The sequence below is a fragment of the Macrotis lagotis genome, chromosome 3 (assembly GCF_037893015.1).
Source record: "Macrotis lagotis isolate mMagLag1 chromosome 3, bilby.v1.9.chrom.fasta, whole genome shotgun sequence".
Taxonomy (NCBI): Eukaryota; Metazoa; Chordata; class Mammalia; order Peramelemorphia; family Peramelidae; genus Macrotis; species Macrotis lagotis.
The window spans coordinates 238,055,502-238,199,680 of NC_133660.1; the positions used below are offsets into that span (position 1 = coordinate 238,055,502).

General features: G+C 38.9%; 1 protein-coding gene across 3 annotated transcripts; it reads right to left on the minus strand.

The window, feature by feature from the left end:
• Nucleotides 1–13,014: 13,014 nt before the first annotated feature.
• SCUBE2 (signal peptide, CUB domain and EGF like domain containing 2) lies at nucleotides 13,015–106,910 on the minus strand. Of its 3 annotated transcripts, XM_074230271.1 has the most exons (22): nucleotides 106,805–106,910; nucleotides 105,452–105,574; nucleotides 96,921–97,045; nucleotide 95,131; nucleotides 92,727–92,861; nucleotides 81,221–81,313; nucleotides 71,646–71,762; nucleotides 70,397–70,519; nucleotides 62,679–62,795; nucleotides 58,038–58,160; nucleotides 57,488–57,604; nucleotides 57,135–57,221; nucleotides 55,136–55,240; nucleotides 53,740–53,895; nucleotides 52,943–53,149; nucleotides 40,440–40,607; nucleotides 33,134–33,313; nucleotides 26,744–26,905; nucleotides 22,529–22,726; nucleotides 20,980–21,132; nucleotides 19,870–19,949; nucleotides 13,015–13,949 (listed from the first exon to the last, which is right to left on the minus strand). In XM_074230271.1, exons 1-22 carry the CDS (start codon nucleotides 106,896–106,898, stop codon nucleotides 13,797–13,799), a joined length of 2,817 nt encoding a protein of 938 aa, XP_074086372.1. In that variant the 5' UTR covers nucleotides 106,899–106,910; the 3' UTR covers nucleotides 13,015–13,796. The 3 variants fall into 3 exon arrangements, with proteins under 3 accessions (XP_074086372.1, XP_074086373.1, XP_074086374.1); XM_074230272.1 differs by lacking the exons at nucleotide 95,131; nucleotides 96,921–97,045; XM_074230273.1 differs by lacking the exons at nucleotides 92,727–92,861; nucleotide 95,131; nucleotides 96,921–97,045.
• Nucleotides 106,911–144,179: the final 37,269 nt, after the last annotated feature.

The window sequence follows — 144,179 nt, forward strand, 5'->3', positions numbered from 1 at the left end:
ATAATGATAAAATAAAAAAACTAAATAATTACAAAGACATCTGTCAATTGATAGATCCTTTCAAAAGTAACTCAGAATTATGGACAACATTGAAAAAAAAATTTTCAACTAAACTTTACAGACTTGCCAAAATGTGAGCACTTTAGAATAGAAAGTTTCCACAAGATCTCAGCAAGGAATAACCTCAAATTCTAATTTGTAAGATGTATGAGTAACCAATAGAGACTAGACATTTGATTTTAATAATGTAAGGAAACCCCAGGTGAGCAAACTCTTTATCAAAGCAGGTTGTCATCTTCTGGGAAATTTACTATCTTAGAGAATGTCCTAGAATACCATGGTCAATAACTAGAACCTCTGTCTTCCGGGCCATTGTGGCTCTCCACTAATAAATACCAAATATATACAAACTGATTTTCAAGGAAAGCTGCACATCTGTACCATTTGTTAACAATAGAATAAAGATTTTTTTTTCCTTTTAAAGATTTTATTTGAGTTTTACAATTTTTTTCCCTAATCTTACTCCCCCCCCAGATGGCAATTTGCCAATCTTTACATTGTTTCCATGGAATACATCTATCCAAATTGAATGTGATGAGATAGGATAAATATTTTTGCTGTTACATTTGTTTCAGTTGTGTCCAACTCTTTGTGACTCCATTTGGGGTTTTCTTGGCAAAGATACTGAAGTGGTTTGCCATTTCCTCTTCCAGATCATTTTATAGATGAGGAGACTGAGATAGACAGGGTTAAGTGACTTACCCAAGAAGATCAGTTTTATTAAAGATTAGTGTTCTATTCACTGAACTACTTAGATGCCTCAGAATAAGGGTTACATTAGGTATAAAGCAAGGGTGAGAAAGAGTAGGGTATAGACAAAAGAGAGATTAGTCACGTGGTTGGGAACCTCATGAGGAAATGCAGGCCTCCAAAGATTCTGAATGAAGTAAGTACCAGCAGAGTAGATAAGGGAATGTAGATTTATCAATGTTTGAAAAAGAGAGTTGGAAAGCAGTATTTAGTGGGAAAGCAGATGTATACATGCATAGTGGCTGGGCAGATATCTAGGTCTGATATGATCTTTTGGCCAAGGCAGGGTTTTGTACAATCCAAGGGCTAGGTTGGTGTTAGATGATGAGACACATTGGAGGTATTCACTTACATAAAGGTCAGCACAGCTCTTCACCAAATGGGTTAATATATGTAGAGTACTTTACAAACTTTAAACCATTACATAATTGCTAACTATTGGTATTATTAAGCAAGTTTCTATAGAGTGAAGGATAAAGTAAAGACCCAGGGGCATTTTTGGTCAATGAATACTATAAAGAGGGAGGAATATTAGAATACATACCCAAAATATCTGATGGTCAACATATATGAGTGCTGGGACCATGGAAATTATAGGGGAATAAGGGTTGGCTCAGCTGTAAACTAAACATGACTATGTCAGTATTGTGAATGAATAGCAATGTACAAGGTCATTGGAACTTAGAGAATTAAGGAATTGAGAAGTCAAGTTGTCAAAACAAGGTAGAGAAGGAAATGATATTTCAGGTAGCAATATTATTGAAAGAAGAGAGAGAATATAACCAGAGTGTAGGCAAAAGAAACGATGGAAAGATTATAATATGGAGATGTTTTATGAATCCCAAAGTGTAGAGGTCATCAAGGAGTGGTAGAAGAATGTTCAAGAAATGGTGATGTGGAACAATGAATATACATACCATGTTGCAAGGGAAATATAAGGCTTTATTCAGGTAATGCTGATTGAAATTATCATTCAATTTGCTGAAGAGGTTGTTTGTCCTTTGTGTTCAAAGAGGGAAAAAATGACATTATAATAGGAAGGAGGGCCAATGTACAATGTGTCCAACTGTTGATTGGACCAATACAAGCTCACAAGACTAGTCTGGTCAGGCACAAATAGTCAATTTGACCATTTGGGAAAGAGATTATCTCTAAATTTGTGCATCTCATGTTTCTTTTGAGCTGCTGTAATTCTACTTTGTTCAAGCATGGCGCCTTCTTTGAAACTAGTACACCATCCTGGACCACCTTGTGCCAGTGTCTCCTATGTCTCATAATCAATACCAAAGTTCTTCAGAGAGCCCTTGAGAATGTCCTTCTTCTGACCCCCATGTGAGTGCCTGCTTTGTGTGAGTTCTCCATAAAAGAGTTTTTTAGGCCAATGTATGTTTGGCATTTGAACAACATGACCAGCCCATCAGAGTTGTGCTCTCTGCAATAGAATTTGAATGCAATCAACATTATTTTGGCAAATCTTCTAAGAACAGATTTGGTGAAGTAATATTGATCAAAGCGATCAAGGATGTAGGGAATTTCTTGAAAAGTAAACAAGGATGACAAAGAGTAGAGATAGGGAAACAAAGTAGAAGATGGACAAGATGGAGTCAAATGCACCTGAGGAGGATTAGAATTGTTAAGACTGACAGGATATAAATATCATGTGAGCTGTTAAGAAATAGAGTGAGGGGACAGATAGTGGATAGAGCACCGGCCCTGGAGTCAGGAGTACCTGAGTTCAAATTTGGCCTTAGACACTTAATAATTACCTAGCTGTGTGGCCTTGGGCAAGCCACTTAACCCCATTGCCTTGCAAAAACATTTAAAACAAAAGAAAAAAGAGAAAGAAAAAAAGAGTGAGTATGGTAGAAAGCATATTGATGAGGTGATGGAATCTGGAAGTCTGGTGCTTTAGATACTATACATAAAATCTCAGTATAGAGGGTTTTCTGGCCTTCCTTTGCACTGCGTCAAGAAGAAGAGAAATGACAGAATGAGCCTAAATCAATGATGTCACATGTCATCCATCTCACCTAATGCAGTCTAATTAACTTTTCTTCCTGAAGGTTCATTCAGATTCTGTGCTGATAGAAGGGGTTGGGGATAATAAAGGCCCAGATCTGACCATATCACTCTCCTATTCAATCAACACCAGCAGCTCCCTTTTTTCCCCAGGAAAAATATCAACTCCTCAGCTTAGCTTGTATGTCCCTTCATAGCTTGGCTTCAAGAAATCTTTCCAGGTTTTTTATTGAATAATACTTGCCACACCCCACTTTGTGTTCCAACCAAACTGTCCTTTTTGTTCCTCACACACAATCCTCCATCTCCTAACTACATAATCATGACCTATGTCTACAATCCCTTATTGGTATCTAAACCACAGAGGGAGATCTTTAGACTAATATCATTGATACATAGCAATTCAAATATTTTATATGAAAACCTGTCAAACAGATAATTCATCCAAAAAATCATTATAGCCAAGTCAGAGTTACAGTATTGCTGCAAGACTGGTTTGATATTTGGAAAATAATTAACATAATCATATTAAAAACAAAAACATGCAAAATCACATGATAATCTCAACAGATGCAGGAAAAATCTTTGCCAAAGTACAGTCCCATATATGGTATGCAACAGCATATATAGTATGGGCATATAGCTTAACTTTTAAAAAGTAATTATCTAAAACCAAAGGTAAACATCAAATGCAATGGGGATTTACTAAATTCAGGAGCTAAGAAAGGTATGTACTCTTCCTGCTCTTAATTTATGATGTTCTAGAAATACCAGTAATTGCAATGAGAAAGAAAAAATATCACAAAAATAGGGGTGGCTAGATGGCTCAGTGGACAGAGCACTGGCCCTGGAGTCAGGAGTAGATGAGTTCAAAACCACCTTCAGACACTTAATAATCACCTAGCTGTGTGGCCTTGGGCAAGCCACTTAACCCCACTGCCTTGCAAAAACCTAAAAAACAACAACAAAAGTATAAAAATAGGTAAAAAGGAAATTAAATTCTATTTACTAATGACATGATGGTTTATTAGAACATTCTAGAGAATCAGAAAATATACTGAGAAAAATCAATAACTTCACCAATGTGTCAGACTATAAAATAAACCCACAAAATCAATGGCATTTCCATATGATAAAAATTAAAAAATCCAAGAGGCAATAATAGAAAGGGAAATCTCATTTTAGATAACCTCAAAATCTATAAAATAATTGGAGATCAGTCTACCAAAGCACACAAAATACTTTTATAGATTGAATTTCAAATTGTTCCTTAAAGATATAAAGAAATGTTTAAAGATATAAAGAAACAAGATTTAGCTATCATGACTGAGCAAAGCTAATACAATATTAATTATAATACTATCAAAGTTAATTCATAATTTTAATGCCATAATACCACTCAAATTATCAAAGACATTCTTTACAGAACTCAATAACTTAACACCAAAATTCATTTAGAGAGGAAAAAAAAAGATGGAATACCAAGGGAAAACATGAAAAACAGGGACAAAAGGGAATAACACTTCTAGATCTCAAACTATATTATAATGCAATAATCATCAAAACCACTGGTATTGAGAAAGGATAATGATCAATGTTGGAAGGGATGTGGGAAATCTGGGACACTAATACATTGTTGGTGGAGTGGTGAACACATCCAACCTTTCTGGAGAGAAATTTGGAATTATGGCCAAAAGGCAACAAAAATGTGCATACTCTTTGATCTAACAATACTACTACTGGGGTTATACTCTGAAGAGATGATGAAAAGGGGTAAAAATATCACTTGTACAAAAATATTCATAGCAGCCCTGTTTGTAGTACCAGAGAACTGAAAACTGAGTGAATGTCCATCAGTTGGGGAATGGCTTAATAAACTGTGGTATACATATATCATGGAACAATATTGTTCTATTAGAAATCAGAAGGGATGGGAATTCAGGGAAGCCTGGAAGGATTTGCATGAACTTATGCTAAGCGAGATGAGCAGAACCAGAAGAACCTAAAAACATGGGAGTGATAATCAACCTTAATGGACTTGCTCATACCAACAGGGCAACAATCAGGCACAATTTTGGGTTATCTGTGACGAAGAATGCCATCTGTATCCTGAGAAAGAATTGTGGAGTTTGAACAAAGACCAAAGATTATTACCTTCAATTTTTAAACAATGTTATCTTATTATGTAATTCTGCTATATCTCATACTATATGTTTCTTCCTTGATATGATTTTTCTCTCACATTCAGTTGGGATCAATGTATACCATGGAAACAATGTAAAGGCTAATAGACTGCCTTATGTGGGGGGAGGTGGGGAGGGAAGCAATGTTGGGGGAAAATTGTAAAATTCAAAATAAATAAAATCTTTCTAAAAAAAACTACTGATATTGGTTAAAAAATAAAATAGGCCAATGGAATAGATGAGACAAAGTGGGATCAGAAATAAGATAATTCAATATCTAAGCATTTAATTGACTGGAAACCATAATTACTTAGAAAAGAACTCCCTATTTGATAAAAAAAAATGCTCTGAAAACTGGAAAGTAGTCTGGAAAAAAATCAGACTTAGACTAATACCTAATGCTCTATTGAACAAAAGGGGGTACCCACAAATTGGGGTTTGTTTTTTTGCTAGGCAGATGGGGTTAAGTGGCTTGCCCAAGGCCACACAGCTAGGTAATTATTAAGTATCTGAGACCGGATTTGAACCCAGGTACTCTTGACTCCAAGGCCCGTGTTTTATCCACTACGCCACCTAGCCACCCCTGGGTACCCACAAATTGGGAAGTAGATGAACAAATTATAGTACATAAATGCGTTGGAATACTATTGTGAACTCATATTAGTGTAATGACTAACTTCCTAATAGAGAAGTGAAGAATTCCGAGTATGGAAAGAAACAAATGTTTCTTTGGGCCAATACAGAAATTTGTTTTGACTGATTCTACTTGTTTGTAATGAGTTGTGTTTTTCTTGTCTTCTCATTATGACAGGGTAAGGTGGAAGGGAAGAAGGTGGACCTTGGCAAAGAACGCAGCATGCACGATCAGCCTAATCTAGTTTCCTTTTCTTTTTTTTTTTCCTTTTTTTTAAAGGTTTTTGCAAGGCAAATGGGGTTAAGTGGCTTGCCCAAGGCCACACAGCTAGGTAATTATTAAGTGTCTGAGGTCATATTTGAACTCAGGTCCTCCTGACTCCAGGGCCGGTGCTGTACCCACTGCGCCACCTAGCCGCCCCTAGTTTCCTTTTCAAAAACAGTATGCCAATAACGTGGTGTTACCAGATTTTTGGTATTACCAAAAATGTGGTCAAAAATAAATATTAAGCACTTACTATGTACTATACAAACTAAATTCTGGGAATACAAAGAAAGGCAAAAGGTAGTCCCTGCTCTCAGGAAACTTACAATCTAATGGGAGAAACAACAGGCAAACAATTATATACCTACAAGCTATAAATAAGATAAACTTGGAAATAACCAACAGAGGGAAAACACTAGGACAAAAAAAATCTTCCTGTAGATAATGGAATTTTAGCTGGGTCTTAAAAGGCAGCCAGGAGGCAGAGATGAGGAGGAAGAGAATTTGGAGCATGTAAACTGGGGCAGTCAGTGAAAATGAGATAGAGTGATTTCTCTATATGTCCCTGTATCACAGAGTGTAAGGTATAAGAAGACTAGGTTATGAAGAGCTTTCAGTGCCAAATACAAGACTTCATGTTTGATCCTGGAGATAATAAACCTCCAGGTCACTGGAGTTTATTGAATAGGAAGGCAATGTGGTCAGACTTGCACTTTAGGAAGGATTTGAGAGGCAGATCACCTGGAGTGGAAAGAGACTTGTGGCAAGGAGACCAACCAGCAGGTTGTTGCAAAGGTACAGGTATAACGTGACGAGAGCCTGACCTAGGGTCAGGGCAATGTCAGAAGTGAGAAGGTAGAATGGACAGTTCTTGGCAATAGATTGGATAGGGAGAGAAGATGATATCTAGGTTATAAATTTTGGTGATTAAGCAGACAGCGGTATCCTTGAAAGATCATATGACTTCTATAGTTTGTCTAGTTTTGGAAAATCATTTAACAAAATTATTTGTGTTATCTTGTGGGAGATGTTGGGAAAGAGGAAGAGATGTGCACTAGATGATAATTTAATTAGGAGGCTTCAGAGCGGCTTGGATAGTCAGACTCAAAGTCTATTTATTAATGGTTGATATGAGGAAGAAGAGATATCAAATGCTTCAGGGATCCATTCTTGGTTTTACACTGTTCAACATATCTATCAGTAACTTGAATCAATGAAGATAATTTAAAGACATTAAGCTTAAATGGGATGACAGTCAGGACCCCCAAAGAAGTCTTAGGCTAAATCTCATAACATGAAATTTGATATGCATAAATGTTAAGTCTTACATTGGAGTTAAAAAAAATCACCTTCATATGTAAAAGATGGAAGGAAGTGAAACTTGGCAGCAACTCGTGGACCAGGAGCTTAATGTGAGTTGTCACTGTGAAGCCATAGCCAGAACAAACAACAGCAAATGCAACCTCGGAGGACACAGCTTCCAAGAAGGTAAATGTCCTATTACGGTATGCCTTGGTCAGCCTACCACTAGAGTATTATGTGGGGCGCCAGATATTCAGGATACTGGAATGAGATTGGAAAGCATTCGGAGGAGGCCAATCACTCCTTCAATGTGAAGGACTTTTGAGTTCATATCCTAAAAATCATGGAGTTTGGAGAAGATAAGACTCAGGGGTAATAGGATAATGTCACTATTATATATCTAATTCAAATGTGTTTGAAGGGCGAAGCACATAGAAGGGGAATCAACCTTTTTCTCCTTGCCCTAGAAGGAAGAACTTGGAATAACGAGTAGAAGCCACAAAAAGCCAGATTGAGCTCATTATAAGACAAATTCTTCTAAAAATTTTAAAAGTTTCCTCCCCAAATCTTCTGTTATTCAGGCTAAACAGCTTCAGTCACACAATCGATTCTTACATGTACCTTTCCATTTCCCTCGTGAGGCAGAATTGAGTTTGGCATGAAGAAAGACTTCCTAAAAATTAGAGCTCTCCCAAAGTCGAATGAACTGCCCTAAAAGATGATGGGTGACTCATTGTTGGAAGTCTTGAAGCAGAGGTTAGATAAACTGCTTATAAAAAATGTTCTGGGTATGGGGTGGACAATAAAGTTCCAAGTTCTAATAAACTAAAAAATCTGTGATTTTTCTACCAGTGACCACTAGATGGAGCCTATACTGAGGCTGGCTACAGTTTTTGATAATTCTGTCTGGTTGGCAAATGGGAAACCAACATTGCAGTTTCCCAAATTATGCTCCATGTTGGATTATAGATATAGAGACAGAGATGGAGATATTCTACAAGAGAATTCTGATGTTAAGGATAGTTTCAATCAGCTAACAGGAAATATGAAATATCAAAAAGATCTTAAATTATATGACTTTTGGGGGCATGAAAATGCACTTTGTTCCTTTGATTCTCATCCCCAAACGTGGTATCTTATTTAATTTGAGCTTATTTTATGCCCCCAGTTCTCCTGACCAATATTTGTTGCATCAGTCAATATATTTCAAACTCAAAGGCTTTCTGTGGCCTTTGATTTGGAAAACATTGTTTTATGGAATGGTAAGCATACTATGTGTTTACTGGGTAAAACCAGACTTCAGACTCTAAGAATTTACAGATTCCCAGAACTCTGGAAGAAGTCTCAGAGGCTTTGTAGTCCTGTCTAGAACAAAACAAGAAAAAAATTAAAAGTAAAAAAAAAAATAAAAGAACTAAACCAGAATCTTCTCTATACCACCTATAAAGTGCTCATTCTCTCTAGTCGAAGACCTCTCCAGTGACAGTAGCAGCTCACTACTTCCCAAAGCAGACTATTCTTCTTTTCTACTTTTTAAAAATTTTTAGAAAAAATGAGCTTATAACAGGCTCAATCTGGCTTTTTTTGTGGCTTCTGCTCTTTATTCTGAGTTCACCCCCCCTAGGGTCAAGGAGAAACAGGCTAATTCCTCTTCTATGTGCTAGCCACTGAAATACATTAGAACAGTTATTGTTGCTTCCCGAAGTCTTCTCTTATCCAGGCTAAACATCATCAGTTGGCCAATTCTTGCATGTACCTTCCCATTTTCCTCAACACCCTGATTGTTCTCTCCTGGATGCACTTTAACTTATAACATCTTACCTAAAAAGTGGTTCTCAAAACCAAACATATTATTCCAGAAGAGATAACATCCTTCATTCCATAAACTATATTTTTATTAATGCACTCTATAACAGAATTAACCTTTTTGGTTGCCATCTCATACTGCTAACTCATTTCCTTTATTGACACACATTTGTTTTAATTGAATTCATGGAATACATTAGCAGGTAATATGAGTATATGAATACATGGAAGATAGCTAGGTAACATGGTGCAGTAGAATTTGGGATCAAAGAACCTGGGTGGGGGCAGGGGTAAATCCAGCTACTTAGTGCCTGTGAGACACTAGACAATTCCCTGGGTCTCACTTTCCTCATGTGTAAGAAGGGATATCATAATCTCTAAAGTGTGCCCTGGTTCCAAATCCTATTATTAAATAATGAAATTATATTTAATAAAATGGTTAATTATTATAGTTCAAAACTTCATTTCCTCTATCAAAAACCACTGAAAAGATGGCCAAGCCAATAGTTTCTACTAAATGATTCTATTATGGAGGTTTAGGAGTGGAAAGGGAAGATTGGGAGGATTTGGATTTTCTTTTTTTTCCCCACCAGCTAAAGCAACAAAAATTGTGAATCAGACTAGTTTCATTTTCTACATATATTTGAGACTCACTGTGTTCATTGGAAAATGAACTGCTGGCCAGTAAGGATCAAAGGGACATTTAATTCTTCAGACTAATCTAGTAGCTATACTGTGGCATTAATAGCTACTGGACATAACCTCCTGTTGGTTAAATACATTGACTATCTGGGAAAAGAGATTTAACAACGTGCACACTCACCTGGATTTAAATTTAAAGAAGGTACTCTTCCACCACAAAGTGATGCTAATCAAGAAAACCATAATTAGCCAAGTCACCAGGAGCTCATTGCTGAGGTTAAATTGAACCAGTGTATTTCCAGAATGTCAGTTCCCAAATGCCAATCACAGGGTTCTCTAGAGAAACCCCCTTCTCCTTCCTGTCAATCAGTTCTCCAGCTTGGTTTGCATGGCAGACTCCCCAACCTCCTTTTCCAGGTAAGACCCATAGTATTATTTTTCCATGTATATGTCTATTGAAAAAGACAAACCAGTCTAACTCAAGTAAAAAGTCATACTGAAGGAGAGAGATAGAAAGCAGCATGTGCAAGGAAAGTCAATCCATCTCCAAACTCTCCCCTCCAACCTCTGTAGAGACATCCAGGACTTTAAACCCAAGAACCCTGGAAATACCATTGGCACCAGACTCCCATCTCAGTTTAGAGTTCAGATTCCCTAGTCATCCCCATTCTGCCACCCCCGGTACCCACAAAGCCAAAGGCTGACAATATCAAAGGTGGCAGGAGAGAAGGGGAAAGCAAGGCACTAAACATTTATATAGTGTCTACTATACTATATATGTTCCAGGCCCTGGGTGTAGTCCTTTTACAAATATTATCACATTGGATTGATTTGAGCATGCAAACCCAAGGACCCCAGGAAGATCAAGACCTCTGAGAGCACTGGAACTACTTCTAGCCTGGCTCCCTCATCCATCATATAGGGAAGCAGCCTTTACCAAGATGAAACCAAGCAACTGTCTCTGTAGGGTGCTGCAACTTCTGCTTCCTCTGGAGCCACAGCTACTGAGGACCAAGAAAAGAAAGTCCTCACCACCCAAGGTCCTGGCACCTCAAATTGTTCAACATGGGAAACCTGTATAGTTTTTAGCACTATAAATATCATTAAAGGAAGCACATTACCATGGGCTTTCCCACTGTACCCTAACAAACAGCTCCTAGGCTTTTCCACCTGACTTGTACCTGAACCTGAATTTTTTCAGTTTAGAATGTGAAAAGTCCATTTGTAGCCTGATTGCATAGCATAGGGCTTTGAAAGCACAGAATAAATGCTTTTTCATTTATTCATAACTCTCAGTATTTTAGCAATACTTATATGTACTGATATACATTGGATAAACTTGCTGATAGACAGTAAGTTATATCCAGAATCAGATTAGGAGGCAGTCAAGCCAGATCACATTCAGGAAATCAAACAGTGGTTTAAATGATCGATCCTTTAATGGAAAGCACAATTTGTAGATGAGAGAGTGATGGAAGACCATCTCTCCCCCACTCCATCTCATCTCCCCTCTCTTAAATGGATATTCCTTTAGTAATGTGTAACCCACAACTCATGGACTATCATCCCAGAAAAATCAAAACTGCAAACCCAAGGAAATCTTGACAGTCATAGTGAGCACCTTATCCACAATGACTGAACATCATTCAAATCTCTGAGACAAGTGCTCTTGTCATGGAGTAAGGGTGAAGGATAATAAATAGATACCCCAAGTATTGAATAAGATCTATAAAATATTAAAGAGCCAGAGGAAGGCCTTTGGAATAGTGAGGGAATTCTCTCAGGGAAATTTATGGAAAGAACTTATAAGAGGGACAGTTAGGTGACGCAGTAAATAGAGCATCAGACCTGGAGCCATGCGGTCCTGAGTTCGAATTCGGCTTCAGAAATTAATAATTGCCTACCTGTGTAACCTTGGGCAAGTCACTTAACTTCACTGCCTTGCAAAAAAAAGAACTTATGAGAAATACACAGGATTAGAAGGTATGAAAAGATGCACACATGAATAGAGTTCTCACTGATATAATGAGACCACAGATCCATCAAAGAACCATTGGAGGCCATGGTTCCATGGATCAAATTTTCTCCAAGTATATAGATTTTCCTACTAGTTCCAGTAAGCACCATGTGGTAGTTTCAGTTACCACTGGTCCAAATGTCCTTATTAAGATTGGATCTAGGGGCGGCTAGGAGGCGTAGTGGATAAAGCACTGGCCCTGGAGTCAGGAGTACCTGGGTTCAAATCCGGTCTCAGACACTTAATAATTACCTAGCTGTGTGGCCTTGGGCAAGCCACTCAACCCTGTTTGCCTTGCAAAAACCTAAAAAAAAAGATTGAATCTATCACTAGCCAATTATAACTCAACAGAATTTTCCCAGGCCAATTTAGTGCATGATGACAATGTAGAACAGGTAGAACAGCCTGGAACAGTCTTCTCATAACATGAGGACTGAAAGTCTCACTATCTCAATTTTACAAATGGTGGAACTGATTCTAAGAGAGTAAAGACGTCTCTGAAGTAATACAGCCAAATAAGAGCAGGAGGGGCAACTAGGTGGCACAGGGAATAGAGCACTGGCCCTGTAGTCAGGAGGACAGGAGTTGGCCCTGAAGTTAGGAGAACGGGAGTTCAAATCTGACCTCAGACACCTGACACTGACTAGTTGTATAACTTAGGGCAAGTCACTTCACCCTATTGCCTCGCCTCCAGGGCCATCTCCAGTTGCCCTGATTCATGTCTGGTCATTGGACCCAGATGGCTCTGGAGGAGAAAGTGAGGCTGGTGACTTAGCACAGCCCCCCCCCCCCATTCAATTCATGTGCTTGTCATGCCATCACCTCATGATGTTGTGGCCTTCTTCGAGAATGAAGGACAAATATCACCACCAGATCATGAACTTGAATCTGGTTTTTCCAAATTCATTGCTCTTTCTACTACAAAAAAACTTAATTCCATGGTGTGCTCTGATGTTGCACATATCAGAAAGTTTTTCACAACAAAAGGTAAAGTCAGAATCTTGTGGTCACCCAAATGCAAAATAGAAAGAGACATCTTTCCTATGTGGTCACCAGAAATAAAAATAAGAGGTAGCAAATGTATTGGACACAGCTTATCATTTGAAAAAAATGCTGAATGAATTAGAAAGATGATGGACAAGAAAGGAATCCTCTGATTTAGATATTGGGATTCCACAGGGTCATAAATGGTCAACCAAAAAGGTAAAGATTCAGTTGGAATGACTAATGAGTTGTTTTTTGGAAAATAGAAACAGTGCAAGATGTGATGATGTTATCCCTACCTCCTTGATATATCCCATCAATGTGTTACACAGATAGGAATAACAGAAAGCAAACATTATTACATATGTATAAATTTTTTATCATTTTATTTTAATTTTCTCCACTTCAAACATTCTTTATTATATTCTTTCAGAGCTCTAGTACCTGGGGCTGAGGTCACACAACTTGGAACTCATTGGCCCAAACATGCTCCTTCCAGTTCTCCTAGAAAATTGTTGACTGAAACCCAACACTGAAGGTCTTTTACTCCTAACTCTGAATGGGTGGAATCTATTTCCATATCCTCTGTAAGGAGAATATGACATGGTTGAGCTGCCTAAACAGAACCAGACCAGTTTCAGACAAGGAAATTCACCTCTAAGATCCACTTGTGCTGGCATCATTGGGGGATTATTTCAGCAGTTTCTAACTGTGGAGAATGAGAAGTATGAATGACAGATCAACTCTCTACGGTGAAAGGACTGAAATATGGCTCAGGGATGCTACTCCTTAGTCCTTCCTATTCCACGTTACTACTTGCAGCAATGAAGAAGCTCTGTTGGTAACAGACATGGTTTCCTCTGAAAGCTTCTCTTGGCCTAAACTGATGGCACAGTCTGATACAACATTCTGATGACTGGACACAATGGTATATAAGATCTCTTGAAAGAAAAAATACAATTCATTTTATCAAAATATTTGTATTATCTATAAAAATTAAACTCTAAAGAGTCATTAATACTGGGTACCATGCCTGTCCCTCCACTGGCATGCAAGCGGCAAACATAGCTCTGTCCTTGAAAACCCCAGTCTGAGGCATGGATGAACATTTGTAGTTGGTGAGATGAGGAAAGAGTCATTTGTAAGGCCTCAAAAACCTGGACACTTTGGATCTTAGTAATCGGATGAACGATCTTGGAAACATCTCTCTGGACTCCTGTGCTGTATACTTGAAGTAATTTTGTGGATGAGCCAGGACATCAAATAGAGCCTTAATTAATTTCTTATCCTAAAAAGAACAAAATATTGATCAATGGACTCTGTAATCACTTCATTGACATGGTTTCTCTCCAACCTATTATCTTTCTTATATGGGTTTTTTTTTCCTAGATAAAGTGTAAGAATCAAGATTGGGCTTTCTGAATGTTTCAGGCTTGCTGTGGGAGGTAGAGACAATGCAGAAATACTTTGAGTTCAGTCTCAACTCTGATATTTCCTAAATCTGTAACCCTAAATAAGCCATTTAAAGCCCATGAACCTCAGTTTCATGTATAAATGGCAACAAGAATTTTCTACCTACCTGATGAGGTAGTTATGATGAAAGGATTATATCAAAGTATTAAAGCATACTATATTAGGCTTCAATACTTCAGTCATCCAAGATTTCATCAGTGTGATCCCCCCCTTTACCAATACAGATCCTGTTCTGCTATGCTCCTCATCATATGCTGTGAGAGCTGAGAGAATTCATAACCTGGTGGTTAATCACCACAGTGAGATTAGTCTTGCAATAAGAGTTGTACAGACTGTGACCTGGCCCACTTCCCAAAATCTGTGTGGGCTGCTCAGACCCATCAGAGCTTCTATTATGGTCCTAGTCTTTTTTAAATTTATTTTTCCAATTACATGCTATGGTAGTTTTTCAACATTTATCCATTATCAAATTTATGAGTTCTACATTTTTCTTCTACCCTCCCTTCCCTCTCCCTTCCCCATAGCAGCAAACAGTCTAGTAAAAGTCTTTAAGAACCTGGTATGTCACCTCCATACCATGATAAGAGCAAAACTAATGGAGAATGATTGTTATTGTTTACTGTGAATTGTTTCAAATAGCTAAAGCATTATGAAAAGTATGTGAAGAAGTCAAGGGTTCCCAAACACTCCATGTTAAAATGATATAAATATTTCTTGTTGCTTTGGAATGTGGTAAACTGGTTGTGACAGAAAAGAAGATAGACCACTGAAGGTTTAGAAAAATAGGACAAACAGGATAAAATAAATCCTCCAAAAGGAACCAACTGTTTCCCCTCCAAGGAATAATGATGTGAATTCAGAGATGTCATAAGGTGAGCAATCATCTAGATGGGCCACAGGAAAAAAAGTCCAGTGCTATTGGCTGCTAATGTCATGCTGGTAGGGAGAGGGGTGGTTATTAACTGACCTGATAAGCATAAGAGTGACAGCTACTGTTTTTCTGGAGTTTCTGGAGTAAATGATCTTGATATTACCAAGACCATCCCACAACTTGTCACATTAGGTGGCTAGTACCCACTTCTGGTGATTCCCATAGGCACAAATAATACTACTAGAAGGAACTGAGAAAGAATGCTAATGATCATACTCAAGAAAGAAAGAGAAGATATAAGAGACACAAGTAATGTTTTCATTGAGCCACTGACAGGATTCATAAGAGAAAGAAAGATTTTGGAAAGTCAATAGCTCTTTTTTTGGGGGGTAAGGCAATGGGGTTAAGTGACTTGCCCAAGGTCACACAGCTAGGCAATTATTAAGTGTCTGAGGCTGGATTTGAACTCAGGTCCTCCTGACTCCAGGGCCAACTAGCTGCCCCAAGTCAATAGCTTTTATCGTGAATGGGTGTCCTAAAATGGGATTCAATTTTCTGTATGACAGATTAGGCACCGGCTAGTGATGAATACATATAATATATGTATATAACATATAAAAAGAATAAGGATGAATACATTTGCTGGGATTTTGCCAGTGTGATCAAAGAGACTGTTTTTTTAAAAAATTTAAGGCAATGTGGTTAAATGAATTGCCCAAGGTCACACAGCTAGGCAATTATTGAGTATCTAAGGTTGAATTTAAACTCAGGTCCTTCTGACTCCAGGGCCAGTATTCTATCCACTGTACTACCTCACTGCCTCCAAAGAGACTTTCACTTAAAAAGGAGGAAAGAGAAAAGGCTTATATACATTCATAGGACTAGATACCTCAGTGAGCAATAACAAAGTAGTTAGGAAAATAATATTAAAACACTCAGAAATTCTCAGGAGACAAAATCCAAGAAAGGAACCAGTAGCAAAGTGCATGCCCTCAGATATCTTTTCACAAATGCACAAAATATGAATAATAAGCAAAGTGAATGAGAAATTTTAATGCAAGGAAGCAAATTTGACTTCAAAGACACCACTGATTTGGTGGTATGATCCAAGTCTAGTATATGGCACTAAAAGAACAGGACAGAAGACATTGGAATGCTGATCAATGTGAAATATTGATGGTGTACAAAAAGAAAGGCAACATGGCAGAGTGAGTAGTATTGAACTTGGAGGCAAGTCTATCTGAGTTAATAGACCACCAAAGATACTTACTAACAATGCTACTCTGAACAAGTCACTCAACCTATTCAGCTTTGGTTTCCTCATTTGTAAAAAGGAGATAATACTACTTATGGCAAAGGGTTCTTTTGAAGATTCAAAGTAGCAATATCAATAAAACAGTCTGTAAACCTCAAAATGCTTTATAAATACTAATTATTATTGCTATAAAACATCAGTTAAAACAAAATTTTAGAGTTTTTATTTTTACTTTTTGCAAGGCAATGGGGTTTTAAGTGTCTGAGGCCAAATTTGAACTCAGGTCCTCCTGAATCCACTGTGTCACCTAGCTGCTCCTATTTTAGAGTTTTTAGAAAGGGACAAGGTAATTAAAAGTGGTAGTAGAGGAGTACTGTATATTAATAAAACATTCATGTAAAGAACTTCAGGACTTGGAGAGAGGGAGCATGGTAGAGACCATCTGAGAGAAGATCAGCAGCTTTGCTCTGGTCACTGGAATATACTGCAGACTACAATGGACGGCAAGAGGAAACAGACAAGGAGTCAAGAAGGCATGGTACAGTTGTTCTAAGGGATTTCAATTATCTATACATCTCTGGAATCTTTCACTCTGTCAAAAAACAGAACAACTACTAATTTCTTGACTTTCCTTATCTATGATTTCATACTTCAATAAAGATAGAAATCAACAAGGGGAAATTCTAGGCTAGAACCTGATATCATCAATAAGGAAAAACTAGCTGTGGAGTGAAAATGATGGGAATATTTGAGGAGAAAGGGACCACTCTCACCAAATCACAGAATTTGTGATTGGAGAGGTACAAGGGAGCAGAATCTGCTATGTAGCCTGAAATTGGGGAATGCAGATTTCAAAGAAGTTTAGAAAAAGAATAATCTGTGTTATCCTAAATAAAATTTTATAGAGGAAGTCAACCCAGGAGGGAGGGGAAGTTCTCAAGACTGAAATTTTGAAGACATTAAAAAAATATTAGGAGGAAAAAAAGTAAGTTCACTATAAAAAGAAAATAAAGTCAGGTAAAATGGAAGGCAAAGACAATGCTGTGGCGATGCACTGCAAAAACAAGTACTGGGAGCTTTAAAGCTCAGAATGAGCTGCAGCTTCTGAGTGAAGCAAAGGCCAAGAAAAAGGCATTCTTAAAAGAGGTTTATTTATTGGGGCATGAAGTTATCCTTCTCGATTCTTCTCTCTCAGTAACTATGGGGGTGACCCAAAGTCCCTCATATTAAAGAGTACTTTGAAGATGAGGAAACAATTCCCTTTCTGGTCACTGAACAGTAAAGATGAACCTTTAAGAGGGAATGACCCTCACTGGGTTGTTTCTTTCTCTTTTCTAGCTATGGTGGTGTGAGTGCCCTCCAAAGTTTTCACTGGAGCAGATGGAAATTCGCATCCCTTCCCTCAGGCCTGCTTCCACCCCCGTCCCAGGAAGCTAGAGATGGTCCTAGATTTTGAATTTTTTATCAGTAACTTGGAGGAAGCCCCAGAAGGTGTCTGTAGATAATTTACAGATGATACAAAACAAGGCTAGCTCCTAACCCCTCAATGGTTGCCTAGAGAGTCTGAGCATTTGGCTGCCTCCTGTGCCTGCCCACAGGTGACCAAACAATGATCTTGAGATGGACATGGAAAAGACTTGTCTTGACAGTAACCTCATGGGTTGGAGAATTTGGAGAGCCTGGGTTCATCACTGAAGTGAATGGGTAGCAAGTGGAGTTTCTGCATCTGAGGAGATGACCTCTGTCAAGAGGCTGAGCCCAAGCCCTGGCCTGTCTTCAGAATATGTGGACCTGGAGTTGTTTGGATAGCAAAAAGTGAGGTGAGATGCAACAATCCCTATTCAGTAGTCTTGCAAACTGTTTCATCTTCCAGTAATTATGCTTCTGAATCCTGTTTTAAGTATTTATGTTAATTCACGAATGTGACACCTTTTTGCATTAAATATTTCTTTCATGTACAGGAAATAAATGTCTACCCTATACTTGATTTACATTGTAAATTATTCTTCTTCTCTTTAAGGAGACCTCAGATATGACCCAAAATCTGAATTTCACATATTTTTTTCCTGAGGTTTTAGAAGGAAGTTTAACTAGTCATAAAATATAAAGGAATTTGACCCCTCTCATTAGAGATCAGGCTCCCCAAAAGGACTGAATCCAGTCTGTACACAAGCAGTGATCTCTGAATTACTGTAAAGAATGGAAGAGTTACCACAGGACTTGAGATGGTAAAATGTTCTGATTTTCATAAAAAGATGGTAGCACTCATAAGCTGGTGAACTTGACTTCAGATCCTGGCAAATTTGTACAAGTTATTAAAGGAGTGATTAGTGAACACCTAGAAAAAGCGTTGGTGATCAAAAAGAGCCAGTACAGCTTCATCAAGAATAGTTCATCAAGAATATCATTTCCTTTTTGTGACAGGTTATTCAACTCATAGAACAGTGGAAAACTGGGGGTGTAGTTTACTGAGATTTTGACAAAGCATTTTATAATCTCTTGTGTTATGGAAAAGATAGAAAAGATATGGGTAAAGGAATAATATAGTTAAACAAAATTTGGAACTGGATAAATGGTTAGACTCAACAATCATTTGGTTTGAAGCCAGCTTAAAAGAAATTTTCTGGAAGACTGTCCCAGGGATCTATAGATATGGTCCTAGATTTTTAATATTTTATCAGTAACTTAGAGGAAGCCACTAAAAGTATCTATAGATAATTTGCAGATGATACAAAATAAGGATAGCTCCTAGTTGGATGAAAGAATCAGGATTTTAACAAATCTATTCAAATTAAATGTATTAGGAATTAATGTAAAATTCTTATCTGAGTTCAAAAAAATGTCTTCATCAGAATAAGATGGGAGTAATAAGACTAGACAGAAGTTCATACAAATACATCTAGGGATTTTAGTGAACTACAAGCTCAATATAAATCAGCAGTATATTAGGAAGATTAAAAAGCTAACGTAATTTGAACGTAAGTTGAATTCAGAGAGTTATAGTGTCTGGAACCAGAATGGTAGTAATCAGACTGAACTAGTCCTTGGTCAAACCTGTTCAGCTCTGGGCACTACATTTTAAAAGGACATTGATAAACTGGGGAGCATCCAGAGAAAGCCATCAAGATAGAAAAAGAACCTCAATATCAAACTGAATTCAAGGAAAATACTGGTTTTAGGAACCAGAGATATTCAGTCAGAAAAGGAGGATTTAAGGAAGGACAAGAGAGTGGATTTTCAAGTACTTGAAGAGATCCCATATGGAAGAAGCTTAAGCTGCTTGTTCTGGTTGACCAGAAGGCAGAACCAGAAGTTGCCAAGAAGTCAATTTAGGTTTGGAATCAGAGAAAAACTTTACAACAATTAGAAGCATCTGAACCAGACTCAATGGCCTTGCGAGTGAAAAGTTCTTCCCTCCCCTCCTGACCTTCTACTGGAAGTCTTCCACCCAAGGCTGGATGGAACATGTCAGGAATGATAAAACAATCCTTGTGGGTATTTGGGTTTGGAAGAGATGGCCTTTAAGGTCCCTTCCATATTGAAAATTCTGTAATTTTGTAAATTACTTAGTTGTGTTTACTGTGAAAAGATGTAATGCAGAATGCTGACCTTAAGGATTTCCTGATGATTTTCAGATGCGTATAACCTGCCATCTCGGACTATGTCTTCAATGAGCTCCTGGTAATCTTCTGTTGGAAAGAAATAATTCAATTGTGGCTTAACAGTTTCAAAATTACTATTCCTATTCTTTACTTTTAAGTAACCTGAATACAAGACTCTGTCTCTTATCAGAATGATGTATTTCTTTGGGAAGTACAATCTTGCAGAAATAGCATGGCATTGTATAACATATTAAGCACTTATCAAAAGCTTCTTAAAGAACTTGGAATGAGGAGAAATGTCAGTCCCAACCATGGCCATGTATTCATTCTGAATTCTGACATGTTGCTTCCCCAACTGAGTCTCACAATAAAGAGAGGGATTGGTTCAAATGATCCAAAAAGTCTTTTCTCACTCTAACAATCTCTGTTTTTCCTAAATGTGTTGCAGTCCATTGACTTTATTTCCACCACATCAACATCACTAGACCAAAAACTTTTTAAAAGTAGGCATGAGAGCTTTAAAATAACAAAAACATGGAGTAATTTTGCATAGGGCAAAACCCCCAACATACTTCACAACTAGCTCAGAGGCATACAAAGTCAATCATTCATAACAAATGATAACTTTGAGTAATCAAGAAAATGTTAAATTATGTTCTTTATCTTCTGTTTAAAAAAGCACAGAAGTATATAAAATATTATAGAAAGGTTCCTATCCAATAATGATTCAAATTTTTAAAAAAGATTTGGTATTTAACCTAAATGGTTTCCAAAATATTTTCTTCTAACCCTAAGAATAGGTGAATAGATTAAATGGTAAATGCTTAGCTTCAGGGAAAACTCAACTATCTAACACATTTATTGGGGGCTCCAGAGAGTTAAATTTTTCCTGAATTAACAATCCAAAACCTCTTTCCATTCTCACACTCAAGAGTCCTCAGATATGAGTTTAACATCTGTTTCTTTTCAGCATTCTCTTCCCTTTTCCTCACTGCTTTTCTGAAATAGCTGTGTTCATAGAAGTGCTTTAACTGCTGTAGAAATTACTTCTGTTAAAATAAGAAGACATTTCGTATTAAGCAGTGAAGTAAAAAATGATCATATTTGAGCCCCTTACCATCATAGGTTACATAAGGGACTTGGAATCCTTTGGCACTGTTTCCTTCATTAGATTTAAACTGAATCCACAGCTTCTTCGATCTGGAGGTGAAAGCTATTGGACGCTCATATGTTTGGCAGGTTTCATAGGTTGTCACAGAGTTGGCTGAAGCTGTCAAAAGAAATGCATGCTAGAGATCAAAATCTTTATTGAGCAGACAACAAATATATTAATCTTTTCAAAAACTTCTAAGTTGAGGAAATCTTTAAGCTCAAATGAATTATCATACTTGTAGGCAGTCTTGAAAAAGGAACAAAATCAAAAATAAAGCTAGAAATTGTGGTCATCCCTCTCTTAAAAAAAAAGGTTGAAAACAAAAAGATGAGAGGCTGAATATTTAAGCAGCAGCCACTTCACCTTTTATGTACTTAGTTCCAATAATGAAATTTCTATTAGTCATAATCTATGAACAGACACATAAATGCGTAGGGTCACATTTATGGTTTGTTACTATTGCCTTCTTGGACACAGCCCAAACCCCTATCCTGGTAAGGTCTTTATTAAAATCTCTGATCTATGGGAAAAATCACTACATCATAACAACTCCATTATCATACTGGTGTCAGAGGATAGTTCTCGTTCTCTCTCTCTCTCTCTCTCTCTCTCTCTCTCTCTCTCTCTCTCTCTCTCTCTCTCTCTCCTCCCTCTCCCCCCCATCTATGTGCCACATGTTCTCTATTAGGGAGAGCAGCTCTCATCACTTCTTGCCTAAACTATTACCTCCAGTTTCTACCCCAATCTATCTTTCACTTAGCTGCCAAAGTGATTTTTCTGGACAAGTGACTTGTCTGCCCATGAAAATACTTCTGCTCAATGGGCTCCAACAGCTTCCCTAGCATCCTAGGGATGGCTAGATGGCTCAGTGGATTAAGTGCTGGGCCTGGAGTCAGGAAGACTGGAGTATAAATCTGGCCTCAGATATTTATTACCATGTGACCCTGGGGCAGGCCACTTTACCCTGTTTGCCTCAGTTTCCTCATCTATAAAATGAGCTGGAGAAGGAAATGACAAACCACTTCAGTATCTTTGCTAAGAAAATCCTAAATGGGGTCTTGAAGAATTAGACACAACTGAAAACAACTGAACAATAAACCACAAATGTCTTCCTTCCTGGGAGATCCCTTTCCCTCTTCTCTGTATATATATATATCTTGAATGCACTTAATTATTTACTTGCTGTCTCCTTCATTGGAATGTAACCTTCTCGAGGGTAGGAACTGCCTTTCTTTGTCCTCACAGTGGGTTGAAGTAGCGCTTAAAAAAATGTTTGTTGACTAAATGCTGAATCATCATGTATTTGAAGGATATGCTCTAACTAGCAGAATTATGAAAGCAGTGAAATACAAGTGACTCCACAGGTGAAGTTTTTTAGGAGTAGGCAGTTGTCCTAAGGGGACATAAGCCAAAGACCAGGCAGAGTCCCCAGGGCCCCTTATCAGGCCTCCACAGAATGAACCTTCCTGTTGGGCATGGGAAGGAAAGGGGAACACAAGAGTTTGAGACTTACATGTTTTCCGCATCACCAGGTAGTCTCCACATTCATCCTCTATAGGCAGAAATATTTCCGGGACCACAATCAAAATGCGGCGCTTAGGAGGAGGAGTGATGGTCCAAGTACATTCAGTGTTGGCTGGATAATTCCCAGGGTAGTTTGGAGATTCAATATACCCAGTGAATTCTCCTAGTTCCCCTCCACAATGTCTATCTGTTAAAGGAAAACAAGTTTTAGCTGGGAAGGAAAATATAATCAAAAATGGTTAGAGATTATGCACAAGATCCCTGAAGAGAGTATCAGTCTCTGCCTGTCCTCAAAGAGTTCAAAGAAATGTGATCTGGGAGAATTGATGATCTTTTTTTTTTAGATTTATTTATTTATTTTGAATCTTACAATTTTTCCCCTCCTCTTGCTTCCCTCCCCCCCACCCCCCACATAAGACAGTCTGTTAGTTTTTACATTGGTTCCATGGTATACATTGATCTAAGTTGAATGTGATGAGAGAGAAATCCTATCTTTAAGGAAGAAAAACTAATGTTCTTCAGGAGAAATGCTATAGGATCAGTCAAACGTCACAATTTTCAAAAAAGGGAAAGAGTAAATCCACAACTTATAGAACAGAGTTTGATTTTAATTCATGATAAAATTCTAAAAGGACATAATTAAGGAAATGGTTTATGAGCACTTAGCTTTAGAGGGACACTTTATCAAAAAAGAGAACGTGATTCCAAATGTTCCTGTTGAAATGACCAGAGCTGAACAGAAAGTTTGACCTTCAAATACAGGACTCAGGTGAAGCATAGAGAGTGGAGGAGGAGGGTAAAATATGAGGGACTTAATGATGATGAACTACATGTATTCCTACATAGAAAAATGATGACAATGCTCATATGAGCCTCCTCATTTGGTAGAGCAGGTGGAAGGAGCTTTTATAGATGAAGCACAGGAGAGAGCTATATTTGAAGATATAAGATATTGTAAAAATGGAGTCAATGGCTAAAAGGGAAATATACTGGGAGTAAGAGAAAGGAGAGATGGAATAGGCTAAGATACTTCATATAAAAGATTTTTTTTGCAATGAGCTTTTGCAATGATATGAAAGGGGGGAAGGCAAGGGGGAATGAGAAAACCTTCACTTTTATCAGAAATGACTCAGAGAAGAAACAGCATACACACTCAGTAGGGTATAGACATCTGGGGCAAGGAAAAGAGAAGGGGGACAGGGGGGAAGAGGGGGGATGTGGGTGATGGAGGAGAGGGTAGATCATGGGAGAGAATAGTCAGATATAATGCATTATCTTTTTTATTTTTTGCAAGGTGCTGTGATTGGGTGGCCTGTCTGGGACCATGGGGGTTGAGAGCTTGCTGGGTCTTTGGGGTTGTATATGGGCTTGGGGGCCTCTTGGCCCTGGGGCCAGTGCTTTGTCCGCTGTGCCATTCACCTGCCCTAACAGCACATTTTGGAAGAGGGATGGGGTGAAGGGAATATAGTATACAGAAGTGGGGAGGAATGGATGGAGGGAGTTACAGTCAGCAGCAGCAACTGTGGAAAAGTATGGAGGTGGCTTCTGTGATGGACTTGTGATGAAGAATGCGATCTACCCAAGACAGAGCTGATGGTATCAGAACACAGACTGAAACACATTTTTTTCTCTTTCTTTTACTTTATTTATCATGAGGTTCTATATTTTTGTGGGGGAGAGTCATTATATTTGTTCTTAAACAAGAATATTTTAGCAATGTATAAAGAAATGTGGAATTTGAACAGAGACCAAAGACTATTACCTTAAGGATATGATTTCTCCCTCATCACATTCAACTTGGATCAATGTGTACCGTGGAAACAATGTAAAGACTAGGACTACCTTCTGGGGGGGGGCAAGATTGGGGGAAAAGTTGTGGAATAATAAATAGATAGATAGATAGATAGATAGATAGATAGATAGATAGATAGATAGATAAATGAAAAGAAAAAAATCAGAAGCCCCCCCCCTCAAAAAAAGATCATGACAGACTAAGCTCCTTTTCTTTTTAACTAGACTGGTAGATAAGGAAAATGCAGTGAAAATATATTTGATTTTCTTTTTTTTAAAAATGACTGTTGACTTTGTTTTTATAGCACACATTCAGGTTCCAAATCTACTCAACTCAGCAAGCTATGTCTTAAAACAAAGTTATAAAGAGAGGGAGGGTGTAAGGACTTCAGCAAAAACAAGCAACATATGATGCTCTGACAATATATGCAGCATCTATATCAAAAGAATCTTATTTCTGCAATGAAGGGAGTGGGGTGCCTTTTCTCAATTCTCCTTCCTCAGCCAAGCATGGTCATTATAATTACAAAGCATTCAGCTTCATTGTGTGGACATTCTGTGTAGTTTTCCTAGTTCTACTTATTTTACTCTGCATTTGTTCAGATCAATCTTCTTCCTATGCTGCTTTGACGTCTTTGTATTTGTCATTTCTTATGTTGCAGTAGATTACATTAACTATGTTTTAGATACCACAATTTGTTTAGTTATTTCTCAAACAGTGTTATACTCAGTTTTGGGTTTGTTTTTGGTTTTTTTTAGGTTTTTTCAAGACAATGGGGTTAAGTGGCTTGCCCAAGGCCACACAGCTAGGTAATTATTAAGTGTCTGAGACCGGACTTGAACCCAGGTACTCCTGACTCCAAGGCCGGTGCTTTATCCACTACGCCACCTAGCTGCCCCCAGTCATTCTTTATATGATGAGATTCACTTTTATTTCTGAGTCTTCACTAGAATAAAAGGTGTTTCTCTAATATTTTTGTACAAAAACATAGAGCTTATTTTCCTAGATCTTTGACCTTTGCAGGATATAAACTTTAGTGGTTTCATTAGGTCAAAAAGTTTTAGGCATTACATTTTATTAAACATATGTGTTTTAGATACCACAATTAAGAGGGTGATCAGAATTATTAGATGACTGGAAAGTTTTCTGAGGGTCTACTGAAGAAAATTAGGGATATTTAGTATGTAGAAAAGCTTTAGAAAGCTATGATAGAACCCTTCCTTTTTAGCCCCCAAAGATCAGAACTAGTAATAAGACAATAAAAGTTTCATATGAACTAAATTTGTCTTGATATAAGGAAAATTTTTTTAATTAATACAAATTATTCAGAAGTGAAATAGGCTACCATGAAGGAAAACCCCCTTACTTTCCATTGGAGATTTCAAATTTGGGGCTACCTATCATAGGTTTTCTTAGTCAGGTTCTCATTGGACAAGATGGACTCTCAGGTCCCCTCTGATTCTGAGATCCTGTGATCTCCATATGTGTCACCATAATGACACCTGGAACTAGAGTAGAATCACATGTAAGGCTCCTTTCAAGCTTAGACAGCTTTTTTAAAATATAACTCCTTAATGTTCTTTCATTGATACCAAGAAATAGAATAAAAACAAAACTTTTTATAGTTTTATGAGTTACTGAAGTGATCCTTTTTATTTCTGGAATTGTCCTCCAGAAATAAAATTTTCATCAATTTCCATATAGATAATGGAATCAAACAATTAAATAGCATATTGAACTCAATTTCCTCATTATCTGTAAAGTTCAAGGATTATGTTAAACAGGTGCTATAAATTTAGAGACCTCTACTTATGACTATTTATCTGTTTATGAAACCTGTACTTCATGTGATCCCACAAGAGGAATTTACAGACTGAACTCTCCTAAATAAGGGAAAGATTGATCTCTTTGATCATCTTGGGTAGCCTATCAATATGATTATTATTGTTATTCTGCAATTTTTCTGTAGCATCAGGACCATCTTTGACCCCAACTAAAATAGGATTGTAAAAAATAGACATGACCATAAAATAATGTTTCAAATATGAGCAGCAATATAATCATATTATCCTATAATAATTCTAAAGAAATTGTGGACAAATTGAGGGCAGGATCTTTTGAAATGCTCAATCCCAGTGGACATTGGGAAATCCATTTGGTGGCAGTGGTGGCTAGAGTCAGAGGTGGCAGAGTCAAAATTCAAAAGGGAGATCCAGAGGACATGACTGAGAACCAGAACAAAGGAATCTGACAGGTAGTCACTTAGAGATAAGGGCGTCCACTAAGGCACAAATATAGAATCAAGAATCTAATAGGAATCAAAGTAAAAAAAAAAAAAAAAAAACATTTCTCTCTCTCTTTTCCCTCCCTTGTCCTTCACTCAACAAGGGAAAGCATTAGGAAACAACCTACTTTTACAGTGGGTTACATTTGTGGAGCCATCAAAGTCAGTGGTGGTATTTCCTGGGCAGGAAATACAGTAATTTTTTCCAAATTCAGGTTGATATGTTCCTGCTGCACAACGAATACACCGGTGAGTTGTAGTGTTGTAGAAATGTCCTGGTGAACACTGAACTGCAGGGGATGGAAGTAATCAGTTAGTTTTTAAAAATACAAAACTCAGACAGAAAACTTTCCCAGATCTGACAAAAAATTCTCAGGATATCAGTAAAAAAATATTAATTGGTGTAACTGAAGTTGATCATTCAGTCAGTACTGTTTACTTTAATGTTCATTCCATGCACAGCACAATATGAGACAGTAAAAGCAGATACAAAAGTAATAAAAGTCACAACCTAGGCCCTCAAAGAGCTTGGCTCAATGGAAGGTATATGACATAGCACAGAATCCATATAAATAGTACATAAACAAATTTAAACTTTAAATAGTACATAAACATAGTACATAAACAAATTCAACAAATATAATTTTAAAAAATCATCTGTTTAAGTTACTGAAGGAATGGAGGGTTTAATGAAGTGATTAGGTGGTACTGAGACAGGAGGACTTCCTGAAAAATGTGAGCTGGGATTAATTTTTTTGAAGGAAGTATGGGACACATGTTTGTAGAGAGGAGTGGGAAGAAAATTCTATGTAGGGTTGATGGAAATTGAAGGAAAAAAAATACAAGTCATGGTATCATGAAAAAGTTCGCAGTTAAAAGGAACTTTGAAGGCATTTTTTCAACCCCAGGTTCAAAACTGGAATTCCAGTCTTTACAAGTCATATGTAGAACACAGAGAACACCAATCTCCCCATTTCTCTTCCCCTTTGTTTAAGGGAATGGTAACAATAAAAAAATAGCTTGTATTTATTTACTGTTTTATAGTCTAAAAAGACATTTCTAAATATATTACCTCACCATAGTCTTTAAAAATTTTGGAAAAAATAGAGGAAGGAAAACATTTTCTTTGTGTATCTATTAAACAAAATATCACTGCAAACAGATACAATAAAGGAACCAAGGTTCACAAGAGACAAAATCCAAGAAAGCCACCAGTCATAAAATCCATGGTTTCAAATATCTATGCAGAAATGTCCAATGTTTAGGTAAAAAACAAGAAGAACTAGAGCTCCTAAGCAAATTTGAATTTAAGTTATCATTAAGACTTAGTAGGCTGAAATATGATTAGAATCTGGCTCTGAAAAGATATGTCTGATATGATTGTGATGGAATACTATGAAAAATGATTGGAAGGATAGTTTCAAAAAACTTAGGAGACTTAGATGAACTGATACAAAGTAAAATGAGCAGAAGCAGGGATCACTGTACATAGTAATAGTAATATTGTAATAATAATCAACTGTGAAAGATTTGACTATTCTGATGAATACAATGATCTAAGACAATGCCAAAGGATTCATGATTAAAAAATGCTATCTGTCTCTAGAGAGAGAACTGATAAAAGTCTGAGTTAGACTGAAACATATTTTTTCACTTAATTGTATTTGTTTTTCTTTTTGTAACATGACTAATATGAAAATATGTTTTGTACAATTTCACATGTATAATAGCTATTGCACTGCTTTGCTTTCTCAAAGGCAGGAAAGGGGTTTGGAAGATGAGAATTTGGAACTCAGTCTTTTTATTTTTATTTTTTATTTTGGCTAAGCAATGAGGTTAAGTGACTTGCCCAAGGTCACACAGCTAGGTCATTATTAAGTGTCTGAGGTCACATTTAAACTCAGGTCCTCTGACTCCAGGGTTGGTGTTCTATCCACTGTGCCACCTAGCTGCCCAGAACTAAGTCTTTTTAAAATGTTAAAAATAATATAGTCCCTTTAAAAAAAAAGGCATACCACATTCAAAGGAAAGAGGATGGATAAAAAGTAATGGTGCTGTAATAGCACTGTTTATCAGGACTTAGGAAGAGTGAAGATGTGAATAACCTACCCCACCACACTTAAATAAGTAATAGGGTGCTTTACCAATGAATCTTAAGTAGGGGAAAACATTTTTCTATTGATTCAGTTATGGATTTTAAACTAGTAAAAGAAAGTCCTTGATCAATCTAGATCACTGGATGAACTGGAGTGACAATCCGCTAAAATGGTGAGCTAGGGGCAGCTAGGTGGCACAGTGAATAGAGCACTGATCCCGGAGTCAGGGGCTCCTGAGTTCAAATCCAGCCTCAGACACTTAATACTTAGCTGCATGACCTTGGGCAAGTCACTTAACCCCATTGCCTTGCTAAACAAACAAACAAACAAATAAATAAATAAATAAAATGGTAAGTCAGTTTAAAAGCAAGAAATCAGAGTGTTTGAAAACAGAGAAAAGAGAGAGTCAAACTATCTGGAAGGAATTATTCAGGGGAGGAGAAAAAGAAAAGCACCTCTATCTCAGCCTTGGTCTCTTTCTCTGCCTCCTGGCTTGGTCAGAGAATCCTATGGATTTTGGAGGTCCTCAAAACTATGTCACTATAGTAAAATACTCCTTATTATAAACTAATTAAGTCTAGCTAAGTAATTGTAATCAACTGATAATCATAGAAGGAAATTGGCTGATGGGGGTAGGCTATATGTGGAAATATGAAGAATTTACCAACCAGCTTTGATATTTAAATTTGCATAGAAGAAATCAGGAAATGATAACTATAAGAATGTAAAAATAGCTTCAGATGTGTTACAATTCAGAATGAATTGAGTCTGGTGAGGTAAACTAAGGACAACCAACAGAATTACTAGGTGTTGTTATTGATGGTGTCTTAAAGTATATTGGGAGAAGCAGGAAAATCAAAGGAGGAATAAGGATTCCCATGGGATGAAGATGATGACAACTGACAGTAGAGAGATAGCACAACTGGTGGTGATGTTTTGCTTCAACTTCTCTGCCAATGAAAAAGTCTTTGCATTGAAAATGACAGAACAAAACTGGCTAAAGAAAAGTGAATACCCAATATAAGGAAGGAAATAAAAGTAAAAATGCCTCCAATTTCTATAGTATTTAAGCCACCTAAGCCAGATGAACTATTTCCTCAGGTCCAGAAAAAAATTTGGTTGATAGGGGCAGCTAGGTGGCATGCAGTACATGGGTCCTGGAGTCAGGAGGATCTGATTTACAGCCAACCTCAGACACTTGATATTTACTAGCTGTGTGACCTTGGGCAAGTCATTAACCCTACTGTCCCACCAAAAGAAAAAATTAGTTGATGTAATTTTTCAGTCACTATCAGTGATCTTGAAAAGATTACAGAAAATGGGAAAGGTACCACAGGACTAAAAAATGGCAAATAATATCTCAACATGGATCAGTCAGCTTGACTTTAATGCTTGAGAAAATTCTAGAATGTATGACTAAAGAGATGCTTAGGGAATATTTGGCTGTTGCTCTATCCATTGCGCCACCTAGTTGCCCCATGGTTAAATGTCAACTGAAAGGTGATTTCCAGGGATCTGTGCTTGATGCTGTGCTGTTTAACTTTCTATTAATGACTTAGAGAAGGTGATAGTTATCTAGATAAATTTCTAGATAAAAGCATCTCGGAAAGCTGGGGTAACTAGCTAATTTATACTGGATGTCAGTCAAAATACAAATAGACCTTGATGAACTAGATCACTGAATTAAATTGTTAGATAACATTCTTTAGTTATGAATGTACATTTTCTCACATGAGTTCAAATAAACTTCACAAGTATGAGAAGGAAGAAGCATGGAGAGACAGCAGTTTCTCTGAAAAAAATCTGGGAGTTTTAGGGAACTGTGACATCAAAACATGCCAGCAATGTGATATGGCAGCCAAAAGCTAACGTGATCTTGGGTGGCACAAAAGAGGCGATGACCTCCAGAAATGAGGAGGTGGTAATTCCTCAGCACCTGGTTAGACTACATCTGGAGTAGTGTGCTCAGTGACAGATGCCTGGTCAGTGATCGCTGGAGAGCATTCAAAGGAAGGCAACCATGCTAGCAAAGTGCCTTGAATCCAAGTCTTAGGAAGACAAGTTGAAAGGACTAAGGACATTTAACCTGTAAAAGACTCAAGGAGGGACATGAAAGCCATCTTCAAACATCTGCAGGGTCCTTAGGGGAAACAGAGATTCAATTTGTTTCATTGTGATTCAGAGATAGAACCAGAAGTAATGAGTGGTATTTTCAGAGAAGCAAATTTGGACCTGCTGTCCAGAAAAACTTCCTAAGAATTAGTTTTCCAAATATAATTCTACATGTTTACACATGAATAACCTATTCAAACTGCTTACTAACTCAGGAGGGGAAGAGAAGGAGGGAGAGAATTTGGAATTCAATTTTTTAAAAGATATGTTAAAAATTATCTTTACATGTAATATTATTTTATTAAAAAAATTAGTTGTTGGGGCAGCTAGGTGGTGCAGTGGATAAAGCACCAGCCCTGGAGTCAGGAGTTACTGGGTTCAAATCCAGTCTCAGACACTTAATAATTACCTAGCTGTGTGGCCTTGGGCAAGTCACTTAACCCCATTTGCCTTGCAAAAACCTTAAAAAAAATTAGTTGTCCAAAAGTGGAAAAGATGCCTCAAGAAGCAATAGGCTCCTGTCTTCAAGCTTAGGCAAGATGACCACTTGATGGATACATTACAATAGTGATTCCTGTGGAGCATGGTTGGAATGATGGACATTGAGGTACCTTTCAACTCTAAATTTAGTGAAATGTGAAGAAACTGGAAGGTGCTGGTCCCCCATTTCCCTCCAAAGTTCAGTGTTTCTTGGGTAGGTGATAAGAGATCTCTGGAACAGTGTCCAAGCAGTACTCTGGGGCAGGCAAGAGGAGCAGATAAGAACCATGATTTTAGAACTTTGAAAAAAGATTCCTTCTACTCAGACCAAACCATGAGGACAAAGAAATGCTGGAAGGTCCTGGAAGCTGAGTGCTCTGGCTGCTTGCAACAGGAGATAAAGCTTGGCCAAGCACTGCCCAGGTGACAGGTGGCACTGGAACTAGGGAGGCACAGCCAGGGTGCGAGCAGCTCTTGTTCTCCCTCTCCACTCTCCACATCACAGCTTGTGAATCAGCTAAGCTTGGCCCGGCCTGGCCCAGCCATGCTCAGGTTGTCCTAAACAACCTTGGGATCTCCAGCAAGGACTCCCCCGGGCTGAAGCTAGGGTTCCAGATCACTGTCAGTTGTGACTCTGATGACAAGGGAGGGCAGTCAAGAGGACACCTAGTGTCCTAGACATATGGTGAATAGAAGGGTTGACTTAAATACTAGCACAGAACAGTAGGGTAGAGTCTAGTCATCGAATGGTAGAACTAGTTTTAATCATTAAAAGGTTAGTGTATGGGATGGCTAGGTGGTGTAGTAGGGGCGGCTAGGTGGCTTAGTGGATAAAGCACCGGCCCTGGAGTCAGGAGTACCTGGGTTCAAATCCAGCCTCAGACACTTAATAATTCCCTAGCTGTGTAGTCTTGGGCAAGTCACTTAACCCCATTGCCTTACCAAAAAACAAAACAAACCATTAAAAAAAAGGCTAGTGAATATGCTAAGGCAGATTGACCCAGGCAGACTCTGACATATTAGGTAATCACAATAACAAGAGTCCACATTTATATAATACTTTACTATTTATAAAATATGTTTTCTTTATAGCCACTTCAAAGTTCTCATCACATTTTCCTGGTTCTCTCCTTTGTGTTTAACTCACTCTATATAGTGTCATAACGTTTGATAGGATATTTTATTCCCTCCCAATAGATTGGGATCTCTTTGAGAGAAAAGATTCATTTGGGATTCTGAATTTGTAACACAGAGGACATTTAAAAATATTTTGAATCTGAATTTGTTGAATCATGCTATGAAGAATGAAGCACAAATATCATTATCTATTTTAACGTATTATTGATTCTTTCTCATTTGCAGTAGTAAAAACAATGGTATTGGGAATCAAAACACCTAGTTTGGGATTGGGCTTTCTATATATGTCTTCTTGGATAAGTTCTTTAACTTCCCAGAGCCTCAGTTTCTTCATCTGTAAAATGGGATTACTGAGCTTGCACAGTCCAATCTATTATCAAGATCAAAAAAGAGAATCTATGTAAAGTATTTTTTGCAACAAAATATTATATAAATCTGAATTATTATAAATATTAACATACTATTAAATAAACAAATATTCATTTCTCTCCTATTAGCCATCACTATGAGATTAGAAGTTTCTTAAAGGTCCTTACCATGTCTAACCTATTCTGGATAAGCTTTGGTTTATCAGGGCTATACAAACACTGATTAAGGATTTTTAACTTACTTTTGCTGATAGTAACATTGAAAACATTTTAACAGATATTCTCTTTCCAGACACTGCCAGATGCTAAGTATTTCTGACTGTACCTTTGGCCTCGCAGTCCTGAAAAGTGGTAGCACCAGGATATTTGGTAGCAAGTTCTCCCTTCCAACTTCCTGAACAAGGAAAGCAGGAGATACGGCCAACATCAGGTTGGTATGTCCCCAAGGGGCAGGGTTGGCATGGGGAGAAGCCATTTGAAGAATATTCACCAGGAAGGCACTGACCTGAAAAAAAAATACATATCAGATAATCCTAGTCTAACCTAGGAAAACAAATATTTATTGTCCTTCAAGGGAAGACATTAAACAATTGGCACCAAAACCCTCTAGGTTTCGCCACAGAGACTCCAGATACTGCGGTGTGTTTCTAAGAGGCTTTAGAATACTGAAAGATCAATAATTAAGTGATGTGGAGGAGTCTGGAAGGAGCTAGCAGTTTACAGACTCCACTGTAACCCTGACTTGTCATGGCTGAAGAGAGAGAGAGAGACTGGGTAAGTACAGAGAGAGGATTAAGAAGATTTTTTTCATTAAAGAACTGTTTGACTCTTTATCTTACAAATAGGATGAAGGGAATTTTTAAGAAACTTTCTGAGTATCTTAAGGTAACTCAAAAGTGGGCCTATATTACATAAGTGAGAAGTCAAGAGTGGTAGAAATGGTCAAAGGTGATTTTGTGATTTTTCTAACAGCTTAAACATGGTAAACTCATTTATGTCTTTATGTTATTATTGACTATCATGTTAATAAATTACATATGTCAGTAACTTTAATATTTAAGCTTCAGAGATTAGGAATTTTGATATAAGGAGAGATAAGAGCAACTACTTGCTGGGAAAAGAGGTTTCTCCAATTTTTTAAATAAAATATATTTAAGTTAAAATACTAAACAGGCCAGAACTCTGAGTCATTTGATTACTGGGAAATGTTGCAATTTTAATAATCCAAATATATCCCTGGATTATCTTAGAACTCTAGATGATGAGAATGAATATGTTAACAAGTTACATAATAGTCTGAGGGGATAACCATCTTCTACAGACTGAAGGTGAGTTAGGTTAACTCCTAATCACTATTACAAACTCACAGCCATTTTGAAACCATCTCCCACTGTCCTATAGTTGGCATTACACTAAGATTAACACAAAGGAAATGAGGCAGTGGATATAGCTTGCTGCCTTTGGAGTCCAGAATACCTAGGTTCAAATCATGTCTCAGATATTTACTGTGTCCCTGGACAAGTCACTGAAGCTTTCTTGACTTTATCTTCCTCGTCTATAAAATGAGGGGTTTAGGCTCAGTGGTGTCTAATTCAATCTATGCTCTTATGAAATCACTTCCACAAGATTGTCTTATGCTTGGCCATCAAGAAAATTCTATTCAACAAATCTTTATTAAGAACCAAATATGTTCATTACAATGTAGTGTGCTGGCCACAGCCTAGGGGAAAAACACCAACAAATAAGGGCCAGCACCCTCAAGGAACTTGGGAAAGGAGACAAGGAATGGGTTAGACACAGAGGACAGAAGCATGTGACTGTAGAGAGCCATCAGAAGTAAGGAAGGAGAAGTCCTGGAGGTAAGGGCAATCTGCCTGGGCTTGGAAGGAAGGGTAGGCTGTCAAAAAGCAGAGGCAGAGGGGAAGGACATTCAAAACATGGAGAAAGATGGATCAAGAAAACAGGGAATGGGTTTGTTGGACTCAAAATCCATCCAAGTTAGATGGCCCATAACATCCATTCAAAACATCAATCAGATTGTTGTCAGTCTGGCAAAAATATCCAAACACCCAAATCTGAGCCATTGCTAGGAGCCTTGACTGACTGATTGACTGATTGATTGATTTTTAGTTTTTGCAAGGCAATGGGGTTAAGTGACTTGCCCAAGGTCACACAGCTAGGTAATTATTAAGTGTCTGAGACTGGATTTGAACCCAGGGACTCCTGACTCCAGGGCCAGTGCTTTATCCACTGTGCCACCTAGCTGACCCCTTGATTTATTTTTGATTTGAATCAGGGAAATCTTGGGTCAGAATCAGTTTCCTGGCAGAGAGCAAAGAGCCTCTCTTGGTCTGAATGTGTACATTTGCTTCTTTGAAGGCTTCCCCAAAGGTATTCATTTCAAAAGAAAGCTAACTGCCAGAGGGGAGGAGGGCAGGTGATGAGCAGGGCCAACAGAGAGAGCTCCAAGGAGAGCACCAAGAGCTGGCCCAACAGCACCATTACTGCCCAATGGCCTCTGAGGCTTCCACATCAAGTATAGAGAGGCACACGGAGGAGAGGAAGGGGAGAACATCATGTGAGAAGAACAGCCAGGGAGTCAGCCAGACTGGACTCCAATCTGTAAGAGGCACTATGTGAAATTCTAAGTCTTCAAAAATGAGCCAAAGTCAGACTGTAAAGGTCTTGGAACATACAGGAACATACCTGGTTTAGAGATAACAGGCCTAGCTGGATTCTCTTGAGCAGGGATATGATGTGCTCAGGCCTGTGCTTCTGGAATAGCATTCTAGCTTATGAATGGAGTAGATACATATGCATACACATACATCATATACATACACAAGAAGTAGGGAGATAACTCACAGATTATGTTAGGACAATATCTCTCAGGGTTGTCCTTTCCTCCACCCCAAAGTCCAACATAGGTTAGGCTAGAGCAAGGCTTCAACTGGGTCTCCTAGGCTTCCACAGTGTCTGACTATACAGCTTTGCCTCTTTGCTAAGAGCATTATTAAAAAGCTGGCATCCGTGGGTTCTGCATCCTTCAGATCCTTCTGGCCAGTCCTGTTTCTGTGTGGCTCCCTTCTCTGCAGAGCTGAATCTTATTCTATCCTTGCTGCACAGCTTTTCTCTCCATCAGAATTAAGTAAAACACCTTTCCTTTGTTCTGTGAATGCTCCATTTAGTACTAACGTCAAACCTGAGAGAACAGGATGCCAGACTGAGTCAAGCCCAAGTCAAGAGAGGTTACTAGACAAGTGAAAGGTGATGAAAGCCTGAATGGAAGTGGTGGCTGTGGGAGATGTATGTGAGAGACACTGTGGAGGTAGACTCGACAGACTTGACACCTGCCTAGACACAGAGGAAGTCAAGGATGACTACAAAGTTGCTAACCTAAGTGACTAGAAAGATGAGGGTAGCCTTGATAAAAAGAGGGAAGTTCAGAAGAGAAAGAGGAGTTCTGTTTTGGATGTGTCGAGATCTCTGTAGGACAACCATTAAGGAAATAGGATTAGAGAATCACAGATGTATATATCCCTTTCAAGTCTAAATCTATGGTCCTAAAAAGTGGACACACCAAAAGAGAACAATGTGTACCTATTTCACAGACTTGTGGTGAGGATAAAATTAGCTAACAACTATAGAATGCTTGGCAAACCATAAACCATTATATAAATTTTTTGCTGGCTATCTAGTTTAAGTTTTAAAAATTCTTCTGCTTCAGTATAGTTGATCTCAGATGGATTTATGCTATTAAACTAAAAAAGGGCTTTTCAAAATTCTAACCAAATATTCCAATTTCCTCTTCAAAATTATTCAAGATAGTGGAAGTATTTTTTTTATCATCTGTAGCACTTATGACATTTAAGCATATATTTTTATTGCCTTCAAGTGCTTTAGTTTTTTCCTTTCCAGATTTAATGAACTCTTCAATTTCTACTCTTATTTCAGATGTCCATCTAATCTGAATTTAGGAATGCAGTTATTTCTTATAAATTCCCTACAGTGATCCATAACACACTATTGTGTCATTTGCAGCTCAGGATATTATTGACCAAAAGCAGCATGAAGCCTTTGCCTATAACTGCTAAGATCTGCTTTCAATTTTAAGATGGCATATAATAAGGACATTCATTTCTTCAAGCTATTTAGTGCCCAATCTTGGCTTGCCTCTTGGTTGTTTATTACTAGGTGCAGCAGCGCATTTCTTGAAGGTGTCTTCTTGTTGTTTCTGATTTACTCCAGTACAACTTGCACTCTTGTGATACCAAGACACAGAAGAATGCCACTTGCCCAAGTGTCTTCTGTGTCAAGATGGTTGCATCTGTGCTGTCCTAGCTATATGAGAGCCAGAGAAGCTAGGGGACTGGCCCAATTGATGAGATTTCTAGAGCCCAAGTGGCTCGCTTCAAGGTTCCTGCCTTGTCTGGGACGTCACCCCAGCTGGTATTCCCTTACTCTGTGCCTCTCCCTTTCTCTTCCCCACTCTGCCCCCATTCTCCAGGACACAGGCTATAGCTTGGGCTTTGAGGGGTCTGGTTTTGGAATGGACAGAACACAAGAGGGTTAAGAAGGAACTGAAGCCCTCAACAGGTAAGCAGACTAGGAAAACTTGGCCAATCTTGAATGATTCAGATCTCCTGACCTAGATGAATTTTGTGTCAAGTACTAAAAGAACTTGGAGATGTGAATGGTGAATCAATGGTGGCAGTCTTAGAGTAGTCAAGACTGGAAATGATAATAATAATAATAACAGCGCCTGCCCTGTGCTAGTCAACTCTGAGAAGAACTTTACAAAGATCTCACAGGCTCTTCACATCCCCCCAGGAAGGAGGTGCTATTCTGATCCCCATTCTCCAGGTGAGGAAACTGAGGCAAACAAAGGTTGACTTGCCCAGAGTCATAGAACTAGTGTCTGAGGCTGGATTTGAATTCAGTTCTTCCTTCCCCAGACCCAGTGCTCCATTGCACCACATAGCTATTTAGCACATTAAAAAAAAAAAGACAAAAAATTATCCTCTACAATGGTCCAATGACCTTGGTGTAGATTCCCTAGTAAAATTCTTTAAGAAATAATTAAACAGAGGACTTATAAGTAACTTAGAAAACATTAATTACCAGAACCAACATGGGTTTACTAAAAATAACTCATGTCAAATTAACCTCATATTCCTTTTTTTGACTATGTTACAGAATTACTGGACCAGGGAAATACTATGCATCTAGTATATAAAGATTTCAAGAAGGCATCTGACAAGGTTTCTTAAAATGTCCTTTGAATAAGTAGATAGGTAGGAGGCCGAATGACAGTAAAGATACTAAAGTTGTGCACAGATATAGCAAAAGTGGTAATTAATTGATATTAGCAGAAGTCCAATGTTAAAAAAATCATAGTAGGCCCTATCTTCATAATCATATAATTAATTGAAAGTTATAACAAATATAAGATTCCACTACACTTATTCTTGTTTTTTTCTTTTAAAACTAACTCAGGAGAAAAAAAGTGTGGTTTTTAAAAGACTCTCCAACAAGGTATTGTTAAGATCAAATACAGTTCCTTGACAAAACAAAAAGAAATGTGTTATATAGCAGATGAATCACAGAGAGAATGGAAGAGATATAAGCTGCCTGAACTATATCACCAATTATAACTTGTACAAAGAAATTATGTAAAAGATATCACTTAAGAAATGTCCATTGGAAAAGGAGGTGGGTCAGTCACAGAGTGGTATGGAGGGACACCAGATGGAGAGCCTGGAGTGTTTCGGTGGAATGTTAAAAGATCTAAAAGAAAGTGGATCATTTATAAATGATTTACAAGTATCACAGAGGACAAGAAGACATGAATGAATTGAAATCTATATCCTTCTGAATGAAGTTTCCACATCAATGAAAGTACAGGTTCAATGAAGTATTAGAAGGCATGATTTTGCTACAAAGCTGGGAGGAATAATTAGCATGCTAAATGACAGTCAGACTTCAAGGAAGATCTTAATAGGCTAGAACCATAGGTTGTCTCTAATAAGCTGTATTTTATTAGTGATAAGTATAAGATCCTAATGGGTTTGGACCATATATGGAAAATTATGTTCCATTCTGGGAAGCACATTTCATAGACACCATTGGAATATATCCATAAAAGAATAACCAAACTGGGAGGACATGACAGACAATGACATAAAGAATTGTCGGAAGACCTAAGGATGTTTGTTTTGGAAAAGAGAAGACTTCAGGAGGGGTCATGATAGTCTTCAAATGTTTAAAGATATCCCTTTGGAAGGGGGAATTAGACTTTTCTAATTCTAGTTTCAAGTTTTCTATTTGACTCCAAAGAACAGATCTAGGAAAAATGAGTGAACCTGCCAAAAAGGCAAACAGTCTTGATATAAAGAAAAGATTTCTAACAGAACTATTCAAAAGTGGAAAGGCTTGCTTCACAGGGGTTCTCTATCACCAAAGACCTTCAAACAAAAACTGGAGGACCACTTGCAGAAGAGATTCCTATCCAGGTATGAGTTGTTCTCCATGACCTCCAAGGTTACTTCCAACTCTGAGATTCTGGAAATTTTTTTTTAATAGTTCCAATTAGCTTTTCTAGGCTAAGCCTTGGCAGTCTGACAAAGCAGGGTGTTAGACATGAAAAAGAAAGAAGCAGAGGCCCGAGGGATCTCTATGCAATTGAACATTAAAATGTAACAAATCTCACACAAACTTTTTCGAGTCAATAACTTGTGCATTTTTTCTAACAAAATTTTGGCATTTCCTTCTTTCTGTGCCTTCTTTTTTCCTCAAATAAAAATCAGAGCAAAAGAAATAAATAATGGATATACCCTATAAAAACGGGAACTAGCATGGTTTCAGAATCAAATTTTTTTCTAAGACATAGTTTGAAATTCAGATATCACGATTCTTTTAAAAATAAAACCAGATTTAGAATTTCTAAAAAATGACATTAACCTAAATGCCTCAATATGGTGATGGCCTAACAAACGATTACAATTAAAGCAGTGGAATATTATATAGCAATTAAAAATGACAAGCATGTGTTTTATTTCAATACCTGGAGATTATATATGAAAAAAGCTGTATACAAAATAGTTGGTATACAATAATTATAGTATGTAAAGTCATATACATGAATATTAAAATTAGAAAAGATTTGAGAGACATAAATGGAATTCTTAACAAGGGGTTTTTAACAAGATTTTCATACTAAATAAGGTAATTCTGTAATTCAAACAAAAGAAAATCTGACTCCTTTCTACAATCTTTTTTTTTTTTTAGGTTTTTGCAGGGCAGATGGGGTTAAATGGCTTGCCCAAGGCCACACAGCTAGGTAATTATTAAGTGTCTGAGACTGGATTTGAACCCAGGTACTCCTAACTCCAGGGCTGGTGCTTTATCCACTGTGCCACCTAGCCACCCCTCCTTTCTACAATCTTAAACAAGCATGTACACTGGTCATACTTTCAAACCTTAGGCTATTCTATATTTAAAACAATAAAATAACCACAACATTAATACTTTCCTTCTGTCAAGGCATTCAATTCAGTTTATGTTTAAATAGTGGAGAGCATAAAAATCTTAACTTGTTTTAAAGACAAAGAGTGAAAGCAAAGTCTCCTTACCTCCACATTCAGACACATTGCGAGCTCCTGTAGTCTTCTGGCTCCCAGCAGCCTCTGTATTGGGGCATGGTTTACATGTGATTTGTCCTTCCTCATCTTGGTATGTCCCACTTGGACATAAAATACATTGCCCTTGTCCTTCATCATAAGAACCAATACTGCAGGAGACTAAAAAGTGGGAAAAAATTATCTAGTAAACAGAGAGGCTGGGCACCATCTATTAAAATCTAAAAGTTGAAAAGATAATGATGGTGGTCAATAAAAATAGCATTAAAACAAACACAAAACAAAGCTCTAAATTAAGTTAATCGGGGTTCTGGGTTCCCAACTATCAATCACTATGTAATTTTGGAAGTTATCTCCCCATCTATAAAATAAGGGGATAATATTCCTTGCTTTGTAGGGATGTTGTAATGAAGTGATAAGGGTGAAAACCATTCCAGCTTTTCAAAGATAAGTCCTTCAAAAGTGCTGCATTTAATATTAAGTCCTGTCCACAGATGGGTTAGAATGCCCTTTTTTTTCTTGAGGTTATTCAGTCATTTCAGTCGTATCTGACTGAAAAAACCCATTTGGGATTTTCTTAGCAAAGATACTGGTATGGGCTTGCCATTTTCTTCTGCATGTTACAGATGAAGAAACTGGGGTAAACAAGGTTGAGTAAATTGTCCAGGATCCCAGAGCAAGAAAGTATCTGTGGTCAAATTTGGATTTAGGTCTTTCTGACTCAATTCCAGTGCTCTAGTTGCTGTAACACCTAACTGACCACTTAACACTGAAGGGACATCAGGAAAGCACCTGGTATCCACAGAAAGGCAGCTGGTGACATAGTGGATGGTGTTGAAGACCTGAGTTCAAATCCTGATTCCTATACTTCCTAGCTTGTGCAAGTCACTTAACTAACCTCTTTTTGCCTCAGTTTCCTCACCTTTAAAAATAACACAAAATCACAGGTATTTTATGAAGACCAAATGAGTTAACATATATAAAGTGCTTTGCAAAGCTTAAAGGATATAAATGATAGCTATGGTTATTGCTATTATTATATGTTATTCTTTTGATACTTTATAGACTGTGATATTTCATGCTTGATGACCATGCAGTACCACTAGAGTAACAGTGGTGTTTAAAAAGTAAGTTTATTATTTCAAAGAGTAGCTTGGAATTATTTTGTTTTGTTTTTTAGGTTTTTGCAAGGCAATGGGGTTAAGTGGCTTGCCCAAGGCCCCACGGATAGGTAATTATTAAGTGTCTGAGGCCGGATTTGAACCCAGGTACTCCTGACTCCAGGGCCGATGCTCTATCCACTGCGCCACCTAGCCGCCCCAGAATTATTTTAAATGCTATAAATCTCAAAATGAAGTCTGGCTTCCTCTCTCCTTCCTATTCCATTATGGCCCAATTCTTTATCTATGGAAGTGCTGAGGTTGTCTGGGGCAGAGGGTAATAGAATGCAGGGCTTGGAATCAGAAACTTCCAAGTTTGAATCCTGATTCAGATGACCTTAGACAAATCACTTAACTCCTAAGGTTATTTGAGTTGCTTGAGGATCTCATGGTGCTTTGCAAACTAAAAGCTCTGTATAAATGCTAGTTATTAGCAATACCTATTTAAGAAGTACATATGAATGGAGCAGCTAGAGTACAAACCCTAGAATCAGAAGGACCTGAGTTCAAATCTGAATTCAGACCCTTAAAAATTACCTATGTGACCTCAGACAAATCGCTTAACCCCAGAACCTTGTAAAAGCAAAAAAAAAAAAAAAAAAAAAAAAAAATGCATATGGAAGGATCAACCCAATGGGCTGACATGATACAGTCTGGGCAATGGCATTTTTCATCCAATTGGATCTTCCTAAATGAATTGTTAGATTGTATAAGTAAATTAGGAGATGCGGTATAATCTCAGAACTTGATAGACTCAGCCCAAGACATTTACAACTGAAGAATATCATTAACTAGCCAAGGTTCATATCTTGGGTTTCATGAATTTGGTTTAAAATTTTTTTGATAACTATATTTAATACATTCTATTTCCTCTGTGACTCTATGTATTTTATGTTTATATATATATATATATATATATATATATATATAAACTCATTTTAAAATTTGTCTTAAAATTTGTTACGTATTATTCTGAAAAAGGATACAAACTTCCAAAGAGATCCATGATATGAAAGGTTAAGAACTGTGGAGAGGGGCGGCTAGGTGGCACAGTGGATAGAGCACCGGCCTTGGAGTCAGGAGTACCTGGGTTCAAATCCGGCCTCAGACACTTAATAATTACCTAGTTGTGTGGCCTTGGGCAAGCCACTTAACCCCATCTGCCTTGCAAAAACCTAAAAAAAAACTGCAGAGATAGATGGGGAATGTTATAAGCAAATATCAGGGTACATGTGACTTCAGCCATTCATCACTTGCTTCTTATTTGGCTCATACTGGACATGGGCTTAGTAGCTATGCTACTGAAAGAATAGGGGTCAAATCAACCCTGCCAAATTTCAGGTCTGGAACACATTTATCAGATGAGAACATTCTCTTATCACAGATACCTTAACTAGGTGAGAATAAGTCTCAATCCATCAAGGACATTAGATCAACTATGAAAAGTATTGGGGGGCGGCTAGGTGGTGCAGTGGATAAAGCACCAGCCCTGGAGTCAGGAGTACCTGGGTTCAACATCTGGTCTCAGACACTTAATAATTACCTAGCTGTGTGGCCTTGGGCAAGCCACTTAGCCCCATTTGCCTTACCAAAAAAAAAGTATTGGAAAGTCATTGGATTAAGTGAAATGATGCCACACATTAAATTCTGTTACCTGAGGGATTGTTAGGGCCTCTGGATCCTTTATGAAAACACTGAGTTAATTCGAATTGGGGGTTCCACTGAATGGCAAGCCAGGAGAGCATATGTTCAGGCAAACCCATAGGAGAGATTAACAAAAGGGAAGGGAGAAGAAAACCAACTGGACTGGCCCTCCTCCCCCATCTCCCAATTTGGCTGGAAGACCTTCTGAGCTCTGAAGTTTAGGATGCAGGGGATAGTGGGCTTGCATCTTCCTCTCAGCATCCTTAGTGATACTGTGGATCAGCTGATGACAGTGTCTGAATGGGGAGCCAAGGATCCATGCTCGATTAGGAGTTTTGCAAAGAAACTCTACCATTCTGAAGAGAGACCTCTTGAGTACACCAGGTTTAAGAAAAAAAGGAACCCCAGAAATAAAGAGCTGAGAGTTACCCCTTTGCCACATATGCTTTCTAAGTTGGAGCCCACTTCTCTATATGATTGGGGAATGGTGCATTGTAGACTGATGGAGGAAGGGGAAGAGATTTTATACCAATTACTTTCTCAGTACTTTTAGTAAATACTCCTTTTAAAAGCTACTAAAATGATTCCCAACTAACAATCCTGAAAGGAAGCACAATAGTAGGGGTTTAATCTGATAGCATTAGAGAATTACCCCCAACTCCTCAGAGATTCCTCTAAATTCCTGCAGTGCAGTTTTATTCCAGATTTTATATGGGCTACATTACCATGATTCACAGGCAGCTAGATGGCACAGTGAATAGAGTACCAGTGCTGTGTCAGGACAATTTGAGTTAAAATCCAGCCTCAGACACTTCCTAACCCTGATCAAGACACTTAATGTTTGCCTCAGTTTCCTCAAAAGGAAATGGCAAGCCACTCCAGTGTCTTAGCCAAGAAAACCATAAAACTGAAAAAAAAAAACCCAACTCCTGAACAACAAAAGGAGGATGAATAACAACAAACACCTCTCCCACCACAACTGTAAAAGGGGCATAGTGACAGGCATCACCACCCCCTCTAGGGCCCAGTCCTTTTCTTCACCCTCTGACTCTGATCAAATGCCCTCTCCACACTAAACAATGCACACTTTTGACCACAAATAATTAGCTGTTAGCCTCTGCCAAACCATTACTGTCTGAGCAGTCTTTCTTTTCTATGACCTTTTAAAGAACAGCAGACACCCACTTCTGTCAGCTGATGGCACTTGGAGAAGAGCATCAGAGAGCTTCTCTTCTTGAGTGCCAACATAATCCCTGCCTCTTAGCCTAACAAGGACCCATTATCCTGACATCATTTCTCTTACCAAACTAACTCAGGTTAGAAGCAGAAAGTAAGTAATATACTCCAGGTCCTAGCAATTTAGAAGTTTATTCATTTAAGAGAGTATCTCCCTAGAAGGTACCAGAATTATTTCAAAAACTATGCCAAGGGGAAGCTAGGTGGCGCAGTGGATACAGCACTAGCCCTGGGGTCAGGAGTACCTGAGTTCAAATCCGATCTCAGACACTTAATAATTACCTAACTGTGTGACCTTCGGCAAGTCACTTAAGCCTTGCAAAAAAACTATGCCAATGACAACTTTTAGGCAAACTGATCAATGTGGTTTGCTTTTATCATGGTATAGTTGGCAGAGAGCAGATCTTACAGCTGGAGAGATGTCTATTGGTTTGCCTGCAAGTTAGTTGCTTGCAGTCATTTGTGTAAATTCATTTTTTGTAGTCATTTAAGGTACTGGAAGTCTTTTAAAAGAGTTCCATTTTTGAGAGGTGAGTTCTCCTACAACATTCTAGATCTGGCATTTTTTTTTCATTTTTAGGTTTTTGCAAGGCAAACGGGGTTAAGTGGCTTGCCCAAGGCCACACAGCTAGGTAATTATTAAGTGTCTGAGACCGGATTTGAACCCAGGTACTCCTGACTCCAGGGTTAGTGCTGTATCCACTGCGCCACCTAGCCACCCCTGGCATTTTTTTCTTAAAGGACCAAGGGGCTAGGGAAAGAGATCATTGGCCAAATGAGTTTGGGTAAGGAGGGGGTAAATCCTTTTTTTTATTACCTGTGAAAATCTATTTCATAACCAATTTTCTTATAACAGCAACTTCTATACAAATAGCATGTCACACTCCTTTTATGTTTAGATCACCAAAAAAAAACAACATGAGGAACAAGCTAAGATTTGGTTTTCTCATCATGGTCTCCATGTCAAGAATGACTTGAAGATAACTGTTTCCAAATGTGTTGAAGATTCATCCCAAACAGAACTCACTCAGAAATTCCAGTTGATTTTCTTTTCTCCTTAGCAGCCTGGTTATTGTGAGCACACCAAACAAAGGAGTCAATTGCCTTGGTACACTTCATCTTTGCAGCCCCAGCCTTTGTGGGCCTTCAGTGACCATTAAAATCCCATTCTCAAATCTCACACAGCTGTTTTTGGCCCCCTTTAAAATAAAATACGAGAAAGCTTTTCTGATGCAAAAGGCAAGAGGCCAGCAGGGGTGAGGATTAATAGCTACAAAGAGGTTTAAGGGCTCTTGCCTCTCCTTTCAGCCCCTTCCTCTTTGAGAAGTTGATGCTGTGGACAAACACTATGGTATCTCTGGGACTAAGAAGGTGAACCTAATAAAAGGGGTCAGTTTCCAGCATCTAACTATTTTCTTAAGAATCATGCCTTGACTTTAAGAGGAAAAGTCACAAACTGCCAATGCAAATAGATTCCCATGGTGTCCTTGGAGTTATCACATTTTAACAATTCAGAAACTGAGGTCACCCTAAGCAGCAACATGTCCAAAGGATTTATGTTTTCTTCTATTTTTGTGAAAGTCCTGGTTAATCATGGAGATGGCAAGATCTGACTCTAGAATTTATTTGCAGTTGCTACCCAGGTTTTTTTGTTTTGCTTGTTTTAATGTAAGAAAGCATTAAAGTAGAATTTGCCACTTGAAAATATTACTACTAACTGGGTCAGTGAGAAAAGACAGGAACTTCATAGTTGGTGCCCTGAAATAAACCTTTCATTCTCTTGCCTTTCAATATCCCTGTGGCTCAGAAATAAGAAAATCTCATACTCATTTACTTTTTCAGGCCCCTCACTTTCTAAATTGTACCCTCAAAGGTCTCCCTCCCCTAAAACCATTCTTTCAATACATATATATATATATATATATATATATTTAATTTAACTTCTTTTTTTCCTCTTTTTCTCTCCCCTTCTATTAGGAAAAAAACAAACAAAATTCCTGTCACAAAAATGCATAATCAAGGAAAATAAATTCTTTCATTGTCCACATTCAAAAATATATGTCTCATGCTGCACCCTGAGTCCATCAGTTTTCTGTCAGGAAGGCCTTCCTATATATTAAACCTTTTATTTAGCCTTTTATTTCAAATGCTTCTCAATATGCAAAGGCATATTTGCATAGCTTATTAAGGAAAAAGAATGTTCACTCAAAGGCTGACTTGATATTATTAACCAACTGTAGCCAATGCATGTGAAATATCATTGCCATATTTTACAAAAGCACCTACTGCTTTGTTCCTATCTTAAAAAATCAATAAAAGAGCCTCTTTTTAAATTTTTTTTTTGCAGAGAACAGAAGAGAATCAGTCCTGTAGAGTGAAAAGAAAACTGGATTGGAAGACAAGAGACCTTGGTTTTACTCATGGCTCTACTGCCTTAACACTATGTGACTCTCAACAAGTCTCAGGGCCTTTCTATGGCCCAATCTCTTGCCTCCAACAGGGGACGGCCTAGAGGATCCATTCCAGCAACTCCATGACATCAGATATGGCAGAGGTAATCCCTTTGAGGAAATGAGAACAAAATAAAAAGGATAGCAGAGGGACTAAAGCAAAAGAACTATCCCAGGCTCCTTCCAATCCTGAATCTCTTTTGCTTTTCTTTCCTTCTTCCCTTCAAAACTCCTGCTTTTGGGGGAGGGGGGTTAATATTTCCTGAATATTGCTTTCCTAGGTTATACATTTAATTTAATTAACACTGGTTTTTTTTTTGGGGGGGGGGGGTTGTCTTGGTCTGTGAGCTCACTGAAGGAAGGAGCAAGCCTGATTTATTCTTCCACATCATGGCTCTGTCCTGATTGACTCTAACTTCTGACTGGTCCTGGAGCTCCTCTGTTTGGTAAAAGAATGAATCCCTTATCTCCTCTCCAGAAGGTTCCCTCTAGGAAGTACCAGACCAGTGACCTGCACTGCCCAGGAACTCCTTTCCAGAAGGCTTGCCTTTCTTAATCAGCATTACCCCATAAAGGCCTCTCCTTGAGGAGGTTTGGTCCTGTCACTTGTTTAGAAGGGAGCTCACTTCTAGAGCTCCCCAGTCAGCCCAGGGTCCTCCTCACTCTTTCGGCCTAGTCCTGGGGCAAGGCCTCACAGAAGCACAGGGAACTGAATCTGAGTAAGTCATCTGCTTTTCCCTACATGCAATCTCTCTCTCAACCTATCTGTCCTTTATTTTGAAGGCAAGACCAAGATCACAGGTCAGGTATGTGATTAGATAAAACTTATTCTTTTTCAGAAATAATGTTAAGGTAGATGTTTCTACCTTGTGCAAAGAATGACTCCCATCTAGCCATAGACCTGAGGCATCTCTGAAACCAGACCCCTGCAATCTGGAGGTAGCAATATGAACTAGGACAATGTCTAGCTGCACAATTATTATTATTACTGATTAGCTGGGAAGACAAGATCTATATGTGCAAAACAACCAGAGAATAATTTGATGGCAACACATAAAGCTGCCTGACCTTTGGGAAATAGGGTGTAGTCTTACTGATTTAAGGAATATTCTATACCAGTTATACTGAGAGTCCAATGTTATCAACCAGAATGTCAGATATTTCCTTTCTTCAGCAATAAATTTGTATAATCATATTAAGCATTGACTGTTTTAAATTTTAAATTTTTCTATTAATTATAAATATGGTTTGTTTTTTTAAGAAAAAAAAAGATAATTCTGCTCAGGTTAAAATATTGTCCACTAATTCTCCCCATTCAAGAAAACCAAGATGAATGAAAAGAAATCAAAGGGAGGTAGATTTCAGAACAAAATATAAACATTTCCTAATCATTAAAACTGTCTGAAAATAGAATATGCTGTCTCAGAATTCGTATGTGTACTGAGACATAGACTCATATACACACACACAGGCACAGACACATATACACACACACACAGACAGAAAAAGACACAGACACAAAGACAGACACAGACATGTTGGGAACCGTTGTGTATTAGGAATACTGTAAATTATTATCATCTGATGCCTTCAAGCATCAGAACCTTGTTTGGTCAAGTGCCACAGGAGTGGGAGTGTATTAGAGACTGGAAAGGTATTTAAGCATTTTTATTCTGGTAAATAAATGGAGCACTTGGAGATCTTGATAGAGTACTTGTCTCCCACCCCTCCAAAGCTCATCTGGGGAAGACTGAGGGAGTCCAGAAGTGGGACACAACATAGGAGTCCAGGAACTGGGACTCTACACAGACAGACACAGACAAACACACAGACACAGAGGGATTACTTGTCTCTCTACCAGACACACAGACACACAGAGACAGACACAGACACTCACAGACACACACACAAAGACACACAGACACAGACATGCACATATAGACAGACACAAACACACAAACACAGCTTCTTTCCTCAGTTAGCCCATAGTAAAGTCCCTTCCTCATGTAACCACCAAAAATCTTATCTTGAGTCTAAAAGCCAAAGGTCACTGATCTAATAGTCCCTGTCAGACTGCATTCAGTCTTTTGGTTTGCTCCTTGCACAGTATCAGCAGAGATGGGAGCATCCTAATCCTTCTGGTTTCTATGAATCCCATCAGACTAAGCCAATGAGCCTAGTAAAGGTCTTTAAGCTACTCTCCCCACCCCCTGCAATTTCCAAACCCAGAGGCCCATGAACCTCTCCTTTTCAAACCAGGGAGCTACCCAGTACCACTATGACTGTGCAAGGTGAAGGAAGAAAAGGGTGGCAGGCTTTCTGCAGGTCAGCCCCTCGACCCAGCCACCCCCTCCCCACTGATTTCCCCTCCCTTCAACCTGCACTAGCACAAGGAGAAGTTATATAATATTTAATTCCTTGTATTGTCATCTTGGTAGAAAATCTTTAAAGCTGAAATCAGGGAAACCCACCCCAGGAAGGCTCCCCAGAGCCTTCTATGGCAAGAGAAGCTATTGGAGAAACATCCCTGGGCCTCATTAAGACCCAAACAAAACCCCACCTAATGGAGCTTGACAAGCATTTTAAAGAGACATTCACTCACCACAGGCAGCTACAAATAAAATACTCTGTGTAACCTGAATAAGCTGTCATGGTCATTAGGCCTCTCTTAAGATAACATCTGACCCTTATCCTCAGACCTTTGTACTTGAGCAACATAGACTGGGCAGTGTTGTGGCAATATTATCATTAGGATTTGGTTTGTAGGAACCAAGAAATCAGTCTTCCTGAGTTTCTGTCACAGAAACTCAATGACTAATATACAATGTTATCCAAAAGTAAGATAACAAAGGTGGGGGTGGGGGTGGGAGGGGGAGTCTGACTCTGGTGGGTCAGAGAGAGGAATGACTTGTCTCTCCCATGCAACTTTATAAATAGAACTCCAGAAAGCAAATGGACCTATCTAGGGGACTATTGTGAACTATAGAGTACTATATAAATAAGAACTATTTTCTAAGACAAAAAAGAAGAAAAAATTAGCTGGTTTCATTTTTTTTTTGTTTAAGAAAGATAGTTGGGATAATGTAGGAATACGTGAAAATTTGCTGAGCAAACAGAGAGAATTACTGTCCACTCTTTTGGGGAAAATAAAACAAATAAACAAAAACCCTGGCTCTAGGTTTCATCAGGGAGTTCCTTTGGGTTCAGCGTACCAGTTCAATTCAAGTCAACTTTGATCACGTACTATGGGAAAGGCATTAAGCTAGATTTAGAGGATATAAAGGTAAAAATCAAACCATCCTTGACCTTAAGGAATTTACACTTAATGGGGAAAATATAACCCCCAAGTTAGGCATAATAGAAAATAATTTGTGATTTCCTTAGAAGCAGAGAAATACAATTCAAGACAACCTTAAGCTACTACCTCACAGGCAGCACTAAAATGGCAAAAACCTCTAAAGATAAATGTCAGCATCATCCAAGGACTGTGGGGAAACTCATTCTCTAATACCCCACAAACAGAGCTGTAAAGTAATATGCAACAATATATAATAAGACATTATAAAAAGAAAAAAAGGACTTATCTGAACCAAAAAAAATTGCACTTTCTATTTGTAATAGCAAAAATCTGCAAACAGGAGCATGTATGGGAATGGGTTACAGGGGCAGACCAGATCTCTTAGTCTTCTACTCCAGGGAAGCTGAGTCAGATAAGATTGCCTCCCTCTGTGAACCTTAAAATGGGAATAACTCCACTCACAGTTTTTCTCTTATATCAGAAACTCTCTAGGCTTGCAGTGAAGGGTGAGGGAGGGGGCTGCCCCACCCCCCTAGCCTGGCAGACATGTGGCAGCCGGCACAAGTCTCAGCCCAGGCCTTTCCTTTTTTGGGTTTCCTTTCCTTCCCAGAGGTGAATGAACAGCAATTCCAGTCCATCCTTAAAAGCAGCCTTATCAATTCAAGAGGTCAGAAGTGTCTGAGTTTCTCAGCTAGAAACAGCTGCACTGGGCCAGTGTCCATTCTCCATCTCCAGGAGCTTTCTTGGAGAAGTCTCCCAAAGAAGGACAAGCCAACCCCTGGTCTGGCATGCCAGAGGAGGGACACCTGGAGGGTCATGCTTGAACATTAGAACCACTGGGTAAATCTGTATCATCTTCTAACGGGAAGTTAGAAAGTAGTGGAAAGTATCCAATGGAAATTCTAAGTTCTAATATTGTTGGTTAAGTTTCTCTGTCCTTGACCACTTCTGGGTCTTAGGCAGTTGAGCATTGTCTTCTGTGTAAAAGAAATTCCTGACCTTCCAAAGACTGATTTACATTGCACGTTGAGTACTTCGATAGGCCCCCTTCAACACCGCCCCCCCCCCCAAGTGGGGAATACTAAAACCTAAGCTTTAAGTCATTATCCCTAGGCTCCAGCATGTGAGCAAAAAGGATGTCTGCAGCCTGTTCAAAGGGATGCAATTCTAAGGCTTAAGACAAGATTCTGGGACTTCTCCTTTAATCTAATGATATACTTTGCTTTTTAAAATTATTATGATTATGATATAAGGGATAACCAAGGCCTTGAAAGGACTCTGACATAATGTACACTGCTTCAACAGTGTAAAAACAACCCAGAAAAAGTAGTTAAAATGGCAGGCTGCTCAATGGCTCCTCTCCTCTCCCCAGTGGTTATATCCTAGGCAAGCTCATTGATAACGTGGCCTGAGGTCACTCTCCTGGGGTCTCCCTCCTCCAAATGAATCCACCTGACAAATATTATTTGAGGGTGTAGGTTTTGTATACATGCCCCAGGCAGAAGAAAACTGGTCATAGTTATTCTGAGGTTTAGCATCTAAGTTCTTCTGAACCAGGACCAAAGAAGTTGAAACTTATTTTCATGATTTTTCTAAGAAAATGAGGACCAAATTCTCTATAGCTACAGGCCCACTGGTCCTCATTCAGCCTGTCCAAATTTCTCTTCTACCAAGTAACCAAGTTTTGACACTTAGCACTGGGTAATGCCTTAAAAAGGGAGCCAAATCCACAGGACCCCATGTCAGGGTCTCCAAAACAATGCTGAAAGAGTAGTTCAGGGGCAGCTAAGTGGCAGTGGATAGAGCACTGGCTCTGGAGTCAGGAGGACCTGAGTTCAAATCCCAACTCAGACACTTAATAATTGCCTAGCTGTGTGACCCTGGGCAAGTCACCTACTCCCATTACCTTAAATTTAAAAAAAAGAGTAGTAGAGCACTTGACCTTGACTAGTCTTTAATTCTAAAAAGATGGTCTTTTTGTTTCAAAATAGAACCCAGATTTCTCTCTTCAGTCACCACTTTGAGGACCTTTGCAAGCCTTTGGCTGCCTCTGATTTGGGGTCAATAGAACTCAGCAAGCTAGTCAACATTTATGAAGCACCTTTAAGCACCAGGGACACTAATTCAAGCAAAAAGAAAAACAGTGCCTACCCTCAAGGAGTTTGTATTCTAAACTTGCAAGAGGGGAAGCTAAAGAACAAGAATGGGGGAGGGAGAACATAGTCACTCAAGGACACAGAGAAGGAGAGATGGCTGGTCCCAGCCTTTCCCCAAAAGGCAGGTTCCAAGAATAACTTGTTCATATAATATTAAAAGATCTTCCACTGTAAGTTCTCAGAACCTCCATTCTGGCCCTAAACCAGCTCCCCACCAAGCCTCTACTCTTCCAGTGGTAAATTCTTTCTATTATTATAATAATACAGATTTTTGTTCAAAGATAAGCTACGTGATGCTCCATGAGGAAATCCAGGTCCGCATAGCTCTCCTCTCTCCCCTAGGGATAATATGTAGGAATTACAACTATCTCCTACCTTGCTCCAGTGTATTCTGAACTGAGCTGAGTTCCCTCATGCAATGGATGAGGCTCACTTCTGTCCTCTTCTACTATATCTAACACTCATTAGTGTGTGACTCACTTTTCTCTTTGGGGATATAAACAGATTATGAATGGATTATATAATAAAGAAGGTTCCTACTAGGTCTACTCACCACATTTGCCCTTTCTATACTCTTGCCCCAAGCCACAGGTATCTGCAGGGTGTTCAGATGCTCTAGGGAACTTTTTTGCCACTTCAAAATCCATTCCTGACAAACGAAGATGGAACTGTTCACGGAGAACTGTTTTCCGCAGTGAGCGGATAGCTTTACGTAATCTCTTCTCTGTCTTCTTCAGGACACAATTCAGATCACAAGAAGCTAAGGAATCAAGAGTAAGAGGCAAGGAGCAATATGGAAAGGCATAGGAGCCACAAAACTCACCAGCATCCAGTATGAAGTGTCAACAAAAGCCAACATACCAAACTACAATGTTAGATAGGGGAGGGAAAGGTCGTAATTATGGGAAAGTGGTACTAGCAGGGGGCGGCTAGGTGGCGCAGTGGATAAGAGCACTGGCCCTGGAATCAGGAGAACCTGGGTTCAAATCCAGTCTCAGACACTTAATAATTACTTAGCTGTGTGGCCTTGGGCAAGCCACTTAACCCCATTGCCTTGCAAAAAAACCTAAAAAAAAAAAAGTGGTACTAGAAGACTAGGCAGCATTCAAATGAAACAGAAATTTGGCATTCACAAAATTTCAACTTTGGGTTCCTATAAGGAAGGAAAAACCCTTCTGTTTCCAAACCAATTCAATGTAGTTTGGAGGCAAAAAAAATAAAATAAAAAATCCCAAGCAGGTGATACTTCATTATTGTTACTTTTTTGTAAAGAAAGATGAAAAGTGAAAGATGAAGAAATAAGGAACAAGCTGGGAGAAGCCTTTGCACCTGGGGAAACTTCAAACCAACCTGTCACCTCCTGTTGATTTGCTTCAAGCTCAAAGTCAACACTGATAAACATTTCTTTAGTCATGGTTGGTCTGCCAAAGGCCCCAAGGACTTGTTTGCCAGAGCCACATGTAAAGTTTACATAGTGGAAGCCCTCTTTTACTAAGCTGTACTTGTCTGTGTGAAAAAAAAAAATAAGAATTACACAAAGTCAAATTCTAGCAAAATTATCCACAGAACATTCACTACAGAGCCAACAAACATTTTGTTATGAAAGCATTACGGGATCAAATGATAAAAATCCAGACATCAAGACATTACAATACATCTAAATGTTTTGCTCACACTTTAAAGAGCCAACATCTTCTGGATCAGATCCATTTAAAATTGATTCATCTTCCTGAGAAGTCATTCCATTGATATAAAAGCTTTTTGTTACTAATCAGAAATCAAAGTATGAAAACAATACCAAAGCTCCTTGAGAGTCTCTGCCACTTTCCTGGAGTTCAACTTATGTCACCACAAGTGGTTATGTATAAATAAATAATAACAACTTACATCTACATGTATTTTGAGGTTTACAAGGTGCCTTCCTCACCACTATAAGAGTATTATTATTCCCACTTTATTGATAAAGAAACTAAGGCCCTAAGGAGATTTAGTGACTTGCCTAAATTCACAAAATTAATAAACTGTCCCACCAGATTTTTGCACCTCGCTCGCCATTTGTTTCTACTCTTATGATCCCCAAATCTCTTCTCTCATGTGAAATACCTAAGAGAGCTGAGGAAGGGGCCATTGGCAGGTTGGACTGAGGCCAACCAAAGCCAGGCCTTGAGCTGCTCTCCTTCCGAGGAAAAGACACAGCCTGAGAACTGCACACTGTAGTCTTCCTCAGTCCTTTTCCTTTTTGTTCCAAATCCTGCTGTATTTACTTCTGAACTGTCTGAATCTAGTAAAGTTGATCACAAGTAGAAAGAGCATTTTATACTTATACTTATTGAACTCCTTTTCTGGACAAGGATTTTCCCACATTTCACAAACTATATCATCAAAAATCTCCTAAAATTCAGCCCACGGTTAGAAGTTGAAGGAAGCAAGAAAGATCCATATTAAACCACACTGAAAATGGGAAATGTATAGATACAATAAGACAGATGGTCCCCAAAGTCTCAATGTTGTTTTAATCACTGTGATACATGCTTAAAACTGCACCAAGACTTTTGGGACAGTCCTACCCTTGTGATCCAAAATACCCTCACCTAGTTGAAGAGCACCATTCTTGAACTAAGCCAGATTCAGGCATGAGGGTATGGGCCTTTTGCTCTCTCTGGGTCTCTAATTTAGTTTCTCACAACATACAGATGAATTCCCAATGTCTGCCACCCTGCTCCATGGAGACACATCCAATTCATACCTGGTATTGTTTGTGGCAGGCCCTCTGGAAGCAGCTCAGTCTTTGTCAAACTACATTTGCCTTCATTTAGCCTAAAGGTGACACTTGTCCTGATGGTAGTGACATCTTCAGAAAAATATAGTAAGAGATGTTACATTCAAAGGCAAAGGAATAAAAATACCAGGTAACAAACACTGAGCCTTTCACTGGCAAGGACACAATACACATTTTTAACTTTAAGAAACTCCAGACTTCTATATTCACTGTCTTATCCATAGCCTGAGAAAAATCTAAACTTCTTTGTTGTTGATTTAACCCCAGAATACTGTTTATAGAGTCAGAAAAAGCCTCTGCTTGTAAAGCTATACATATTTCTCCAATTTAAAAAAAATTCCAAAGTAAATTGTTTCTTGGAGGAATGCACTTTATAGGGAAGTGTCTACTGGGACAAAATAAATGTATCAATAAATTTTTCAAAGAAAGAAAGATAATTCCAAGTTCAAATATGACAAAAAGTATTGGAAAAGCTACAAGTGAGAAACATGTAATTTTCTAAAAGGTCAAGATGCCTTCACAGTCCAAATTAGAACAGGATCTGTAGAAGTCAGCAAGACTTCTCTGATATTTGAAAACAAGGGCTCTCTAAAGGCAAACCTAGAAATACAAAGCAGAAAGTTCATAAGCTGTTCCCTGGTAGAAAAGCATAAAATACAGACAAATTTTAAAGGGCAGACCTTTGTGCCCAAGAGGGGTTGGGATCAGATTCACCTACCCACTGTCTTCCCAAGGCTTCAGTACAAAGTGGGAAGGGGGCATTATAATTTAAGGATAAGGCTGATGTGACTGGGACCCCTGAGGGTGGACAGGGGTCAGTGACTGGGCTGCCTCCAGTTCCCCTATTTCCATGGAAAGTTAGGCAGACTTGCTGTACATGCTATTGAAACTGCATGAACTATTTTGAAGGCACACTTAGCTGATGCCACAAGAGTTCTTGTGTGATGTGGGCAGCAAGAGACAATTGTTCATGTGACTTATTGGGCTATAAAGGGCTATAAGTGCATAACCACTTGACAGGTCACTCAATCACAGACTAAGCACCCCCATGTACCAGGGCCTGAGGGGTCGAGGGTACACAGACTAAAATAAAACAGTCCCTGCCTTCAAGAAGCTGACAATGAATGGGGGTGGGGGAGAGGAGGTGGGGGAGGAGAGGCATCAGGTATGCAGGTCTAAAATAACTGTAAGGGGGGCAGCTAGGTGGCGCAGTGGATAGAGCATCAGCCTTGAAGTCAGGAGCACCTGGGTTCAAATCTGACCTCAGATACTTAATAATTACCTAGCTGTGTGGCCTTGGGCAAGCCACTTAACCCCATTGCCTTGAAAAATCTAAAATAACTGCAAGGTAAATCCAGAGGGAGGCCCAATGGGACCAGGTGAGGCCTCTGTGAGAACTGATGTCTGAGTTGAGCTTTAAAGGGAATGAGGTGTTCTAAGAGGCAGAGGGAGCAGAGAAAGCCTGGGCAAAAGTATGGGGATAAGGAAGAGCAAAAAGGCCAGCTTGACTGGACCCCCACCCACCTGAGAGGAAGGGAGCCATCTAGTCCAGGGTCAGGACACAGGTGTGCTCTAGGCACCTCCCAGGTTCTCTAGGGCTTTGTAGAAGTCCTGATCACTACCTGAGAAGGTTCTGTAAATGTTAACTATTGCTTCACGTGATAAGAGAGGAAATTTCAGGGATGTTGGGGTCAAAAGTATTCAGTATCTGTGGGCCATAGGCAAGTAAAAATTATAAAATACTCTTTGTGGGCAGGAAAGTTTCTAAGGGAAAAAAGAATCCTGAATTGAAAATATGACCTACAAAATATTTCTATCATTGCAATATGAAGTAGAGAGGGCAGAGATTATTCTTCTCATTTTACAGGTAAAATGTGCTCATCTTCCAACAACCTGACCAACTAAACTGTCAGCCAACCTGAAACACACTGAACATTGCTCTAGAATGTACAGGTTTCATAATTACCCAATAAAGCAGAACCATTAGATGTATGCAGCTGACTCCTGAGATGAGAAGAGGCACCACAGGTGACAGAATAGGCATCTTGATATCCTAACAGGCAGAAAACATAAGTCAACAATTACACAGAAGGATAAGCCACACAAAGCTACAGTGGCTACCTAAAGAGAGTGAAAATTAAAATTGTTCTAGCCTCTGATGTCTATGCCCTAAAAAAAAAGGCTTGTTTATGGCATCAAAGTTCCATGGATAAAAAAAAAAACAGCCCTTTGATTCCAGTGGTCTATTTCCAAGTAGCCCCATATGGTACCTGCCTCAGGTAAAGCTACCTTGGGGGTTAGGCCGAAGTGATCACTCACCTGGAGAGAGGTGGACATCAGAGGGACAGTTTAGGAAGCAGTTATCCACTCCACCACTCTTAGTACATCGCAAGGACACTTTGGGCAACATGTTACCAGGCAGGAATCCCTTTACTTCTAAACAGGATAAAACACAAATATATATGGAAACAGAAAAACACTTCCATAGTTGAAAAGGATAGGAGAAGACAAGAACATGAATAGGTCAAAGCATCTGTCCATGGTCAAGGAAGAAATAGGCAGAGGCATCCATCCCTTTCCCATTCTGGGACCATGGTCCTGGGTGGGCTTTTTTCACACAGAGAAGTCCCATTAAAAAACAGAAGCACACACCTGACAAAAACACAGAAGAGACACCAAAGACCCTGCAAAATATTTCCTGTTTCTCAACCATTTATTAAACAGTAAATGCATCTCAAATATAAAAGGTGTGGAGGACATAGTAACACTCTCCACATGGCTGTCTGGTCAGGACTTGTGAAATACCCCTGCTGTACCACCTTCTGGTCAAGCAGAGCCATCAGAGGGGAACATGAGCGGCGGGACTTACCCACACAGTCCTTCTTGTTCCAGTGCAGCTGGTAGCCTGAGAGGCACTGGCACTCAGAACTCCCCAGCGTGTTCACACAGTGCTGCTGGCAGCCTCCATTACTGATGCTACATTCATTAGTGTCTGAGGAAGAAAAGCATCTTTGGTGAATGGCCCTCGCACCCAGGGTCTCCCTAATACGGAACATTATCCAAAAGTGGAAACAGCGGGAGCTACCCTTTATAAAGCAAAGGCGGTCACATAGGGAGAGTATAGATGGGATTATTGATCACCTAAGCGTTAGTCTGGATGATTTCTTAGGACCCTTTCAACTCAGAGATTCTGTGGATCAGTTATATCTCCTCTCTACCTTTGATGACACAGAAACAAGGAAATCACGTGATATAAATGTTAACAGTTTGAATTGACTTAATGCTTTAGGACAGAGGGATACAATACATGGCCTGGGCCCCTTGCAGCCCACAACACTCTCAAATGTGCCCAAACAAGATTAAAACACAAATGTCAAATATTTAACAAATAAAAATACAAGAACACATAGATAATATTACATGTTTAAAATTAAATCAGTATGTGGCCCCCAGGAATCCTTCTGTAGAGATTAATGGCCCCCCTATCTGAGTTTGACCTGACAGCTTTAGAATATACAAGTCTTCTAACAATACCAACCCTATCAAATAGCCAAGGCAAGTATTACCATCTCCATTCTAAAGATGAGAAAACTAAGACTCAGCAAGGAAGAAGTAACTGGCCCAAGGCTGTATAGGACAGTTGTCCCCAGACACCCCAAATCTTCTGCCTTTCACAACGCTTTTCCAACCAACACATACTACTTCCCAAATAAGATTTTATTTTATTTTTTTTTTTTGGCAAGGCAATAGGGTTAAGTGACTTACCCAAGGCCATACAGCTAGGTAATTATGAAGTGTCTAAGGCCAGATCTGAACTCAGGTACTCCTGACTCCAGGGCCGGTGCTCTATCCACTGCACCACCTAGCCACCCCTTTTGTTTTGGGTTTTTTTTTGGCACCAAATAAGATTTTAAAAGGAAACATAATTGCTCATTTTCTGTAGGAAACATGCATGGCATTGATTTATCCTTTCACCTGTTAATCATTCATCACGACTTCTGGATTTAATAGGCCTGACACAAATTTTACTAGTGCATTGATTTACTAACATATGTAATCAAACTAGTTCCTCCCTTGTTTCTTATGTTCATGTGTGTGTATATATATATACATATATATATACACACACACACATATTATATGAACATATATATGTGTATATTCTCTTCACAGACCTCTTTTGTGTGAGAAAAAATATGCATCATTTTTCCTCGAATGACAAATTATAAAAGGGAGGGAGGAAGAAGGAAATGGAGCCCCAGGGAATGGGGCTCAGGAAACCTCAGGGCTCAGGACTTGGGCACTTAGGCCTGAGGAGCTTCTTCTTGTCTCCAGTCCTGTCCGGGTCCAGTGCTGAAAGGATTTGGTACCTTGAAGCTCCCAGGCAGGGCTCCTGATGGCACTGGGCAGGAGGAGCAGGGGACCTGTTATCTAATCTAAAAGGGTGACCCCAGCTTTGATGCTCTCTTCTCTTCTGGCTTTAGGGGCATCAAGACTGCTTTAAGCACCTCTCAAATAAAGGTTGGGAGAGAGATGACTTGCCTCATCCTTCACCCTAGTTATGCCAAGACTAGGAGCAAATGGCAGATAAAGCACAGTGGTCAGAACCTTAGTTTGCAGCTGCATCTTTTGTATTTGAATGGATGTCCTTCCCGATAGGCTTGAAGAGGACTTGTGAATTCAAGAGATGCAGTGGTCCTGGGTCCTTTGGGCCAGAACAGGCCAACAGGAAGAGAGGGGTCCCAGATAACTTTTTCCAGTGCTCCAGGAAAAGGGCGGATGGGCTCAAGCTTAACTTATTTCACCACAGGTGGACGGGCAGCTAGCTGGACAGTGCGGAAGGTAAAATGTGGAACTCTCCTGCAGCAGCCCTCCAAAATTCTTTGATTACACTGTGGTTTAAGTATTGGCCCCTGGCAGAGCTGAAATTAAGTGCCTGAGTCCTGCTTTAAGTCTCTCAGGGTTAACTCTCCTTTTGTGTGAATGTCCTATATTTGATCCATATTGTACATTGAGAATCCTTCTACTGTCCACTTGGGGAAACCCTAAACATGAACCTCAGCCTACCCTTTAAATAAGTTTTCTCTAGGGAGCTAGGGTGGCAGTTTTACTATCCAAAGAGAATGAGAAAATAAGTCTAATCTCCCCACTCATTGGAGGCATGATGAGCTCCAAGATGAGCCAAGTTTGGATTACATACATGGTTCCAGAATAAAGAGACTCCTTGGGAAGAGAGGTCAGTGAAGTGTTCTAGCCTTCAGGGCTCAGTACCAGTCTCTATGTGACACTTGATAGGAGTCACATTAGTCAGTGGCAAAGTCAGGAGAACCTACATCTTTCTGGCACCCGTTCCAAATCCAAGAAGGAAAACAAGACAGAATGACTTCCTCCCCACCCCCAAAACAAAATATACATATTTTCTTGATATCTTAATACAAACAAATTTACAGGTTCCAATCCCTTTAAAAGTTCAGTGATATATTAGAAAGGCATTCAGTTTTAAACCCAACTAAGAATAGGCTAAAGGTAAACCTAATACAGGCATAAAACTGGGAACCAAACCTTCTGACTCCATTTTTGGCTTGATATATTAAACCAAGGGGAGAATAATTTTCAAATAATTTCTCAATCAAGAATAGGTCTTAGATTGACAAAAAAGCCTTTGACTATACCAAAACTGTGTTCTGATAGATAAGGAAACTTGACCAAGTCTCAAAGGATCATCTATAAATTATCAAGCAAGTTGAAAAGGTAGGAATTCCAGAAACTGGATTATGTGGTCTTCTAGCACATTCCTAAAGAAGAATCTTCTGGGAGGAAGGTGAGTCCGTGGCTCTAGCCTTGGCTAGATTTCTTTCTTAGGCTCCTTCCTCCTTTTGACCAAAGGGGAATTTTCCAGTTCAAAAGGTCCAGAGGAAGTTATACTTCCATACCAGTGCCTAAGCAACATCCCTGGATCAGCTGGCATCATTGGGAGTCAAGGACAAATTTGGATTCATAGTTCGACAAGGAGTTAGCAAAGAAATGACACCATGCTAAAGGGAAAACTCAGCATCCCACAAGTGGGGGAAACAGAACACCAGGAGCTGCATAGCTTGTTGGTTTTTTCCCCATCTGTACCCTTTGAACTTGCCCTGGACTCTGGATGAACTTGTACATCCCAGACTTTTGTAGGAAAGTTTAGTACTAATTGTGTTTATGTATGTACCTACTTAGAAAACATCCATTTTTCAAATAATTACTTAGGATTAGCTGATTAAATAATTCTCAATTTATAATCTGGGAGAAACACACTGGTGAGGACTCCACCTGATGGCAAAAGAGAACACCACTCCATTGCTCCTTAGGGGCATTCCAGAATGCTATGGGAAACTGAAAACATCAGTGGGAATCCAATTTGGGATAAGGATCCTCAAGCTTTCTGAGATACTGAGGAATGAAGAGTGGTTGGATTCATTTTAGTGAACAGCTGCTTTCTTTTCACAGAGCCCAAGGAAGCAGATTTGCAACTGTAGTTGTAAGAATTCAAGTTATACACTGGCAAGAACTTCTTGTCCATGAGGGTTCTAAGAGGTGAGAACATATTGTCAAATAGATCCAGGACAAGCATGACCACATTCAGCCTAAATACTGATACACAACGTCAGCACTTCTGATGCAACAGCAAGCATGTGAGCAGATCAGAGCTGCAGCTCACCTAGAGGTTCCTCTAATGTTTTCTCTAATTCTGCAGGATACAGAGTCTCTTCCTGCCCATCACTGAGAAATGAGGCAGGACAGCACTCTTCAGTTTGAACAAACATGAATTTGAACCCTACTCTGACTGCATCTCAGAGAACTCAGGTAAGTAAAATGAAGATAATAAAAAAAGAAAAGAAATGAAAAAAATATTTTACAAGTTGTTGTAAGGAACAGACTTTGTAAATCTTAAAGCATAGTGGAAATAAATCCTTATATCTCTTCACATAGGGAATTATCTCCCAGATCCCTCCAGGCGTGCTCCCTCCTAGCATCCTTCCTGGAGTTCACCTTTTTCCTCTTAACCTAGTATCATACTTGACTTGTGTAGGTGTCTTATTACCACCTGCCCCTTAGATCGTTAGCTCCATGAAAGCAAGTTCTAAGGGTCATATCTTTGTATTTTCAACACATAGCACCACACCTTGAACATAATCGATGCTTAATAAATCTTTCTTGGAGTTGTGATTAATCATCTTATAAGACTCACTTGCTCATATTACAAGGACAATAAGCAGTCTCATAGCTGACAGGAGTTCAGAATTCCCTTCTATTCCATTTCACTGACAAAAGGGAACAAAACCTGCAAATGTTGGTCATCTCCCCCTTAGGAAAGCCAACAGGGGCTGCTGCCCTTGTAGGAATGACTGACATTTTCCTTTCATTCTGCAAAGTGGACAGAGCTAGAGAATCTTCAAGATTGGGCAGTTTTCTGTCCCTCCCCAAACCATAGTAACCTGACATGATGTACCTGTAGATAGGTTTCTCTCACCTCCACAATGCGTGAAACCATACAAGGTATATCCTTTATTACAAGCACACTCAAAGGTGCCAGGATGATTGATGCACGTGTGGTCACAGGTCCTTTCAAAAGAGCATTCATCGATATCTGTAAATTTTCAAAGAAGGGTTATCAAGGTTTTATTCTAAAGACTTCAATGCACCAGTTAGCTGAACCTTATTTGAGAGCACTGGTAACTTCCCTGATAGCAACCAGTGCATCCTATCAGGAAGTCTTTATTTATTAATGTCACACAAATCAATACACATGGAATGAATGCCAGTACAATAGCAAAAAGTACTATGCTATAATGTTAAAACATCTATTATGCAAACACTTTTCAAAATATCTATTGATAATAAAAATGCCAATAATATTATTTCTTACAGAATTTTAGAGTTCAAAGGCATCTAAGTTTAACATTTAACAACAAAGAAATGTCCTCCACAACATAACTGACAAAGCTTGGCCACTAAATTTTGGTCCAAAGGCCTCCAATAGAGGGAGAACCCCTTCCTCCCAAATCAGACCGTTTCACTTTTGGATAGCCTAAATTTGCCTTTCAGCAACCTTCTTCCCTCCTATCCTCAGAGTTCTGACCTGTCAAGTCAATCAAAGAAAGTTTAATTCCTCATTCACGTGGTAGATCTTGAAATACCTAAAGACAGTTTAGTTATCCTGGCCCTCTACAGTCTTCTCTTCAACATATTTAATATTCCTAGTTCCTTCAACTAATTTTCATGTGGCATAAATATGAAGCATTGGAGTTTATAATTTGTATCCAATGCTCTGAAAGGTAATCTGGTGGTGAAGTCAGGAAGATCTGGGTTTGAGAGACAATTGTGTCCTATACTAGAGGTGGGGTCCCTGACCAGCCATTGAACCTCTCAGGGGCCCAAGTCCCATTTCAAGCCAATAACTTGCACAGTAGGTACCAACATGCATTAGGAGTCTGCTCATACCAGAGGACTCAAAAGCTAGTTCATTACAATAATAGACATGATGCTTTATGTTGTACAAAATGTGTTTCATGTACCACCTCACTGGAGTGGTGAAACCTTCCCTATCAGTCAGAGGTGCAAGGGCAGGGTCTGTACTCCAGAGGATAAGGAGGAGGAGGAGGATGGCCATAATCCAGGGAGGGAGGTTTGGGAGTGGCCAGGAAATGAAGTGGGTGATGAAAGGAGCATTATTCCCCTTTTACTGATGAGAAAACAGCTTCACTTTAGTCCTAGTCCCACAAATAGTAAATTCTAGGACGAAGACTTTTATATAGATCTTTTGACTTCAAATCTATTCCCTTTTCCACTACACCCATTAAGAATAAAAGGTTGAAGCCATCAATTATCCCCCTAAGCTCTCCTAACCAGTGTTTAGAGCATCAAACAACAACAATGGGAGAAGAAACTTGAGGTAGCAGGAAACCTCTGAATTTGAAATAAATATCACTTTTCCACTGTGGGCCTCAGTTTCTTCCTCTGTAAAAGAAAGATCTTACTCTAAATGACATGTAAGGTCCTTTCTAGCTTTAAATTCATGGCTTAAGAACTTGGCTCCAGTCCTCACTTCAGCACTTTCCAGGCCTATGACAGGACAAAGCACTTCCCTTTTTTGAGCCTCAGTTTCCTCACTTGTAAAACAGGAATAATACCTTCTCTATCTTCCTCATAAGATAGACAGGGGCAAAAGTGCTTTGCAAGCCTCAAAGTATTACATTAATACTTAATATTTAAAAGCATTTTTAAATTTATAAAGCACTTTACACACATTCTCCCATTTGATCTCACAACAACTTTGGGTAGGTATAGCCTCACAAAAGGTGAGTTATTATTATCTTATCTCAGACTCTGATCCTGAGTCCAAATTAATCTGCAAAGCCAAATAGTCTCCAAACAATTTCAGATAATAGCACATAAAAAACTATTTGGTTCTAATCCACAAAACTTTCAAGGTTTTGTCTTTGATTAGGTCAGACTAGTCTGTCCAGGGTTTTAAGATTTGAACTCCAAGATATGTTAATACTATTACTCTCAATAAGGTCCCATCAGAACAGTATTTACTTTACTCTCAAGATATAGCTCCTTAAGCTTGATGTCCTCCTTGGTGCCCAGGACCCCTAGTAGTACCCCCATCTTCATTAAGCAGAATGGATGTGTCTATCTTCCTGGTCTCATCTCTACATTATTCTATAGGCCAAGATTTCTAAATTCCACTTCTTCCAGGACATTTCAGTAGGTTGCAGTAATTTCTTTAAATGGAAAAGTCAGTATAACAATCCAATTTAAGATCATTCTGCTCACCAAAACCTAATAATTCTATATTAGTTCCATCTCCTAAAACCATTTTCCTAATGAAGAAGTGTTTCATGAGAGGCTATCTTAATCTTAATCTTAACACATTTGGGGGAAAGTAGAGCAATGAAAATGTGGAGGTAATTCTCATTAGAGACAAGGGTTGGATCCATGATTTCCCTGATAGAGGCAAATCCCTGGTGAGGGCATTACCAATGCAGAGTAAACGTTCCCTTCAACTTAAAGTCTTAGGGAGTTACTGAGAGCAGTGAGAGAACTTTCTTCAGGGCACGCAGCCTACAACATATCAGGGAAGAACTTGAATCCAAGTCTTCCTGGCTTCAAGGCCAGTTCTCCAACCACAATGTAACACTGTCTCAATTTTCTATTAAATGATCAATTTCTACTAAAGCAATTAATTTCCTACTAAACTTTTTAACTGATTCTTCCCCCAGAAAATTTGGTAGGTAATATTTATATGTTTAAATGTATATGTTTTATAAATTTCTCTCTCTCTCACATATATAGTCAACATTTATATGGTGTCTAGGATATAGCCAGTAACTGACCAGTCTTACTTAAGACTGCTTGCTAAAAGTTTTGACCCCACAATTAGCCTCTAAAATGGTGCCACTTTGCTAATTACTTTACAAATGCATTTATGAAGTTTAAGCAATATTTCTTATTTTATATGTTACAAAGGATTATAAAGAACAACAAATATTCTGTCAGGTTGGTAAAAACCATGCCGTAAGGGCACTTAAAACTAAATCCACCTAACAATTTTTTTAAAAAAAAGGTATATACTGTACATGAAGGATTTGGGGGATGTTTTGTCAATCTACTATCATATTGGACTTCTGGTAAAGAAGGCTGCCTGAAACGAGGTAGGTGGTCCAGGTCCTATATGCCCACTATAACAAAACCCTTAAGTCTGAACCAAACTGAATAATGAGAAATTACAGCAAATGATTACAGGACAAAAAATTAACAAGAAGCAATAGAGAAAGACCCCCTTCCACCCAACAAAGCCAGGGCCAGGGCCTCCAAGGGTGATCAGTGGCTATCAGAAAAGCAACATGATCACCAGAGTGGCCTGGACCAGAATGGGGTCAGAGAGCTCAGGGCTCAGAGGAGGCCCAGGGGCTCAGAGGTTCCCAACTCCCTGAGCAAAGGCTCCAGGGAAGGCATTAAAGACCCACTACTCTGAACCTCAAAGATAAAGGAGGATTTAACTACAGGAAGAGGAGACCAGTTAAGAAACCAGAATACTCAAGGTGAGACCAAGTAGGGTACCCACCCCACCCAAAAGCCAAGCCACAGACAGAGTCTGGCCTGGGCACAAAGCTTCACTTCAGGAATTAAAACCATAGAGGTAAGGAAATCAAAGAAAAAAACAAATAAGAGTATTGCATATCTAGTTGAATCACAATTGCAAACATATTGGAAAATGAATTTTCTACAAATACTCTGTGAATAAATAAAGGAAATAAGGCAAGACCTAATAAATGAAATAAAAGTTCTAGAGGTAAGAACTGAAAAGAGAATAAGTAGCTTAGAAAACAAAGTAGTAAAACTCAAGAAATGGGATCCTTGAAAACTATAATAGACCCAATAGAAATAACAAACTATGAGAAAGCAAAAAAAAAATTAGAAAAAATCAAAATATTGACAAAGAAAAAAAGAAAATGTAAGAATGAAAGCTATCTAATAACAAAATAACTGAGGGATCATGTAGGAATTCAGGTATTTATACTACACAAATTATTCTATAAAATGAGAAAGAAAACACCCTATACTGTTGATATCCAAACCAGGGAAGAATAAAAAGCAAAAGTAGTATAGACCAATGTCATTAATGAATAATAATTCAAAAATTTTAAATGATATCCTGTCAGATTACAATGATTTTATCCAAGAAATCATTCATTCTGAATAAGCTAAATTAATATAAGAGGTGCAAGAATGGTTCAACTTTAGGAAAATAATCAATATAATTAATTACATTAAAAATAAAAATATCCTCAGACACTTAATAATTACCTAGGTGTGTGGCCTTAGGCAAGCCACTTAACTCCATTTGCCTTGCAAAAAACAAAAACCTAAAAAAAATAAAAATAAAAATATCCAAGACCACATAATTATCTCAATAGACACAGAAGTTTTTGACAAAGTACAACACTAATTTATGCTAAAAGACAAGCAAACAACTCACAAAGTAAAGGCACAGAAGGATTCTTTTTAGTATCATAAAATGCATTTGTCTAAAACCAAAAGTAAAGGGAGTGGCTAGGTGGTACAGTGGATAGAGCACTGGCCTTGGAGTCAGGAGTACTGAGTTCAAATTCGGCCTCAGACACTTAATAATTACCTAGCTGTGTGGCCTTGCAAAAAAAAAATTAAAAAAAAACAAAAAACCCTAAATAAAACTAAAAGTAAGCAGGGCAGCAAATGCAATGGGGATATACCAGACCCTTTCCAAGTAAACACAGGAGTGAACCAAGGATGCGGTCTCTCCCTATTATTCTTTTTCATGGTTCTTAAAATGGACTGATCCTGGAGAATGAAGTCAAGTGGGCCTTGGGAAGTACTGCTAACAAGTAAGGCCAGTGGAGGTGAGGGAATTCCAGCTGAGCTATTTAAAACCCTAAAAGATGATGCTGTTAAAGATCTGAACTCATATGCCATCAAATTTGGAAAAATCAACTGGATTGGAAAAGATCAGGTTGTGTTCCCAATTCTAATCAATAATTGTGTCCATTTCACATGCCAATAAAGGTTATAGGTGCTTCCTAAGGCCCACAGGACTTTATTCTCCAGGTTACCTGGCTCTAGACCAGTAACCACACCATCATGGTTGTCAGTGATGTTAAGCTTTTTCCTTTTTTTTTTTTTTTGCAAGGCAATGGGGTTCAGTGACTTCCCCAAGGTCCCACAGTTAAGTAAGTATTAAGTGTCTTTGGCTGGCCTTGAACTCAGGTCCTCCTGACTCCAGGGCCAGTAATCTACCCAATTGTGCCACTCAGCTGCCCCTAAGCACTCTCTTTTATAGTTCTTTTGTGTATTCTTGCCACTTCTTAATTTCTTCTGCTTCTCTTAAGTCCCTACAATTTTTGCCTTCTATCATGTCCATTTTTGCATAGAACATTCTTTTGCTATCTCCGGTTTTCTTGAGATCTCCATCATTCCATTCATTGTTTTCTCCTATTTCTTTACATTGCTCATTAAAGAAAACCTTATCTCACATTACTATGCTCTGGAATTCTGCATGCAGTTAAGGACTATCTTTCTCTTTCTTCTTTTCCTTTTGCTTTCCTTCTTTCCTCAGCTATTTGAAAAGCCTTATCAAATAGCCATTTTTGCTTTCTTGCTCTTCTTTTTCTTTGGCCTGTATTTTGCTCCTGTCTCTGGTACAATATTGCAAACCTGACTCCTTAATTCTTCAGACACTCTATCTACCAGATAATCCCATAAACACAATCATCACTTCCACTTCTAAAACATAAGAGGTATTATTTAGGTCATACCTATATGATTTGATGGTTTTCTCTACTTTCTTCAATTTAAGTTTGAATTTTGCCATAAGATGCTCATGCTCTGAGCCAGTCAGCTCCAGGATTAGTAACTTTGATGAAAGTGAGGGTTCTTTTTGGTGTTATCTCTAGAAGATGTTATTGGTCTTCATAGAACTGATCAACTTTGGCCTCTTCAGCACCAGTGTTTGGAAGATAGAATTGTATTACTCTAATGCTGAATGGCTTGCCTTGGATTTGAACAGATATCATTCTGATCTCAATGTACTTTTCCTGCTTCCCAACAGACACTAATCAAGCACCAATGAAGGGCAGCCTGGAAGTACCCTGCAGTTGCACCAGAAAGATGTGAGTCTAAATTCTGTTTCAGACACCAACTAGTTATGTGCCCTGGGCAGGTCCCCTCCAATCTCTGTGGCCATTCCCTCCTCTGTCAAAGGAGGGGCTCCCCACAGTCCCTCCCTGCTCTATTCCCACTTCTTCAAGCTGAAGAGCTGTCCAGTGAATGAAAGACTAGGGTGTTCTGCTCTGCCCCAGAGGGCTAAGGGCTAAGGCATACCTTCCCTATAAAGAGATGCAGAAGTGAAACTGGCCTGGGGCAGGTGGTGGGGAGGTTCCTGGGCAGGGGCCGCTTTGGTGAGCAGTCCCAGGGACTTCCACAGGGTTGGCCTTGTCCATTCCCCCTCACCTAGAATCAATGGGTTCCTAAGCTTGCCTAGAGAGCTCCCTCTGGGCTGTGGAAGCCACTCTGCTAGACCAGGATAGACACAGAGAGAGCAAGAACAGCCCCTGCCCTCTGGACTTTTCCTGCTGCACAGGCTGCAACCCTTCTCTTCCTTCTACTTTCAGGTCAGGTCTCAAAACAGTGCTTCCTAAACCCCCCAAGAAGGGAGATTCCTCCAGGCTTGCCAAGTCCTATGCCCACAGTTGTACATGGCAGATTTTCAAGAAAAAAGCATTTATCAAGAATTTACTTTGTGCTTATCTTAGAGAGGACTTAAGGCTTTAAAAAGTGTTTGTTTCTTGAATTTGGACAGATGTGTGGAGGATAGATCATAATTATTTGTGCAAGTCTTCCATCACCTGCTAGACTGTATCTCCACTCTAACAGCAGGACCAATATCTATTATTTTCATCTTTCTATCTCCTAAGGCATATAGAACACATAGGAGGTGCCTAAGAAATTATCACTGAATTGAGACAGCAATAGGGGAAAAGCTAAAATGCAAATATCATCTTATGTGAAGTATAGGCAGAAAAAGACCATATAGTTCCTATCTAATAGTCATCCAGCTCTAATCACTTATAATATCACCGATATGACAGAAATGAATATATGCTTTCTGAGGGTTTCTCCCTTTATATTGAAAAACTTATAAAAATAATGTATCCATATGCCTGTCAAAGCTTGCCATTTATAAACCAGACACAAGGATCAAATTCAGTTACTAATCAATGACAGCTAATACCATCTTGCTATCATAAGCTTTTGAGAGGCAGATTGCTTCTATGGCAAGTTCTCTTGTTATTTGAGAAAATTCGGCTCATTTCCTTATGTCAGCTACAAAACACGTCCTTGGCAGGATGGCTGAACACCTGCTTATATTTCTCAGATACACTTCACATGAAGATCCAAGACGATGTCTTTAAAAAAGAGGAGGAACCTTATTATGGGGTTTGACTTAACCTGTTCTAAATTCTCCTTTTCCTACTAAGAAGAGCAAGTTTTTCAAGGTCTTTGATCATGAACTCTTTGATGCATATAATATATCTATGAGGCATATTAGCATTTCTGTCCTATTTCATGGAAGTGAGATATAATTGAGATAGGTGATGAGTTCAAGGCCATGGAGTGAATTAATCTTCAGGCATTCTTAGCACCTACCTTGACAAGACTTTTCATCTGTTAATAATTTAAATCCTTTCTTACAACTGCAATCAAAACTGCCGACAGTGTTTCTGCAGAAGTGATCACAGCCTCCATTACCAGTCTGACATTCATCATTGTCTGCAACAATCAAATACAAAGAAAAAAAGAGTACGGCTGTTGATTTTCCCCTATTTCCCCCCAAGGTGCAAATTGCAGATGCGCTGTAATTTCTAACAACTCATTAAAGAGTTTTCAAGGATGTTCTACTTCCAGTTGGTTTTTCTGCTTTAAATCTGGCAGGCTCATTATTTCTCCATTTATTCCCTTTTTAAAAGATAATAATCTTCATGGGGGGGGGGGGGGCGGGGGAATATATTTAGAACTCTTACGTTACTCTTCCTTAGCCATAAAGAACAAAGTCATGAAAAAGAAGTATGGAGTTCTCAAGCCTTCTCCATTCATTGCTCAGTTTCTTTTCTTTTCTTATTTTTTTTAAAGGTTTTTGCAAGGCAAATGGAGTTAAGTGGCTTGCCCAAGGCCACATGGCTAGGTAATTATCCACTACCTAGCCGCCCTGCTCAGTGTCTTTCAATAAAGTCTCTAGTCCCGTTTTAGTCACTAAAACTTTTTAAGAAACTTTAAATACTCACTAAAAACACTGAAACAATAGCAAAATATTCAAATTTTAAAAATTTTTTCCTGATGCTCAAAATAATTTTACATGTTTTCAATTGACACAGTTGATAACAGAAAATTAAAATAGATAACTAGTTATCTTTTTTTTTAACATGCTAAGTAACCAGTCCTTTGTACTTCTGCCCATAAAACACAGGCATTGAGATCTCCTAGATCAGTAAGATTAGTAAGGGTTAATTCTTTATTAATTTACTCTGGATAATTATCTAGGTTGTTATTTATAATATGCTGACATTATCTCTTCCAAATGTATAGTTCCTTGATCTTCTGCTTTTCTTTCTAATAAGGTTATGGGTCTGAAATTAATTATTTGATGTTCACAGAGGCTGACCTTCCCAACAGCTAAGAGAATTAAATTGGTTTTAATTAAGCTTACTCAATCACAAGTTTTCACTGGCCCAAATAAGAAAATCTACTATTGATATGAATCATCATCAAATCTGCAGACATTCAGGAGGTGGCAACTATGGGTATAGTTGGAGAAGAGTTGTCTTCATTGTGTCTAAAGGGCACAGCAAGGCTTATTCTTGGCACTTGGACACATCTCCCCTATGGGAAGGGAACCCACCTTTACATGTCTTGCCATCAATCTGAAGGGTGAATCCCACAGGGCAGCTGCAGTGAACACCAGTAGATGTGTCCTTACATGTTCGGTCACAGCCTCCATTGTTTACAGCACATGTTTCTGATTAAAACACAGAAATGAAAAAAAAAAAGTTTGCTCTTCTGAGAGGCAATAATACAGCCAGAAAGGAAGGATTGTAGTGTCTTGATGCTCCTATGTGACTGAGAGTCCAAGAAAGGCCAAGAGCATAATGGGGTATATACTGCCAGAGTCAATGCCCTTGCCACCTGCTGTCGGGATTCCTGGGATCCAGTGGGGCCTGCTTTATCACTAGAAGGCTATATCTTCTTAAAACAATGAAGGACTGAGGATGTAAAGAAGGCAACTGGGGCTAGGCTTGGAGTTGAATCATCCCATTAAGAACATTGACCCTCCAGAGATCATGTTCCCAAACCCTGGACAGAAGCTAATCTCTGGCTTGATTGCTTGGCCTAGTGACTAGTGCCCAGTAGCCCCTTAATAAATGCTTATTGGCTAGTTAATTGGTGAGTGCCTCAGAGCCTGCCTCCCACTCTCCATCCAGTCACCTGTCCTGTAGCCTGTCCCCTGTAGCTCAGGGATGTCTTGAATTTGAATCAGCAGGAAGGCACCACCCCTCTGAGCCTCATTTTTCTCATCTATAAAATGATGCAATTGTACTAGAAGTACTCTGAAGTGATTTCTAGATCATGATCAGTGATCTTGTGACCTATTTTAAGTCACTTTACTTCTCAGGGCCTTAACTTACTCCTCTAGTACAATGGGAATAACCATCTTTGAAGAACCTACTTAATAAAGCTCTTGTTAGAAAAGGTCCTGTAAATCTTATACTGCTACAGAAATGGAAGCTACTATGATTGATGCATCTACTTTTCTACATGCCAGAAGGAGAGGAGTGCTCCAGTGATGGACAAAAAAAAATAATAATAATTAAACGAGGGCCAATCCAATGAAACCCAGACCCTTGGACTTATAAGAGGCCTCTGAGGACCCCCAGTCCTAGGTCGACAGACCTGGAGCTCTTAGGCCATGGATACTTAGAGGAGATGCCCTCCAAGGTCTCCAGGCTCAAAGGCAGTGCTCCATCTGCCCCCATCACAGTCCACACAGGCCCCCAAAAAAGGCCTCCCCAAGGCAGCTGGTTACAGTTTTCAAATTATTGGGAAATTAGTCCCTAGACTAAAGTATAGTCAGCTTTGCTCTGGAGCCAAGCAGAAAATGAATCCTTCTTTCACAAGAAGTGTCTCTTATCTGTGTCTGACCATCCATCTCTCTCTCTCTCTCTCTCTCTCTCTCTCTCTCTCTCTCTATCTATCTATCTATCTATCTATCTAATACAGCATAATAAAAGACCAGGTGCTATGACCATCCACTGATCAAGCAAGGTGCTATGAGGCATGCAGAGACAGATTAAGTCCAGAGTTTCTGCCCTCAGGGAAAGTGTGACTAAGACCATATACCACAAAAGCTGGAATTAAAGGTAATGAAAAGTCTGATACTCCCTCATCCAACAAGAGCAATCTATTATGTTACTACTGGTAAAGAAAAGGACTGTGAGGTCTACCAGGAGGCCAGGTGATTCTTTGCCCCACAATTATGTGAATGAGGATGGATGCTGATCTTACCAATTTTAAGCAAATATGATTTTGTGACATCAGGATATGATTCTCTGTCATAACTATCTCAAGTTCTGTTTTAAGTAAAGGAATGTAGATCAACTAAGTATATAAGAAGAAGGATGACCTGGGGTCTATTTTAAAATTTTTTTGTCTAAAGAAATCTATTTTCAACCAAAATATTTTTAATTCTTTTTAAACACTGGAAAAATGTTTAACTTGTTTTATGGGCAAATCACTTACTAGATACACACTGTTCTAAAATGATTACCAAATGTATATGTTACAAATTCTAATTTGGTAATCTTTAAAGAATTCACTTTTGTATTAGAATCTTTATTCTTACAGAAGTATTTCCATAAGTGAAGAAGCATTATCCAAATGGGAGAAGAAATAATTGGCAAATTATAAATCAAATTGTATCTCCATGATCTTAGAAGTTCCAAAATTAAAAATCTGGACCTGGTTTCTGACCTGATAAAATTTGAGTTGAGTTATTTCTTTTACAAGAAAGGAAGATGTTTCCAGTAAATTGAATTTTATATGGAAGAGTCTAGAAACCAAAGATACAAAAGCAACATCAGATGTCTCCAGAAGAAAAAGAAATGTTTCCGAATTTTATGTTATTGCTTATTTTCTCTCTTTTGTGAATCTAATTTGAATGGGGTAGGGAGGGGGAAAGGGGAGAAAATCAACTCTTTTTGATCTCTGTAACTTGCCCTTTTGACTCTGTAAATGCATTGTCCATTTTTGTGCCCCTCATAGACATTAATGCAGCCTGCCCCTATATGCTAACAACCCTATTTCTAAAATATGCTATTTCGGGGGAAGCTAGGTGGCGGAGTGGATAAAGCACCGGCCCTGGAATCAGGTGTACCTGGGTTCAAATCTGGTCTCAGACACTTAATAATTACCTAGCTGTGTGGCCTTGGGCAAGCCACTTAACCCCGTTTGCCTTGCAAAAAAAAAAACCCCTAAAATATGCTATTTCCCCCCTCCAAGATTTCCCCAAAGTATAATTTCTTCAAAACTATATTCCTGAGGGGCAGCTAGGTGGTACAGTGGATAGAGCACTGGCCCTGGAGTCAGGAGTACCTGAGTTCAAATCTGGCCTCAGACACTTAATAATTACCTAGCTTTGTGGCCTTGGCCAAGCCACTTAACCCCATTTGCCTTGCTAAAACCTAAAAAAAACCCCAGAAACCTATGTTCCTGGTCAAAGGTGGATTTCTTTTTTTTATGATTTTTTTTATTTTATTTTGAATTTTTTTACCATTTTCCCCTAATCTTGCTTCTCTCCCCCCACCCCCCACAGAAGGCAGTCTGTTAGTCTTTACATTGTTTCCATGGTATGCATTGATCTAAGTTGAATGTGATGAGAGAGAAATTATATCCCTAAGGAAGAAAAATAAAGTATTGTGCCTGATTGTTGCACTAATGGAATGAGCAAGTCCATCAAGGATGGTCATCACCCCCATGTTGCTGCTAGGGTACACGATGTTTCTCTGGTTCTGCTCATCTCGCTCAGCATCAGTCCATGCAAATTTTTCCAGGCTTCCCTGAATTCCCATCCTTCCTGGCTTCTAATAGAACAAAAGTGTTCCATTACATACATATACTACATTTTATTAAGCCATTCCCCAATTGAAGGACATTTACTTAATTTCTAATTCTTTGCCACTACAAATAAAGCTGCTATGAATAGATTTGTACAATTGATGTTTTTTAATACTACTACATTTGTACTACTAATTTTACTAAAATATTTTTGTTTAAGAGTAAACATAATACTCCCTCCCCTCCAAGGAATACAGACCCTCATGAGAAATAAAGTTAAGAAAAGAGAAAAAAATGTGTTTCAGTATGTGCTCTAATACCATCAGCTCTGTCTCAGGTAGATCACATTCTTTATGGTAAGTCCATCATAAAAGTTACTTCCATATTTTTCCACTGCTGATGTTGCTGTTTGTAATTCCCTCCATCCATTCCTCCCCACTACTATGTATTATATTTTCTCTCTTTCACTCAGTCCCTCTTCTAAAATGTGCTGTAGGGTAGCTGAGTGGCTGATCAGCCAAGAGGCCCCAAGCCCACATACCACCCCTAAGACCCAGCAACCACCCTTCCCTGTGGTCTCAGACAGGCCACCAAATACCAGCCCCTTGCAAGAAGTGAAAAAGAAAATGTGTTATATCTGACTATTCTTTCCTATGATCCACCCTCTCCTCCATTACCCACATACTCACCTTCCCCCTTTCCCCCTTCTCTCCTTTTTACTGGAGATGTCTATACCCTATTGAGTATGTATGCTGTTTCCTCTCTGAGTCATTTTTTTTTTTTAGGTTTTTGCAAGGCAAATGGGGTTAAGTGGTCAAGGTCACACAGCTAGGTAATTATTAAGTGTCTGTGACCAGATTTGAACCCAGGTACTCCTGACTCCAGGGCTGGTGCTTTATCCACTACGCCACTTAGCCACCCCTCTGAGCCATTTCTGATGAGAGTGAAGGTTCCCTCATTCTCCTCGTCTTCCTCCCTTCCATATCATTGCAAAAGCTCATTGTAAATATCTTTTATATGAAATAGCCTATTCCACCTCTGCTTTCTCTTACTCCCAGTACATTTCCCTTTTAGCCATTGACTCCATTTTTACAATATATTATATCTGCAAATTCAGCTCTCCCCTGTGCTTCATCTATAAAAGCTTCTTCTACCTGCTCTATTAAATGAGAAGTTTCATATGTATTATCAGTATCATTTTTCTATGCAGGAATACATGCAGTTCATCATCATCAAGTCCCTCATATTTTACCCTCCTCTTCCACTCTCTATGCTTCACCTGAGTCCTGTATTTGAAGGTCAAACTTTCTGTTCAGCTCTGGTCATTTCAATAAGAACATTTGAAATTCCCTTGGTTCATTGAAAGTACATCTTTTCGATGGAACTCTACCTAACTCTTTCTATGAAACCAATATGGTACTGTTACCTAAACCAGGAAGAGTTAAAACAGAGAAAGAAAATTATAGACCTATTTCCCCTGATGAATATAGATGCAAAAATCCTAAATAAAATCTTAGCAAAACGATTACAACAAGTCATCACTAGGGTAATACATTATGATCAAGTAGGATTTATTCCAGGAATGGAGGGTTGGTTCAATATTAGGAAAACTGTTAGTATACTCAATTATATCAACAACAAACCTATCAGAAATCCTATGATCATATCAATGGATGCTAGAAAAGCTTTTGACAAAATACAGCATCCATTCCTATTAAAAACACTAGAGAGTGTAGGAATAAATGGACTGTTCCTTAAAATAATTAACAGTATATATTTGAAACCATCAACAAGCATTATATTCAATGGGGAAAGGCTAGAGGCATTCCCAATAAGATCGGGGGTGAAACAAGGATGCCCATTATCACCACTACTATTCAATATTGTATTAGAAATGTTAGCATCAGCAATTAGAGAAGAAAAAGAAATTGAAGGAATTAGAATTTGGAAGGAAGAGACAGAACTCTCACTCTTTGCAGATGACATGATGTTCTACCTAGAGAATCCCAAGAAATCATCCAAAAAGCTACTGGAAACAATTAGCAATTTTAGCAAAGTTGCAGGTTATAAAATAAACCCTCATAAATCCTCAACTTTTCTATATATGTCTAGCAAGAAACAGCAGGAAGAGCTAGAAAGAGAAATCTCATTCAAAGTAACCTCAGACAATATAAAATACTTGGGAGTCTATTTGCCAAGCCAGACTCAGAATCTTTTTGAAAGCAATTATAAAACACTTCTCACACAAATTAAATCAGATTTAAATAACTGGGCAAACATCAACTGCTCATGGATAGGTAGAGCTAATATAATAAAAATGACAATTCTACCAAAACTAAACTATCTGTTTAGTGCCCTACCAATCAAAATTCCAAAAAATTACTTTAATGAGTTAGAAAAAATTGTAAGTAAATTCATATGGAGAAATAAAAGTCAAGAATTGCCAGGAGCTTAATGAAAAAAAGTGCAAAAGAAGGTGGCTTAGCCCTACCTGATCTAAAATTATATTATAAAGCATCAGTCATCAAAACTGTTTGGTATTGGCTAAGAAATAGAGTGGTGGACCAGTGGAATAGACTAGGTGTAAAAGCAGGAGATGATTATAGTAATCTGTGGTTTGATAATCCCAAAGAGTCCAGTCATCAGGATAAAAACTCCCTCTTTGATAAAAAATTGCTGGGATAATTGGAAGTTAGTATGGAAGAAACTTAGATTAGACCAACACCTCACACCCTTTACCAAGATAAGATCCAAATGGTTATAGGACTTAGACATAAAAAACAATACTATAAACAAATTAGAAGATCAAGGACTAGTTTACCTGTCAGATCTATGGAAAGGGGAGCAGTTTATGACTAAGGGAAGAGTTGGAGAACATCACCAAAAACCAATTAGATGATTTCGATTACATTAAATTAAAAAGCTTTTGCACAGATAAAACCAATGTAACCAGGATCAGAAGAAATGTAGTAAACTGGGAAACAATCTTTACAACTAATGATTCTGACAAAGGACTCATTTCTAAAATATACAGAGAACTGAGTCATATTTTTAAAGCAAAAAGCCATTCCCCAATTGACAAATGGTCAAAGGATATGCAAAGGCAATTTACAGATGAGGAGATCAAAGCAATCCATAGTCATATGAAAAAATGCTCTAAATCATTAATTATTAGAGAAATGCAAATTAAAGCTTCTCTGAGGTACCACCTCACACCTCTCAGATTGGCCAATATGACCAGGAAGGATAATGATCATTGTTGGAAGGGTTGTGGGAAATCTGGGACACTATTACACTGTTGGTGGAGCTGTGAACTCATCCAACCCTTCTGGAGAGCTATTTGGAACTATGCCCAAAGGGCAACAAAAATGTACATACCCTTTGACCCAGCAATACCACTATGGGTCTATACCCTGAAGAGATGATGAAAAAGGGTAAAAATATTACTTGTACAAAAATATTTATAGCAGCCCTGTTTGTGGTGGCAAAGAATTAGAAATCAAGTAAATGTCCTTCAATTGGGGAATGGCTTAGCAAACTGTAGTATATGTATGTCATGGAACACTATTGTTCTATTAGAAACCAGGAGGGACGGGATTTCAGGGAAACCTGGAGGGATTTGCATGAACTGATGCTGAGTGAGATGAGCAGAACCAGAAAAACACTGTACACCCTAACAGCAACATGGGAGTGATGTTCAAGCTTGAAGGACTTGCTCATTCCATCAGTGCAACAATCGGGAACAATTTTGGGCTGTCTGCAAAGGAGAGTGCCATCTGTATCTAGATAAGGAGCTGTGAAGTTTGAACAAAGTGCAAGGACTATTCCCTTTAATTTAGAAAAAAACAGATATCTTATTGTCTGATCTTGTTACCTCTTAGACTTCTCTTCTTTAAGGATATGATTTCTTTTTCATCACACCCAATCTGGATCAAGGTACAACATGGAAACTAAGTAAAGACTGACAGAGTGCTTTCCGTGGAGGGGTGGGGGGAGGGAAGCAAGACTGGGGGGGGGGGGGGGAATTGTAAAACTCAAATAATATCTTTAATAAAAATAAATTTAAAGGAAAAAAAAAAAAGAAAGTCTATCTTTTCCCCTGGAAGAAGATGTTCAGTTTTTCTGGGTAGTTAATGCTTGGTTGCATTCCAAGCTCTTTGCCTTCCCAAATATTACATTACAAGCCCTATGAGCCTTTAATGTAGTTGCTCCTAAGTCCTGTGTGATCCTGACTGCAGTTCCACGATATTTGAATTGTGTCCTGCTTGTAATATTTTCTCTTTGACTTGGGAGTTCTGGAACTTGGCTATAATATTCCTGGGGGTTGTTTTTTTTTTTTGATCTCTTTCCAGGGGGAGATCAGTAGATTCTCTCAATTTCTATTTTGCCTTCTGCTTCTAGGATATCAGGGCAATTTTCTTGTAGGATTTCTTTAAAAATGAGGTCAAGGTTCTTTTCCTGATCATGACTTTCAGGTATCCCAATAATTTTTAAATTGTCTTTTTCTGATTCTGCTTTCCAGATCAGTTGTTTTTTCAATGAGATGTTTCACATTTTCTTCTAATTTTTCATTCTTTTGGTGTTGAAGTGCTGTGTCTTGACTTCTCATAAAGTATCAGCTTCCTTTACCTCCATTCTACATCTGAAGGATTTGTTTTCCTCAGAGATCTTTATCTCCTTTTCCATCTGGCCAATACTACTTTTTAAAGCATTCTTCTCAATAACTTTTTGAACTGTTTTATCCATTTGACCTATGCTGGTTTTTAACATGTTATTTTCTTCAGCATTTTTTGGATTTCCTTGACTAAGCTGCTGACTTCTTTTTCATGTTTTTCCTGCATCTCTCTCATTTCTTTTCCCAATTTTTCTTCTATCTCACTTACTTGATTTTCAAAATCTTTTCTGAGCTCTGTTATAGCCTGAGCCCAACTTCCATTTTTCTTGGAGTCTTTAGATGCAGGATCTTATACTTCCTCATCTTCAGATTGAACACTTTGATCCTTCTTGGGATCATAGACAACGAATTTCTTAAGGGTGTTCCTCTTTTTTCTATGTTTACTCATTTCTCCAGCCTCTGCCTGGTTTTGGGGTGCTTCCTGAGTTTTTAATTATTATTGGGACATGTGCTTTGGGGGTTTTTTGGGGGGATACCCAACTAGGACCTTTATTTCCCAGGTCTTATGTTCTCTTGCCTGTGCTTTGATATGTAGATGATCACAGGCACTCCCCTCTGCCCTGGAGCTGTGAGGAGGAACCCTGCTATCTTAGTATGGAAGGCCAAACTGCAACATGGATCTGAGTGTGGGCATACAGCAGAGTCCTGCCCCAGGGGAAAGCAGAGAGATTTCTGTAGTCTCCCCTGACCCCCTTACCATCTGTGGGCTGTGCTCTGGAGGTGCAGGCTGGTTTCCCCAGATTCCTGCTGCAGGTTCTCACCACAGGGATGCTCTGAGGTCATTGCTCCTTACTCCATACTCATTCTGGTACAGCAAAGTTCTCTCACCTCCCCTTCAAGCTATTCCCAGTGATCCCTCAGCTGGACTGGGCTGGGCTGTGCTGAGTTATGGCCGGAGCTTTGTTTCAACCCCCAGTCCTGGAGAAACACACCTTTCCTGTGGAACTTCTTTTTTTTATTATTCTTTTTTTTTAGGATTTTGTCAAGGCAAATGGGGTTAAGTGGCTTGCCCAAGACCACACAGCTAGGTAATTGTGTCTGAGGCCCTAGGTACTCTTGACTCCAGGGCCAGTGCTCTAACCACTGCGCCACCTAGCTGCCCCTCCCATGGAACTTCTAAGTTATCTTGGACTGGGAAAATGTATCATTCAGTCTTTCCGTGGGTTCTGCCCTTCTAAATTTTGGCTAGAGTCATAATTTGATGGCTTTTGGAGTTTTGGGGGGAAGGAGTTTCTGGGAAATGCTGCCTTCGCGCTCCCATCTTGGCTCCCTCAAAGACAGATTTCTAAGGTACTGTGTGGAATGGAAAGCATCCTTCTTTAGACTTGGAAAGGACTTGTCCTGCCCTCCTTGTACTTTAACCCAAGAAAGAATGTGTCCTCCCTGAGACAAGGTAGTATTGTATAAGGGATACTCTTTGATGAGATTTTGTACAACCTAATAAAATGACTTCCAAGGAGGTTTAATGTTTTGTTTGTTCTTGTTTATGTGTATCCTAGCTTCCCCGAGTTGCTGTATAAATATTCTGGTCTCCCTCTGCTCATAGTGGTCATCTTGGATAGATTACCTCCATCTATAGGTTTTTGATAAATCCTAAAGAATAAAACATCATGTCTAACCTATATTTCCTGTCATCTTACTTTAACCCTATATTTTTAAGGTTTAAAGTTTTGGTGCGGTGTTGATCTTACCCATAAGTAGTCTCCTTTTAACTCTTTTGTCAGCATCAGCTACTGATGATGTAATATTGTTCTCCCTTAGCTCCAGGATAGACTCTTCTTTCTCTGCAAAAGAAACAAACAACACAAAGGAGTCAAGAAACTGTTCCTCCCCCAGGACCTTTTTTGGCAGTCTGATGGAGATTATGAATTCCTTCAAAGTATTGTTATTCATGCATTAAAAAAACAACACATAAGATTACAAAGAAAATGGATTATATTGAAATATAATTATCAATTTTTTTTTGAAAATCAAAATGAAATTTATTCATAGATGTTTTGGAGGTCCACTGATCAAGTTAAGTATTTCTGCCCCAGAGAACCCCATGCCAGTGATATCTTCTGAAATCTTAAAAATTTTTACAAATATGATTCATATGATTATTTCATTAGGGATGTGAAATAACACCTCCTGATTTTCAACTCATCCTATGCCACTGTGAAGGAAAACAATACATGGAAATAGCAATATATCCATCTTTAAAAAGGTATGAAAGTTTCAAAAGCAATTTTACAAGTTTAACATATTATGCTCTGGACCATCAGTAGCAAACTTATTTCCTCTTCCGAGATGGGAAAAAAAGTCCAAGTTGTGAACAAAAAGTACTAAACAGGAACTGGGTGGTACAGTACACAGAGTTTGGGACATGGAATCAGGAAGACCCAAGTTCAAACCCAGTCTCTGACCTAATTTTTTATCTATCAGAGTGGGGCAGAAATATGGTAACATCTCCCTCTTTGAGCTCTCTGAAGCACAAACAAGATAACATCCACAAAGCAGCCTTTTGAACAACAAAAGACACTATACAAATATCAACTATCATCTATTAATTCAGTTGGTCTCTAAAGAATGTCACTGTGACAAGAGCCAAAATGCAAAGGACTCTTTCAATGGGAGAAGCCTGGAAAGAACTGCCAGGCCTACCACACCCATAATTCCCAGAAGCCTTTGTCATCGGGGCATCTTTTTAGGACAGATAGCAGTCTAGTACTGATCTAAGCAGGATCTCCCATCTGAGTGCTTCCTATACTTTGGGTGGCAACTACACTCAGGTCCTTCAACTATCTCGTCACAGATGTGCTGATTTATGCCATTTCCATGATTACATATCACTGAAAAGAAAACATTTGGATAAGTACTGTGCCAAAAAGATCAAGGGATGCAGTGGCAAGAGACCTGGGCTCTCCTCCCTGCTCTCCCTCCTATGGATTATGTAATTTGGGTAAATAATCCAGTCTCTAGTGCAGATGACAGGAGGTCCTTCTGAAATCTCCATAGCCAAAGCAATACTCAACAGCTTTTGACTCTCGTCCATAGAGCCATAGAGGCCCTAGCTCTACATAACCCTGGGCTGCAGAACTCTTTGGGATTCTGGGCCAAGGGCTTCGATCTCATAGCCCACTGCCCAACACACATTTCCATAGCTGTGGCACATCCCCACAAAAACACCTCCCCTAAGTGTCTTCCTAGCTCTGCAATGGGCCAGCCCGAAAAAAAAAAAACAACAGAGTTTTCTTGCTCTTGGAGCCTGTAGGGTTATTGACAACTGCTAATTGTTGCCTTCACAGCTCATTTTTCTTTAATGAGATAAGAGACTTTACTAATACTAATACTAAGTTATTTTTGAAACTTGAGGCAGGAGGGACACAACAGCCTCACTGAATGAGACAGTTCCAGAATGAAAGGCTTTCCCATTATTAATGAGTTTTCCTGTTATAACACAAGGACACAGACTAATTTGTTTCTAGATACCACCTTGTGGCATCTGGGGATGCCTAGATTTTAATTAGGAGCCCTTCCAGACCCAGTTACTTACCAAATGGCAAAAGAGAAGGTTTTTATCAAAAGAGGATTCAGTTATGTTTATTACACAATTGGCAAATGGGGAAGGAGCATTCAGGAATTTTCTGTGCCTTCCTAAGCTATAGCGATGAGACCAGCCCACAGAAATTAAACCATAATGATTGATTATCATCTCAACTAACTAACATAAAGAAGGAATTAGTCTTTTCCTCTCTAAAATAAAGCACAGTATTTAGATTAAAGCACGTATATTTTTATTTGTTTCATATCTACTTTGTGGGCTACCACACATGGCTCTGACTTAATTCTATTCAAAAATAATCTATTCTATCAATAAGTTTTCAGTTTTTCAGAAAGGATTTTTGACTAATTTTCGGTATCATTTTATGTTCTTGGAAATGAAAAAGGAAATAACTAATTGACATATTTCTCCAACTAAGTGCTTTTTAAAATTGTTAATCCTCTTTTTCTTTAAAAAATATTTTTTGCTCCCTGTGAGGGGGCAGAGTAAGTGATAAAGGAAGAAACTTAGCTGATATAAAAACAAAAGATATCTGTAAAAAAATCTATTTTAAAAATCAGCAAAATTTGCTTCTCCTAACAGTCCAGAATGCTCCAAACCAATTGTTTTATTTTTGATTTGGTTTGAAAGGAAGAATGATCAAGGGAGACACTGTGAGAGGCTGGTATTCATGTCAAAGTAACGTATCACTTGCACACACAAGACATATAATTAAAACAACATTAACCTTTCTAGCCCTCTCCCACCAGCAACTGTTTTAAATTCACTCTGTTTCTATTCCAATGCCCAAACTCTTTAGGTCTTCAATTTCTTCTAGCCCTATGGAGCCCCTGGAATCTTTCATTCTCTCTGAAGAACTCTTCAGAAACCCAAGTTAAATCGTTGCTACTGTTATAGAACTTTTCTTCTAAACTAATACTTAAAAGAAAGGCAGGGGGAAATTGCATTTAAAAACTGGCCTTTTAAGATCTGAGCCTGTTAGCTGGGCTTTACAGTACAACAGATGAGAAGAGTCAATGCTACTCTGCCTGTCTGTAATTCCTCCCAATTTCAAAAACTACAGATTACAAATTTATGAGTTTTAGCATTTCCTAGCACATTCTTGGTGTGAAGTTTAATTTTTAATTATTGTTATTGCTAATAACAACAAAACTTTATTCTTCAAATATTCATGATTTCATTGCTATTGGTTCCACAAATCAGATGCCAACCCCTCTTTACCTTCATAGATGGTCTTCCAGAGGGCCAGAGCCAAAACTTTTATAATGCTATTACCATTTTATAACTATGTGGCTCATAATCTGGTCTCTTAGAATTCTTAGTACCTGTTTCTTATGTAGGTGTTATCAGTTGTGTTCCTCTCTGTGACCCTTTTTGGGACTTTCTTGGCAAAAATACAGGAGTGGTTTACCATTTCCTTCTCCAACTCATTTTATAGATGAAGAAACTCAGGCAAACAGGGTGAAGTGCCTTGCCTAGGGTCACACAGCTAGGAAGTGTCTGAAGCTGGATTAGACTATGGGTCTTCCTAACTGCAAGCCCAGTGCTCTCTCAAAACTACATGCCTATCCACTATAGACATGCCATCTGTCACTAGACCCATACTCACAAGCTTTGCCAAAGTTCAAGTCTGCTGATATAACCCTCAAGAAACCATGCTCAAAAAGCTCCTATTAACCAGAATTCCTAATAGAAACTCCTTCCCAAGGTCGGCCAGCTCCATCTCCAGGCTTTTGAACCCCACATCCAATGGTTCTTCCACTACACTAAAGGTCTTACACACAGATCAACTTACAATCCCATCAGACTTCATGGACTTACAAAGCATCTTTCTCCCAACAATACTATGAGGAAGATAGTTTAGACATTATCCTCCTCATCTTATACAAAAGAAAAATAGGATCTTCAAAGACCTCAGACCCCTTGTCCAGCAAACAGCACTAGGGCTAAGCCTCTAAGCCCTGCCCTCTGATCCAACATCCAGCACCAAGACAGTGAGTTCCCCATGTACTGAAAGCATCATGACTTCCTGGCTTTAGTATGTAGCATAGCACTCCTGATTTAGTCAGCAGATGTTTAATCAATATGGAACATTGACAATAATTATTAAGAAAAATCTTATCATCTGTCAGATAAGAAATAAATATGCCTTCTGCCTTTGACTCCAAGTATAGGTTATTCACTCAAAATTTTCTCCCTACAAATCGTACCTAGTTTACAGTAATCTACTCTTATAAATTACCTCTTGTTGAGGTTACTATTAGAAAGATTGAAAACCTTTTCCTTTAAAAAAAAAGTTGAATAACATAAATGAGCTTTTCTAAATCAGTTGGGAGTTTTACTGCCACAGTTATTTTTCAAAGATCTCTGTATGTGATGAATAAATCTGTATTTCCATGCATTTAGAGAATCTGGGTTTTCAAATCTGTTATATCAACAGATTATTTCAAGTTCCAGCAAGTCCTACAAAGCCTGAAAGGTTCAGCAGTGGACAAGAGGACTAGCCTGGCTAAATTCTGATAGATTTATCACTAGAAGACTAACCATCAAGAGATTGTTTCTTGTCTGAGCAACTCAGTAATCGATCTACTAAGGCAAAATTACAAATCTTTTGAATGTGGAAGTATTTATTATCTGGAAACAAATACTCATTGATCTTTCTTCTACAAACACCTTTCCATTTACTTCCTCTTGGTCCCAAGTCTTCATTTTTGCACCCAAGCATCCATTTACTCCCCCACTGTGACAGATAACTTTTTTATAGTGGCTGAACAACAGGTTGAGATCTTTGTCTCACACATGAGCCTCCAAACTCCTGACTTTCTCAATGTCCATTATTAACATTCCCAACAGCTGTGCCAAACAGGAAGTGAGTGGCCTGCCACAAGTGACTGGTGAAAACTGCCAAGTGCTGCTCCTTAGGCTTCTGGAAGACATGAGTGTGGGCCCAGTTCCATACTTATGTACACAATCCTTTCAGTCCTTGGCCAGTTCAAAATCAAGCTTGCATTCATAGGTACACAATCCTTTCAGTCCTTGGCCAGTTCAAAATCAAGCCTGCATTCATAGGCTACTCCTCCCTCCTTGGGTTCCTTGCAGAAGTAGCCACAGCCATGCTCCATATTCATACAACTTAAGCCTACTCACAACTGGTCTTTGTCAAGTTGCCCAGAGCTATAGCTTGCCCCTGAGATACCCACCACTTCAGTGAGCTTATATTCCACTCCATTCGACAAATACGTATTAAATGCCCATAATCCCTAGGCTCTGATAAGACAGAGAGGAGTGACTTGAAGTGCCCATCATCATGAATCTTAGATCAGTAAGGGAGGCTATAAAACACCTAGGGAAGAGTGACACAAGGAAGGATGTGAAAAGGAAGCTATTCCAATGAGTGGAATAGTTTGTATGAAAGTGGGAGACAGGAGGGCAGGGTAGGTCAAGTTGTTCTAACAGCTAGAATGAAGAAATGCATCTAGACAAATAGGTTGGAGACCAGCTGAGGAGGACCTCACATACCAACCTGAAAAGGTTGATTCTGAAAGCATAAGGAACCACAGAAGCTGACACGTGTGAAATTTTTTGAGCAGAATACTGTAGTTAGGCATGGCTTTGAAGAAAATCATTTTGGCAGCTGAGTGAAGAAAATATTGGTGACTGGAAATAGGGTGACTGGTTTGAAGCCCTATAATTCAGGCTAGGGATGAAGAAGGCCTGGACTAGCAGAGTGAGCAAAGAGGAGGAAAATGACATGAAAGACAATATGGAAATTCAATCAGTAAAATTTGGCAGCTGAAGTTGTTAAGTAGTAAAGGAGATGGGAGAACGAATGAATGAATGAATATGAACCTGGATGACTGAGAAAATAGTTGTGACATCAGCAGAACACAACATATCCAAATAAGTCTATCATACTCCAGTCATCCATCAGGGGCATTTCTTTTTTTTATTTTGAATTTTTTACCATTTCCCCCCCTAATCTTGCTTCTTTTCCCCCCACCCCCCACAGAAGGCAGTCTGTTAGTCTTTACATTGTTTCCATGGTATGCACTGATCTAAGTTGAATGTGATGAGAAATCATATCCTTAAGGAAGAAAAATAAAGTATTGTGCCTGATTGTTGCACTAATGGAATAAGCAAGTCCATCAAGGTTGGTCATCAACCCCATGTTGCTGCTAGGGTGCACAATGTTCCTCTGGCTCTGCTCATCTCGATCAGCATCAGTCCACACAAATCTTTCCAGGCTTCCCTGAATTTCCATCCCTCCTGGATTCTAATAGAACAATAGTGTTCCATCACATACATATACCACATTTTATTAAGCCATTCCCCAATTGAAGGGCATTTACTTAACTTCCAATTCTTTTCCACCACCAACAGAGCTAATATGAATATTTTTGTACCAGTGATGGTTTTATACATCACTAAAATAGTCTTGTTTAAGAGTAAACATAATACCCCCTCCCCCCAAAAAATACAGACCCTCATGAGAAATAAAGTAAAGGAAAGGGAAAAAAATGTGTTCATTAGCTTTGTCTTGGGTGGAACATTATTTATAAGTCCATCGTAAAAGTGACTTCCATAATTTTGCACTGTTGGGGCTGCTGATTCTAAATCCTTCTATCCATTCCTCCCCACTACCACATATTATATTTTCTTTCTCCTTTCACTCTGTCCGTCAGGGACATTTCTAATGCCACTTTTTTTTACTCTTTTTTTGGGGGGGCAAGGCAAATGGAGTTAAGTGGCTTGCCCAAGGCCATGCAGCTAGGTAATTATTAAGTGTTTGAGACCGGATTTGAACCCAGGCACTCCTGACTCCAGGGCCAGTGCTTTATCCACTGCGCCACCTAGCCTCCCCCAATGCCACTTTTTAATACCTCTTCTGCCACCCAATTAACCACAAATCAACCCACTTAAATGCCAGTAGGATTCCCATGAAGTTACACAAGAACAAAATGTGATCCACAAGTCTATTTATACCACATAACACTATCAAACTTGGCATTGTAATCCCACACCTCTTTTTGAATTCCAGTCTTCTGATCCCAATCCCTAATGATTTTCCTCTACCAAGTGAAAAAATAAAAAAGAACATGTTTGCCTGCCTTTGAATTTATCAGTGGACATGTCACTGACTATGAGTGAACCACATGATTTAAAAAGGAACTCTTTATTGCAGGGATCAAAAATCTTCACTTTAAAAAGATTCATAACTATTTATTATGTACCATTTTCCTTTTCCCTTCACTTAATATGCCATAATGAAAGCTAGACTTCTGCTATCCAGATCTCATAAAATGCCTCTATATGTAATGAGATGACGTAAGTTTAGTGCAAATAAAATGTATGACGTAAAAGTAATATTTCCCATAGCCCTTTATGCCTCTCTTAAAATTATCTTGCTTTAATGTGCCAGTATGAGCCAACATCACACCTTTGCCCTCTCTTAATCTGCTGGGTGCTGGTCTTAATTCAACTCACCTCTGCCAGCAGTTGTTGCCAATTAAGAAAGAAACTTGCCCATGATTAATGGAAAGCTCTCCTATGGTTCTGGCTAATGTAGTTTCTTGGAATGGCATTTCAGTCATTTGGCAAACCCTTTTGATTGTTTGCCTGTGCAAGAATGATATATCCAAATTGTTGGTGACTGCAGTTTTTAGCAATCTATTCCTTTTGATCACCATGCTCATAAAACAAACTAACCAACACTATTTAATTGTTTGTATTTATAGAAACCAAGACACAAATGGGTAAATTGAACACATCATTAAAAGTATTTGGTAGTAGTAGTAGAAGTAGTTAAAAATGCTTGAATTGAAAAATAATCAGCAACTAAGGAAATGTATGGTTATAACTCACTGTCACTTGAGATTAAACTGTGGATGATATTTAAATTATCAATCAACAATAGGAGCAGCTAGGTGGTGAAGTGGATAGAACACAGGCCTTGGAGTCAGTTTAAATCTGGCAATAAATACCTAGCTCTGTGACTGACCATGGGCAAGTCATTTAACCCCATTGCTTGCCCCCCCCCAAAAAAAAACAATGGAAATGGGGGGAAGGTGTTAGAACATCCCTGAAGCCCTGGAATCATTCCACCAGTAAAAGTAAATTCCTTGTTATTTCAGAGGTCTCAGTATGGATTTTACAAATCATAAACGGAAACCAGATCAAATTGTGACGTGTGAAATACACAGTCTAGAGCATATAAAGTGAAAGCAGAGATCGTTCAGAAAGGACTTTAGACGGGAAGAACATTAGAACTCACAGACCCAGGCTCAACCTTCACTTGAATGTCTTCTTTCTTCATCTCTAAAGATGGCGATGGTAGGGAGAACAAAGGGGCCAAACCCTAGTAGCTCAGGGGTGCTGGGCTTTAGAGAGAAAGTAAAGAAGGAGCTCAAGTAACAATGAGTCTGGGATTCAACTATGAAGACTGACCCCCTTCCTATCTAGAATTATTCCCTAGCATCAATCATCTTTCCTTACTCCCAAAAAGGTAGTCCAACCACTAAGAAGAGATAGCCATAATATGTGAAAGCGTGGCAACTTGTTATAGAAGAAAAGGGAGCTGGACTTGGGAGTCAAGGGAAACCTGGGATTGAATCCCAACTCTGACAGTTCCGGGTATCTGACAAGGGCAAGTCACTGAACCTCTAGGGGCCTCAGTTTTCCTTGCATACAAAACAGTAAGTGTTGCCTCTACTTTACAGGACTCTTATTAGTTCTGGACAAGAGGAGGTATATATGGTGCTTTGTCATCTGTAAGATGCTTTATATTGGTTATTATGATGATAGGAAATATTTTCAGTGGCCAGAACAACTGGGGACAATAGTCTGCCACCTAGAATCATATTTTTAGACTGTTAGAGTAGAAAGAAATCTTACAATCCAACACTCATTTTACAAACCAAGGTCCAAAGAGAAATCACTTGCCCATAAGTCACCTACTAATTTGCTTTATGACCAAAAAAGTCATTCTGAGTCTCAATTTCCTCACTTGTAAAATAGAGATAATAATGCCTATAGGACCCACCTCATAGGGTTGTTATAAGGCTCAAATAAGATAATGTAAAGAGTTTTAAAAGTCTTAATGTCTATTATTATTGCTACTATAATAAAGGTGAGACCACAGAACAAATTTCCTGAGTCCCAGGCCAGGATTCTATCCATTATAATTTATCTCATTTTGGGAAATGGGAGATTGTTTATTTTGATAGACAAAGCACCTATAAATAAGGATGAAGACAGGGTACAGGTTATATGTCCTTTTCAGATATAATCACTTTAGCCTCCCCATCATGTGAAAATAGGGAGCCAATATTCCAGAAAATTTACATTTCTAGGTATCAAAAAAATTAAGTATTTATGTCTGAAACTTTTCTAAGCAACTAAATGTTGCCTCCAAACTGAGGCATATTAAATAAAAGTCAAAATCTGTGGCCAAAATGTGACCATTATGTTTGACAATTACTTTTTATGATATATTTACAAATAAAATAGTTTTTAAACTTATTAAAATGTTAATTATAGCCTTCCTTTAGATATTATTATTTTAACTGTTAGTTATGGGTTTTAGAACTTAAATATCAATTTTAAGAGTTTAATATATATAATCCAATTTTTATAAAAGCTCTCTCCTTGAATTGGAACTTTTTAATCTATTGTTCTATTTAAGAATTTAGAATGAAAATTGGGAGGAATTCTTAGTTACAAACCACTATAATTTATTGCCTTATGTTGATATGAATTTGCCAAGCAATCGACTTGAAAAGCAATAACAAATCACAAGGAGGGTTTCCAGGCCACAACTCAAATTCTTGAATTTATACTGCAATGTCAAGGAAAAAAAGACTTTCATTTAAACTATGCTTCAGAGGATTCAAGAATGTCTGAACTATATAATTTTGGGAACTTGGAGAAAAGATTCACATTCATACTCCATGTTTTGAGGAGGCTGTGGCTTTGGTCAGTCTTCACTGGGCATTTTAATTTGGGGATATGGGAATGTTATCAATTTGAAAGTCTTCAGTCACTTTATTTGAAGTGATGATTGCAATCAGTTTATCTAAAATTGCCGAAAGAAAAAGATATAGTTACCTACTGGTGAATTTACACTATAAGGTGCCAGGTGCTTGGTTGGGAATAATTAATCAATGACTTTCTGTGTTACAGCCTAGATATCCAAGTGTCAGACTACAGCATTCTTCCTTCTGGCAAGAGAACTTTAAACAACAAAAGAATGGATGCTCTGCTTCTCAGATTATTCTGCTCTACTGGTTTCTTGATTCCTTTCCCACAGTGAGAATTCTACATAAGTCTCATGAGACAAAGATGTCCCAAATCCTACGGAACATACAAAAGAATCCAAAGGACCCAACTTGAAAGCCAACATCTATTATTCCGCTGTCAATCAAGAACCAGTGCATCACACAAATTCAGAAATTATCCTGATTAGCTCCAATGTTTTGTGACTTCTCCTGTATTAAGCATAGAAGCAAGATTTACCCTCTAAGAGTGCTTACAAAGCATGAAAATGAACTGCTATTGATTTCCACTTGAGCATGTTCTCTGTGTATGTTCAACTATTGCAGAAGAAATTGTTCATACAGGTACTTTAGAAGTGTATACATTCTGAATTCACCACTCTGGATGGGAACTACTCATGCCTTTATTAAATAGTTACAAATATATCTTCTAAGGAGAAAATTAACTAGTTAATAGAGGAAAAAATACTATTCATTGGAAATTAATAAGGAGCACACAGTCAAAGGGTATTAACAATATCTAATATACAAGACAATATTTGTTAGTTTCCCTTAAAAATGAATAACAGCAGTTTACATTTATATAATGTTTTATATTTACAAAGCACTTTACACATTTTCTTAATTTAATAATGATGAAACAGGTGAAGAAAACTATCTTCATGAAGTAGTAACCCTTGGATAAATAAAACTTTTCCTTTTGTACTAATATTTTGAGACATGCCTGTGTTCTTGATGAAGCTCTGCCTTCAAGCAAAAAAGTGGCCTGACCTCAATTCATTCATTGATAACCAAGCTGAAAGATTTTTTTTAGGGTTTTTTTTTTGCAAGGCAAATGGAGTTAAGTGGCTTGCCCAAGGCCACACAGCTAGGCAATTATTAAGTGTCTGAGGCTGGATTTGAACCCAGGTACTCCTGACTCCAAGGCCAGTGCTTTATCCACTATGCCACCTAGCCACCCCAACTAACACCACCTAGCCGCCTACCCCCAAGCTGAAAGATTTAATGTTTCAAGCACATCACTACTAATGGATCTCTTAATACTGGAACTTACAAGTTTTGAAAATCTCATTCACAGGCCAGTCCAGTTTCCTCATTTGCAAAGGAGGAACTTAAGGCTCAGAAGCTGGATGGCAAAGCCAGGACGAACCATTGGCATTTCTACAGCCCTTTACAGCTTTTACCATGAGGTAGTTAATGAAACAGAATTCCCATAGTACAGAGGAGATCAAAGAGGATCCCTCTCTTGCTCCTTCACATTGTAACGTTTACTTCCTTTTTATCTGATAGATTTCCAGTTGTCTGCATAGTAGGCACCAAATAAATACTTGCTGACCAATGGGACAAAGCCCTAGTAACACCCAAGAAAAGTTCCTTCCCTACCTTCTGCATGGCGAATGCATGTGTGCCGATTGTCACTCAGGAAAAACCCGTCCTTACACTGGCACTCATAGCTCCCCATGGCATTGACACACAGCTGCTGGCAGCCACCATTGTAGAGCAGGCACTCATCCACATCTGAAAGAGAAGGGGGGCTTATATCAGCTTTGTGCTGCTGTGACCCCAAAAATCTCAGCCCAGCCTAGATGGGCTAGTTATAACTACAAACCAAAAAGGATTAAACTCCTGCTCAGGATCTCATTACAGGAACTGTAATAATACACTCTACAGTCCTGTAAAAAAAGGTCTCAAGTCAACAGTGATACAAATCCACAAATATACTAGAAATTATCTTGACAATTAAAAAACAAACCTATTATGATCCCTACATATCCAAAGTCACATCCAAAGATTTAATAAATTTTACATTGACAGGAATGAAAACAGAGAATGATGATTCAAATACTTTTTTTTAGTTTATTTTTTTGTCTTGTTATCACTGGCCTCTCTAGGCATATCTGAAACAAGAAAATTCACATTTAAGCATTTGTTATCCAGGATTCAAACTTGGAATCTCACACTTATCTGTTCTCCTCTCCCACCAGGGAGATACCGGACTAAACAGATAGAATCTGTGCCATACCCTAAAGGCTAAGAAACCTGGCCTACTTTAAACCAAAGAATGAAGCAATTTCCAACAGATGAGCCTTCCTGAGAACACACCTTACCCTGGTATTCCAATCTGTAGACCTAGAATTAGCAAGAATAGTTTTTATTCTAAATTCAAATTATCTGATTTATTCTCTGTACATGTAAATTATATATTTGTGGTTTGATGCTGAAAAGATGCTCTCCCTCCTATATTTGTCATTTATTTCAGGAAAGAGGCTGATGGGACTAGGATAGACAGACACCAGAAAAAAGTGAGTTTGTATGTATGTGTGTACACACACACACACACACACACACACAGGTTAGATACCTGGATTGTGGCTGGCAGAAATCAGAAGCATTTCTTGGCACTCCCTGAATTCAACACAAGTCCTAAGCTGTGTTTGAATCTGAGCCCAACAATGGCTTAACTCTAGGAGATGTGTTTTTAGTATCTATAGACCTCAACACAATGTGAAACAGAATATGCAGAACTCAAGAATCTGAGGAACTACAGAAAAGTCTCTGGCTCCAAGTTCTGGACTCCTACAAGATTTCATTCTTTCCTAGATGTGATTAATGGAAAAAATCAAAATGTTTAAGTTTTGTTCTTGTTCTTCCACTTTATTTCAAATGCTGCTCTTTTAAGTATCTTTAAACACAGCTCAGGCTAACTCAGATTTATTACTTCCAGATAGAGAAGCTAAGAATGCTGGATGGAAAGTACTCTTCTCTGGGAGCTAAAAAAGAAAAGAACCCAGGGCTCATGATTAACCTGTTGGTAAACACTTATTAACTAACACCATCAAATATCTAGCCTAGTTTATTGTTTTCGTTTTTTTAACTATAAGGCCCAGTTCATTTATTCATTCATTCATTCAATTATTTATCTTTTCCAACATTTATTGAGGCTCTGTCTTGTACAAGGCCTAGCTTTAGATGCTGTAATGGGTACAAAGGTTGAGGCAGTGTGGTAGGGGAGACAGAGTGCTGTGAAAATTTGGGCAAATAACAACCTCTCTGCACTTCAATTTCTTCATCCATAAAATGGGGGGGGGGTGAACTAAACAATTTCTAAGCTTCTTTCCAGTTCTACTCTGTGATTCTAGGAAAAACACATAGTCCTTTCCCTCAAACAGCTTATAGTCTAATAAAGAAAATAAAGAATGCAAATACTTCACTAATATAGAATGTGCTATCATCAAAGAAATACAATGTGCCAGGGGGTTCAAAGCAGGGAGACAGTGCGTGCATGAGGATATGTGTGTGTGTTGTGGGGGGGGGGGGGGGGAAGAGGGGAAACTGAACCAGGGAGAAGAAGTGACATTTGAGCCAAGACAGAAAGGATGTCTATAGGCCAGGTCCCTGGGACAAGATGGTCCAGGGAGGCACCTGACGCAAGAGGGTGAGGGCAGGGAAGAACATGAAGAGTCCATAAAGAGGACAGCTAGGTGGCGCAGTGGATAGAGCAACGGCCCTGGAGTCAGGAGTACCTGAGTTCAAATCCAGCCTCAGACACTCAATAATTACCTGGCTGTGTGGCTTTGGGCAAGACACTTAACCCTATTTGCCTTGCAAAAACCTAAAAAAAAAAAAAAGAGTCCATAAAACAGAGTACCAGGGCCACAGAGCATAGAAGGCCTCAAACACCCTTTGAGTTTAGACTCCAGTCCAAAGCATTGAAGATTTCACATCTAAAATTATCAGTGATCACATCCAGGCTTGAGAAAGGTCCAGGCCTGAAGGCAAGGGAGACCCTGAAAGGACCTGAGCTAAGTTCAGTGAGAGTCTGTAATAAGAGCCTGAGCTAGAGTAGTGGGGGTAGGAATGAAAAGAAGATATGGAAGCTATGGATAGAGGCCACAGTAAAAAAAAAAATCATCTATTTAAACCTAGCAGGGAATGTAAAGGGAAGAACCAATGACAACGGAATGTCGCCATTAATGGAACAAGGAAGCCAAGAAGAATAGATTTGAGGAGGATATAGTTTGTTTGGGATATGTGGAGTTTGAGGTGCCAGGGAACATCAAGGTAGAAATAGTTAACAGAGTTGGAAATAAAACTTGACTGAAAATAAAGATTTGGGATTATCAACCTTTGCCCTTCAGGGTTCTAACTCTCCTCTCTTACCATGAAATTATTAATTCATCAAGACAATTCAAAAACCATTTGTCAAGTGCCTATTACAATGTGAAGTACATAGTCTGTCATGTATATAAATCAAGAATATGAATCTCAGTTGCTGTTAAATAAAATAGGTACAAAGTAGTCTTCCTAAAAGTGAAGATAATAATACTTGCCCTGCCTACCTACCTCAGGGGGTTGTTTTAATGAAAGTGTTTTGCAATATTAAGTCTATAAGAGTTTATAGGGAGTTGTGTTAGAATAAAGGCTGAGTAAAAAAGCTGGGGACAAAGCTGCAGAATGAACACCTGTTCTTTACTCCCCTGTTTCAACATCTTCCTTTCAGTCACATATAATCCAACAGAGTTTACCAGCAAAAAATAATGCTAAGCAATGAGATAATTCCCCCTATGTTAACAAAAAAACAAACATAAGGCATCCTAATACCTTGCCAATGATCCTGTGATAAAGAACTCAAAAGTTCCCCAAGCTTATTTCCCTGGGATTCACTACTTCTCCCCCTGCCACAGACTCTACTATGTAAATCCATGAATATTATGAACCATAACATGATAATCAATAAGATGATCCACAAATAATATGAGAATAGATAACATGAATAATGGTAGAAGTTAGAGGTCTATGCTTTCTCCTGACGTTCACCTGTACATCAAGCACAGACCTTTGGCTACAAAGAATCTGGCTCGCAAGTCCACAGGGAGCTACCATACATGCTGTAGGACAGAGATGGTTAAAGTCAGTAAATGCCTGGACACCAAGACATTTGGAAGCATCTGTATGATTCCACTTCCAGTCAAATAGATTGTTTTCAGTAGTTCAGAAGAAATCTTATCTTCAGAAACCAGTTCATAAACAACATCCTTCAGTATCCCCAGCTCTGAGATTTGAAATCCCAACAGCTGTTTATGTTTTGTGTATCCTTGAGGAAAAAGAATAATGGAAGTATTCTGTCTCCCACAAAAAATAAAATAAAACATACCTGGCTGAAACCCAAGAACACACTTTGATCCTTCAAAAGAGATTTACCTGATTCTAGAGGTTTGGGAGAGTCTTAGAATGGCATTAACTTGGTATCAGTTCTTCTAAGATAATACTCATATCTATCCATAACTCTTGGAAGAGAAAGAAAACTATATTTGATCTAAGAGTAATACTGTGTACTATAAGATCAAACAGAGATAATGATGATATTATCTCATAAGCCTATTGGGAAAAACTAATATCATTATAAAAAAATTATTGAAAACTAAGATGCCCCATTTGGACAAAAAACAAAGACCTGCATTTGAAGATACCCCATCTTTATACCTATTGTTTAAACCCAACCAAAGCACTAGACTGAGGTAAAAGACTGGGTTAATAATATTAATGATTGTAATTGTTTTGTATTATACAACTTACAAGACAATTATGACCATCATGAGCCAACATGAAGCCATCATAACAAGTGCAGTGATAATTGCCTGGAATGTTAAAATATTCATGTACACAGCCTCCGTTGAATTCATTATCACATTCATCAATGCCTGAAGAACAAAGTAAGAGTCTATAAGACGAATGTTATATCTTTGATAAAGGCAGGTAACAACACGAAATTGAAGATAATAAGCATTCTCCAGAATCATCGTACAAACTAGCTATTCCAACACTTCATTTGTTGAACTTTTCTATAAAGTGATTAGATCCACAGATGTTTTTTTTTTCTACTTTTAAAGTTGTATTTATGCCTCGTGCTTTTTTATCATAGATATTTCCAAATTTCCAAAGATATTCCCTATCACTCCCACTCTCAACCACACACATAGGAAGCTTTTGCAAATCCACTGACAGTGGCTGCATGTGACAACATAGAAAATGTCCTATTCCAGCAGTCCCTCACTGCTCTGAGGAAAAGAGGAGGGGCACTTCTTATTCCCTCTCTAAGGCTACAATCAATCATTACATAGTGCTCAGCTTCATTTTATTTTATTTCCATTTACATTATTGTAGTCATTGTTTATATTGCTTTTCTGGTTTGGCTTATTTCACTGTGTCAATTCATACAAGATTTCCCATCTGTCCTTAAATTCATTGAACCTATTTTTTTCAGTGTTTTTACTTATGTTGAATTCAGATTCTTATAAACAACTGTCACCTCATTCAAAGAACCCATAGTCACTTAATCTATTTGGGTCTTTCTTCACCTATAAAATGAGGACAATGGACAAGATGCTCCATAAAATGTTTCCAAGGCCATAATTTGTGATCCTGTAATAATAAGAGTATCCCTGATAAATCTAATTTGGTTTATGACTTTTTAACACACAATGGCAGATTACCTAATATATACAATGATTGCAACTCCCAATTCCCACAGTTTTCAACATATAAAATTTCTAAGGAACAGAATCCTACTCTCATCTTGTAAACATAGGTGTTATGAAATTTTAATTGATGATCTTAGTTAAAAAATGACTTGAGAGGGTCATCTACTCCAAACTGCAGTCAAATAGGAATTTTTTCTACAGCAAAACAACTACAACAAGTTTTCACTAGGATAATATATTATGACCAAGTAGGATTTATCCCAGGAATGCAGGGTTAGTTCAATCTTAGAGGAAAACTGTCAGTATAATTAATTATATCAGTAATAATTAAATCAAAAACAAACCTATCAGAAATCATATGATTATATCAATGGATGCTGAAAAAGCTTTTGACAAAATACAGCACCCATTCCTACTAAAGATACTAGAGAATGTAAGAATAAATGGACTGTTCCTTAGAATAATTAGCAGTATCTAACTGAAATCATCAACAAGCATTATATGCAATGGGAATAGGCTAGAGGCATTCCCAATAAGATCAGGCATGAAACAAGGATGCCCATTACCACCACTACTATTCAATATCATATTAGAAATGTTAGCTTCAGCAATAAGAGAAGAAAAAGTAATTGAAGGAATCAGAATTGGGAAGGAAGAGACAAAGCTCTCATTCTTTGCAGAGACATGATGGTATACCTAGAGAATCCCAAGAAATCATGCAAATAACTACTGGAAAAAATAAGCAACTTTAGCAAAGTTGCAGAATATAAAATAAACCCTCTTAAATCCTCAATTTTTCTATATGTGACTAGCAAGATACAGCAGAAAGAGCTAGAAAGAGAAATCCCATTCAAAGTAACCTCAGACAATATAAAATACCTGGGAGTCTATTTGCCAAGGCAGGCTCAGAAACTTTTTGAAAACAATTACAAAACACTTCTCACACAAATAAAATCAGTCTTAAATAACTGGGCAAATATCAACTGCTCTTGGATAGGCAAAGAAAATAATAAAAATGACAATTCTCCCAAAATTAAACTGCCTGTTTAGTGCCCTACCAATCAAAACTCCACAAAATTACTTTAATGAGTTAGAAAAAATTTTAAGTAAATTCATATGAAGAAATAAAAAGTCGAGAATCTCCAGGGATTTAATGAAGAAAAGTGCAAAAGAAGGTGGCTTAGCCTTACCAGATCTAAAATTATATTATAAAGCATTGATCATCAAAACTGTCTGGTATTGCCTAAGAAATAGAGTGGTGGACCAGTGGAATACACTAGGTGCAATAGCAGGAATTGATTATAGTAATCTACTGTTTGATGAACCCAAAGAGTCCAGCTATTGGGATAAAAACTCTCTTCAATAAAAACTGTTGGGAAAATTGGAAGTTAGTATGGAAGAAACTTGGATTAGACCAACACCTTCACACCCTATACCAACATAAGATCAAAATGGATACAGGATCTAGACATAAAAAACAATAGTATAAGAAAACTAGGAGAACAAGGAATAGTTTACCTGTCAGATCTATGGAAAGGGAAGCAGTTTATGACCAAGGAAGAAATGGAGAACATCATTAAAAGCAAACTAGATAATTTTGATTACATTAAATTAAAAAGTTTTTACACAGACAAAAACCACTGTAACCAAGATCAAAAGAAATGTAGTAAATTGAGAAACAATTTTTATGACTAGTATTTCTGACAAAGGACTCATCTCTAAAATACACAAAGAACTGAATCAAATTATTTTTAAAAAAGACAAGCCATTCCCCAGTTGACAAATGGTCAAAGGATATGCAAAGGCAATTTACAGATGTGGAAATCAAAGCAATCCATAGTCATATGAAAAATTGCTCTAAATCACTAATCATTAGAGAAATGCAAATTAAAACATCTCTGAGATACCACCTCACACCTCTCAGACTGGCCAATATGACCAGAAAGGACAATGATCAATGTTGGAAGGGATGTGGGAAATCTGGGCCACTATTACATTGTTGGTGGAGCTGTGAACTTATCTAACCTTTCTGGAGAGCAATTTGGAATTATGCCCAAAAGGCAAAAAAATGTGCATACCCTTTGATCCAGCAATGCCACTACTGGGTCTATACCTTGAAGAGACTATGAAACATCACCTGTACAAAAATGTTCATAGCAGCTCTGTTTGTGGTGGCAAAGAAATGGAAACTGAGGGAATGACCATCAATTGGGGAATGGCTTAAACTGTGGTACATATATGTTATGGAACACTATTGCTCTATTAGAAACCAGGAGGGATGGGAATTCAGGGATGCCTAGAGGGGTTTGCATGAACTGATGCTGAGCAAGATGAGCAGAACCAGGAGAACATTGTACATGCTAACAGAAACATGGGGGCAATGATCAACCCTGATGGACTTGCTCATACCACAGGGCAACGATCAGGCACAATTTTGGGATATCTGGGATGGAGAATGCCATCTATATCCCGAGAAAGAATTGTGGAGTCTGAACAAAGACCAAAGACTGTTACTTTTAATTTTTTTTAAATGTTACCTTATTATGTAATTCTGCTGTATCTCATACTATATGTTTCTTCCTTAAGGATATGATTTCTCTCTCATCACATTCAACTGAGATCAATCCATACTATGGGAATGACATAAAGACTAACAAACTGTCTTCTGTGGGGGATAGGGAGGGAAGCAAGATTGGGGAGGGGGGAATTTGTAAAACTCAAAATAAATAAAAACCTTTCTAAAATTAAAAAAGAATGATAATAAATATACACAAATATTAAAAAGAGAAAGAACATTTCAGTTTAGCATTAACAGTTGATTTAAGATCTGAGTGATCCTTCAGGTAGAAGACAACAGTTCTATACAACCATTAAAACATAATTGTTTTAAACTAAAATGATAGGTATATCTGCTGTAAATTGTGAAAAGACCAATTTAATTTATATCATTTTAATCTCAAAAATTAATAGAAAATTTACATCAATCAATATTTTCAACATTTATTTAGCATGTGCTACATATAAATAAAACAAAAAACAATGCCTTCAAAATGTTTTTAAAGGCTAGAACATTCCCCCAAAATTAAACTTTTTTTTTTAGGCTTTTGCAAGGCAAGTGGGGTTAAGTGGCTTGCCCAAGGCCACACAACTAGGTAATTATTAAATGTCTGAGACCGTATTAAGTGTCTGAGACCGTATTAAGTGTCTGAGACTGCAAATTAAACTTTTTTAAGACAGTTTATCAGTAATTATGAATGTCTGTAGCACAGAGAACAAGTAGGATAGACAGATGAAATAAACAGAGAATGTTCCCTCTGATATTTTTAATTGTGAACAAAGAGCTGCAGTATGAGTTTACATGAATAAAAGTCATGTACTAATAACATGTACTTATGCAAATTTAATTGGATCCACACTGAACGATCCACAAAACCATTTTCTATTGCATGGCAATCTGGCATAAATGTGAAATGGTTCCCATAAATGACCTGGGGCAGAGCTAGGGGATGGACTACTGATATAAGGAATTTTCAAATGATCAAACTCCCTCTACCAAAGCAGGTCAGCAACTCCTTCATATCTTATAGTCTTATAGAGTTACTTAGAGCAATGAGAAATTAAATGATTTGTTCAGGATCACACAGCCAGAACACGTCAGAAGTAGGGCTTGATCTCAGCTCTTCCTGATTCTGAAGCCAGCTCTTAATACCATGCTATATTTCATAAATAACCTAACCAGTATTAATAATACAAGGTCAATCCAAAATCCTACTTTTCTTGTCTTGAGTAGTTTTCCAATATTGTAAGTGCCAATATTGATAGTGGACAGTTAGGTGGCAGAGTGGATGTATTGCCAAGGCTGAAGTCAGGTTTCACACACTTGCTAGCTTTGTGACCTGGGCAAGTCACTTAATCCATTTTGCCTCAATTTCCTTATCTATAAAATGAGTTGGAGAAGGAAATGGTAAACCATTGAAGTATTTCTGAAAAAAAAAAAAAGAAATGAGGTCATATAGAGTTAAACATGACAAAAAAAAAAACTGAACAAAATGGTGATTGTTTCTCCTAAAGCCATGTATTTATTACATCCCTACTGATAGAGACAAAGATCTTACTAATGCACAGTTCCCTTCTCCCTTCTGGAAGTTCCCTCTTTGCCTGCCCCGGTACTCTTCAAGGCCCTGTCTACCTGGTGCTAGAGTAACAATTCCATAGTCTGGGAGTTAGAAGCAATCTCTGAGGCTATTTAATCCAGGTGATGCTGAATATGAATTCCCTCCACAAGATACCTAAGGAATCATCCAGCCTTTGTTTGAAGACCTCTAGTGAAAAGTAATCCACTATCTCCCAAGACAGAACAATCTACCTTTAAGTGAATTTATATTAAGTCAAAATTTGCATCTTTGCAAATCCTATCCATTGTTCCTAGTTCTGCTTTCTGCGGTAACTTGGACAATTTCAATTTAATTCAATACACCTTATTAAGCAGTTACTGCATGTAAGATACTGTGATGTGCTTGGAATACAAAGACAAAAACCCAACATCCTTCATTCTCAAGAAGTCTGCATTCTACTAGAAGACTTAAAGGTAGCTATTGGATCTTATCCGGCTCCTCACTTCTCTAGACTAAACATTCCTGTTTCTTCATCCCATGCCAATCTTCACAGGCATGGTCTCAAGGTTCTTCAGCATCCTAGTCAACCTCCTCTGAACAACTGTTATTGATGTTGTTCCTAAGATGCGGTACCCAGAAGAGAACACAATTCCCAGGTGTATTCTGACCTTTGTTCTGTATAGTGATGCCATCATCCCTCCAGTCCTGAGCAACTTCTCTTAAAGCTGCCTAAGATTTTAGGTTGACTTCACACTATTAACACATCTCTGGCTTACCTTATTCTAAACACTCAAAATATTTTTGTCCTTAAAAAAACTGACTTTTTGTAAATATTTATAATTGGTTCCATTAAATTTACTAGAAATCTATTAGACAAAGCTCAACCTCTGTTCTGTCAAGATCTTTTAGGAACCTGATTCTATCATTCAATATATATGTTATCCCTCTCAACTTTCTATCCCCTTCAAAATTCTATAAGCAAATCGTCTATACCTATATCTCAATGATTCAAAAGTGGAATAACATAAGGCTTAGCATAAATTCCTAGGGTATGTTACTACATATACCTTATTCCAAGTTGGCATGAAATGATTAGTGACTGTTGATTCTGACCACTTGACAAGTTTCAAGTTCACCTTATTCATAAAAAATGGCAGGAGAGACTATTAAATCTTCTGCTGAACTCTAGGTACAGACATACTGCATTTAATTGCACTTTTTGTAGTTTTTTTACAAATAAAAAAGTTCATGTCAACTCTGTGTCAAGCAAGTCTATATGGCACCATTTTTTCTCTTTTTTAAAAAGTTTTTATTTATTTAAAAATTTTCATTTATTTATTTATTTATTTATTTATTTATTTATTTATTTATTTAAGGCAGCAGGATTAAGTAACTTGCCCAAAGTCCCACAGTTGGGTAATTATAGTGTCTGAGGCTGGATTTGAACTCAGGTCCTCCTGACTCCAGGGCCACTGTTCTATCCACTGTGCACCTAGCTGCCCTTGTACCATTTTTTCAATAGAATGTGCTCACATTTTGTCTATATGACATTTTTGGAAATTTCTGCAATATTTCAACTTTTTCATTATTATATCTGTTATGTGATCTGTAATCAATGATCTTTGATGTTACTATTGTAGTCATTTTGGGGTGCCACAAACTGAACCCATATAAATCAGCAACCTTAATCAATAAATGTTGTATGTATTCTGACTGCTCCACCAACCCAGTCATTTCCATCTATCTCCCTCCCCTCAAGCCCCCCATTCCCTGAGACACAACAATAGTGAAGAACATTACATAAACTTAGTTGATAAAGCAGCAGCTGGGTTTGAATGCTGAACTGTACTAAACATTTAGGAAGAGGGCACTGAGATGAAGACATAACTCTGATAAATCAATTCATAATCTAAAATGTTGATGTGAACACCCAAACCAGTGGGAAGAGAAGGGCTTGTATCACCAAGATAAATAGTATATAGTGGTTAATGGTTTTGCCCTTTTGCTACCACAAAAATTTGTTTCTGTGACTCACTTATGATTAAGTACAAGGCTCATATTTTTCCCTGATCCCATCACAAAAAAAAAAGCAGAATTATCTAGATGTTTTACCTGGATATTTCATTTGAATGAATATTTGTTTTCTTTTAAAAGACTATGATTCCAAAAAATAATATTTGAATTCAAAAAAATCCAGATCCTTTGGCTACAGTTCATCAAATTCAAATCTGAGACCCTCTGACTGACTATACAAGTCAAAAAAAAAAGTCTCTATAACACTCAATTTGAGAAATCAGAGATAACCACTTGTGCAATTTTTCATATAAATATTTCTGTTCTACTTTTAAGCATATGCCCTCTGACTCAGCAATCCCTCTGAGAATATCCCAAGGAAGTCAATGACAAAAACAAAGGTAAAATAAATACTCTTTCTGGTAGCAAAGAACTTGAGACAAAGTGGGTACCCACTGACGGTGAGATGGCTGAGAAAACTACATGAATGTGTTGAAATATGACTGTGTAGTTAGAATAACAAAGAGAAATCAGAGAGGCATGGAAAGGTCTACATGAACTGATGCAGATGTGAAATAAGCAGGACAAAGAGAACAAATACACAATAATTATAATAATGCAAATTAATAAACCATAAGAGGCAGCTAAGTGGCTCAGAGGATACAGCACCAGCCCTGGAGTCAGGAGGACTCAGACACTTATTAGCTGAGCAAGTCTTTAATTCCATTGCCTCCAATAAATCAATCAATAAATGAATGAATGAATGAATGAAAATAAAAGAGTAACTGGAAAACTAATGATGGTCCTGGAGAGCAAATAATGAAACATCCCTCTTCCTTCCTACAGAGAGGTGGAGACTGTTAGGATCAGATGTACTTTTTTTTTTTTTTTTTTTTAGATTTTTCAAGGCAATGGGGTTAAGTGGCTTGCCCAAGGCCACATGGCTAGGTAATTATTAAGTGTCTGAAGTCAGATTTGAACCCAGGTACTCCTGACTCCAAGGCCGGTGCTCTATTCACTGTGCCACCTAGCCACCCCCTCAGATGTACTTTTGAAAAGAAAAATGACCCAGGCAGCTAGGAGGTGCTCGAGTTCAAATCCAGCCTCAGACACTTAATATTTACCTAGCTGTGTGACCTTGGGCAAGTCACTTAACTCCATTGTCTTACCAAAAAAGAAAAGAAAAGAAAAATGATCAAGGGTACTGGAGTGCCAGAGAAAGATTACTGAGGATTTAGAGTCAAAGAACAAAGGTTCTACTTCTATCTCTGCTCATTTTGAGCTGGGCAATCTTGGAAAAAAATAAGTCTCTCTAGTCGTCAGCCTAATGAAGGAGCTGGACTCTTGTGATTCTGCCATTATTCTCACCTCCAGGGCCCATGGCCTTTGAATTGGGGGAATGGAGAACTCCTGGAGGAGCTTGAACTATAAAGAAATCAGCCAAGGTGGAACCTATCATGCCCCTGAGTGCCCTTAGCATGGCAGCAGGTGAGCTTACCTTCACAGTGCTTGCCTTCCCCTCGGTAGCCCGGCTTGCAGGAGCACCTATAGGACTGGTGGGTGTCCTGACAGATGGCTTCTGGGTGGCAGTCATCAATTCCCCTGGCACACTCATCCACATCTGCAAAGCAGAGGAATTCACCAGCCGCTCAGGGCACCCCTTAAATGAAGGGCACTATCCTCTTCTTTCAGAAGGAGACTAGATGGGTTAACCTCTTTTCTTCCAACCAAATGGACACCCAATCTGCTGCCATCTATTTTACCAAGCAGCATGGGTCTTATTGAATGGAACTTTTATTGAACTAAAAGATATTATTTTTGAAAAAAGAATCAATATGTTCATCCATCTAAAGAAACAAAAATTTAACTGCGATTTTTTGAAATTAGTAATTATACTTTAAAATAAGACAAAATCTCCCTTTCTGAGATGGAATATGTTGCATGTGTTTTTTGGTGGAAGTTAACCTCCCTAATTAATATTTTTTGGTCAAGTTTGGGAAATAATTTGAGTTATCTGAGCTTAGTTGAAAACTCAGACATTTCTTTAAATAGGTCACAAGGGCATTCAGTGCTCCCCAGGCAGCTGGTCCCGCAGCAAGGAGGAGCTCTACTGAACCCCACAGCCCAAATGGAGGTGTCTGTGGGAAAGGGACTTGGGTCTAGAATGCAGAGAAAGGGAAAGGAAGAAGAAGGGAGGGAGGGTAAGAAAAATAAGAGGAAAGAGAAGGGGAAGGAGGGAAAGAGGAGGAAGAGAGGGGGAAGTGGAGGAGAGGGGTGAGAGGGCAGGAAGAAAGAGGGGTGAAGGGGGAGGAAGAGGGAGATGAAGGAGAAAGGAGGGTGAAGAGGAAGAAGAGTGAAGGGGAATGAAGAGAAGGATGAAGGAGAAAGGGAGAGGGAAAAGAGGGGGGTGAGGGGTGAAGGGGAAGAAGGGGTGAAGGGGAAGAAGAGGGGTGACGGGGAAGAAGGGGGGGACGGGGAAGAAGAGGGGTGAAGGGGAAGAAGGGGTGAAGGGGAAGAAGGGGTGAAGGGTTAGAAGGGGTGACGGGGAAGAAGGGTTGAAGGGGAAGAGAGGGGTGACGGGGAAGAAGGGGGACGGGGAAGAAGGGGGACGGGGAAGAAGGGGTGAAGGGGAAGAAGGGGTGAAGGGGAAGAAGGGGGAAGGGGAAGAAGGGGGACGGGGAAGAAGGGGTGAAGGGGAAGAAGGGGTGAAGGGGAAGAAGGGGTGACGGGGAAGAAGGGGTGACGGGGAAGAAGGGGGACGGGGAAGAAGGGGGACGGGGAGGAGGGGGCGGCGGGGAGCCGGGGCGCCAGGGGCCGTCAGCAGCCCCGCCCGGCCCGGCCGGACTCTCACCCGCGGGCGGCGGCGCCAGCGCCGGCCCCGAGAGCAGCAGCAGCGGCAGCAGCAGGAGCGGCGCCCCGGGCCGGCCGCGGGCCCGGGCCCCCATCCCGAGAGCGAGGCCGGCGGAGCGGAGCGCGCGGGCCGGCCGCCGCCGCCAGAGGGGGCGCGAGGGCACCGGGGGCGAGGGCACGGGGGCGAGGGCACGGGGGCGAGGGCACGGGGGCGAGGGCACGGGGGCGAGGGCACGGGGGCGCGTCCCGTCCGCGCGGCGCCCGCCGGCCCGGCCGTCTGACACCCGGCGGCCCCGCTCCGCGCGCCGGCCCGGCCGCCCCGCCCCGCCCCGCCCCCTCCGGAGTGAGGGCGGGGCCTCCGCCAGCCCCGCCCCGAGCCCCGCCCCCCGCGCACCTGGCGGCTCCGGCCCACGTGCCGGCAGCCTGGGCCCCCGCGGCCCGGCCCGAGACGCCGCCCCCCCCCCCCCCGCCGCGCCCCCCCCGCCGCGCGCCCCCGCGGGCCCAGGCCCGGCTGCGGCACTCCCTGCGGGCCGGGCGCCGGCGGAGCCCCCAGGGGTGACGGGGACCCCGGAGACCAGCCCCCCGCGTTCACACACGCGCGCAGTTTGAAGCCTCCGGGGGCCGGCGCGGATTCCAGGAGGGAGAAGGCGTGTCCGGCTCCGGCCCGGCCCCCAGCCCCGCGCCCAGGCTTTCCCTGAGGCCCCTGGGGGCGCAGCGCCTTGGGGCGGGGTCCCCGCGGCCTTCTTACCAGACACCCCCGGAGCGAGCACCCCACACCAGCCCAACATCGGGCACGGCTCATGGCCGCAAGCTGCGGCCCCATCCTCCACCTTCCATGTCCATCCTGCATCCTCCCTCCTCCCTCCATCCTCGCTCCATCCTCCATCCTCCCTCCTCCCTCCATCCTCCATCCTCGCTCCATCCTCCATCCTCCATCCTCCATCCTCCATCCTCCCTCCATCCTCCATCCTCCCTCCATCCTCCCTCCTCCCTCCATCCTCCCTCCATCCTCCATCCTCCCTCCATCCTCCCTCCATCCTCCCTCCCTCCTCCCTCCTCCCTCCATCCTCCCTCCTCCCTCCATCCTCCCTCCTCCATCCTCCCTCCTCGACACCTCCCTCCTCCATCCTCCCTCCTCGACACCTCCCTCCTCCATCCTCCCTCCATCCTCCATCCTCCATCCTCCCTCCATCCTCCCTCCTCCCTCCATCCTCCCTCCATCCTCCATCCTCCATCCTCCCTCCATCCTCCATCCTCCCTCCATCCTCCATCCTCCCTCCTCCCTCCATCCTCCATCCTCCCTCCATCCTCCCTCCATCCTCCATCCTCCATCCTCCCTCCATCCTCCATCCTCCCTCCATCCTCCATCCTCCATCCTCCCTCCATCCTCCATCCTCCCTCCATCCTCCCTCCTCCCTCCATCCTCCCTCCATCCTCCATCCTCCCTCCATCCTCCATCCTCCCTCCATCCTCCCTCCATCCTCCATCCTCCCTCCATCCTCCCTCCATCCTCCATCCTCCATCCATCCTCCCACCATCCATCCATCCTCCCTCCATCCTCCATCCATCCTCCATCCTCCATCCTCCCTCCATCCTCCATCCTCCCTCCATCCTCCCTCCATCCTCCCTCCTCCCTCCATCCTCCCTCCATCCTCCCTCCTCCCTCCTCCATCCTCCATCCTCCTTCCTTACTCCAAACTCCCTCCTCCACCCTCCATCCTCCTTCCTCCTTCCTTCACAGTTTGAAGGGGTTGGTTTGTTCTGTAGACAGACTACTTTGCACCTTTCTATTTGGGGGAGGAGAAGTCTCTTTTTTCAAAATGGGGGGGGGGGAGGCGGGGCAGGGTGATGTCTTTTTGACCTCTTCATCCCTAGGGAGGACTGGCAGGTTGCATCCTTTTCTGTCTGTTCTGTCTCTCCCTCTTCCCTCCCTCCCCCTTCTGCTTTGTTCTGAGAGAAACCCAGCCATCTCTAGTTGTAAGGATGGTTTATATACATTTGTAAATCTTCACTTAGTGAAACTTTCCCTGTCATTGTCTTTGTGTTCTTAATGGTAGCCATAAATTACTGTCCTCTTTTCTTACTGGTCCACCAGGCTTCATTGCTTCTGAAATGATCACAGCTTTTTTTTTTCTCTTTTTAAATCCAACTAGAAACCACGTATTGTGTGAAACAGACCTTTTCAGCTTCAGTCAAAGCATATAAATACATAAAGCTGCCCATTAAACTCTTAAGGCAGACTTCTTCCTCTCACTTTCACTAGGAAAAGAAAACTTTAAAAAATATACTGCTCTTTCCATTATTATTACCCCATGTTTGAGTTTCACCAAGTGGATAAGCAAATAATGATAATTTCATTCTTCTTTCCCATCTTTTTTCTTTTACAGGTTAGTTATCACTTCTGCCTTCTCTGCTAGTGCAAATCATTGAATATACTCTCAGAAAAACTGCCAAATCCAAATCATTTTACTGATTTTCATTTGTTCAGCCTCCTGGATGTAGATCACCCATCATAAATAGCAAAGAACTTTAGAGCTCACCTTGGAACACCATCTAATCCATCTCATTTCAGAAAACAATTTTCCCAAGGTTGCAAGAATTAGTGGCACAGTCAGATCTGGAATCCAGGGCTCCCATTCTACTGGTCATCCCATGAAATCATGCTTCCAATACCATCAATACTGCAAACAGGAAGGCACATATCATTATCCTCATTTTCTAGGAAAATTGAGAGAAATTAAGTGGTTGCATTGGCAAGTTCAACTTGAATTCTCCTCCAATTAATTGTTAATGTGTAAGTCAATTTAGCAGCTTGTGCCTAAGTTAAGGATGAAGAGAAACGGGGTAAAAAGAAAACAACATTGAAGAAAGAAAAAGATTTTTGGTGTGAAAGACGATTAGGTGGCCTTTTTGGGTCCATTGTGTCCTTTGAGCTAATTTAGATGGTAGCAGCTGAATTGCCAGGGGAAGGAAAAACTGGCTTCACACTACAGACTCCAAGTCCAGTTTTCCTTCCATTGATTTTGTTATCTGTTAATGCATTTTAAACAGTAGAATACAATGTCTGTTTCTTATAGACATATTAGAATCTTTGGCATCTGATTACAGGAAATTATCCAAATATCTCACTTGACTTGCCAAAGGTCCATTTTAAGTTTGTACAAGACTCATTGCCAAAGCCAAACAAAAATCTCTCTCCATTCCTCTAGAGCAGTATTTCTCAAATTAATTTAACCATAAAATATTTGAAGTCTTGAGTTTTTTTATTTTCTTATTGGTCTATTATTTTTGAGTCCAATTTATTTACAAATATATTTCCCCCCTTCCCTCAGCAAGCCATCCCTTGTAACAAAAATGAAAAAGAAAAATAGTTCAGTAAATCTAACCAAAAGAAGCACCATGTCTGACAGTACATGAAATATTCTACACCCCTTCATACTCATAGAATGACAGCAAAGAGATTTGTTTTCTTAACTCTTCTATGGAGTCCACCCTTGTGATCCTAATTACATAGCAGTTTCACTTTTTGATTGTTTCTATCTGCATGGTTTTAGTTGCGGTGTGTACTTTTTTTGTGTGTGATTGGCCCTGCTAACTTCACTCAGTATTAGTTCAGAAATGTCTTCCTCTGATTATCTGGAATTATTCATATTTATCTTTGCTTATAGTATGACAATATTATATTTGTGTACCACAGTTCTTAGGTCTTTTGAGTTTTTTGCAAAGCAATAGGATTAAGTGATTTTCCCAAGATGGCACAGCTAAGGGGCAGCTAGGTAGGTGCAGTGGATAAAGCACTGGCCCTGGAGTCAGGAGGACCTGAGTTCAAATCTGGTCTCAGACACTTCATAATTACTTAACTTGGTCATCTTTTTTTTTTAGTTTTTATTTAAGGCAATAGGGTTAAGTGACTTGCCCAAGATCACACAGCTAGGTAATTATTAAGTATCTGAGGTCGGATTTGAATTTCAGATGCAACTGACTATAGGACCGGTACTCTGTTTCACCATCTAGCTAAACCATTTAGTTTATTCTCAATTCTTTGATACAACAGGAAGGATGTATTAATATTTTGGTGTTGTATCCTCAGGGAGCAGTAGAATATTTGGCTCACAGTAGGTGTTTTTAAAATACTTATTGGATAACAGACCTTTCTTGGACCTGTAATATGATCCAAAAATATACTGACCTTGGGAATGGGATACCCTAGAGCAATTTTTTAAAATATTGAGAATTGAGACTTATTTTTATATTCCCCCCAAATTACTGCATGTACCAAATATTTTATATAGAAATAACTTTATAGTTTGGGGCAACTCAATGGCCAGATACTAGCCTTAACTTGGACAGACTCTTCTTCCTGAGTTCAAATCTGGCCTCAGACTGTGTGAATCCAAGTGAATTACTTAATCCTATTTGCCTCAGTTTTCTCTTCTGTAAAATGAGTTATAGAAGGAAATTACAAATCATTCCAATATCTTTTTTTTGTTTTTTGTAAGGCAAATGGGGTTAAGTGGCTTGCCCAAGGCCACACAGCTAGGTAATTATGAAGTGTCTGAGACCAGATTTGAACCCAGGTACTCCTGACTCCAGGGCCAGGGCTTTATCCACTGTACCACCTAGCCACCCCATTCCAATATCTTTGCCAAGAAAACTCCAAATGGAGTCACAAAGAGTTAGATATGACTGAGATGACTGAACAGTAATTTCAAAGTCAATGTTCCAGAGAGAAATGTCACTGATCATCAAAACTTTCCTATGGACCACCTATTCATGTTATATAGGACACTGGAGTTTTGTGGAAGAGTTTAGGAAATATTACCTTACATCAGGGACTGTTAATATTTCATTGTGTCACGGAACCCTCTGTCAGACGGATGAAGCCAGTGGACCCCTTCTTAGAATAATATTTTTAAATGCGTAAAATAAAAATACACGGAATTCCAAAGAAAATGAAGGTAAATGAAAAATAAAGCTGCAACTTTTCCCCCCATCTAAGAACCCCTAAAATCTATCCAATCTATTTATCTTTACATAAAATTTCATGGAAACATTAGGTTGTCTAAAAGTTATGGAGTAAATAGTACTGCATCTTGGAGGGAAAAAAATCAACCCTTCTCTTTGGTCAATCATTAAATCATTACATTAGATTTGGTCAGTCATTAAATCATTACATTAGATTTGGTCAGTCATTAAATTGTTATGTTAGATTAATGAAATGAGAGATGTAAAAGTCCAATTAAAGTTCCTGGTTTATTCTTGTCTAAAATGTTAAAAATTAAGATAGGATCTGTGACTCTCTACAATGATTCATTGATCTGTTTTGCAATTTTACCACAGACAACTCATTGATACTTTGCCATTTTTTAATTGATCAATTATAAACAGGGAAAGATTGCTGTGTTTTTTGTGATATGCCATTTATGTGCATATATGTATGTATATAAATATACTAATTTTTAAGCTTAAAAAACCCAACAACTAAGTAGTTTACAAATCCCATGCATTACCACTGTAAAAGAAGGGCCAAAAGAAACATGGCATGCATGACTGTAATTCTATTTTCCATCCTACTCTGGGTAGTTATGCAGGAGGTGTGGCACAAAGCCTCTAGGCATGGGTTGCTCTGGATTGTTCAGGGGGGTTGCCAAACAGAATAAGTACTTGCCCTTGCTCGTCATGAAAATATATTCATTAATCCATCGCCATAGTATGATTACGGTTAGGATATCTGGGATTTGTGGAGATACATTCTGTCCAGATTCCAAGAGGGTGTTTCAATAATTAATGACAGAGAAAAAAATAGCTACATGGTCTCAGGATAACCAGAACAAGAGCCATACAACTATATTTGTTGCTGCTTCAAGAATAGCCTTGTATTCAATTGCACCCATTTTGTCTATTGAGTTGCTCTGATTGATGACAGCTGAACCAGCAGAAGACCAAAAAAAAAAAAAACCCTCAAAACTCCAGAGTCAGATTATTTTTAGAAAGTTCTAAGAATCATTACTATTATTGAGATCAGCATATGCCTTAAAAGTGTATGCCTTCCTTTACTTTCTATCTGAAAAGATAGATGTATTTCAGGAGAAAGCAAATCACTCAGCAAAAACTAGCTTTGGTGTGAATTCAAATATTTTGAAAGAGATCCCAAACACAGTAAACTTTGGCACATTATATGCCAGAGTCTAAAAAGAAGATAAAACCACTGAAGCTTGACCCTGCCCCCAAAGGGGGAAAAAGCTACAAGATTCAATGTCAAAACATTTTCAAGACTAGCCATCATTTATAAGCACTCAACAGAGCCAGCAAGCTACATTTGGTTCAAAGCAGTCTCTGGAGCCTTGTTTGACTCTACTACTTGGCTTGAACACAAAGAATGAGTGGGAAAGTCAGAGCCTAGACTATAATGATATTTTTTGCTTATTAGTTAAAAGAAGCATTTATTGAACTGAAAATATATTGGGTGAAGCAGGATTGCATTACATCTTTTGTTTGGTAGGTTTACAATTTAAATCGAGAAAAGGAAAATGAAGCTGTTCCCAGAGATGCAGAGAGGAGATAGAGATAGCAATAGACAGATAGACAGTGATAAAGGAAAGAGAGACACAGACAGAGGCAGATAAGAGAGGTAAAGAGAGAGAGAGAGAGAGAGAGAGAGAGAGAGAGAGAGAGAGAGAGAGAGAGAGAGAATGAGAACTAAACTTGGATCAGAAGATCTGGAAGTTTATTGTGAGAGCTTTTCTTCATCACTTATCCTAAGATTACTTTATTTTAAAATTATAGGGTTGAACTGACAAAGATCTAGACCCTTTCAGCGCTAAACTTAATTTGAAATTTTTATATTAGTCATGTAGTTTCAATCAAACTTGGCATTCCCATTCCTGATTTTTTAATTTTTTTTGATTTCCAATAAACAAGCATTTATTATCTCTTCATCCTGCTTCCTCATCCCCATTTTAAAAAAAGAAAAGAAAAAGAAAAATCAAACCTTTGTAATAAATAGTCAAATAAAATAAAAACCTGAGTGTTCCATGTCCAAAAATATATATCTTATTTTGTCTCAAGTTCATTACTTCTGTCAGGAAATGAATAACATGTTAAATTTTCATTACTATAAAAAGAGTTATTGTGTTGATCAAGGCTTTTAAGTCTTGACTTCACAATGATGATTTTAGTATTTAAATTATTTACCTTGTTCAGCTCACTTCATTTTGCATAAATTTCTACAAGTCTTCCTAGGTTTCTCTAAAACCATCCCCTTCATAATTTCTTGGAGTGCAATACAATGATATACTATAACTGTGTTCAACTATTTTCCAATTAATGGGTTTCCCTTCAAGTTACAATTCTTTGCCATCACAAAAAAAAATATATTTTTAGAAATATAGGTCCTTGACATCTTTCTTTAAAAGGAATAGGACTAGGGGCAGCTAGGTAGCATAGCGGATAAAGCACCGGCCTTGGAGTCAGGAGTACCTGGGTTCAAATCCGGTCTCAAACACTTAATAATTACCTAGCTGTGTGGCCTTGGGCAAGCCATTTAACCCCATTTGCCTTGCAAAAAAACCTTAAAAAAAAAAAAAGGAAATAGGACTGGTAGTGATATTATTGGGTCAAAGGGTATATACAATTTAGTAATAGTTTGAACATAGTTCCAAACTGCTTTTCAAAATGATTGGACCATTTTATAGCTCCATCAACAATTCATTGGTGTACCAATTTTTCTGCAGCCTTTTCAGTTTTGTCATTTTCTTTTTTGTCAAATTTTCCTATTTGATAAGTATGAAGCAAAGTCTCAGAGTTACTTAAATTGTCATTTTCTACTTATTCATGGTTTGGAGAATTTTTTCATATTTCTTTTGAAAGCTTAGATTTCTTCCTTTAACTCTACTCATTTGTATCTTTGACTATCAGCAAAGAAATGGTCTATTCTTGTCGATTTGAATCAGTTCTTTATGTAGCTTGGAAATGAAACTATTGCTATAAAGATTTGTCCCCCAGTTACCCATACCCCTTATAATGTTAGCTGCATTGATTTAGTTTGTGCAAAACCTATTTAATGTTATTTGATCAAAATTGTCCTTTTTTTATCTTTTATGTTCTTTTTTTATGTCTTCTTTGGTCATGAATTCTTACCCTCTTCATAGGTCTCTTTTTTCTTTTCTCTTCTAATTTGTTTATGATGTGACCTTTTATACTCAAGTCATAAATTCATTTGACATTTATCTTAATCTATAATAGGTGTTGTCTAAATCTAATTTCTGCCAGACTGCTTTCTTTTCCCCAATAATTATTATTGCACAAGGAGTCCTTACCCTGTAGCTACAATCCTTGTACTTAATGAATGAACCCTTTGCTGCTAGGTTCATTTGCTTCCCTATGTTGCTTAATTAATATGTTACAACTGGAATTAATATTTCCCTTCTTAAAATTCTTATCACACTTGATAGTTTTATTCTCTTTCCTTCATCATATTTTATCTTTTATCATCTTATTCTTGCATTAGAGTTATAGTCTCCTTGAAGGCAGGGACAACAACTTTTTCATCTTTCTATTCCTAGTACCTATTCCTAGGAAAGCAACATATATCTGTTGAACTGAATCATACTAAAAAAAGAATGAATGTCCCTAGAAGTTTAATAGACTAAGGATGGGAGAAAAACATTTTAGAAGATAGAAATATGGGGCAGCTAGGTGGCGCAGTGGATAGAGCACCGGCCCTGGAGTCCGGAGTAGCTGAGTTCAAATCCAGCCTCAGACACTTAATAATTACCTAGCTGTGTGGCCTTGGGCAAGCCACGTAACCCCATTGCCTTGCAAAAACATAAAAAAAAAAAGAATATAGAAATACAACTTCAAACATTTTAATATGTATATATATATATATGTATGTATGTATAATGTAAAGAGGATAGTAACTTCCACCAAATCTAGATTGTCTTAAAAAAATCAAAAATTAAGAGTATGTGGAAATGGGGTTCTTTTGGTCTCCCTATTATAATGTAAAAGAGTATCAAAATCCTGAAATACTGCCCAACATGTCTATCTATAGACAGACTGATCATAAAGTTTATTTAGTAGTGATTTTAAATATTCAGCATTAAGGATGGGAAAGACATAACCCAATAGTGGGAAGAGAGCAGTTGGCCATCACTTGAAGCAACCACATATTTTAATCTTTTTTTTTTTTTAGGTTTTTGCAAGGCAATGGGGTTAAGTGGCTTGCCCAAGGCCACACAGCTAGGTAATTATTAAGTGTCTGAGGCCGGATTTGAACTCAGGTACTCCTGACTCCAGGACCGGTGCTCTATCCACTGCGCCACCTAGCTGCCCCGAAGCAACCATATATTTTAAGAGGATCTGATAATATCATTAGAGATATTTAATTCCATTTAAGAAACAATTATTAAATACCAACTTTGTACTAAGGCACTAAATTCTGGGGAAAATCCAGGTTAAAACAAAACACTACTTTCCCCAAGGAGTTTAGATTGTACTTATCGGGAGAGGATATATCATATATACAAATAAGTAAATATGATATAGATAGATAGATATTTATATATATTGATGCAGGTTAAATCCAAAAACACTAACTGGACAGAGGAGAATCAGGAAAATTTCCATAGAGAAGGCACCCAAATTATAATTTGAAGGAAGTTGGAGATTCTTAGAAGCAAAGGTGAGAATGGAGAACATTACAGGCATGAAATACAACCTGTACAAAAGCACAGATGTTCCAAGAACAACTAGCAGGTCTGTTTGGTTAAAAGGTCAAGGAAAATAGACATTTTCATTTCATTTAAAGTGTGAAGGGGAATTGTTGTTTGTCCTTTTTTTGAAGAGGATTTGCAAATGACTTGGATTTTTAAATGAGAGAGGGCAGGGCAAAGCCACCAGGCTCCTCTGGAGCCATCTGAATCCATGGGTCAGATAGGAATCAAGACGCCTGGGGATGACCCTGGATGCAGTGAGACCTTGACCTTTGCATGTTAACAGCCCTCAGTTTGACTGAGATGCATTCCTTAATTAAGGAAAGTAATAGGGGGAAAAAAAACAAAGAACAGCTTCTTGCATAGGCAAAAAAAAATCAGACTGGGAGGGAAATACCTTCTGAGTTTGTAATCAAAACAGAAATAATTGGTATTTATTTTCACTCTGAGGCAATTAAGACCCAAACAGTGACCAAGGAGGGATTGACCTGGGACTTCTAATTGTCCAGTCATTGAAAAACAGAGTGGTTTAGGACCTATAAAGCCAAATATATCTTGCCAGGTTTCAATCTTTCAAATTGAGCAGAGCATCTGCAGATAAGGCTGGGAAAAGGAAGGAAGGAAGGAAGGAAGGAAGGAAGGAAGGAAGGAAGGAAGGAAGGAAGGAAGGGAGGGAGGGAGGGAGAGAGGGAGGAGGAAGGGAGGGAGGAAGGGAGGAGAGGAAAGGAGGAAGGGAGGGAGGGAAGGAAAGGAAGGGAGGGAAGGAGGGAAGGAAAGGAGGAAGGGAGGGAGGAAGGAAGGAAGAAGGGAGGGAAGGACGGAGGGAGGAAGTTTGCTGTATCATAGAACTGGACAGTTGTGGGGCAGCTCAGACAACTCACAATGTGTCCAAGAAGACCATGACATCAGGAAAGCGATGCCATGACATGCAAGTGACTTGGATTGGAGTGCAGAAGCACTGTACAAAGTTACCAGTCTCACTTTCTCCTCCAAAACCATCTGGTTGCAATGGCCAGATATGGATAGATGATACAAGAGATGGAGTGCTAAGCCTGGAGTTAGGAAGACTCATCTTCCTGAGTTCAAATCTGCCTTCAGATACTTACCTTCTGGGCATTTAAGCCTTTTGAGTCTGATTCCACATCTAAAATGAGCTGGAAAGGGATATGGCAAACCACTCCTATGTCTTTTCCAAGAAAACCCCAAAAGAGGAGTCTTTACATACAAAAGTATGAGGCCTAATGTGTCAAACTTACCCTGATGTAGTTTTTTGACTCCCACCTATAAAAGTTTCTTTCTTCTATTTCCTGCCAAGGATCAGGGTAAGTTTTACTTCCTCCATAAAAGTTTTCCCTGGCTATTCCAGTCCATAGTGACCTCTCCCACTTCTTAATGTAATGAGAGTCAATAGACTTAATTTACTGACAGAGTCCTTTTATGTATATTTGTTGTCTTTGGACTTTATTTCGATGCTAGTGCATTTAATGGTGGAACCATAAGAAAATATGTTACTAACCACAGAACTGAAAATGGTTCCTTTGAAAACAAATAGCCCAGTCCAACAATACCACCTAATCAGAATATATCCCCTATCCTCAGTTCTATTCTGCAGAAGATGAAGAAAAGTGATCTCAGACCCCTACATATATTTCTACATTAGGCTAAGAATTTATTTCTAGGCTACTGAAATTACACTGGGATAGATCAAAGGGAGTGAGTGATCTGTTGACATTTCAAGGTAAGTAAAAGAATTCTGAGCCATGAATTTTCTGTCCAGGATTCACTAATAGCTAATTGCTTGACTTTCAGCAAATCATTTCCCCTTTCTAGGTCTGGGTTCCTCATCTGTAGAATGATGGTAACACCATCCTACCATTTCATGGACTTGTGGAAAGGATCAAAATAAATGCAAACATGGTTTGAAGTTTTGTATTGTCCTGTGGAGACATTTTTTCCCCTTTAGTTTTTAACATGCTGCAATAATGGCATAGTTGATAGAGGATCAACTGTAGTATCAGGAATCTCTGGATTCTGGGTCCTGCTAATAATCTCTCTTGGCTCTATGATTCCCACTGACTCAGACATATCTCCAAAACTCAAAGTTACAAAGGAGTTATAGATTTGAATTGGTAGAGAAATCGCTGGTCAGTATCAAACAAATGGCACACCCCATCACCCTAAAATAACAATGATGAGGCATATTTTATACACCCCATCAAAAACAATGGATAGTCCTCTCCATGCCCCCATTACTCTCCAGAGTAGAGAATTTACAGAACAGGTAAGAATCTGCATTTATAAGGGGAGTAGCCTATAACATTAAAATCATAGATCCAGATTTACAAAAACAAACAAAAAATTCCCAACACCCAATTGTGGGAATAGACTATATAAAGGGGGATTATTAATTTATTGAGCAACTCATTGAAGCATGAAGCATTTTGTGTGATTTATGAAAACTGATCTCTTTACTTTATGGACACTATTTAAGAGATGCCAAAGAACTAAGAAGAATGATGCAGACCCTCAAAAAGCTGGAGGCAGGAGGACTGGAATGAGGTATTTTAGATGGGGATCTGGAAGTCAGCTCATTGGCCTCTCCATCTTTTGTATTTTTCCCCTTCCCCCCTCACCAAATAAAATCTTTCCTCGTCTTCAGTAAAAATGGAAAAGAGATAGAGGAGGGGTTTTAGATTAGCAAACTATCTCAAAACAACTTGAGGAGAATTACAAAGCAAATACTCCAACAGGAACAAGACAAGAATCAAATTTCCTTGGAACAAGCACCAAGAGTCTCTCTGAATTCTTTGATTGTAATGAATTCTATTGCATCTAAAATTGCTCCCATGAATCATCCATTGCCAGAGGAGGAGTTTTGAATATGCTGAAATTTGGGGTTATAATGGTATTGGTGATGTCAGAATTTGTCGTATTTATTCCACTAAAATGCCTAAATGATGGAGAGAAGAAACTCTGGGGTAAATCCTCTAACAACTGGAGGAAGTAAGTTTTGAGCCAAGTCCTGAATGGAATAAATAGATTTGGATGGGTGGCAAGGAAAGAAAAGCCAAAGCAGGTTGGGTAGTATATAAGGGGTTCAGAAACATGAGTTTGGGCATCAGTTCTTGCATAATGGACATAGATACTTTCTCTACAAGTTTTATGAGAGGCTTTTTGATAGTGAATAACCTATCAGACCACAGGTCTGGCCAAGTCAATCCCTTCCTCAGGAACTTTCAGTTGCCAAGGGGAATGTAATGAGAGTCAACAGACCTCATTTAGCACTTAATGATAGATGCCTTGTACAGACAGAGTCCTTTTATGTATTTTTGTTGTCTTTGGACTCTATTTTGATGCTAGAGCATGGTGATAAAAAAAGATATAAATGAAATTTATTTATTTTAAATCTTGTAATACCTGCCCATTGTCAATAGACAAAAAATATTAATTCCTTGTCTAGGCATTTAAGTCCTTCACAGGAAATTAAAGCTATATATAGTCATATAAAAATGCTTCAAATCATTATTGATTAGAGAAATGCAAATTAAAACAGCTATGAGGTACCATCTCACACCTATCAGATTGGCTAAAATGACAAAAAAGAAAAATGATCATTGTTGGAGAGGATATGGGAAAATGGGACACTAAAGCACTGTTGGGGTTGTGAACTGATCCAACCCTACTATAGAGCAATTTGGAACTATGCCTAAAAGGCAATAATACTGTGCATACCCCAAAGGGTATCCAGTAAGACAAAAGGAGAAAAGACCCACATGTACAAAAATACTTAGAGCAGCCCTTTTTGTAGTGGCAAAGAATTGAAAATTGAGGGGATGCCTGTCAATTGGGGAATATCTGAACAAGTTATGGTATATGAATGTGATAGAGTTCTATTGTCATGAGCAGACAGACTTCAGAAAAACCTAGATAGACTTGTATGAAATGATACTGAGTAAAATGAGCAGAACCAGGAAAACATCGTACACATTTACAGCAACACTATGAGATGATCAACTATAATTAGGATGCAGCTCCCTCAGCAGTACAGAGATGATGATGAACAATCCTGAGATATCTGCTAAGGAAAATGTCATCCCAATCCAGAGGAATAACTATAGAATCTGAATGCCAAGCAAAGCATACTATTTTCACTGTTTAAAACTTCTTCTATATTTTTTCTTTCTTTCTCATGGTTTCCCCCCCTTAGTTCTAATTCTTTTTTCACATGACCAATATGAAAATATATTAAAAACAATTGTACATATACAACCAATATCAGATTGTTTGCTGCCATGGAGAGGGAGAAGGGAAGAGAGGGTGGTAGAAAAATGTGGAACTCAAAAGCTAGTAATAGGATGAAAGTTGAAAACTCTCTTTGCATGTAACTGGAAAAAAATTAATTTTAAAAAATAAAGTACCTTTCCAGTTTGACTTAATGCTATTCCCTTCACAAACTCTAATCAAACTGGACTAATTGATTTTGTCTGAAATCTATTACAGTATCCCCCAACTTAATCCATTCACATACATCATCCACCATGCCTGGAAGGTGCTCCTTCATCTCTGTCTCTTAGATTCTTTATCTTCCTTTGGTCTAGTTAAGATTGGATAACATATTTAAAATGGACCCAATCTGCATAATTTTTCCCTTCCTCTAAGTTGTTAGCAGCTTGGAAATAGGAAGGGAGAAGGCAGATGGTGAGGGTGACCCAGGGCTGAGGATTAGTAAGGAATGAACAACAGAAAGACAAGGGAGCAAGGGATTCAAGAGTGGAGACATCTGTTGAACTCTCTCTCTCTCTCTCTCTCTCTCTCTCTCTCTCTCTCTCTCTCAAAAAGCACAGCACCTAATAATTTCTTAACCTGCCTCAATAATAATTTCATCTTTTGAAAGGCAGCAGAACCAACAAGGGAAATTTTCATTCTGATACAGGTAATCACCTCAAGTTAAGAGGTTGCTAGAGGAAAAATAATGGAAACTTTGGAGCAATTGATAATTCCATCTTGGAAATTTGTGAGAGGAGAGTAGAGAAAAACTGAACACAGTCTGATACATAACTTAGATCTTTGGAAAGCATATTTCACAGGCTTCAGTGAGAAGACAAGTGGAATCCCATAGATGCAAATTTTAGAGAGGAAGTCAGCTCAAAAGGGATGGTAAACTCTCAAGAATGAAATTCTGAAAACCCAAAGAAAATAAATTCTGCTTTTTGAGGTGGCAAAGAAATGGAAATTGAGGGGATGGCACTCAATTGGGGAATGGCTGAATGTGGTATATGAATGTCAAGGAATATTATTTTTCTATAAGAAACAATGAGGTGAATTTCAGAAAAATCTAGAAAGACTTGTGTGAACTGATGCTGAGTGAAGTGAGCAGAACCAGGAGAACATTGTACATAGTAACAGCAACATTGTATGATGATCAACTATGATAGATTAGCTCTTCTCAATAATACAGTGATCAAAAACAATTCTAAAAGACTTGTGATAGAAAAAGCTATCACATCCAGAGAAAGAATTATGGAGTCTGAATGCAGAGCAAATATTCTAGTTTCACTTTTTTAAATTTGTTTTTTTCCTTTCTTGCGATTTTTCCCTATTGTTCTGAATCTTCTTTCACAATAGACTAAGATGGAAATATGTTTAATATAATTGTACATATATATAAAACCTACATCAGAATGGTTGCTGTCTTGGAACAGAGAAAAGGAGAAAATTTTACAAAAAAGAATGCTGAAAACTATCCTTACATGTAATTGGAAAATAAAATAAAATACTATTAAGATTTTTAAGAAAACCAATTCTGATGAGGAAAAAAAGAATTAATATTCACTATTGATATTATATGTTGATATTCATTAAACAACCTAGATTTTTTAAAGTATTAACTAACTAATTGACTATAGGGTCAAGACTGGGAAAGCATAAAAAGATCCCAGACCATATAATGGGATAATAAAGATAGTTTGAAGACCCCTAGGTCAGGGTGAGAATAAGAAATTAGGTTTGGGAGGGATGAGAGTGTAACCAAAGAAGGGAGGTTCATAGCTCAGGGTCTTGGAGACAGAGAAGTTAGAAAAGTTCAAGGTGATGGTGAAGATTAGGTGTGAGCACCCATGAGGATGTCTGAGGTAACCAAGACAGAGCTTTTGAAATCTGAGATTAATTAATTGAAAGGTGAAGATATTTGTAAATATTAATGTCACAAAGGATGAGAGTAGGCTTTTTTTGTGAAAGAGTGTAAACTAAATGCTGAATTCATTAGGGAAGGAAGGAGTGTAAGCTGGAGGTATGTAGATAAAAGGAAAAATTATCTGGAGAGGGAAATGGATAGATGGTGTTAACTTCAAAGGAAGAGAGGTTGGGGAGTGATGGTGAAAGAAGGAATAGCTATCTAGAAATAGGATGTGGGACAGATAATATGCAAACTCCTCCTGACCCAGGGTGTCAAGAAGCTTTCAAGTAATAGTGGCCAGGGGCAGCTAGGTAGCACAGTGGATAGAACACTGACCCTGGAGTCAGGAAGACCTGAGTTCAAATCCAGCCTCAGACCCTTAATACTTGCTTAGCTGTGTGACCTTGGACAAGTCACTTAACCCCACTGCCTTGCAAAGAAAAAGAAAAAGAAATAGTGGCCAACACTGTACAAGATGATGTGAGATAGAGTCTCCAAGAGAAAGTCAGATTTCAATGAAACTAGAAAATGGAAGGAGTATAAAAGGAAGAAACTATCTGGGTTAACAATAGATAGGAGATTCCAGATAGGAAGGGCAGGAAGGGCAGGGATGAGAGTGCCGGGAGACCCAGAAGGAGATCTGGGATCAAAGGATCAAGTCTTTAAGAGTCTACTGCATGCTAAGTGATGGGAATACAAGGACAGAATGAAACAATCTCTCCTCACAAAGACCTAATAGGCTAATATGTTTTCATAAATTCAAATCATAGTTCTGAATCACACGAGTTAGAAGAGAGGAAAGTAAGAATTGCCCAACCATGGGTTAGGAGAGAAGCAAAGTAAGAAAATATTTCTAGACTAAAGCAAGAGGATTTAGTGAGAAGAGATACCTGAGTACTACCTGAGTAAAGTTCACAAATGATCAATTAAGCAATAGTGTTTTATATTCATATTTCTATACAGGTATGTATTTATATGGGGCTGCTGGGTGGCACAGTGGAAAGAGAACTGGGCTTGGGATCAGAAAGACTCATTTTTCTGTGTTCAAATCTGGCCTCAGACACTTACTAGCATATGACCCTGGACAAGTCATTTAATGCTGTTTGCCTCAGTTTCCTCATCTGTAAAATGAGCTAAAGAAGGAATTGGCAAGCCACTCCAGTATCTTTGCCAGGAAACTCCAAATAATGTCATCAAGACACAACTGAAATAACTGAACAACAACAAATGTACGCATCTGTTTATATATGGATGGTGGATAAGGGGGTGGGGGGAGTTGGTAAATGTTTACAACAAGGCTGGGGTCATTGCAGGAAGAATGTGTATAACACTTTAGTGTAATCTGTATTATTAACACTTTCTTAAGACTAGACAATTAACAAAACAACAAATCAAGCCTGATTTGTAGCAACCACCAATTTCTAAAGTAAAAATGTTTACACTGAAAATTGAACAATTAGCTCTTCCAAGTTCTTTAGAGCTGGCACCAGCAAACTCCTAGTAGCAGAGCTTTGACCCATGTTCAGGTCATCTGAGAGGGAGGGACCTGCATGGGCAATGCCAGGATTCTGCTTCTGGGAGAAAATTTTCTGGGTTTCACCCAACATTGCTGGGAGCAGCCTCTTTCCATTAGTTGTACGGTAGGAACTACATGCTGATTTTGACGGAGGCTCTGTCCCTCTCTTTCTAGTGGTGTCCAGGGGTGAAGGTCTTGTTCAGAAAAAGAAACATCCTGAGGGTCAGCAAGACTCACGTCAGGGAAGACCCCTACCATCTATCTGTAGAGTGGCTATATCACTTAAGCTTTCAGCGCCCCAAGAAAACTCTTAGAATCACAAACCCAAGGAGCTCAGGACCCATCCAGTCCAGCTCCCTCATTTTACAGATAATGAAATTAGCTCTCTGATATACTAAATTACAGGTGAGTTGACAGCCGCATTGGTAGGAGTCCCCTATACTGAAAAAAAATCACAGGTCCAAACAAGTCTATCAGGAGAGGTAGCTCCTATGTAGGAGATAGAGAGTAGGCAAATTTTGCCTTTTGGGGATATTGATTGCGTAACCACAAGCAAGTTTCTTATTCTCATGTTGTCCTGGACTACTTTCTAACACTATCAGTTATAGTTTAGTTAATGTTTAGTCATTTCTTTCAGTCATGTCCAACTCTTTGTGACCCCATTTGGGATTTTTTTTTTTAGGTTTTTGCAAGGCAAATGGAGTTAAGTGGCTTGCCCAAGGCCACACAGCTAGGTAATTATTAAGTGTTTGAAGCCAAATTTGAACCCAGGTACTCCTGACTCCAAAGCCGGTGCTTTATCTACTACGCCACCTAGCTGCCCTTGGGATTTTCTTGATAGAAATACTGAAGTATTTTACCATTTCCTTCTTTATCTCATTTTACAGTTGAGGAAACTGAGGCAAGCAGTTAGGTGACTTGTCCAGAGTCACACAGATTTGAACTCACAAAGATGAGCTTCCTGACTTCAGGTCCAACACTTTATCAACTGTGATATCTAGCTGCCCTTACTCTACCATGTTCAGTTTTTCAGTCTTGTCCAACTCTCCACATCTCCTTTTGGGGTTTCTTGGCAGAGATACTAAAGTGATTTGCCATTTCTTTCTCCAGCTCATTTTATAGATAAAGAAACTGAGGCAAACAGGTTTATGACATATCCAGGGTCACACAGTAAGTATCTGAGGTGGAATTTGAATTCCTAACTCCACTGGGCCACCTTGCTACCCCAGTCAGTTTTTAGGCACTTTGCTATTTTGCATTGGTGGAAGGAATTTTCACACTAAGAATTCCTCACATATTCCTCATTAAAAATCACAGATCCAGATCAAAAAATACATATAATATTTTATAGATGTCTATACATACAAATACATATATGTGTATACATTAATAGTGTGTTTAAAATTGAAGCAGTGTTTGGAAGAGGGAGGAAATCACATAAAAACACTAAAATACAATGAGTACTTGAACTACCTTTTTTCCCACATTTTTTATTCACATTTTAGGATGGTACTTTTGCTGTAGATGTCGTTCAACTGGAAGACTCCTTAATCTAAAAACTAAGAGCCCCAAGAACAGCACAACTAGTGACTCCAATCTGTATGGTTTCAGAAAGGCAGAATATGAGCCTGTGACAAACTGAACATAACTGCCCGACTTGGGAAAGTCAGGTCACTACTGGCTTCAGTGGGAGAGCTTTAAGGCTGGAGCCAGTGGGAGATTTTAGTTTCCCCAAGAAATGGTCATCAGCTGAGGGGCTAACTTTTCTTCCGGCTGAGGGTGAAAAGGCAATGTGGACGAGCGGTTACTCTCAGAAAATCTCAAGGAGCCATGGAAGAAAAACTAGCTTGGAGGAGGAGGATCTGGGCAGCCAGTTCAAGAAACCAAAGACTGGTTCTGAGTAACTAATACTTCAGTTCCGAAATTTTAGAAACACTGACTGTCCTGTCCTGATTAAAGGTCAGTTGCTATAATAAACTATTTTTCGGATGTTAGAGGGATAATACAGCAGCCTTTTAGGATCAGAGACACAGTGTACAGGGGCATCTCAGTCCATCAGGAAAGGGACTGGTTTTATTTTCAGAGAAGCCAAGAGAACAGAATCATTGCACACTCTAGGACCTGGCACACATCTGAGCCAAAGAAGACATAGGTGCCCAATAGGTCACATTACATTTGGGAGAAACTTGGAGGGGAGGAGTATGATCGCCCTGTGGCTGAAACACAAGGTACAGGTGCAAAGGGGGTCCTCGGATGCAGGTGGGCCGGGACTCTAAAAAACTAGCTTTCAAAAACAACCTTATTAAGTTCCTACTGTATGAAAAGCTCTAGGAATACAAAGGTAGTATATGTGTAGTATTTATCCTCAATAGATATATTCTATTGGGGAAGATAATGTGAGCACAGAGTATTCTATATAAGAGAGGGGAAAGAGAGAGACAGAGAGAGAGAGAGACAGACAGACAGACAGACAGACAGACAGAGAGACAGAGAGAGACAGAGACACAGAGACACTATGATTTCATTGAAATATAAGGAATTCCTTAAATCTTAATTCCTCTACCAATTCAGATCATATCTTTTCTGCAATTTAGAGGCTGAGAAATTGGGACTGACCTAGGATCAGAGAGCCAGCACATGTCTAAGGCAGAATTTGGATCCAGGACTCCAAGGTCAGCTCATACAGCCTTTAATAATCTGTGTGTTCACACTCACACACACACACACGTGTGTGTGTGTGTGTATGTATATGAAAGTTTAAGCTATATGTCTAAGGTGAGAATAAGCTCATGAGGGGAGCCCCAGTAATGGTCTTAGGGAGAAGGGAGAAATTGAACTAAATTCTGAAGGAAAATTTACCAAGGACATTCTGCCAAAGTGCCACCTTTGACCAGACTGTAGTGCTCCCACATGTCTAAGGTTCATGCCACACTGAATGAGGAGTGAGAAATCTGATAAGAAAGCATAGTAATTGGCATTGTCCACCCTAAAACTGCCCCCAGATTCAACCACCAGTGCCCTCCAGCTTGACCAGAGATGAGGCCTCAGTAGCCATCAGGCCTCAGGATCTTGAGGTAGGAAGAACTGAGGGCTCCCTTAGGAAAGCCCCAAGGGAAAGGGGCACCAGCTTGATGCCAACCAGCTGTTGTCCAGTGCTCAGACCAGGAAAGCCCAGGCCCTCAGGGTCCCTAAGTCCTGAGATGCCAAAGAGGGCCCTAAAGATTCAGGGAGACCAAAACTCCTGCAGGGTGGGGGTGGGGGGGAATCAAAGCAAGAACTGAGGAGATAGAAGGCAAGACCAAGGAAATCCAAACACTCACCCAAAAGTCCTCCTGGGCCCAGAGCAAAGTCCTAATTCTGCAACTAAAGCTGGACAGATAGGAAAATCAAAGAAAATACTAACAAACATTAAAGATTTATATAAATCTAGCTCCATAACAACATAAGCAAAGACTCAAAAGGAAAAAAATGGATCTTTTACAAGGATTATATAACTACCTAAAAGAAACAAAACAAGAGATGAAAAATTAAATAGAATCTCTTGAAGAAAAAAATTAAAAAGGGAATACATATAGTATAAAATGGAAAGTAGAAAAGAAATGGTATTTCTGACAACTAGAATAGACATACAACATTTTCTTCTCTGTAGCTTCCTGGTTCTGCTCTCTGGGGTCAAGCAGAATTTGATTGATTGATTGATTGATTGATTGATAGTTGTCCTTTATTCTCGAAGATCATGACAGCAGGGGAGGTGATGACATGACATGTAAATGAATTGGATTTGAGGGAGGGGATGCTGTGCTAAGTCACCAGTCTCACTTTCTCCTCCAGAGTCATCTGAGTCTAGGATGGGCCAAGCAGAATGCAATTAATCCTTTTTTCCCCTGATAACACTTCAGATACTTAACAATGACTAGCATGACCCCACCAAATCTTTCTTTCTCCAAACAGAAATCAAAGACTCTATAACAAAATGAAAAGATTGAGAAAAAGGAATAAAATGTAAGCTAACTGATAACAAAAACAACTAATCTGGGGTGGGGGGGAAGATCAAGGAGAAAGCATTTAACACTTCTTAGACTCAGGGGCAGCTAGGTGGTGCAGTGGATAAAACACTGACCCTGGAGTCAGGAGGACCTGAGTTCAAATGCAGCCTCAGACACTTAATTTCCTAGCTGTCTGGCCTTGGGCTAGTCACTTAACTCCATTGCCTTAAATAAGTAAAACTTTTTTAAAAAATTTACTAGACTCCCAGGAAAAACATGATTTTTAGAAGCCCTGCACATTTTATTTCTTTTTTTTTAGGTTTGTTTTTTTTTTGCAAGGCAAATGGGGTTAAGTGGCTTGCCCAAGGCCACACAACTAGGTAATTATTAAGTGTCTGAGACCAGATTTGAACCCAGGTACTCCTGACTCCAGGGCCAGTGCTTTATCCACTAAGCCACCTACCCATCCCATTGCACATTTTATTTCAAGAATTTCCAGGGGCATCCATGTGATACAGTAGAGAGAGCACTGGCCCTGCAGTCAGGAAGTCCTGAGTTCAAATCCAACCTCAGAAACTTAATAATTACCTAGCTGTGTGAGACTCTGGGCAAGTCACTTAACCCCAGTGCCTCGCAAAAAGTAAAAAAAAAAAGAATTTCTGAATGAAAACTGTTCAGATCTATTAGAATCCGAAGACAAAGAAATAATAGAAAAAAATCCACTGATCACCTCCCAAAAGGAAAAATACTAGGAATGTCAGAGGCAAAAAAAAGTCAGAACTTCCACATCAAAGAAAAAATACTATAGGCATCCAGAAAGGCACAGTTCAAGATCAAGACTCAGGCTCACATAAGATGTGACAGCTTTCTAAAACCAGAGGAAATTTTGGAATATTCCAAAAGAGAGATAGACTAACAATCAGTAACAATTCACTATACAAAGTTGAGAATAATTCTACAAGGGGGGAATGAATTTTTTTAGAAATAGAAGAATTTCAAGCAACTAGAACACTGGTCTTGGAGTCAGAAGGCTCTAAGTTCAAATTCAGCTTAAAATAATTAACACTAGCTGTGTGTCCCTTGGCAAGTCATTTAACCCTGATTGTCTCTCCCCCTCCCCCCCAAAAAAAAGAAAAAGGAAAAGACCAGTATGAATGTTGAAATACAGACACTATAGTCCAAAAAAACCTAGAAAGACACAGTTATGTGAGCAATTGAAAGGAACTCCTCATGATAGTGATGGAGTGATGATATTCTAATAGAAGAAGAAAAAGCAAGTATTCCTTTAGAACCTGTGATAAGCTTAGAGTAGGAGACCCTATAATCAGCTATGTGACTCCTTTCTAAGGACCAGATTAGCTAGGAGAAGAGAAATTGGTCCTCAGAGAGAAGGCTACAGCAATTCATGAAGACTGTCTGATAAAAACCTATATCAGATTACTCACTGTCATAGGGAGTAGAGAGGGAAGGGAGGGAGATTTAAAAAAGGTAGAGCTGAAAAATCTTACCAAAAAATAAATAATGATAACTATCTTTACATATAATTGGAAAAAATAAGATAAAATATATTTTTTAAAATTGCCTAATAAGGCATGGAGGTCTTGTGACTTGTTTGCCAAGGAAATCAGATCCTTTGAAGTCATGAAGTAGAGTTAGGCAAAACCACAAGTTTGCACAATCTAAGGTCTATGTTTGCATTCACATGAGATAAAAATCTATGGCTTATTAATGCCAGACTATCAAAGTAGAACCAATTTTAGCTCAAAACCCATCTCTGATAAGGGATAACTGGGAACAGCCCATTGGAGAGGGTAAGCTACAACCAATTATAGAGACTTGGGCAGAAAGATTCCAGGAAAATAAACCCAGAAAATGCCAAGACAATGTCTAAAATTTTAGGATAAGTGCAGGGATGAGCTCAGTTGATGTCTTCATCAAGATAACATTAAGATGAGCAAATTTCTGAGTTTTCCATGAACATAGGGCTTAATTCACAAGGAAGTGAATGTTATTTTACTAGATGTAATAATAATAATAAATATAATAACTATCATTTCTATCACTCTTTGAGATTTGCAAAGAGCTTTACAAATATTATTCATTTGATCCTCACAACAACCCTAGGAGATATCCGCATGATATAATTAAGTAAATTGAGACAGAGTGATTTGCCCAGAGTCACACAGCTACTAAGATCAGAAGCTAAAATTTGAACACAGCACTTCCTGACTTCAGGCCCAGTATACTACCTGCTGTACCACCTAGCTACTGAAGAAATCCATGTATTATTTAATGAACTAAAAGTTGGAAGAGACACTAATGGGACTTTGTGGCCAACTGGTTAATGTGACCAAAAATCTTGTCCACTGCATCCCCTACAGATAAGTTATCAGGTCCCTTCTGGAAGATGCTCCATTGACAGAGGACAGTCTCCTGAAACAGCCCAGTCCACTTTGCAACCACTTTAATTGCTTGAAAGATTTTCCAATGAGTCTTAACATTTTCTTCTCTGTAGCTTCCTAGTATAGCTCTCTGGAGTCAAGCAGAATTTGACTGATTGATTTATTGGTGGTTGTCCTTTATTCTCAAAGAAGATCATAACAGCAGGGGAGGTGATGACATGACATGTAAATGAATTGGATTTGAGGGAGGGGATGCTGTACTAAGTCACCAGTCTCACTTTCTCCTCCAGAGTCATCTGAATCTAAGATGGGCCAAGCAGAATGAAGTTAATCCTTTTTTTCCTTGATAACACTTCAGATACTTGACAATGACTAGCATGGCCCCACCAAATCTTTCTTTCTCCAAAGCTAAATGTCCCCAGTTTTTTTTCTATTGATCCCTGGTGACATGTCACCCATTCCACTCACCATCTTGTTCATAACCTATTCCTGCAGACTCCAATTTTATTGACATAAAGACTAGATTCATAATTTTGTTGGTACTAGATAGTCCCAGATGAGAATACTCCCTCTGTCAATTCAGATGGCATCTTTCGCTACAACCTAGTCTTTAAATAACATATATACATGTTTAATTTTCTCCATGAACATGTAAAGATAATTTTAACATTAAATTTAAAAAAAATGAGTTGCAAATTCTCTCTCTCTCTCTCTCTCTCTCTCTCTCTCTCTCTCTCTCTCTCTCCTCACCTCCTCACTCCCTGGTACAGTAAGCAATTTGAAATCAATTATGTATGTTCAATCAAGTAAAACATATTGCCATTGATCAAGTTGTAAAAGAAAATACAGACCCAAAGGGGAAAAAATATCCCCCAAAATGCTGAAAGTGAGAAATAGTATGCTTTGATCTGCATTCAGATTCCATAGCATTCCATATCATGAGTTCTTTGGAATTGTCTTGGATCATTGTATTGTTGAGAATAGCCAAGTCATGTATCATTGTACAGTATTGTTGCAACTGTTTACAATGTTGTCCTGGTTCTGCTCACTTCACTTTGTATCAGTTTATACATCTTTCTAGGTTTTTCTAAAATCTATCTGCTCATTATTTCTTAGAGCCTGCTCATAGTCTATCACAATCATACACCACAACTTGTTCAGCCATTCTCCAGTTGTTGAGCATCCCCTCAATTTCCAGTTCTCTGCAAACAAAAAGAGTTACTGTGAAAATAAGCAGCCCAGTCCTAAGAGAGTTGCCCAGAGCATCAAGAGGGCAAGTGATTTATCCAAGATCACACAGTCAGTAGATGTCAGTGGCAGCACTTGAACCCTGGTCTTCTTGGCTTTGAGACCAATTCTTTATCCAGTAGAATCCACTGCCACACTGTTTTTATCTTTCATGGAATGTAGTGGCCAGAACTGGACTCAGGAAAGATGTAGAATGATCACTGCTAAATAGAGCAGAGCTATTGTCTCCTTTATTCTGAATCTCTTGCCTCCCCTAATGCAGCCAAAGACAAACAGCATTAGATTTCTGGCTGCCTCATCACATTGAGTTGGCAGTACACTAAGACCCCCAGAACTCTTTCACAAGAGCTCTCCAGCCACATCTTCCTGTCCTTACCCCCAAAATATCAGAAGCGATTAAGTCATATCCATGTTTTTTCTTTCCAACTTTTTATTTGTCCCTATTAAATTTCATTTTACTTGATTTGGCTCATTCCTGTTCTTAGCATCTCTACTTCCTTCCCCCATCCTCAAAGGATTGCTCTTCTTTCTGCACCATTCTCTCTCAACGGTTCCATCAGTCCTATATGTCATTTCATAACTCTTTTCTTCTTTGAAAGGATCAGTTTTAATTGCTTCAAACTTGGCTATTTAAACTTATTTAACCTAGAAAGTTCAGTCAGTAAGTTGAAGCCTATGTATTTGGTCAAAAAGAACTGAAAGATTGAGAAATATCTACAGTACACTACAGAAATCTTAAACTATAATCCAAAGCAATAATAATTAAAGCAATCTGATATTGAATAAGGAACAGAGTGATTGATTTGTGTAATAGATTAGATACACAATATATAGAAGACATAGTAATTAGTGTTTGATGGACTGACCATATTCAAATGACAAATGTTTGCTTGCCACAAAGACTATTTTATGGAGAGTTCACGGGCAAGCATTCACAGAAGGATCAGAAAAAACAACACCAGGATACTCTCAAGGTCTCTCTTAAGAACTTTGGAACTGAATTATAGCATGTGAGACCTTGGCACAAGAACCACCCAACAAGGCCTGCCCTTATCAGAGAGGGGCCTGTGCTCTATGAGTAAAGTAGAATTGAAGTAGTTCAAAGGAATGGGTAAATTTATAGAACCTACCCCAGGTGTTCATATGGACTATTTGTGCCCAACCTGTTGTAGAACATACTGACCTCATATTTTCCTGAACATTGTAACTTGTCATCTTAGATAACCATAGCTGGGATCTCATTTTTATCTTCTTCAATAATGAAGGACAAGAACCAAGTGTTTGATAAACACAAAGATTCAAAATTTGGGGGCAAGAACTCACTAGTTGACAAAAACTACTAGAAAGTCTGAAAAGTAGTCTGGCAGAAATTAAGCACAGCACAATATCTCACATCATATACCATGATACAGTGTACATAGGGTACATGATTTAGACATAAGGGAGATATCATAAGCTAATTGGGCCAATAAACCTATCAGATTTATGGAAAAGTGAAAAGTTAATTTATGACTGAACAAGAGATAAAGAGAATCACAAGAAGTAAAATGGATAGTTTTGATCACAAAATATTAAAAAAGGTTTGCAGAAATAAAATCAATGCAACCAAAATTAGAAGGAAAGCAGGAAACTGGAGAAATTTTTTACAGAAAATTTATTTGATAAAGGTCTAATTTCTCAAATATATAGGGAACAGTCAAATTTATCAAAAAAAAGAACCACCATTTCTCAGAAGATAGTCAAAAGATATGAGCATTCAAAGGAAAAAAAGTACAGAGATACTAAGAACAGGAATGGGCCAAATCAAGCTATCAATAGTCATATGAAAAAATGTTCTAAATCACTAATTAGGGAGATGCAAATCATCTATTACCTTGGCTAACATGTAAGGAAAAGAAAATAACAAATGCTGGAGGAGATATGGAAAAACGAGGAGATCCAACCATTCTGGAGAATGATTTGGAACTATGCCCAAAAGTCTGTAAAATCCTGAAGAGATGAAAAAAGGAGAAAAAGGAAAAGGACTGATATGTACAACAATATTTTGTGTAGTTTTTTTGGGTGGCAAAGGATTGGAAATTGAGGGAATGCCCATCAGTTGGAGAATGGCTGAACTAACAGTGGTTTATGATCGTCATAGAATATTATTGTGCTATGAGAAACAAGATGATTTCAGAAAAACTAGAAAGACATATAAATTGATGCAAAATGAAGTGAGCACTATTCCCACTTGGAATTTTTTGGACCTGATGCTTGATTTCTGTTTTTCCCTAAGTGCTGACTTTCTTTCTTTTTATTTGACCCAACTTTGTCCCCAAGCACATGGGAAAGCTTGCCTGTGGTTGAAGTTACTTGGGAATATTGGGGAAAGGGTAAAGCCCTGGGCACAAGGGCTAGGAAAAGGCACCTTTGTCCCTCTTTTGGTTCTAAAATTCCCAAGTGGCATGAAAGATAGGCTATTATCAGCTTGATTCCACATAGTTTCCAGGGAAGAAACCAGAACTTTCATAGGTGATGGACTTGTACCAGTCACAGGAGTAGCAGACAGTGACACAGATGTAGTGACCACATCAAATGAGAATTTATCTTTCTAGCAAGTATGAGGGTACAATGTCCTTATTGTGAGGTAAAGGAGAAAATACCACACTGAGACCCTCAACTAGTGATGATAGAGAAAATGACAGAAACACAGGGATCTTGGGTTTGAATCTTGCCTAAAAGCTAGCTATGACCCTGGGCAAATAACTTGATTTATCTTGGTCTAAGAGGTGGTGTCTCTTAAGGTCCCTCACAGTATTGATTCTATGACCTCCGGGTCTCAGGACTGGGTGACCCCAATATTGAACAATGACTAATACAAGATGAAGCCCCAGAACTTTGCTAAAAGACTCTTTTTCTGGAAGAAGTACTATATTCTAGGGAATGAATGAAAATTCATTTCAGAGGGCAATTGGTTAGGGTGCACATAATATTGGGGGTTTTCTTGGTAGAGATAATAAGAGTTAAATGGGTATGATTGATTAGAAAAATACAAATTAAAACAACTCTGTCCTGCCACCTCACACTTATCAGATTGGCTAATATTAGAGAAAAGGAAACTGACTAACATTAGGGGGAATGAGGGAAATTTGGAAAACTAATACATGATTGATGGAGCTGTACACTAAACCAACCATTGGATCACAAACCCAAGGGCATATCCTTTGTCCCTGTAATACTCTTATCAGATTTGTATGCCCTAAAAAAGATAAAGAAAATGGAAAAGGACCCCCATGTGCAAAGTGTTTACACCAGCTCTTTTTGTGATGGCAAAGAATTAGAAATTGAAGGGTGATGGCATCAATTGAAAAAATGGCTGAATATGATTGTAATGTAATACCATTGTGCTATAAAAAATGACAAGTAGGAGAGTTTCAAAAAAATCTGCGAAGACTTATATGAACTGATGCAAAGTAAAGTGAACAAAACCAAGAGAACACTGTATACTGTAATAGCAATACTGTAATGATCTGGAAAGACTTAGCTACTCTGATCAAAAATGACAATTCCAAAGGATTCTTAATGAAAAATGCTATTCACTTCCAGAAAGAGAACTTATGAACTCTGAGTAAAGATTGAAGAATGTAGTCTTTCACTTTATTTTTTTGGTTTTGAGGGGCACATGGCTAATATAAAAATGTTTTGTATCACTTTACATATATAATGGGTATCATATTGCTTATCTTCTCAATAGGTGGGAGAGGGATAGAGGGAGGGAAATAATTTGGAACTGAAAATAAATTTTTTAAATGATTTGACAAATTGTGGTATTTAAATGTTATGACATGTTATCACTATTAGAAATGATGACTATGAAGAATCTGAACAAACTTGGGGAAACTTGTATGAACTGCTGCAGAATAAACAGTAAACAATACTAGAACAATTTAAGACATGACTACAGTAATGTAAAGGAAAATACTCAACTTTCAGATAATTCAATGACCAATTTCCGTAATTATGGCTTAGCATGTTACAGAATACTAAGATTGCTCAAGGGAAAAACAAACCACTTCATTTCAATGGAGGCGTGCTTAACTCTGACCTTAGAAAACCAGTCTGAAACCTGAGGAAAATACACAAGTCAGTTTTATGGGAAAAGGAAGGAAATGAGAGGAGAAAAGATCTGTTTTTATTTTCACAATTAATTCAATAGGTAACTCTGTGTAAATCACAACTCTTTTCTCTCTTCCCCCAACTGTAAAATAGGAACAAGATCTCAAGGAAATAACCTTCAAAATAATAATAAATGTATTAATGTACAAGGGACCTCAGCTTCCTGAAATTCCTACCCACAAAATAGGTATATCTAAGTTCCTCTCTCACTGAGGCCATCTATGGAATATAGGGTAGTAACTGGGACACAACTAGTAAAAAGTCAGATGCTAAGATCTGAACTCAGGTCTTCCTGGTTCTAAGCCCAGGTTCTATTATCTGTTACACCTAGTCAATAAAGAAATTCATGTATTGTTTAACAAAATCACAGGAGCTAAGAGTTGGAAGGGTCACTAAAGGGATCTTTAGGATACCTGATCAATGTGATCAAAAATTCTTCCATCGCATCCTGACAATTCACAGCATCCTCCACAAATAGTTGTCTGGCCCTGATGGGACAGTGCAGTCAGTGACCACAGCCTGGTCTTTTCCCTCTCTATCTTCTGCCAGTGTCCTGGGTCTTCACTGCTTTTATACTAGTACTTGAGAGGATAAAGTAGCTGGTGGAGGTACCCTCCTCACAGAATAGTGGAGGACACTAACTCTTACCTGGACAGGGTGTCTCTTCTGTTTAATGATTTTATAAATCACACATTAAATATTTCAAATATCTTGTTTTTGTTCAGTCGTTTCTGTTATGTCTGACTCTTTGTAACCCCATTAGGGATTTTCTTGACAAAGTTGTGTTTTGCCACTTCCTTCTCTACCTCATTTTACAGATGGGGAAATTGAGTCAAATTGAGTTAAGTGACTTGCTCAGGTTCACACAGTTGGATTTGAACCCACAAAGATGAATCTTCTGACCAGACCCAGAACTCTATCCCCAGTGCCATCTACTTTATATTCACTACCTAAAGTTGGACCATGTTTATTACCAACATGATTCCAATTCCCTTCAGATCCTGGGGGCACATTTCATTAATAACACACATATATATAATGACACCATCTTAAATCATTGCCTTCAACAGCCTGTAAACCCTAAGGACCGAAATCAAATTTAAAGAAATTGCTGCTGACACCATACACTCACCTAGCCAGTCCTTTACTGATATTTAGAGATTATGTTAAACCATCTCCCCCAATCAGAAATGATCTTTCCTTCCTCTGACCTTGCATAAAGTCTGAATTTCTTTTAGCTTTTCATTATACTCTTTTGCACAAAGACAAAACTAAAGAAGAGTTTTATTTAGAGTCAATTTGGAGGAGCTCTGCCCTCCCCGAAATAAACTCAACTTGAATAAACTGTTAGATGTTAATAATAGTTAACATTTATATAGCACATTAAGATTTGCAAAGCATTGTACATTTGTTATGTCATTTTATCCTTATAATGACCTTAGGAGTTTGTTGCTATTAATATTCCCATTTTCCAAATGAGGAAACTAAGGCAGGTGGGGGTTAAGTGATTTGCCCAAGTATCTAAAAAGTGCCTGATATAAAACAAACTGGAGAAAGAAATAGCAAATCATTCCAGTATCTTAGCCATTAAAATCCCCAAAAGAGTCCCAAAGAGTCAGACATGACTGAAAAGCAACTAATAAGTGCCCAAGATGGGATCTGAACTTAGGTTTTCCTGACTCCAAGCCTAGCTCTCTTTGTGTTGAACCACCCAGCTGCTTAATTCTGATTTAACTTGATATGGACTTTGCTGAGCTACCAGATGTTAATAATAAAAATAATAACAATATTATATTATTAATATTAGAGACACTGAGTTTTAAAATATCAATGGAAAACAATGGGATGGTATTCTGAAATCAAAACTGAATGGGAAAAATATGTTTAAAGTAATATAACACCACTCTTCTTGTATACTTTCAGAACTATAAAATCGACCATAACTGATTTAAAAAAATATCCTAACAAAACCCCATACATTTTAATAAAGCACAGGACTGTTATCCTTAGGTAGCTAAAGAAAAATAACACTTCCTCACCAATAAAGGTGATACACTCATGGAGTCCATTTACCAAACTACTTTTAGAATAATCAGACATCCCTTCACTAGGCATTAGAAAAGGTTAATAACAGATGGAAATCCAAATTGGTTGACTCCTCAATAGAAGCTGTGACCCATCTAAGATCCCAGAATGAAATCAAAAGGCTCTCCATGGACAACGTACACATGAACTCAACCAAAAATATGTCTATTGACCAAAAAATGGTCAATGTTTGAGTCATGCATTTATTCATAGGGGAGTTCATGATGGCATTTCAGAACCAGGTCATTGACACTAGAAATGACAGTTATCCACAATTCAATATAGACTTGTATAGCACAGAACTACAAAATGCAAAAGTCTTTTGTTGTTGTTCAGTTGTGTCTGACTATTGTTGACTCCATTTGAGATTATCTTGGTCTGGTACAGTGGTTTGCCATTTTCTTCTCCATCTCATTTTACAGATGAGAAAACTGAGGCAAACAGGTGACCTGCCCAGAGTCACACAGTTAGTAAATGTCTGAGGCCAGATTGGAACTCATGAAGATGGGTCTCCTGACTCCAGGCCCAGCCCTCTATCCCTTTGTGCCAACTAGTTACCCTGCAAAAACAGCCCCTATCAAATAGCTAGTAAGACAAAACCAGGTGGCTTCAATTAGCTATCAGAAGTTTGCTATTTTTCCTTAATTAATAGGCAATAAATTCCTGAGCAGGTTTCAAAATATCTTTGATATTCAACAAATAAACTGTTATGGAAAACTATCCCAGACGGAACTGTTGCTAAAGGCAACCCCCCAAAATGTATTATTTGTCCCATCCTTTCCTGTCTTCTCTAGCACCTTACCTCAACTATAGTATCCATTACTTTTTTTTTTAGGTTTTTGCAAGGCAAACAGGGTTAAGTGGCTTGCCCAAGGCCACACAGCTAGGTAGTTATTAAGTGTCTGAGACCAGATTTGAACTCAGGCACTCCTGACTCCAGGGCCGGTGCTTTATCCACTACGCCACCTAGCCACCCCAGTATCCATTACTCTTAATCTTCCATCTCTTCCTATCTACGAGCTCCTTTGCTATTGCCTACAAGAATGCTTGCATCAGAACCCAGGTCTCCAGACTCCCAGCCCAGGGATTCTTCAAGTAAAGAACCTTTTGCACTGCACTGCGGCCCATGGACCAACCAGGGGCAAGCAATCAACTATTGAGTGAGGTGAGGGTGTGGGAGCAGTCATCATTTCTGGAATGCCAAGGTGGAGAGCCTGGCTCAAGCACCCAGATATATGTACCTTCTAGAGTAAGCATCTCACCATTTCTGCCTTCTGCCCATCCAGGAGTAACTATGGTAGGTTAACTACAGGTCAAGATTGTCTTTGGTGATTGTCAAGGGAAGAGGAGTCAAGATGGTAGAATAAAGGCAATGATTGTCATATTAAATGATATTCCTTTTTGAGATTGGCATGGGCAGCTAGATGGTACAGTAGAGAGAGCACCAGCCTCTTAGTCAAGAAGACCTGAGTTCAAATCCATCCACAGACGTTTAATAATTGTTAGTTGTGTGACCTTGGAAAAATCACTTAAGCTTGATTACCTTATATCCAGGACCATTTCCAATTGTCCTGATCCATATCTGGTCATTGCATCCAAATGGTTCTGGAGGAGAAAGTGAGGCTGGTAACTTAGCCCATTCCCCGCCTCACTCAAGTTCAATTCATGAGCATGTCATGGCATCACCTCCCTGATATCATGGTCTTCTCCAAGGACAAACATCAAAATCATCATCATTGCTCCAATAAACCTCCCAACTGCAAAATGGGGAAGGAAGAACTAAATTAGCTCTGAGATTCCTTCCAGCTCTAAATCTATGATCCTATCATTTGTGCCCTATCCCCTGCTTCCTTGCTGAATTTAAATGGCATTTTCTCTAGGAAACGTTCCCTAATTATCAGCCCACCTTCCAGACCTCCCTCCTCACTTCCCCCACATCTCACATAGCACAACTTTCCACCTTCCCAAATGCTTTTGTCATTGATCTTACCCCAAGGGTCTTTCTTCTTATTAGACTGTAAAGTCTAGAAAGGAAGAATCTGGGTCTTACCTAAGTTTGGCAGGTATAAACCACCATGTTCTTATGGGGCAGTGCTCAGTCCTTGGCAGGTAGTCTCTTCCCCAGTGATCCTGCTAAACATAGCAACCCATCGGCATGGTGCCTTACAGCCTGGAGGTTCCTGCTCTCTCACCCTGGTCATAAGATCAAAGCAATAAGGACCTCAGAGACCATTTTTCAACCGCCACTTTATAGATGAGGCCCAAAAAGGTTAAGCGACTTGCCCAAAATGACATTGGGTCAGAGATAGGATTTGAAGTATGCTCCATAGTCACCTGAGGATGGATACCTCAGGAGAACAGATAAACCTGGCCCCAGCCCCACTCCCATAAAATTCAATTGATTTTAAGACCTCTTCATCTGGACTTGGGCTAAAAACACTGACTGCTGTCTTTTGGAGTCTTCCCTTAAGGTGTGTGGGCAGTAGAGAGGAGGAGGGAAATGGAATCAAATCACAGGAGTGCATCACCAGAAAAAGAGATCCCCTACAACAGGGACAGAGAGGGGTGTCCTGGGGGAAATGCCCAGGCCTGGGAGCCAGAGAAAGGACTCTCTTTGTTGCTGTTCTGTCTTTTCTGTTTTGTTGGACGCTTCATGACCCCTTCTGGGGTTTTCTTAGCAAAGATACCAGAGTGGTTTGCCATTTCCTTCTCCAGCTCATCTTACAGATGAGGAAACTGAGACAGACAAATAGGGATAGCTGATTTGCCCAGGGTCACACATCTAGTAGGTAGGTGTCTGAGGCCAGATTTGTACTCAGGAACTTGGCTCTAAGTACTGGTGGTGTGACCTAGATTACTTCCTGGGCCTCAGTTTCTTTTATTATTCAAAATAAGAGTTTGGACTCAGTGACCTCTAAAGAATCTCAAATCCTTTTCAATGCTAACATTAGGTTGAATGCCTGAATAGGCATAGCCTCTTACTGCCACCTACCGACAAGACAGATTATCTACATCGTCAGCCAAGTCAAGAAACTTAATTCACCACCAGCTGTGTGAAGAGTTCTATACTCAAAGCAGAGGGCTTTGACAACATTTTAGATAAGGTAGCCTCAACTAAGAGCAAAGAGGCCAGCAGCAAGGGGAAGAACCAGTAAAGTGAATGTAGGCATCTGCAGGGAAAGGGACTTTTTTCCAAAAATTTTGTCTTTAGGGGGTAGCTAAGTGGTACAGTAGGGAGAACACCAGGAGGATCTCAGTTCCAATCCAACCTCAGTTATGTGACCTTGGGCAAGCCACTTAACCCCATTGTCTTGCTAAAGCAACAAATAACCAAAAAAAACCCAAATTTTGTCCTTATAGGTCCCACTTCCAATACATGATGAGCACGTATATGCTAAATTCTTGTCAAATTGGAAGGGACTGTAGATAACTCGGTGACCCTCCTTCTAGGCTACATCCCTAACTCAGCATTTATTTTCCTGGTTGGGTTGCTTCTGGAGTATTAAATCTACTGGTCATGGATCAGGAAATATAATTTTAGGGTCTGGGGTCCATTGTTGTACAGAAGTGCTCTATGGATCCAGCTAACTTAAATTACACCTTACAAGTTCCAGATAGTGAGCTAACAAGTTCCAGATAGGAGCCAGAAAACAAAATTAGCTCAAAAAGAAGCACATATTGAACACTGATGCATTACTGGTGGAGCTGTGAACTGATCCAGACTTTCTGGAGAGCAGTTTGGGATTGTGCCCAAAGGGCAACAAAAATGTGCATACCCTTTGATCCAGCAATACCACTACTGGGTCAGATCCTGAAGAGATGATGAAAAAGGGTAAAAACATCACTTGTACAAAAATATTCTTAGTGTTTCTGTTTCTAGTGGCAAAGAATTAGAAATTGAGGGGATGCCCATCAATTGGGGAATAACTGAACAAATTGTGGTAAATGTATGTGATGGAACATTGTTGTTCTATTCGAAACCAGGAGGGACGGGATTTCAGAGAAGCCTGGAAAAACTTGCATAAATTTATGTTGAGTGAAGTGAGCAGAACCAGAAGAACATTGTACATCCTAACAGCAATATGGGATGATGATCAAACCTTGATGGACTTGCTCATTCCATCAATGCAATAATCAGGGACAATTTTAGGGTATCTGTGATGGAGAATACCATCTATATCCAAAGAAAGAACCAGAGTTTAAACAAAGACCAAAGATTATTACCTTCAATTTAAAAAAAAAAGTCATCTTAAGTTTTACATAATTTTTCTTTCTCTAATATTTTATTTCTTCCTTAAGGATATGTTTTTTCTCTCAACACATTCAATTTTGATCTATACATATCATGGAAACAAATGTAAAGACTATCAGATTGCCTTCTGTTGGGAGGAGTAGGAGGGAAGGGTGGGTTAAAATTGTAAAATTCATAACCTTGCTAAAAAATGATTGGTAGAAACTACTATTGGATTTAATTGGAAAACAAATAAAATATTTATATTTTTAAAAGAATATAAATTCAAAAGCAAAGAGCAACCAAAAAGAACACAAATTTAGAAAATACATGGCCACATTTCATGCTCCAACATTGCATGAACCAGATGGCCTTTGTCTTCCATGTTGCTCTCTACAGGACACCCCATTTCTTCTAGGCTTCCTGGACCTATTATTCTCAATTTCAATATCCTATGCCAGAGTTGATTTTCTCTTGTATCCATAAATGACTCTCTTCTTTGCTGCTGGGAATCAGACGCCTCCAAGTTGTCTTGAGTCTTTTCAGATCTGCTCGATCCTATTGGGCAAGTAGTTATATTACAGAGCTAGTGGATGGAGGACAGAGAACCCCCTCCCCACACTCCATCCAGCTCATGCATAGACATATAAGGAGACAATCAAAGATTGATCTCCTCCCAAGGGCCAGATTCTTTCTCAATAGCCTCCTCTATTCTCTTCAGGACTTCCCTTAGTCAACTCTCTTTTGGCTTAGCGAATTTGCTTTTCAAGGAGTAAGGGTCAGGGTGGGGGACAGATTTTTGGGTAGTTGGTGGCAAACTGCCCCCTCAATTCTATCAAATTTTCTGGTAAGAATTCTTCATTCCTCATAAAGGGCTAACAAAATATGAAACACTTCTTTATACTTTGAGACATCTTGATGGTTTGCTACCTGTCCCTTATCTTCTGTAATACACAAGGTATCAGAGATGTGAAAAAAAAGCTCAATGTGAGCTCTGAGGGGGGAATCATCCAGGAAGACTTCCTGGAGTTGGGAGGGGGCATGGTAGGCTTTGATCCAACAATTCAACTACTAAATCTGTGACTTAAAGAAATCATAAAGGGGAAAAGATCTGCATTATAAAAATATTTATAGCAGCTGTTTTCGTAGTGGCAAAAAATTGGAAATTAAGGAGATGCCCATCAATTGGGAAATGGCTGAACAAGTCATGGTAAATGAATGTGCTATTGTTCTGCAAGAAATGGGGGGGGGGGGGTGGAGCCAAGATGGCAGCATGAAGGCAGCATTTCCCGGGAACTCCTTCCCCTGCCCCCAAACTCCAAAAACCAACATACGATGGCTCTAGCCAAAATTTAGAGGGCCAGAACACACAGAAAGACTGAATGATGTATTTTCCCAGTCCAAGATAACTTAGAAGTTCTGTGGGAAAGGTGCGTTTCACCAGGACCGGGGGGTTGGGAAAAAAAACCACCGGCCACAGTGCCCAGCCCAGCCCAGAGATCACCAGCAACAGTTTGAAGGGGCAGTGAGAGAACTCTGCTATACCAGAATGAGTGTGGAGTGAGGAGCACCAGCCACAGAATCTGCAGCAAGAATCTGGAGAAAGCAGCCTGCACCCCCAGAGACGGTAAGGGAAGTCTGCAAAGATTTCTCTGCTCTACCTGGAGGTAGGACTCTGCTGCTAGCCTACACTCAGATCCAGGTTGCAGTTTGGGCTTCCATACTAAGTTAGCAGGATCCTCCTTATAGCTCCAGGGCAGAGGGAAATAGGGGACCATCTACATATCAAAGCACAGGCAAGAAAACATAAGACCTTGGAGGAATAAAGGTCCCAGTGGGGTGTCCCCCCCAAAAAAAAAACA

What these genes read in the sequence shown, in the direction of transcription:
- SCUBE2 (XM_074230271.1), bottom strand. Translation starts at nt 106,898, where the DNA reads ATGGGGGCCCGGGCCCGCGGCCGGCCCGGGGCGCCGCTCCTGCTGCTG. An exon ending in GTATAGAAAGGGCAAATGTG is followed by an intron (nt 40,608 to 52,942) that starts GTGAGTAGACCT and finishes CCCACTTTTTAG; the next exon opens with TCTCCTGCAGTATTGGTTCT. An exon ending in AAATGTAACCCACTGTAAAA is followed by an intron (nt 22,727 to 26,743) that starts GTAGGTTGTTTC and finishes TTCCTTTAACAG; the next exon opens with ATAGACATTGTGGAGGGGAA.